The sequence below is a fragment of the Polyodon spathula genome, chromosome 9 (genome assembly GCF_017654505.1).
Source record: "Polyodon spathula isolate WHYD16114869_AA chromosome 9, ASM1765450v1, whole genome shotgun sequence".
NCBI lineage: Eukaryota > Metazoa > Chordata > Actinopteri > Acipenseriformes > Polyodontidae > Polyodon > Polyodon spathula.
This window is the reverse complement of record NC_054542.1, coordinates 24,819,441-24,948,802: the sequence shown is the minus strand read 5'-3', so window position 1 is coordinate 24,948,802 and position 129,362 is coordinate 24,819,441. Positions and strand designations below refer to the sequence as shown.

The 129,362-nt window shown below is 37.9% G+C and overlaps 6 protein-coding genes, 1 non-coding gene and 1 pseudogene across 11 annotated transcripts; 6 read left to right on the top strand and 2 right to left on the bottom strand.

The window, feature by feature from the left end:
• The first annotated feature begins 861 nt into the window (after positions 1–861).
• Positions 862–6,422, top strand: LOC121321063 (seven in absentia homolog 3-like). The gene is made up of 2 exons (XM_041259974.1): positions 862–996; positions 4,039–6,422. The coding sequence occupies exons 1-2, from the start codon at positions 862–864 to the stop codon at positions 4,621–4,623; spliced, it is 720 nt and encodes a 239-aa protein (XP_041115908.1). The 3' UTR covers positions 4,624–6,422.
• Positions 6,423–21,497: 15,075 nt separating this feature from the next.
• On the top strand, positions 21,498–65,880 carry LOC121320545 (glutamate-rich protein 6-like). 3 transcript variants are annotated; one of them, XM_041258955.1, is made up of 16 exons: positions 21,498–21,569; positions 22,092–22,177; positions 28,379–28,510; positions 40,642–41,049; positions 41,535–41,619; positions 45,435–45,580; positions 46,820–46,920; positions 47,377–47,499; positions 49,125–49,244; positions 51,029–51,189; positions 51,758–51,822; positions 52,824–52,951; positions 58,645–58,727; positions 60,478–60,630; positions 64,287–64,515; positions 65,129–65,880. In XM_041258955.1, the coding sequence occupies exons 4-16, from the start codon at positions 40,692–40,694 to the stop codon at positions 65,381–65,383; spliced, it is 2,007 nt and encodes a 668-aa protein (XP_041114889.1). In that variant the 5' UTR covers positions 21,498–21,569; positions 22,092–22,177; positions 28,379–28,510; positions 40,642–40,691; the 3' UTR covers positions 65,384–65,880. The 3 variants fall into 3 exon arrangements, with proteins under 3 accessions (XP_041114889.1, XP_041114888.1, XP_041114890.1); XM_041258954.1 differs by lacking the exons at positions 21,498–21,569; positions 22,092–22,177; positions 28,379–28,510 and adding an exon at positions 38,352–38,444; XM_041258956.1 differs by lacking the exons at positions 21,498–21,569; positions 22,092–22,177; positions 28,379–28,510 and adding an exon at positions 38,936–39,034.
• Positions 65,881–66,343: 463 nt separating this feature from the next.
• Positions 66,344–89,560, bottom strand: LOC121320544 (conserved oligomeric Golgi complex subunit 3-like). 3 transcript variants are annotated; one of them, XM_041258951.1, is made up of 23 exons: positions 89,358–89,559; positions 87,588–87,734; positions 86,996–87,057; positions 86,526–86,691; positions 85,678–85,752; positions 85,487–85,579; positions 85,072–85,197; positions 84,883–84,963; positions 84,424–84,467; positions 83,908–84,034; positions 83,332–83,423; positions 82,994–83,136; positions 82,330–82,490; positions 80,740–80,848; positions 79,880–80,004; positions 79,558–79,647; positions 77,650–77,770; positions 75,324–75,412; positions 74,217–74,351; positions 73,428–73,503; positions 72,062–72,189; positions 69,320–69,418; positions 66,344–69,100 (listed from the first exon to the last, which is right to left on the bottom strand). In XM_041258951.1, exons 1-23 carry the CDS (start codon positions 89,547–89,549, stop codon positions 69,071–69,073), a joined length of 2,511 nt encoding a protein of 836 aa, XP_041114885.1. In that variant the 5' UTR covers positions 89,550–89,559; the 3' UTR covers positions 66,344–69,070. The 3 variants fall into 3 exon arrangements, with proteins under 3 accessions (XP_041114885.1, XP_041114886.1, XP_041114887.1); XM_041258952.1 differs by having other exon boundaries at positions 82,994–83,133; XM_041258953.1 differs by lacking the exon at positions 72,062–72,189 and having other exon boundaries at positions 89,358–89,560.
• A 12,875-nt stretch (positions 89,561–102,435) lies between these two features.
• Positions 102,436–107,347, top strand: LOC121320543 (translationally-controlled tumor protein homolog). The gene is made up of 6 exons (XM_041258950.1): positions 102,436–102,542; positions 103,197–103,270; positions 103,592–103,779; positions 104,443–104,548; positions 104,746–104,862; positions 107,190–107,347. Exons 1-6 carry the CDS (start codon positions 102,515–102,517, stop codon positions 107,190–107,192), a joined length of 516 nt encoding a protein of 171 aa, XP_041114884.1. The 5' UTR covers positions 102,436–102,514; the 3' UTR covers positions 107,193–107,347.
• Positions 103,843–103,971, top strand: LOC121321378. The gene has a single exon (XR_005950931.1). It is a non-coding gene; the product is annotated as a small nucleolar RNA SNORA31 (small nucleolar RNA).
• Positions 104,602–104,672, top strand: LOC121321377 (annotated as a pseudogene).
• A 2,764-nt stretch (positions 107,348–110,111) lies between the features above and the next one.
• LOC121321062 (general transcription factor IIF subunit 2-like) lies at positions 110,112–124,834 on the bottom strand. Its single transcript, XM_041259973.1, has 3 exons — positions 124,726–124,834; positions 110,961–111,049; positions 110,112–110,711 (listed from the first exon to the last, which is right to left on the bottom strand). Exons 1-3 carry the CDS (start codon positions 124,832–124,834, stop codon positions 110,538–110,540), a joined length of 372 nt encoding a protein of 123 aa, XP_041115907.1. The 3' UTR covers positions 110,112–110,537.
• Positions 124,835–127,797: 2,963 nt separating this feature from the next.
• On the top strand, positions 127,798–129,321 carry LOC121320542 (BTB/POZ domain-containing protein KCTD4-like). The gene has a single exon (XM_041258949.1). It carries the CDS (start codon positions 127,953–127,955, stop codon positions 128,721–128,723), a length of 771 nt encoding a protein of 256 aa, XP_041114883.1. The 5' UTR covers positions 127,798–127,952; the 3' UTR covers positions 128,724–129,321.
• Positions 129,322–129,362: the final 41 nt, after the last annotated feature.

The window sequence follows — 129,362 nt, the reverse complement described above, 5'->3', positions numbered from 1 at the left end:
TTTTTATACCCATCCCTGATCTGTGCCTTCAACAACTTTGTCCCGGAGTTCATCTGAAAGCACCTTGGTGCTCATGGTTGAGAAGAGATGCAGGTCTCGGTTCGCTGGCCGTCTGGGGTTGTCTGTTGCTCCGCGAATCACCTGGGGTTTGCCAGCCGCTCTGGCATCGCCTAGGTTTGCAGCCGCTCTGCATCCCCTGGGGGTGACTTGTTGCTCCGCATCACGGGATTGCCAGCCGTTTGCCTCTACAAGGGTTGACAACGCGTTCGCATCGCCTGGGGTTTGCCAGCCATCCGCATCGCCTGGGGTTGCCACCATTCCGCATAGCCTGGGTTGCCAGCCGTTCCGCATCGACTGGGATTGCCCTGTTGCTCCATGCATCGCTGGCGGTGACTGATGTTCTGGCATCGCCTTGGGTTGCCAGCCGCTCTGCATTGCTTGGGGTTGCCAGCCACTCTGCATTGCCTGGGGTCTCTGGAACTGCATCGCCAGGGGTTGCAGTCAGCTCTGCTTTGCCACAAGGGGTCAGTATGGTCGGAGCCCCACCAGAGGGAGCTGCCGGTTATGAAAAAGGGGGGACAGGTCAGGAGACCACCTTCCCCCACAGCAATTTTGCTGCCAGAGTTCTGGGGGGAGATCTGGAGACCACCAACCTTCCACTTTTAAATTATTGTCTGAACCGTTTGCTCCAAGGGATATTCAATACCCTTGATATTTTTTTTTATACCCATCCCCTGATCTTGGCCTTTCAACAACTTTGTCACAGAGTTCTTTTAAAAGCGCCTTGGTGCTCATGTTGAGAAGGCGGGCCAACACCTGCACCCCAGTTTATCCTGACTCCCTTCCTCGCTTCGCCCAAGGATGCCTGCCTTGTGCTCATGTTTGAGAAGAGGGGCCAAACACCTGCACCCCAGTTTATTGACTCCTTCTCGCTTCGCCAAGGATGCCTTGCTGGTTTATACGAGGATGCCTGCCAAGGCTTCGCCCAAGGATGCCGTGCCTTGCTTCCACCAAAGTGGCCTGTCTAGCTTGCCCAAGACGCTCCGCATCGCCTGGGATTGCCTGTTGCTCCACATCGCCTGGGATTGCCTGCTGCTCCACATCGCCTGTGGGTTGCCATACGTCATCGCCTGGGGTTGCCGGTTGCCACCCTCGCCTGGGGTTGGCCAGCCTCTAATCATTCGCCGGGGGTCACTGGAAAACTGCATCGTCAGTGCTTGGCGCAGGGGTCAGTGTTGGCGAGAAAAAAAAAAAAAAAGCCCCCCCAGAGGGGGCTGCTGGCTATGAAGGGGAGAGAGGTCAGGAGACCACCTTACCCCGCAGCAATTTCACTGCAGGAGATCTTGGGGGAGGTCTGAAGACCACCAACCCCAGAAGCTTTACCGCTGCTGGACTTGCCCCGGCTGAAGGAGTCAGTCTGGGAGCTGTCAGCACGTCTGCTGACAGCCGCACCATTGGCAGCATTTCCGCTGCCAGTGGTACAGCGGGAGAAGAGATTCGCCCCACTGTCAGCACGTCTGCTGACAGCATGGCCAGTAGCAGCCTGGCTACTGGCAACATTGCCGCCCATCAACCCCTGAAAGTCCCTGTTCTTGGCCCAGGACTTTGAGTGAGACCTTTGGGATTTTGAGGGGGGAGGTGGCCTTTGACGCCATGTGTGCTTTGCACAAGTGGGGGGGGGGGGGGTATATGTGGCAAAGTTCCTGCCCCTGTGTGTATTTTGTGTTATATGTTGTATGTTAATGTTGGTGTATAGTCATTGGTACATGGGATATAAACAGGTCTGTGTAACACAAGTGTTTAAAAATGTATTATTTGTATTTAGGCATGAGGATTGCACAGCACTTCATGTGCAAGTAAAATGTAATAATAATGTGAGCACGGGGAATTGCACTTAATTAATTCACGTGCAGTTGTACCGCGACTCCAATTGAATGATGATTAGCAATCGAGTCTCGGGTACAGCTGCATAAAAGCAGCATGTTTTCAAATCACTCGGGGTTGTGTGTTCGGTGAGTGGAGAATGGGATTGGCGGACGGAGGGAATAATAAAACTAATAACCTAAAGTAAAATAGAAAAAAAAAAAGCTCAACGTGTTTTGTCTGTGTAGTTCGTTTTGTTTGTCTTTTTGTTTTGGTTGCCAGTGCCGTGTCCTATTTTTTGTCCTGTTTTATTTTATAATAATAAACCACGCAGCAGCGCATCCATTTATCATTTTATCTTGCAGTACTGTGTATTCATTTTTTTTGGGCTGTGGATGCATTTATGGTCTGAACTTCCACCACACTATAGCAGGCTTTGTTGACAATACCCCATTACCATTAAAGACTGTACAGTATTTAATCGAGATTATTCATGACTTCAAGGTAATGTTACATTTAACTCACTGAAAATACATTTTATTCTGTCGGTGTTAAAATTAGAGGGTAAGTTACTCACAGACCCAAAACCTTATCTGGAGCGCTGATACATGATGAATTCAGTGCCATTTCAGTCCACCCAGACTTGAATCCCATCGAGATGTTCTGGATTGACTTGAAGGCTGCTGTTGCAAAAAGGAAACTAAAGTTGATTGCAGAACTCAAAGCTGCATGTGTTGAAGAATATATATACTACTTATATATTCTACTTATAACAGATCCCCAAACTAAAGTGTTACAGATGCTTGTTGCTATGCTGTACTTCCACTTTTAGCACTTTTGTATGCATTGAGTCTCCTCCACATAGAAAAATACCTCTTCTAAGAGCGCAAAAAACCCTGCTTTTAGATGAACATTCATTCATTCATTCAGCATTCCTTGCGCTCATATGCCATAGCCATGTCAGATAAACACTGTAGATTCCCACCCCTTTTTACAGAATGTAATGTAATTGTTGTTTTTTTTGTTTTTTGTTTTGTTTTTTTTGTTGTTTTTGAAACCACTGCAGTTGTGTGGTGTAGTTTGTAAAACAAAATAGTGAAAGACGATTGCTACGGTGGACGTTGAGAATGCAGAATTAGACCTCAAGGGACCTGGTTAAACAAATAACTCAAATAGATTGTATCTCCTTTAAAGACTTACAAGCCCTTAGAAATTATCCTCTCCAAAGCATTTAATGAAACCAGATTAATCACAGATGCATGCAGAGAAGAGTTTCCATCTTTCATTATCTTTTTAAGTTAATGAAAAATAATTGCACTGTGCCACACGCTAGTTTATTGTTCATTCCAATTTTACAGCCTTGGACTTCAGGGTATTCAATCTTGTGCATTAATATCTGGAAATATGCATAACGCATTAGTTAGCAAAGCATCTGGGGGAAGTAATGTTGTTTTTCTTTATCAGTAATTGAAAGGCCTTCTCGTATGAAAGCCAATAACTGCATTAGTAGAACTTATGTTACATCTGAAAACAAAATGAGGAATACAACTTTTCTATTAAAGTAATTCTGTTGAATCACTCCGTGTTCAGTGGAATATGTTGTTTGCTATGACTATTAATACAAGTCTGTTGGCAAGTGTGAGCTCTCTGTAGTGGTCATCTCACACAACAGTTCAATTGAAGTAGGCCCTTAGGTACATGTTAGTAAAAATGATTTTACCATATATCTAATGAATTAACGCCATACATTTTACCTGTCTTGCATTTCATTTCACAAGTATAGAAGTCTTACATGTGCAGCTTTGAAAGAAACACATTTTATTTTAAGTAATTATATCTATCCTAGGTTAAAGAAAGCTTGCTGTCATGCCTTACTTTTAGGAAGTCTGTTCTACTTGCACTTCCTAGTTCACCTAGAGTGCCGCTCTCCTCATCCTTTCAAAACTGCACATGAGAAATGACAATAGCATAGTGCAGAGTACGTAAGACGTATGCAGTTATGTCATAAGCCATTTCACAACATTCTGTGTCATATAGTGAACAACGCATATCAAATAGTATATTTTAGCAAGTATTCTCCATTTTGATAACTTCAAATTACAATTAAGAAATAAACTTTGGGGACACAGTGGAGGTAGCACGCTCCATTAAAATATGATTTTCTGTGTTTCCCAGGATGCATCAGCCAGGAGTGGTCACTACAGTTCTAGTTCCAGTGCGGGTCACACTGAGAACAGAACCTCTCACCCCTGCGATGCAGGAGTAGCCAGCCCCTGCCCCTGCTCCTGCTCCTGCCCTCTGTTCTCCTGTGGGTGGCAGGGGGACCTGGAGGTGGTGGCGCTCCACCTCAAAGACACACACAGGGCCTCCACCCTCCAGGGGCAGCGCATCGTGTTCCTGGCGGCAGACGTCCACCTCCTGGATGCAGAGGACTGGGTGACGGTGCAGTCCTGCCTGGGGCAGCAATTCCTGTTGGTGCTAAAAAAGCAGGAGCGGCGACAGGGACACCAGCAGTACTTTGCTGCTGTCATGCTGCTGGGTCCCAGCAGGGTGGCTGAAAGGTTCACCTACAGGCTGGAGCTGAGCAGCGAACGCAGGCGACTGAGCTGGGAGTCTGCTGTGCGATCCTTCGCCGAGGGGCTCGGCACTGTGATAGCAGAGAGTGACTGCCTAGTACTCAATGCCTCTCTTGCTCACCTCTTCTCAGACAAAGGGAAACTGGGGATCCGTATTTCAATATCTGCTGACAAACAGGCTTAACGCATCTTTTACATTTTAACAAAAAAATCTGCAGACAGTATGGAGCTACATGCTAATCCTTAACCTGGTACTGAAATGGTGAAGATGGAAAGCTGGGGTCGCAACTTGCCAGCAGGTTTCAGAGTAAATCCATACGTTGCTTTCAAAGTGTTAAAACCTGAAGAGAAAAAAAAACACTGGCCCTGTGAGATTAACAAATGTTGCATAACTTAGCATTGAATAACTCTTTAGTTACATTCAGTCCTGAAGAATTATGGGAAATCTTGAGGAAAAAGAAAGACTTTTTATTTTTTTTACTTTGTCATTACAGTTATATCCTCATCAATTGCTTTACATTGCAGAACTTGATGTGAAAAAGTTGGTTAGGTGTGGTGTTTTTAGTGCTGCCAATGAGAAAAAATTCATTGAAAAAGAAATTTTCATAAAAGCAGCAGCACTTTGGTTAAGTACATCCTGGAGGAGTTGAACAGAAGCACTTCAGGTCAGAAACTAGCTACTACAGGATATTACCAAAGCACATGCAGATTGGGCCCTATCATACACCGGTTTTTGCATTTTGTGTAAATCTCCATGTTATTGTTGGTATAAAATGTATCGCCTCCCTTATTTTTTATCACAGATCATTTGCACATTTTTTTGCGGTTTCCCCATGATTTTCCCATGGTTACACTGTACATTTACCATAGGTTATCATGGTTTACCATGTTTTTTTAATATGTTTGCTTTGCCATTCCTGTGGTTTATTTTACTATGCTTTTACTATGGCAAACAGGGCTATTGGGGTCTATTCAATTAATCTAAACAGTGGCTAAATACAGTCATAGAGATTATTCAAATAGATACCAATTTATAAAACTCAAATGTGTAACAGCGCATATTTGGTGCTGTTTGGAATAATATACCTATTTATTGAGTCAAAGTATTTAGTAAGTTTAAATCAAATAAAATCAAACTGCAAGAACATCATGTATTGTTTCCATGCATCATAAAAATAAGGAACAGATTTTTATTTTGGGGCTGCAATAAGCTTTTTTTTTCTACTATAACACAGATGTGTTAATAAAACATATGCACTTAAAAAACGGAAGGTGTAGTTTACGAGAACAGGGAGCCTTAAACCCAATTACGGTAGCTGTAAAGGTTGGGTACAAACAGGACTCTAGTGGAAACAAAATCTTATAACTCAGTCATGATCTCTATTGCTTGTATCACAGTTCCAGAGTCAGTGCCAAGCATACATGCACAAGTCTGGCTCTAGCGGTATCATATGCACTACTTTTAAATGTGTATCTTGTATTGTATAAACATTTTTTTTTTTTTTATAATGAAAGGTCAAGCTTCTGTGAGGATGCCTATGACGCACTTCTGGTCTGGACTTGGGTCTTTTCTGCTTATTTTCTTTCCTGTTGATCACAGAGCAAACTATTTACTTGCTCAGTACAATGAGAAAATTAAGATGAAATAAAGCAAATCTGATTTCAGACTTGTAGGAGAAATGGGATTCAGAAGTGTTAGTAAATGTTTTTCCTGCCCAGTGAACACAAATGGACTGTGCAGCTGACCTTGGTAAAATGAGATGGAACTGCGAGACGGCGTGCCAGCCAGATAGTTATCTGTTAAGTTGCCCTTGGCAATGTAGAGATTTGGATTATTTTTTACATTTATTTTCTCCTTATGACAAGCCATCTGTAAAACAGGATCCACAGCAGTGAAGTCCACTGTAAACAATGACTGTAACAGAAATACGGATCCAATGAGAATCTTTTTAAATTGCTATGAACTGTGAATGTTTTACCCCTAAGACTGTCTGTAATAAATGTTTAAAACCCTTTGCTGATATAAATGTTTTTGATGTTTTTTTTGATAAAGTGTTGCAATGATTAACATTTCTTAAGAAATCATCAACATATCTATCTAGAAAAACAGGTTATCAAAAAGGCATCTATCAATGTGTTATAAAGATCTATATAGTTATATATTTATATATTTTTTTTTTATATTATTTTTTTTTTGTTATATATAATATCGACAGTTATTAATAATATAGTATTATAAGAACATGTAACTAAGAAACATTTTATAACATAATGGTGTTTACACTAGTAAGGTGTTATTGAAATGTTATTGTAATAAACTCCTTCTTAATAATCATCAGAATCTTTAATAAAACACGTATAGATGTTTTATATAAATGGATCCCTAAAGTACTATAAATCAAGTATGAGGAATCAACCAGTCATCAGTAAAGAGTTGTCAGAATTCCAGTACATCTCATTCTGTGTATAGATCTTACCCTGTGCATAGTTATTTAATTAACAAACAAAACCAGTTTTTTAATGTTAAATAATAGTTTATGAGCACATTGTTTTTTGTTATTTCTAATAAGTTAGTACATTGTGTGTTGAATGTCTCTTATAATAGAAGTCATTATGCACAGTTTGAGCAGCTTCACTTTGCAGTTTTTTCATCCAAACTGCACGACAGTCTCTTACAATAAAAAGACACATGACACTACACACAGCGTATTAACTTATAAAGTGTGACCCTATCGGGGATGGTAATGTAGATGATTTCTCTGTTTTATACTGTAACAGTGGGCCCAGAACTCCATGTTAACATCCTGACAGATTTTTACACTTAGAACGTTAAAGTCTGTTTCAAAGCTCTTGCCAAAATGTCCGCTCTAGTGTGCTGATAGTGTAAGGATTACTGTCCACATTGTCAAACAGGGAACACAACAAGAATGTGGTATGGAACAGAAAAACCAGAGCACTTGTTTCGTTATGTTTTTTTGTTTGTTTTGTTTTGTCTACACTGATTTAACACTAGGATAGATCTCAAAACCCAGTGCACTAGAGAGTAGCCATTTTGAAAAGAGCTTTGAAACAGTCTTTATTATTATAAGTGTGACAAGTTGTCAGGATGTTAGCAATGAAAATAAAAAGTGCAGGTACGTTATTTAAACAGTTGTAGCAACACGTGGCGACGTGTCACGCTATATTTTTCGGACTCCCACTACTTACCCTTTAAGATTTGTTCACATAGACTGTTTTTGATGTTTAATTAGGTGGAAGCAATACACAGCACATTTTGGTTTGTTACAAAATCGTATTAGATAGACAGGTAGTATTTGGTCAGAGGCTAAAAGATGTGTGGATCAGTGGATTAGCCATACCACATATATTGTCAAAACATATATACTGTCCCAGCAGTCAAACTTCCAATTATGGAATACACATGGCCATTCTGTCATCACCAAACTGGTCTTTCTTCTTTGCTCTCTACAGCTTTGCAAATGTAATTTAACTGTTGTGCAGTTTATTCCGCTTAATTACGTTGCCCATGGGGCATAAAAGTTAAACAGAATAAAATCAAATAAAAGATGCTTTTTTATATAACATGTCAAATTGATATGCTGTTATCAGGAACATTTTTTTGCTTTCTTTTTTAATCTTAATTTAATTACAGTACGCAATCAGTTGCATTCATCCGTCAAGTATGCAAATCAGCGAAAACCACGATTTTCAAGTCCCAAACATCTGCACCTGTGTTGAAGATTTGGAATTGATAGTCGTATTTCTTTATTTTTTACAAAAAGATGGTAATTATCAGTAATTACAGATCATTAGCATTCACACATTAACTGATTAAGAATTTTAGTCAGACAAATACATAGGAACCCAACTCGTTGATTAAATACTAAAGCCTGAGTAATGGGAATTGTTGTGTGATGCACTGCCATTATAGATTCTGCCCCCAGTCATTGAGGTGAGATGAGATGAAATGCTCCAGAACCATGAATGCGGACATGGTTAAGATGCTTGCATGCAGTGCACAAGGTCACCCGTTTGCACTCAGCCTCCTCCCTTCTACATTTGCACAGACCATTTAAATTGGCTTCTTTTTTATGCACAGACAGACACAGTCTATTTTTTATAATCTAAAAGGTGACAGGTCTAAATATCGCCACCCATCAACTATATTAATCCAGCTGGTGTTTATTACTTTGTGAAATGTAGCCTTATGGCGTAGTTCAGGCACTCACCTGCTTTCCTCTCTCTTTCTCAGCCAGTTACCCCAAGACAATGCTGTTCTGTCCTTTCTGATCATATTCAGCTGGGGGAAAGGAAGCGGCTGCATTTTTGGTAGATCCGCTTTCGGGCGAGGTTGATTGAGCAGATGTCCCAGCTGCTCCTAATAACTGGCATTGTGCTCTCGCTGGTTACTGGGCGGGGTTGCGCAGCGCCAGGGATCCCCTCTGGCTGTATCATCTGTCAATCTCTCTGTCTTCCCTATTTAAGTTGTGCACTAATTTCCTGCTCTTGTCTTTCGTTTTGGTTGGTTAGCATGCCCAGAGTGGGAGCACCTTCTCCGCCAGATCCACCAGAGGTTTCCTCCTGCTGGGGGAGGGGTTCCTCTCCACAGCGTGGACGGCCTCTAATCCATACCCTGTCCCTACTAACCTCTCCATGTCCTTTTTGTTTTCCAGTTCACGTTTATGTGTGCGGCATGCGGTTCTTTCCTGTCCCACGGGCGCGGTTCTGCGCGGAGCCGGGGGCCCATTTTTAGGGGGGAAGTGAGTCTCACTCCCCCAGCCGGGCCTGCCTCCGGCATGTAGGTTCCTCGTAAGTCAGAGGGGACCCCCGGCCACACCTATTCTTTTGTAGCTTGTGCGCTTTAGCCTCAGCGAGGCTCTAATCTTTTCGCCTTTCTCTTAACCCTCTCTCATTTTCCTCCAGGTCCCGCAGGCATCCAGCGGGTGCTCGGCCCTCACTTTGGGGCTCACGCCTGATGGAGCTCGGTTCTACGGACGGGACCTGTCTACATCTTTTTCCTTTCCAGGTCCAGGTACCTTTCTGTCCCCCCGGGGTAGCCGGGTCTCCCTACCACCAGGCAAGCTGCCGGGACTGGTCCTCCACCGAGGAGGGGGGGGGATTTCCTCTATCCATGTCTTCCCCCACTCTCCACAACTGCTCAAGCAGCTAGTGGATCTTCAAGCAGTAGGGGACCTGTCCTGTCTGTTCGACTTTGTCACTAACACTCTGTCGCCCAAGTCCCACATGCACTCCATTCTCCTTGTCTTTGCAGGTGTCCCGTGAAATTCTATAAAAACACAGTGAAATTGCAGTTCAATGCCTACAGGTTAAATCATCAGATTAGACCCCATTATATTTCTTGTGCTGAAAAACTGTCTTACTGTCCTTCTAAAAATTCATATTAACACCCCCCCCCCCCCCCGATATAATTGTGAAATGACATTTCTATTAGCACTTTTTAGATTAAAAAAAAAAAAAAGATCATAACACTAGCAGCACACTCTACTGAAAACATATATGGTTCAATAGTCTCCCTTTCACAGTCCTTTTTAAGCATTTTGTTTGTGTTTGAAGCCATGAGGAGATTACAGATTCAGAGCAGTGTTTGCACTGAGTAAGCAGCTTTCCTGTTTTGCTCCTTAGAAACGGCTTCAATAAAAAGACTCTAGATGCAAAGGTTGCTCACTCACACAGACATGACGGCAGATAACTATCACAGAATTATTCTGAGTGCTGCTTGATAAATCCCTCAGAAAACAAAATGATGGGTTTATTCATAGGATGTCAGAGTCATCAGCATTATTATTACCCAGAATTGTATATGAGGAGAATGGGTAAGCCAGAGGTCGGTAGAGGTTAGGACAATCTTTTGGAAATGATTCTGGTAATCCCAATGTACCCTCATTTACTAACTGAAGTGACACTACAGTGGCAATGGTTCTGGAGTAAGGAGTAAATGTAGCACAAGTAAAGGTACAATAGTATTAGGAATTGTACCACAATGGAACATTCTTATAACATGACAATGGTACCATAATGGTACGAGCCAATACACAAATGTAATTCATTCCAGCACAATATCTGGACTGGTGTCCTACAATGATATGTCAATGGTGTTGGCTCAGATGCCTCATTTATACACATACATCTAATTGGATTCAAGCTATTTGAGGAATCGATCCCCAAAGTATATATTCTGCATGCATACCAGTTTGGAGCTGGAATCAGGTTGGGGTTTTAATGGGATTTAAGTGCATGGGCTCAGAAGAGATTGTTAGAGCAACCTCCCCACCCCCAACTTGTTTCCACTGATACATTAATCTGTACCATTGCTTAGTAATCCATGAATGAAATTTCCTGGTTCTGCATTGTCTTCCAACTACTACTGCTGTGCCATCAAAGTCTGGATTAAATCAAATGATGGCACCAGCATACCATTTATAAAGTATAGGTATGGCAGCACCATAGCAATTATTAACTTTTGTTAGACAAAACCAACAGCACAAGGCAGAACTCAAATTGGATTTCATACTGTATTGTATATCAAAACTTCTCCCCATTAGTCTGAATTAGTTTTGTCTCTCAAATCCCCCCTAACTGATATGCTTCAGAACCCCTGACCCACCCCTCTTTAATCCCTAAACTCCCCTTTTAAACCTGCGCTGTCAGTGGCCTCTCTCCCGTTTCCAGTCCTTTATCCTGAACTCACTAATTTATGTGCAACGCAACCCCTGCTATTATCTGTCCTGTGTGGAATTAAGCCTCATTTTATTTGTTGTTAGTTATAAAAGCTATTGCAGACCTTCCAAAATTTAACAGACCACCTCCCTAAAGGTGATCACAATGTACATGCCAGATGACCCCTTCCTAAGCAGTAACACAGCTGTGGCTATGAGATAGCTAAGAAATAAAAGACAAAATATCAGATGAAAACAGTGTAATCGTTCAGCATGGAATTTTTACATTACATTTTTACACTGGCCAATCAGAGCACTCCAATTTGTCCAGTCCATTCTAGAAGTAGTTGGGATTTTTGTTAATTTAACCCCTTATGGCTCAGTGACCACTCCAAAAAAAAAAAAAAAAAAAAGGTGTGATCTTAAATTTTGTTATCTATAGGCTGCTCCAAAATTATGCTTGATGGTTTAGAGAAAAAAAAAATCAGCAGTCCGTTCTGAAAGATGTATTTTTTAAAATGCGGTGCTTGAAAGCACTGAGCAAAAATGAAACAGAAAGAAAAAGCTCAAATAACTACCAGGTAGGTATCAGGCAATTACAGGCAGAAAAAAAAAATTACACTGGAGAGCTCTTGTATTATTCAGTAAGTTGACCTTGGCCAGTCCATTATCTGCAGATTGACTGGCACTGACACCAGTGCATGACTGTCAAGGAGACTCCAACACAGTGGTAGCTTAACCCCAGGTGATTATACAGCAATCCTTGTTTCACTGGCATAAGACAGGGCTGAATCAAGGAGACCTGGCATAGCACAGCCCTGCAAGGCTTTGACCTTTCTTCCTAATTCAGCCCAAGATTTATTTTTTAGAAAGTATCAAACAGGCAGCGTTTTCTTTGATTTTGCATTTTGGGCTATTTATCAAAGACACTTCTAGTCTAAAAATGTGTGTGATGGGGGAGGGGATTGTGTTTCAAGGTGTTTTGGAGGGAAGATGCTAGTGGACGGTTGAAAGTAATATTTCAATCAACCCTTTTTTATCAAGATTTACAATTTACACTTTTTTGTTTAGTGCATTTCCATAGCACAACAGTGCCTGGTCTAGGCAACACAGGTTAACGTATTAGGCCACACATACTGTAGTATGCAACTTTTTTTATTTGAACGTTACTCACCAAATTAACATTTACAAATGAAGCGTGCAAAACAAAAACTGTTCTAAAAAAGCAGTGTACATTTGGAACTCCTGTGCATATTGTAGAGCCTCTGTTATTGGCATTTTAGATATCTTCGAAATGACTATACAGTAGCAAACCATGAATAGGTCAAAGGACGTTTGCATTTCACTGTATATCTTGTATGTAAAATATGGATAATAGTGAATCAGTGAAGGGACCATTTACAGGAAAATATATGTATAGGACTATTTACCTTGATAGGTCTAGCACAGTAAGGTCTTAACTTGATGCCTTTTTAGAGCTTGACATGGTAAAAAAAAAAAAACATAATGTACACCAATCAGGGATCTACTGATTAATTATATAATTTCTTTCTGTGCTTCTGCTTGTTGATAAAAGATAGAAAACATACACTGATAGTAAATTAAAAATGGCTTCATGAATTGCATGGTGTGAATAGTCTGACCAAGGGAACACAGTTTATTTGAATTAGAAATTAGACAGCATAAAACCTAGCCTGATTTCTAAACCATGACTGACCCCCTCATTTAGATTCTGGTAGCTCTGCTGCTGATCTATCCAGCATGAACGCCTGCTGATCTTGCATGCTGTCAAGCATGGCTTGTGTTTAAGTGCAACTGGAACTCCAGGGTGTTCTTCTGCAACACTCTGCCCTAGTGGATGTAAGAACTCCTTCAGTGAGAGATACCACGTAGAGCAAATGTAGTTTTTCTTACAGGTTACTGGTTACATGGAAGACGTGTTTCACAGCCATTTGAAGGTCGTTTTAAAAAGTCACCAGGAGGTGATGACTGAAACCAAAAATTATATAAAACACCAAGAAAAAACACATTAGTCAAGATAACTGGGAATTTTTCAACCCTGTAGCAAGTTGCTGTGTAAGTTGAGTTGGTATCAGAAGAGACATAGTGGCCTCCTGAGGGATGAGATGCTCAAGGTCTCGGAAAGCCTGGTTACACTATTTCTTGTTTATTTATTTATTTATTTTTGAAAACAATATGTTTTCATAGCTGCCAGATCATATCAATATAGTTTATCTTTATCTTCCAAGCAAGGCTGGAAGACACAGCTATCTTTAAGACTGGCTTTACAATAATTCAAAGACTTATTAAGAACTTATATTTCAGGCAGTGCTGAAAGAATGATTTACTTTATAGCTTTCATAAATTGGATGGTGAGAAAAGCTTGGTTCAGCATTATTGATGAACTATGGCTTGCTATATAGAATGCTGAAAAGTTCATGAAGCAGGTGTCTCTTTATTACTTCACTGTTGAGGTTATTTCTGCCCACAGGCGTTTACAGTTTTGATTGGAATTCATAATTGTAGTTATTAAGGCAATTTGCTGCTGATGAGGAAGTATGGAAAAACACATGTTAAATTCTTTCTTGTAGTTGTAGGTATAAAATAAAAAACATTGGCCCCCCACCTGTCACATGATCCAGAAACACCATGCATGATCGAACCTGCATGAAGTTGCTGTTTAATATCTGCTGTTGGTGTAAATGGCTCAGGTTGTTATCAGATGATATACAGCTGCTCCCGGAGCGATGAGATGCTCAAGGTCTTAGAAAACATGTTTACTTGTTTATTTATTTATTTATTATTATTTATTAATATTATTTTAAATTGACAGCCCTTCTCATGAAAGAAATTAATAAAACAGTTAATTCACCATTGATTACTCTATTTGTGACATCTGTTTGACAATCCAATGTGACACTTTTCATTTCAAGGAGGAAAGTCATTAAAATGCATGTGTTAGTCTGCAGTGAAGAGGTGACCAATTAAGACTTGTCTAGTTTGATTATTTACTGTTTATTTTTCATAATATGAAAAAACACTCTTATCTTGGTGATGTTGTCCCTGCATAATATGGAATGTCATCTCGAACAGGCGAAGTCGGTGAAGCACAGTCTGTGCAAAAACAAACATTACAGTGATTGTAGCTATCAAAACAATTTCATAAATCTTACCAGTTGTGCACCTCCGTTTGTTATATAGATCTGAAATGTTCAGTTTTGAAAGAGTGTTCTAGTGAACATGCATTTACATTTTAAAACATGACATGTTAAATAAAGCTCTGTTTCCAAGCTATGCTTGGTTATTGAAATGGCTTCTTTCCTGTCATTAACCAGTAAGCTGCTTCCTCTATGGACTGACCTGCTTCCAGCCAGTAACATGCTTTGGCACAGAAGAACTGCTGAGGTGAAATATATATATATATATATATATATATATAAATATTTAATTCTTTTATTTAACATCATGTAATCAAAGAAACTACAAAATGATATCGCAAATGTCTACCAGAAGCCATAATAGCAGTACAGTATTTCATGTTAGATTTAGAAATGTCCCATGTTTCAAAAAGCGGAAAAACTATAAAGCGGTATGTAATTCAATATGTTAATGTAACATTATTCAGCAGGTTTCATTCAACTTTATGTTGCAAAACTTTTCACCATAGCTGTAGCTAATGAAAGTGCTAAACAGGTAAAATTCATGGAATTATTGTGTTAGCTGTAATTATTTTAATGGTCTTACACCATGGGCCTTTGTGACTAGGGCCACCTCTTTCGTGACAACCACACAGTTTTGTTTTTTTTATTTTTCATTTAAATGTCATTACTGTTTGGACTGTTTTGCTCCAGGAGTGTTTCTGAATCTGACACAGATCTTGTAGAAACCTGTCAAGAAGGGGTTACTCTGGAAGTATGTAAGTTGCTCTTTTACCTGTCTGTGAAAAACACATCTGCTGAAAAGGTTGTCATGATGCAGTCTTGTAAACAAACAATAATGGCCCATTGTCTTAGCTTTTTGATGGGTGAACACAAATCATTATTTGTGTGAGGCCATCAATAAGAAAAAAATACTTTATAATCTTCCCTTTTACTTTCACTGCTGAGTGCCCCATTTTGTAAAAAAAAAATTGCCTGTGCATCCCACTGAAGCAATAAAAGAAAATCAGATGCATGCTCCGGTAAATATCAATACTCACTCATACAGAGAGAACAGTTTTTACCTTTCCTCCACGGCAGAGCGTTCTCAAAGTGCACAGGAGCCTGCAAGCATTATGTCCTCAGAGTCCAGCCGCGTCTCAACTATTTTATAGAGATGCTGTACAGTATTTTCTCTAAGCTTTTCTTTAAAACAAGACACCCACCCCCCATGCTATTCCCTCCCATGAAAATGAAAGATTAGAAGAAACACGGAGTTAAGGGGAGAATTGAAACAACATTGTTTCCTGGCTGCCAGATCACATCAATATAATTTTCTCTTTATCTTCAATGCAGCGCTGGAGGACACAGCCATCTTTAAGAATGGCTTTAGAACAATTCCAGTTTGTCTTACGTGACTTTAATAAAGTACAAATCAAAACACTCCAGTGCTTATTAATATATCTATTTTAGGCAGTGCTGGAAGTGAATGATTCATCATTACAAATTGCATATACAGTAATATAAATTGAATAGTTTGGTTCAGCGTTATTGATTAACTGTGAGTTGTATTGGTTTGCTATATAGAATGTTAAAAAATCCATTAAGTTGGTGTCTCTTACCTGTTGAGGCTATTTCCACCCCCTGATGTTTACAATTTTGTTTGCAATTCATATTTTTTGTTATTGAGGCAATTTGATGATGATGGTAAGGTATGGAAAAACATGATACATTGTTTCTTGCAGTTGGAGGTATGAAATAAATGTCTTGTTTCCTTGTTGTTAACAAGAATCTTCTTAACTATTCAGTCCTCACTGAGTAGATGTTCCCAACACCTTTTTAACACAACACTCTCCAGAAGACTTCAGAGACATCCATTTTTAACATTGTAAAAAATAAAACTGGAGACGTGAAAGGTTCTCCATGCACTTCCGCATTTCAGTTATCTTGCTGCTTATCTGCACAAAAACAATATGTGTGAGTGCTAGAGTGGGGTTACATTCTTATATTTTGAAAGGGTTTAATCAGCTTACACTGACTGGTAAGCCACTGTAGTACCATGATACCATATCTGGCCCAGCGTGTATCAGAATCACTGTGCAATATTTGTTATACAGTGCTTTGCTCTCCATATAGGTATGCTTTGTTAAAAACATACCTTACCTCACCAACAGTAAATTCAATTCAGAACACTGACATCACAATCGGACAACACCTCGGCCACTTAACGAAATTCGCTTCATCAACCTTTTGACTCTTTGAATGGAAGTGCCAAGGTTAAAAAAACACAGGGGTTACAGTTTTGTTCAATGGCTTTGAGGACCCCCACTTTAAAAAGTGTTCCAGTGCCACTTCAAGTGAGTGGATTCAACTGTAAGTTTAATTAAATTAATTAATTAATAGTTTTGATTTAATTGAAAACCCAGACTTATTGGTGGCACATTCTATGATCCATTCTCTAGCTACCGCGTGCGGTTTAGTCACAATTGATCATTGAGACACTGGGAACCAATGAAGAACAATGAGCTTAATAACATGCAAACTCAAGCTGTGCAGCAAAAAAAGCTGTGCATATTATCTTTGCATTAAATTTAAATATCATACATAGTTTATATTTTTTCAATGCGTAAAACAGTCAGTACACAGCTTATCTGCAGTATGGTTATACAGACCTTCCATTTCTCTTCCCTCATATCCTATATTAGATTTATGAGAACACGCCTTTCTTTAAATAGCTTTTAGTACAGGTGTGAATAGGACCTGCAGTATTTAATTATCATATAACATTTCATTCGGAGATAACATCTAGTAGTGTTTTCTGTTTAAACACAGTGCATTTATCTTCAGGATAAACTAGTATTGAGAGATTAAATCATTTTTTCACAAGGGTAAACACCCTTTCAATTCAGGCTATACAAATGTATGAAAATGAAATGTACTGTAGTGCTTTATGTCGTCATGTGTATTTACTGGTTCAGTAGACATTTGCTGTTGTGGAAAAGAAAATAAGAAAATAAGCTTTTTTATCGCTTTAGATTAATTTAATTTAAAGGTTAACATCTGCTTGAATCAATGAAAGAGCGTCTTTGATTGTAACTGCCTCATTAAATCTGGTTTCAGAACATTTTATTGAGAACATTTTATTTTGTGAAAGCCAGCGGCGATAGCTTTTCTGTAGCACAGATATTAATGATTCTTATCTGTGGTGGAAACACAACAGAGTGCAGGATAGGGTTACAGCAGAAGAAGGTTCTTCATTTGAACACGACCTTACATTTTCATTGTAACTGAGTTAACCCCTTAAAGTATAGAGACAAAATTACAACAGTAAATATGACATTTGTCAGGTCTCATGTTTGCCTATATGAAAGACATACACATTTGAGTTTGTGATCGCTCCCTGCAGATGTTTCAATGCTACCCTTCTCCACTGTAGTCTTCTTCCAGAGGAGGCACTGTTTTCCTACAATGTCTTGTGGTGATTTTTGTAAGCACCTGGAAAATAATAATAATAATATAAAAAAGGCGATGGCAGTAAGGGTAGCTTGTCTAAAACAACAAAAACGCTATACTTACGTTGGGTGTCATCAAAGGACGTATTGCCATAATGGACGGACAGGAGTGTTTCTAATAACATTTCTGGGGCAGGGAATGATTATTAGCATGTTGTGTTCATGACAGAAGAACTGAACCAACAACATGTTCTGCTTTGAAAAAGATCCGACACCTTCCAGTTTTCACATTCAAGTTTTTTAAGCGAGCAGAACTCAGTTCTTTTGCCAAACGGACTGAGACCACCTCTTCTAGTGGTCTCAGTTCGGTTCAGTTAGGTTGTTTGCCAATCGAACTTTGATGTTCACACTGTTCTCCGAATGAACCGAACTGTACTGTGTACGAAAAAAGGTCCAGTGTGAACAGGCCCTAAATGAAAAACTGACAAAAATGGAAAAATGTGACATTTCGAAATCTAACATGAAATACTGTACTACTATTATGGCTTCTGGTAGACTTTTGTGGTATCATTTTGTAGTTTCTTTGATTACATGATATTAAATAAAAGTCGTAGTGGTTTTATTTTTTTTTTAAATATGTCTCAATCCTAAAATTCTAGGTGATGCAAAACTTTTGGCCATAGCTGTAATCATGCACTGGAAGTTTATACTACAGAAACTCACTTTGTCTCAGAGAGGAACAAAGAAAGCTCCAGCACATCACTTACACTACTGAGATCACTTACAACAGAACCTGTTTTCTGTGCAATGGCATTGCTTGAGCAGCACAGAGTCTTTCAGCTAATCAAACACTTAAGTTGAAGGCAGTGCCTTTCCATCTGACAAACCTTTTGGAGAGAAGCGAGAAAGCTTGACGTGGGCCCCTGTCTTCAGTGGCAGAAATATCTCAGGCAGGATGTAATTAAAGAAAAATAAAGTGTATTGAAAGCGAAGGCGAAGGACGGTGATGCTGTCAGCCTGTCAGGATCCATCAGCTTTATTAACACACACACTCTGTGTCTCTCTGCACTCAGTGGAGTGTCTCTGAACAAATCATCTGGGTAGCTGGCAGCTCCATTGTGCATTGTCAGGAACTCCATAGAAAGATATTTAGACAAACTATTGAAAATACAGTCACTAAATACATGTCCAGGTAAAACGTTTGTTTGGTACACAGGATACATCAGGTACACCTACTGTCTTTTAAACCTGTTTGGATCAGTAACTTCAGTAATCATTCTTATTGATCAACATCTTTTGTTCTTTGACAGTTTGAAAATAAGAACAGTGGGGTTCGGAGGAATCAGCATTTTTGAACCTATGCGTTTCAGCTGGACTAAAACCTCTGCCTGATTATAGCTCGAAACTATTGTTCACGCACATAACATATAGAATATTTTAGAATCAATTCCTGAAATAGGTAGCTTGAATCTAATTAGACTGTGCAGATATAGATGGGGCATATAATACAATATCTCTACACAAAGAATTCATCATTAGGCAATGAGACACGAGAAGCTGTGGGGTAGACTTCTCCAACTGGTCAAAATTTGAAAAAATACTTAAAACTTTGAGTACGTGAGTCTTGTTGTGATGTAATGTGTTGTCTTTGATACAGTATTTAGTTCTATTTTTAAGTTAAGCCGCATTGGTTAGTGGCAGTTTAAAATTACATAATAAAAGTTACTTATCAAGAAAGAGACAAATATTTTTAGGGCTGTTTTTTTTTTTTGTAATACAGCCCTTGGAAAGCTCACTTTTTGAACACTACTGTAAACAGAAAGTTTATAAGATCAGGGTGCGCAGTATTCAGATTTGGAAATTGGCGTGGTTACACAGAAAGTGGGCTGAAGTAAAAAAAAAAGAAAAAAAGGCTACAAACTTTTCCAATTTTCTTTAACTGGGTCCCAGTTATTGTAGCCTTTGTTTAGTCTTAGAAGCATTTGAGTGTTTCTTTGTAAATGACTAACTTGTCTTCCTCCCTCATTATTCTAAGTAACTGAAAGGGTATTCCACCACCAGCCAATAGGAGCTATCCTTCTATCTTCTGGAACGTGGGTACTGTCAATGAGCCGACTCTCGAACACCGCACTATACACAGCCATCTGTCACCTTCTCTACAGCCATGATCAGAGCATCCATTAATCACTCTTCACTGCTACCACACATGACTCAGTCATTCAGGGTTCCAGTGTGAGTGTGAGTGAGCAGGGAGCAATGCAATTAACAGTGGCCTTCTAGGGGTCTCATCACCAAACTGTATCATTTCAAACTTTCAAACACTGCACACAGTCAGCCCTACCCTACCTTGGCATTGAAAGCCAAGGAGCTATGTCCAGAAGATGTTTTATGTCCAACACAAAAACTTATAATAAAAGTATATTGGATTTATCTAAGTTATAGGCAGCTTTTTTTTATTGTCCAGGGTCAGGTCTACTGTACTGGCCCATGCTCATTATCTTCCAACTACATGGAGCTCCCATAAACTTTTGAGTCATGGGAGTCAGTTAAAGGGGCAACAGTAATTTACTTTAAGCATACAGTTAAGTAACTCTTAACAAAATAACAGCAATATATAAGCAATATATATATATATATATATATATATATATATATATATATATATATATATATATATATATATATATATATATATATATACACACTTGGTTGCAGTGATATTATATTCTCTTCTAGCACAGACACCCAAGATGAAAGTACAGAAGGCAGTAGTGAGTATTTCTAATTGATACATATAAGCAGCCCTCAAGTGCTCAATTTGATTTGTTTTGCTGATGATACTGCTCTGAGCCTGTTTTAATGTATACAGCAATCTCCCTCTTGAAGATTAAGACAGTGACATTCAGGTTTCATCAGATCAGTTCAATTGAAACACACCGCAGGATTATTGCTATGCCGCATCTGCTGGAAGCACGCAGATATCACAAACGGGGCACGTTCTTGTCATCTTTATCTCTGTTGTTTTTTTAAGCAGAAGCTCATTGAAAATGCCTAATCTTATCATCTGATAGGAGGTATGAATGTGCAATCATGTGCCTGGGATTATTAACACATGTTTTGAATTCAGTTACTTAATCTTCACTTCCAGTGCTACCATAGATAAGCTACTCGGAAAACAGGATTGCAATCAAAGTTTCAATTGCGTTCTCCTTTTATTGAATAAACTACAAAATCTATGCGTTAGGATTGGTAGATGCTAACAATGCTAATCGGACTCTTGGCTGAAGAAGACTGCAAAAGCAACTTTGAAGCTACTTACTTGTTTGAACCTATTTAGATTTTCAGCAGTTTTTTCATCACCATACACATTGATGCAGCACCCCACTTTGGGCCACAATTAAAGTCTTTCCATCAAAAACAAATTTGCAATGTTTTTGGGAAAGAAAAATCGAAATGTTACTCTTACAGAACTGACATTACAGAACTCAGGAACCCTTCTTCAAATTAATCTTCTGAATTGACAAATGCTGTCCTATTTTCCTTTTACAAAACATTTAAATCTCTCTTCTACCCTCTTTAGAGTAGCTACTTTTAAGCCATCTTTTTTTTTTTGTAGTGTAAACACACCCGTCGTAATTTCAACCATCCAACCAAAGTGTCCTGCTCCAGAGGTTGGCTTAGAGACAACTTTGGTCTGTTTTTTCTCTACTGTGAACGCATCGGTCCGTGAGCCGACTCACACAGAGGTACGTTGTGAGCAACAACCCCTGGGTCAGTGTGACTCAGCCGTCTCCTTGGGAACAGGACGCAGAAACTCACAGCAAAAGCAACAGACATGACAGGCTAGAGCAATCAGAGCCGGTGGTAAGAATCTTTTTTTGTTTATTCTCGACAGTTTCAGGCACAGGAACCTGGATATTTATTTTCCTAACCGCTAATAAGAGGTTACTAGTACTAGCATGAAAAGTACACAATTGTCTGATAATATAGACATTGAAAACAGAACCAACAAAATCATACAAATAAAACAGACAAAGCCATTGCAATGCCACCCTGTGAAGCAGACCACTTTTTGAGATGACTGGAATTAGAAATGCTGCATTTACACTCTAAAAATGAATAAATAAATAAATAAATAAATAAATAAATAAATACTAAAAACCATCCTTAGAGCTAAGCCACCTCAAAACTAGCTTTAAAGTGGCTTGTGTAAATGGGGTATGTGTTTTCTCTAAGCACACAGTGCCAGCCAGTGTCCAGATACTGAATAGCTTCAAGGATCTTAAAAGGGACATTTTTGCACAAACAAACTACTGACTGACTTATTGAAATCAGATTGCAATATACTGTGTATGAGGAGCATATACTGTGTAATTGTTTTTTTAGCCAGGTATTCAGCACCACAGTAACCTCCCAAGGCAACTCGTCACATGTACTTTCAACTTACCATTGGAACAACAACAAAACATCAGGTGAGGGATATAAACCTTTCCCATCGAGCTCTTGTGAGTTCTTCTGTGGAGGTGCTCAGAACCCTCAGAGCTACACTGTCGTATATTTCTGATTCTTCACTCAGACGGCAAAGGCAGATGGTCCTGCAATGTTTATCAGTTTAATGGTTTAGGAACCAGGATGTTTATGGGAGGCACGTAAACAGCGTGTATTATTGAATTCCTGGTGTTTTCACACCAGTTTCATGCAGATACACTAAGCACGGGCAGAATGGTTCGCTTTTCTACCACAGTAGATGCTATAATATTTGATTTTTAAACTGAAGCATACTTTGCTTCAGGCGAAGCGCGAGATATTCATAAGTAAGTGTGATGAGTCAAAGGGGTTTCGGTCTGTGATTCAGCCTCCCGACAGTAGGTGGCATCAAACCAACTCGGGACTTCCCTTACCAAGATCTCGTGACCATGGCAAAAGTCATCTTTTGAGGGGCGGCACCTTGGTGAGGGGCGGAAGTACGAGTATGTAACTTCCAGCCACTGGAGTCAAGTGAAGGAGAAGGACACGTGTCGGTTGGGGATTGGTGTTCCACTGACTACAGAGGCGGGACATTACATACTAAAGGGAACGTACTACTGTGTTCGGGGTTGGTCCGAAAGAAAAAATAGGAGGAGTAACGGGTGAAGGGAGAGACTGGTTTTGTGCAGCGGGTTTTTTTGAAATACTAACATTTCTTTTGTCTTTTTTTTTGTTTATGGTCACCACGAAGACAAATTAAAGACGAGTCATCAGTTTGTTTTGGATTTCACCCCTGCACTCCTTCCCTCACACCATTTTGTTTTTCGTTTGTTATTTAATCCTTTTTGTTGTGTATAGAAAATAAAAATAAATTATTTTATTTCTGTACACATAAATTACTGTCTGGACATTCCATTTAATACACTCTCGCCTCACACGTGGTGTCAGAAGTGAAAATGGATCCAGCTACAGTTTTGACAATGTTTAGGGAGCAGGAGGAGAAGCGAGAGGAGAGAGAGACACGGCACCTGGAACAGCTCGCCCAGTTCTTGGGACAGCTGGTAGAAAAACTATCAATATCAACATCAGAGAGAGCGGTTGCCCGGATGTTTGCAGCTCAGCCTAATCTTCAGAAGATGACCTCGGAAGATGATCCCGAGGCTTTCTTGATTACGTTTGAGAGAGTGGCAGAGGCTGCAGAGTGGCCTAGGGAACACTGGGCCATGAAATTGGCACCCTGCCTGACAGGGGAAGCTCAGGCAGCGTATCGAGCCCTGACGGCCACGAATGCAGGGGACTATGTTAAAGTTAAAGAAGCCATTCTCTCACGCCTCGGGATCACGGAGGAAACATACCGGCGCCGTTTTCGGGAATACCAGCTGTCCAAGGGGATGCGGCCCCGGGTTGCGGGACAATATCTTTTAGATCAGTGCACCCGGTGGCTGCGGCCAGAAGAACATACACCCCAAGAACTGGTGCAGAAAATAGTTATAGAACAGTTTGCGTCTATACTACCGCCAGGGAATCGAGAGTGGATTAAGAGGAATAGACCTACCACTCTCGAGGATGCCCTCCTCCTGGCGGAGGCCTACGAAGACGCAAACGAAGGTGCCGGGTCAGACCCCACTCCTGCCCCTAAACTAACTCGGACCAACCAACCAATGAAGCCCAGAGGGGGTAACCGGACCTTCAGACCATGGAGGTCGAGGTTAGCCCCATCCTGGGCGAGAGAGAATCCCCCTAACCTGCCGGTCGCGGACTCGCAGGACAGATTAACTCCGTTGATGCCTCCTAACCAAGTGTGCTACCAATGTAATGAGCCTGGACACATTGCCAGGAATTGTCCAGTAATAAAGGTGGACCTGGCGACAAGATCCTGGTCAGCAGTAACAGGTAGGAACACTGGGGAATGTCGGGAGGGCCCTTATCAGTTAAGAGTACAGGTCGGGGGAAAGAGTACTTACGCATTTGCGGACTCTGGGTGTGCACAAACATTGATTCGGCAAGCTCTCTTGGATGGGGTAGCCTGGGAGCCACAGGGTAAAGTGGCTATCTCCTGTATTCATGGAGAAACTCGGGTTTATCCCACCACTAAAGTTAGACTTATTGTAGGTGATTATTCAGCTTGCGTTAAAGTGGCTGTAGCGCAATGTTTACCATACCCTGTTCTCCTGGGAAGAGACTGGCCGTTTTTTGATCGTATTTTAGGTCGGGAAATGGTCTTAGTTTCTACCAGGGGACAATTAAAGCAACAGGAGAAAACAATTGGCGAGATTTTTCCGTTGCAATCCGACCTGTTTAACCCTAAAATCCGCCCAAGAAAAACAAAAAGAGAGCGTCGGGTGGAAAAATATGAGGGAACTCTGAGACGACAAGGGGAGGGGTCTGACACAAAAGTAAACCAATCGTTGAAACGGCAAGGAAAGGGAGTAGGTATTCAGTGTAACCGGGGCTGCGAGGTTACTGAGGTGGAAGGTCATGTAATAAAAGACACTCCTCTCTGTGTACCTAACCATTGGGACCGAGATATTGACTTGGGATATGAACAACAAAATGATCCCACGTTACAGTATGCTTGGAAACGGGTTAGATATATCGAGGGGAAGGATATGCAGGAAGGACAACCGGTGGTATTTCCGCATTTTTCTGTATCTGGGCACTTATTATATAGAATAACCCGGGCTCCCGGGACGGGACAGCTCGTAAAACAGTTATTGGTTCCTAGGCCTTTTCAGTCAGAAATCATGAGATTGGCGCATGACATTCCATTTTCAGGTCATTTGGGAACTGAAAAGACTCAGGAACGAATTCTGGCCCGGTTTTTTTGGCCTGGGGTTTATGGTCTGGTGCGGAAGTATGTATCGGAGTGTCCTGAATGTCAATTAGCTGCCCCTAAGTCAGTTCGCCCCGCACCTCTGGTTCCACTTCCAATTATTGGGGTACCGTTTGAAAGGATTGGTGTAGATTTAGTAGGCCCTCTGGAGGGAACAGAGTCAGGATATCGGTATATTTTAGTAGTAGTGGACTACGCAACGAGATATCCAGAAGCTGTTCCCTTACGCTCTATGAATGCAATAGCTGTAGCGAATGAATTGGTAAAAATATTCTCTAGGGTGGGAATCCCGAAAGAAATTCTCACTGATCAGGGCACTAATTTTATGTCAGACTGTATTCAGCAACTATATAAATTATTGAAAATTCGTTCAATTAGAACCTCAGTTTTTCATCCACAAACGGATGGGCTTGTTGAACGATTTAATCAGACTTTGAAAAATATGTTGCGCCGCTTTGTAGATCAAGAAAAACGCAATTGGGCTAAACTGCTTCCCTACTTGCTCTTTGCAGTTCGCGAGGTACCACAATCCTCAACGGGGTTTTCCCCGTTTGAGCTCTTGTACGGTCGGCAGCCGCGGGGTATCTTGGATCTCATAAGAGAAGGCTGGGAAGAACAGTCAAAGGAGTCTAAAAATGTAGTAAAATATGTGTTGCAGTTACGCGATCGCTTAGAATTAGTCGGTCGATTGGCACATGACAATCTCAAAGCGGCACAGCAGAAGCAGCAACAAAGCTACAATAAAAATGCAAGAATTCGGAACTTTCGACCTGGAGATAAAGTGTTGTTATTGTTGCCCTCATCGGAATCTAAGTTGTTTGCTAAATGGCAGGGTCCCTTTCAGGTTATTCGAGCAATTGGTAAAGTCAATTATGAGATCCGACAGCCTGGGCGTCGGAAAGAAAGTCAAATTTATCATGTTAATCTCCTGAAACCGTGGAAAGAACGGGAAGTCCATTTTATATCTCCTGTACAGGAGGGAGAGGATTTTGGACCCTCAATTGAGTCAGAGTCAGCAATTGAGGTCCCGATGGGGGAACAATTAACTCCTGATCAACGCAAGAGGTAAGCAATTTAATCAAAATGTTCAGTGATGTGTTTTCTAACGTGCCTGGAAGAACGCATTTGATCGAACATGCTATTATCACTCCGCCAGGTCTAAGAGTTAGACAGAGACCGTATCGCATTCCAGAGAGTCGGAGAGATTCTGTTCGAAGGGAGGTGGAGTGTATGTTGAAACTTGGGGTAATTGAACCTTCCCGAAGTGAGTGGTGTAGCCCAATAGTACCAATAGACAAGCCAGATGGGTCACTACGATTATGTATCGATTTTAGGAGGGTGAATGCTATCTCCAAGTTTGATGCATATCCCATGCCTCGAGTAGATGAACTCTTAGACAAACTGGGGCAAGCTCGGTTTATTTCAACTCTGGATCTGACGAAAGGATATTGGCAAATTCCATTAACGAAAGCCTCTCGTGAGAAAACGGCATTTTCAACCCCAGAGGGTCTTTTTCAATTTTGTACTATGCCGTTCGGACTTCATGGAGCGCCTGCTACTTTTCAGAGACTAATGGACAGGGTTTTACAACCTCATCGAGAGTATGCAGCTGCGTATATCGATGATGTAGTCATTTATAGTTCTTCCTGGAGAGAACATTTGACTAGATTAGAAGCCGTCTTACAGTCTCTGAGGAGGGCGGGGCTCACAGCGAACATGGCAAAGTGCGCTATTGGAAAAGAAGAAACTAAATATTTAGGTTTCATAATGGGTAAGGGTAGAGTGAAACCGTTGGTTTCAAAAGTCCAGGCTTTGTTGGATTCACCGGTACCTACCACGAAAACCCAGGTGAGATCACTGTTAGGGTTGGCTGGTTATTACCGCCGCTTTATTCCACACTTTTCCACTATAGCCGCCCCTCTCACTGATCTCACTAAAAAGAACGCTCCAAATAAAGTTAAGTGGAGTGCAGAGTGTCAGACAGCCTTTGAATCTATTAAAACTAATTTGAGTCAGGCCCCAGCATTAATAAGCCCGGATTTCAGCCGAGAGTTCGTCCTGCAGACAGATGCATCGCAGACTGGTCTGGGGGCGGTTCTGTCCCAGGAGAGAGATGGTATAGAACACCCGATACTATACATCAGTCGGAAGTTACTGCCCAGAGAACAGAGGTATTCGGTAGTGGAGAAAGAATGCCTGGCAGTGAAATGGGCAGTGGAATCTTTAAAATACTATCTTCTGGGACGACCCTTTGTACTCATCACAGATCACGCTTCTTTAAAGTGGTTAGACACGATGAAGGATTCAAACGCTAGGATTACGCGGTGGTACCTGGCGCTCCAACCCTTCGCCTTTCAAATAAGGTATCGTGCGGGTAAGTTACATCAAAATGCTGATTTTTTTTCCCGGGAGGGAGGTAAAAGGGAAGGGTTAGAGGTTTCCGAGTGTTCCTTCGGCTCCACTCTGAGGGGTGGGATATGTGATGAGTCAAAGGGGTTTCGGTCTGTGATTCAGCCTCCCGACAGTAGGTGGCATCAAACCAACTCGGGACTTCCCTTACCAAGATCTCGTGACCATGGCAAAAGTCATCTTTTTGAGGGGCGGCACCTTGGTGAGGGGCGGAAGTACGAGTATGTAACTTCCAGCCACTGGAGTCAAGTGAAGGAGAAGGACACGTGTCGGTTGGGGATTGGTGTTCCACTGACTACAGAGGCGGGACATTACATACTAAAGGGAACGTACTACTGTGTTCGGGGTTGGTCCGAAAGAAAAATAGGAGGAGTAACGGGTGAAGGGAGAGACTGGTTTTGTGCAGCGGGTTTTTTTTTTGAAATACTAACATTTCTTTTGTCTTTTTTTTTGTTTATGGTCACCACGAAGACAAATTAAAGACGAGTCATCACGTTTGTTTTGGATTTCACCCCTGCACTCCTTCCCTCACACCATTTTGTTTTCTTTTGTTATTTAATCCTTTTGTTGTGTATAGAAAATAGAAATAAATTATTTTATTTCTGTACACATAAATTACTGTCTGGACATTCCATTTAATACACTCTCGCCTCACAGTAAGGATTTTTTTTTTTTTTTTAAATCTGAAAGTACCATATGGAATTATTATTAGAAATTGTTTTTCCAGAAAATGCATGAAGAAATTCAGATAAAACCTAAACAATATGCTGTACATTTATTGATGCCGCTGTCATGTAGCTCAGAAAATCACTAGAGAAGTATGTTTTTCATCAGTTATTGCTTATGGGTAGACTTTATTCTTTTAACACAGCTGAGTAAACTTGTGACCAGCCTATCCCCCTCTCAAAATTGCACATCTGTCACACATGCTTTGACACTTCCTTTTTTTCATTCTGCATGTTAGCTTGGAAACCATTTTTATCGTCGGCCCAGTCAGGAATTGAGAAATTGACATCTTCTCGTACTGAAGTGAGCATCTAAGAGCTTTTAAACCAAATGCTTTCATTCTGAAAAAATCCACTGAGGTGTCTGAGAGGTATGTGGTCCTTCTTAACTTCTTGTTTAATGGTGCATGGTTTCAAATGGTTTCATTTGTGTTCAGTTTTTTTTTTTTTTTTTTTTTACTTCTAGGCTTGTGTTGAAAATAAAAACTCTTGTAGGTGTCTCCTGTAATAGTAAAGCAAAAGCACTATTTGGGAAATAAGGTGAACCATTTTTTTTATTTGTCTGAACTATAACAGTGCTTGAATATGTTGATAATAACCTTCTACTGGTACAAAAATCGTAGCCGGTCAATTGGGAGAAGCAGGTTAAAATAGGGAGACAGCTTGTTTCCCCACATTCACCCATAACTCCCTTCTGTAGCAGGCAGTAACAGGATTGCTGTTTTTTTCACAGAGCAAAGTGTGGCCAGTAAGCTTCAAGGAGAGAGGAAGCTTGTGTGCCTGCAACTAAATCTTAGGCAATGTAAACAAACTAGTAAGCCAACACAGATGGGTAATGAAAAATGAAGTAAATATTCACCCAGGAAAAAAATATTTTAGTGTAAAATACTTGCGGGACAGTGCAACTTTAAACAAACTAGTTACCAAAGATCTGTGAAACAACAGAGGCTAACTCCAGCAGACTTTTGGAAATAGACACTGAGGAATTATATTTAAGTGTAAATTAAACCTGATAGCAATACATTGCACTTTTAAACACCCAGATCTGTGTCATATAATCACCATATATAAATCCTATAGTCATCTCCATTTTGACATGAATTGCGATACTGGAAAAAAACATTCCTTCTTACAAGTTCCCATCTTCTGTTGCCGCTATTAGTTTTTAGTTCCAGTTATCTTTTACTTTAAACCCCCTTGTGATATTTTTTGTTCTTGTTAACATATTAACCAGAGGAAAAAAATTATCTTGGCTGACTTTTAACAGATGGATGTGAACAGCATATTTATTTACAGAACTGAATTGAATCATGGCAGAATGACAAAGTGCAATTTACATAATCAGCTTTCTTCAGGGCTGCTGAGCTGGTTTGGAGGCTTTTGGGACTCCTTAGTCACAGCTGCTTTAAAGAGGCGAGAAGATTAAACAATTTCCTAAAGCTATGAGCCTTGATGAGAATCTATTATCCCACGTTAGAAACCTCTGATTTCTCTTGATGCTGGTATGGGTCAAAGAGCTAAGCTTAAATTCTGGCATAGCCCACATCAAACGAAAGTCATGATCAATTTGCATTTCCAATACATTTCTGCCATTCACAATTTTTGTGAGAAAAAAAATGTACCCTCTAACTCATTAGGTATAGGCACAGAGCTATTAAAATTGCTATCAGCAGTAATGCATGCTCTTTAAGAGCTATTTCTAACCTAAATGAGTTTTTAATAAACTTTTTTCCTAGGGGAAATATACTGTGAATAGATTTTTTTTTTAAATTCTGAATTCTGAAAGCTAATGTGCAACCACGTATACATAAATATGGTTTATGCCTTTGTAATAGGCATTGTAGTCAGTCACATAATGTAAAAGCCTTGTTATTCAAACCTGGCTCTGGTTCCAGTGACCTGGGGTCCTGGTGTATTGCAGGGAGAAATAAATAAATGAAGAATGAATGACTGAGGTGGGGCACTAACTGTCTATTTCACCTAACTCCCTTGCTTATTAAACCTAGGTATCCCTGAATATATCATGTTTCCCTCTTCAAATACAAAACATTAAAAATATTGAATGAGCAACACATCCCCACAAGTGTAGCACTACCCAAAATATTATTCATTTACCACAAATGCATAAAAAATGGCTGGGAATGTTTTACTTTTTCCAAAAAATAAAACAATCTTCCATGTTAATCAAGATTGGTGTACCATTGAATATGGTGCCTGCTGTAGTCATGATGTCAGTATCCATAGTGCAGATATTTAGGGTTTTAGCACTTGTGTTACAGAATGCTCATTGAAATTTTGTAGAAAAGTTTTAATATCTGTTTTTTCTCTGAAATAGAAACCATTTTTAAACCATACTGAACACTCATTCTTTTGATGTCGTAATTTGTTCTCCTTTGCATGCATTTTGTGTTTTACAATTTTAATGGTTCTTACTGGGTAATTTGGGATTTTTTTTGTCGTTTATTTAGCATTTTAAACAGGTCAACCAAACTTACTGTCATTTCACTAGTTCTGTTTTCTCTTACCTGTTGTCACAGTGAGGAATAATGCTTTCTTTTAAACCAGATTTATTTGACTGAACAAATGACAAATGTGATGGACTTTCCTCTGTTTTGGGGGGATTTGGCCTTGCCCTCTTTTGATTGTGTTGAACAAATAACAAAGCAATATCTGTCATTACAAATCTCACAATGTTTTGTTCATGCAAACTAGCATAAGGAGAAATACACTAGGTTAATGTAGTATGAATACAAGGATTGACAAGTTGTATGGATGAGATGATGAGTTTTAAAATGGAATACCACACTGTCTTAATAGATCTAATCACCACTGCAATACAGAATGCGGTTGAGGCATAAATACTTTTAGATGGAAATTATAACTTGTTCATATAAGCATAACTTTCTGGGATGACTTGATTAAAAAACTACTGATATCTGACAATTCTGTCCCTTAAAGGAAAATGCAATGGAAATTTGATGTACATATAAAGTTAATGGTTATCTAAGAGCCTGTGTAGTAAACCAGTATAGTATACAGGTCTATACAGATATACATGAAATAGAAAGCTGCAGTGTCCTACATTGATATTACATTTCATATATTTTCAAACATCTTTATAAAGTAATAGCTAGAACCTTCCGAAATAGGTGAAAAAAAACCTGTATGTACGGTGGCATTACTTCTGTTTTCCTGAGATAATTTAAATGATGTGATCACGAGATAATAGAATGGTGAAATCGAGATCTTGAGGTAATTTATCTTGTGATCACGTGATAACAAAGGTTTTCTTTTTTTTTTTTTTTTTGTTGATGGCCTCAACGAGCCACCATAAGTATGGAACAAATTAGAAGCCCAGAGCCAGCTTCAAGTCCCGGAGCTGGAGTGGAGCTGGCCAGCTTTTTTAGCTGTGCTCCGGAGCCGGAGCGGAGCTGGAGCTGGAGTGCTAGAGCTGGATTCAGGCTCACCAGAGTGCTCCAGTGCCTGGAGTGGGAGCTGAGGTCCTGGAGCTGCTCCACTTTTTCCTACCTTACATTAAACACTCTCATATATTATGTCCAATTTATTTGAATTAACAGAATATGTAACTTCATAGGTATTGCTTGTGTTGATCCTGGATCCACGGTTTAAAACCTGTCTCTTCGACAATGAGCAAAAAGAAGCTGTGACCAAAGGCTTGTCTGTTCTATGTGGACCTGCTGAAAGTGATCCAGCTCCACCCAATAGAGCATGTACATCTGAAAGCATCTATGAGCTTTCTGACAGCAGCCCTGAAGACGATGATAACATGGAAGGATCTGCTTTGCACAATGAGCTGAAGGTGTATGCAGCAAAGAAGAGGGAGCATTTGGGCTCCTGCCCTTTGGCTTATTGGAAAAATTGCAAAGATTCATTGTCTTTGTTGGCACAGCTGTCACATTGTTTCTTATGTGTGCCTGCAACATGAGTGTAAAGTGAAAATCTGTTCTCCAAAGCAGGGGACCTAATCACGGATCGGAGAACAAGACTGAATTCTGCAAATGTTGAAAAAATTATTCTGATAAACCGTAACCTATCCTTGAGTAAGGACTGAGAAAGGGGAAATTGGAAAAAGTCACTAAGTGTCAGACAAAGGGAGTAACTGCTAGAAGGCACCATAATTGAACATGAGTAACCAAAAATAATATGTCAAACTAAATGGAAAAAATGTTTAGATTTATATACATTGAGTGCACAAACCATTAGGAACATCTGCTCTTTACATGAAATAGACTGACAAGGTGAATCCAGATGAAAGCTATGATCCCTTATTGATGTAACCTGTTAAATCCACTTCAATCAGTGTAGATGAAAGATTTTTAAACTTTGACACAATTGAGACATGGACTGTGTATGTGTGACATTCAGAGGGTAAATGGGCAAGACACAAGATTTAAGTGCATTTGAACAGGGTATGGTACTAGGTGCCAGGCGCGCCGGTTTGAATGTGTCAAGAACTGCAAACCTACTGGGTTTTTCACGGTCAACAGTTTCCCATGTGTATCAAGGATGGTCCACCACCCAAAGGACATCCGTCCAACGGCAGGTCAGTGGTCGAAAACAGCTCATTGATGAAAGAGGCCAAAGGAGGCTGACACGAATTGTGCAGAGCAACAGACGGGCTACAGTTAGTCAACTGACAGTCCAGTACAACATTGGTGCCGAAAGACCCATAAAAAAATCCACAACTCGTCGTACCTTGACACGAATGGGGTATGACAGCCGAAAGCTTAACAGAGTTCTACTTCTTTCCGCAAAACACAAGAAACCACGGTTGCAGTGGGCTAAGGAACAAAAACACTGGACACTAGAGGACTGGAAAAACATTGCCAGGTCTGATGAATCCCGGTTCCTGCTGTTTCACGCTGATGGGAGGACTAAGGTATGGAGAAAACCACATGGGTACATGCATACATCATGCCGCATGTCAACATTGTAGGCTGGTGGTGGTGGTGTGATGGTGTGGGGTGTGTTTTCATGGCACACATTTGGCCCCTTGATAAAAGTTGTGCAACGTTTGAATGCCACAGGATATCTGGGCCAGCATCCCTGTGGAATGCTTTCGACACCTTGTAGAGTCCATGCCCTGACAAATTGAGGTGTTTTGAGGGCAAAATGGGGTGCAACTCAATATTAGGAAGATGTTTCTAATGTTTTGTACACTAAGTGCATGTTGTGTTTGTATTTCCAATTGTATGACAAAAATATGTTCCTTTCTCTAGTATTTAATATTTTACTTACCCCTAACTTTTAGGGCACATATTTCACTGTTTTTTTTTTTTTTTTTTTTTTTTTTTTTTTTTTCTTTATTTCTTATACTATATTCTACTTTGTTATGTTTGAAAGGTTAAACAGATGTTTTTTTATGTTGTAAATATGTTGATTTTGTCAAACGAGTACCTAAAAAAGTTGCACAAGAAAATAAAACAGTGAAGCTTTGAAATCAGATTTCTGTATACATGTGTCTCTTTTACTCAAACACATACAGTGCCTATAGAAAGTCTACACCCCCTTTCAAAATTTTGCCTTTTGTTGCCTTATAGCCTGGAATTAAAATGCATTAAAATTTTTTTTTTTTTTTCATTTATCTACATATCCTACCTCACAACTTCCAAGTGAAAAAATATTCTAGAAATTTGTAGAAAATACATTAAAAATAAAAACTAAAATGGCTTGGTTCGATAAGTGTCCACCCCCCTCGCAATAGCAACCTTAAATTAGCTCATGTGTAACCAATTGCCTTCAAACTCACACACCAAATTAAGTGGCCTCCATCTGTATTAAATTGTAGAGATTCACATGATTTCAGGATAAATTCAGCAGTTCCTGTAGGTTCCCTCTGCTAGGTAGTGCATTTCAAAGCAATGCTCAACCATGAGCACCAAGGTGCTTTCAAAAGAACTCAAAGTTGTTGAAAGACACAGATCAAGCAATGGGTATAAAAAATATCAAAGGCCTTGAAGGATGGCCAAGACAATTATTAAGAAGTGGAAGGAGTATGGCACCATCAAGACCCCTCCTAGATCAGGCCGTCCTTCAAACTAGATGACTGAGCAAGAAGGAGACTGATCAGAGATTCTACCAAGAGACAACTTTGCAAGAGCTACAGACTTTTATGGCCAAGACTGGTCAAAGTGTGCATGTAACAACAATATCCCAAGCACTCCACAAATCTGGCCTGTATGGTAGGGTGGCAAGAAAGAATTACTCAAGAAAGCCCACCTTGAATCCCGTTTGAAGTATGCGTAACCATGTGACAAAAAGTTTTGTGGTCTGACAAAACTAAAATGAAACTTTTTGGCCTAAATGCAAAGCGTTATGTTTGGCGCAAACCCAACACAGTGCATCACCCAAAGAACACCATCCCTACAGCGAAGTATGGTGGTGGCAGCATCACATTATGGGGATGTTTCACGTTGGCAGGGACTGGGACATTTGTCAGGGTAGAAGGGAAAATGAATGGAGCAAAATACAGAGAAGTCCTTGAGGAAAACCTGCTGCCCTCTACAAGAAAGCTGAAACTGGGATGGAAGTTCACCTTTCAGCATGACAATGACCCAAAGCACACAGCCAAAGCTACACTGGAGAGGCAAAGAAACAAAAAGGTAAATGTCCTTGAGTGGCCCAGTCGGAGCCCCAACCTAAATCCAATCGGAAATTTGTGGCATGACTTGAAGATTGCTGTCCATCAGTGCTCCCCAAGGAACTTGACAGAGCTTGAACAGTTTTGTAAAGAGGAATGGTCAAATATTGTCAAATCTAGGTGTGCAAAGTTGGTATAGACCTATCCCAACAGACTCGCAGCTGCAATTACTGCCAAAGGTGCTTCCACCAAATATTAACTCAGGGGGGTGGAGACTTATCCAATTATGGTCTTTCAGTTTTGTATTTTTAATATATATTTTTTCTCAATAAAAACTTTTTTTCCCCTTAACAGTGTGGAGTATGGTGTCTAGATAAATGGAAAACAATTATCATTTAAATGTATGAAACTCTGAGGCACTGACACAACAAAATGTGAAAAAACGGGTGTAGACTTTCTATAGGCTCTGCATTTAATCATCTTGGAATATTTATAGCCAAGTAACACCAATAATGATACCATCTTCGTTTCCATTGGTTTTTTTTGGCTCTGGAGGTGGAGCCAGGTATAAACGGCCAGAGTTGGAGCAGGGGTTGCTGGAGCCAGCCTGGTGCTGGAGCAGGGGGCCTCTTTCAGGTCTGGAGCTAGCCTGGAGCAGAGCACTGCCAACCCTTCAAACCTAGTTTTTTTTAGATAGACATAAAAAATACACAACTACTATTGTTATTTTTATGTTATCTTTTAGTAGTTTTTAATATATTGTAGCGATCTTGGTTCCCACAGACAGGTGCATCACACAGGGCACGGCAATCCACACACAGGCAGAGGGCGGGCGTGAACCCGGGATCTCTCACACTAAAGCATTGCGCAGATTCCGCTGTACAAAAGAGCCACTTCTGACACCAATGTAGCAATGTCAAGAAGGAGACAAAAGAGAGTTTCTCGAAGTACAACACTTGGCTTTATTTCGCACACAAAACACTGATCAAAATAACAAGTTTAAACAATTTCCAGGTCTCAGTCCCTTTTCTCCAGGTTAACCCCGATGTCCAGCTCCCAGCCCCTTTTATAGGGGAGCCAGAGGGAGGCAGTGCCCGCTTCAGTCAAACCAGAGTGGACACTTCAGCAGCCAGGAAAGTCCCTGCCCAGCAGCTGAGGGGAAACTCCCTAGCCCAGGGATCCGGGAAAGTCCCTGCCTGGCAGCTGTGGGGGGAATTCCCCCAGTCCAGGGATCGGGGAAAGTCCCTGCCTGGCAGCTGTGGCACCCGCCATTACAATATGTATATATCAGTCATTCCACAGAAACGGGACAAATTGGGGTTCCAAAAATTGAGAAATTTATGATATTTTTTTAGCGAAACAACCAAAATGAAATAAGAACAAGTCATATCTGCATATCACATAACTATTTTTGTTCAAAAATGGTTCAGCACATAATACATCTGTCATTACCGTAACACAACTAAAAACTGTTGTATGAAGAGAAATGTACATAAAATCGATTAGGCATTATGACATCACACATTAGTGAAAATATTTCCTTCATTTTTCAAAAGATAAACTTTGATTAATATTTATTGACTAATAAAATTAAAGTTAAACTTAGTTTTGGCACTTTTATCAGGTTTTATACTGATATTTTTAATTAAGAAACATATTAGCAATGATTAAAAGTATACCAAAGTCTTATTTTTTCAAATATGAGCCTCGTAACCATTTGCTAATATAACTTTCACTCCTGGCAATGCCTCTGCAGTTTTATTCACTAAAAGAACTATTGTTACTGTAATGACATTACAGTTACGGTAATGACAACTTGTCATGGCAGTGACTCTTAAAGATTTAAACAGTGATTTAAAATAAATATGTAAAGAAATAAACCATTTATAATGACACTACACAGATTCCAAAATACGTTTTATTGAAAACTGTAAAAACTTTAAAACACATTGGGGCTGATGTAAGGATAGCCGTAGTGCAAACAATTGTGGCTGAAAATCTAAATTGCATTGCGGCCAGGCAATTATTTTGCACTGTGGCCTATGTAAGCTTAACAGCAATGCAAATTACTCAACACGCACAAATTGCAATCATGATAATGAGGGTCTCAATGAGCGCCACCTGTGCATCAGGCTATTTAGTGGCCGCACTTACAACCCAGAGGTGAGGTGATTTGTGGAGCACGAAAATCAAAGCAAATAAAAACATATACATAAGAATATAAGAAAGTAAAAAAGTGCCTCCTATTTTCTGTTCTGAATGCCCCTTTATATAATCTCCATTTGTGGCCCCTGGTTCTTGTTTCTTTTTTCAGGGCTAAAAAGTCCCCTGGGTCGACATTGTCAATAGCTTTTAGAATTTAAAATGCTTGAATCAGATTGCTGTGTAGTCTTCTTTGTTCAAGACTGAATATATTAAATTATTTTAGCCTGTCTGCATATGCCATGCCTTTTAAACTCAGAATAGTTCTGGTCACTTTTTTGCACTCTTTCTAGAGCGGTAATATCCTTTTTTGTAGTGAGGTGACCAGAAGTGAACACAATATTCTAGATGAAGTCTTACTAATGCATTGTAAAGTTTTAACATTACTTCCCTTGACATACCATACTGTAAATTCAACTATTTTCACTGTATATCTGAGCATTTTGTTGGCCTTTTTTATAGCTTCCCCACATTGTCTAGATGAAGACATTTCTGAGTCAACATAAACTCCTAGGTTTTTTTTATAGACTTCTTCTTCAATTTCAGTATCTTCCATATGGTATTTATAATGCATATTCTTATTGCCTGCGTGCAGTACCTTACACTTTTCTATATTAAATGTAATTTGCCATGTGTCTGCCCAGTTCTGAATGCTGTCTAGATCATTCTGAATTACCTTTGCTGCAATGGTGTTTACTACTCCTATTTTTGTGTTGTCTGCAAATTTAACATGTCTGCTTACTATACCAGAATCTAAGTCATTAATGTAGATTAGAAAGAGCAGAGGACTTAATACTGATCCCTGTGGTACTCCACTGGTTACCATATGTCAGAGGAATGGCATCAAAGTCCTCTTGGCACACGGAAAAGGGTTTTTTTGTTTTTGTCGTGGTGCGACACATTCACCTGCTGCATTGTTTCTGGTGTGTGGAGGCCTTTACTCTAAAGAAAGTGTAAATACAGTAGAGCATTCAAATATGCACTGCCTGGCCACTTTATTGTGTGCATTTATATCCTATTGGATTTGGTGGGGTTGAGGCCTTTATTGCTCATTTCGCCTTACATAACCCTCTTACTGACTAAATATCCTGGCATTGTTATATATATATATATATATATATATATATATATATATATATATATATATATATATATAATTATTATTAGGCGAATATTTCAATCACAAGGCCAACTTACAAGGAAATATGTACCTCAAAATATAATCAATTTTCGAGTAACGCAGATGGGAGTGGACTTAAAGGTCATTAATTTGTATTTGTATTTGTATTTATATTGGGAACAGCGCGGAACAACAGTACAGAGAAAAATACACCTCACACTGACATTACAGATTGTCTGCAGTAACACAGAGGTCGCTGTTTTGACAGTCTGGTTACCATGGAGAACTATTAAACAACAAGCGCGTTTTCTTCTTCCGCAGTTTTTCTTATTTCTCAATCAGTAAACTTTGGATTTACTGTAGAATGAATGAATACCAAATGGTAAGCGTTTGCTAATAATGCGACAAGATTAATCTTAATGTCAGAAAGTTCAGTCAAAAACTAAATCGGGTGGAAAATACTGTATGTAGCTAGTACTTTTTCTGCCCAGCAAAAAAAAAACGAGATTACGGGCAGTTACTACACTATGTAATAGCTGTTCAATACGTCGATGAATGTGTTAGTGTAATATTTTATTAGGAACGAATAATAAAACAAGCACCGTTTATAATGTATGATAATATGCTACTTGTTTCAAACTACTCAAACTTTGCAATGATGTTGTTATTATTATTATTATTATTATTATTATTATTATTATTATTATTATTATTATTATTATTTTAGCATTTATGGCAGACATAAACGCAAGCCAGCACAAGCTACACTTACATTAGCGATTGTGACGAAATAAAGATAGTATCATGCTAACGTAATAATGCATGTGCTATCATAGTAATTCCGTTTGAAATCTTATATTTGTTTTAGAGTAACTTGCCATCATCTGACTCTTGTGCTATACACTTGTCTACCTTGCAAACTGACGAGAACCGTAGAAGAAAGCAAGTCACGTCTTACCGTCTGTTTATGTGGTGCGTTGATGTGGTAAACTTACTTTCTAATCACCCTGTATATTGTTCTATAATTTTTAGTGGCTCAGTGATGATAATCCATTATTTGTTGTTGACGAGGTATTTGAAATGTGTTCAAGCCTAGTAATGAAAGCTGTGTCCTAATAGTATACCGTGGCGATTATATAATTATCGCTAAAAAGGTACCAGATAATCGTTACTTGAAGAACTGCAAATCTGAATTTGTTATTGGTAGGTACCTACAGAAGATCATGTGTACCCGTCGATATGTGTCATTGTGAATGCAGTGGCATATCTTTTATTGACGGTTATTGACATACCATTAGCAAGTACTTGGTTTGTCAAGACCGGTGGTCTTTAACACAGGGCTGGCTGTCTTTATAAACTAGCTCACGATTTGCTTTTTAAAATCTGTTCATGACGCAGTTCACACTATAATATTAATCTACTTGAATCTCGCATTCTAATCAGACTGCAGCTGTGTTAAAGCGTAACTAATAAGGGTACAGCAGCCCTGTTGTAGCGTTTCATCATATTACAGGTGGACAAGAAACATTTTCAAAGCTATATGTTTTTTTTTTTTGTTTGTTTGTTTTTTTTTTAATATATACTTGACAGTGAAACTTGACAGAGCATTACATTGATGACCAAGCTTTTTTTGTTGATAGTTTGGAGCGCAATTACATGTTTGGTCAGTCAGCTTTCCCATCTTCTCCTACAGCAATGGCTCAGTTTTAAATAGGAATCATTATTATTCCACTCAACAATGAGGGTACCTCATTTTATTCCCCTGTATTTTAGTATTGATGTTTTAACAACTAGTGATGGTCTGCGTGTTTTGTTGTGGGAATATCCAGAGTTGCAGTATTCAAGCCCACATCTTCAATCCGGATCATTTTGTAACCAAGGAGACTGCTGGAATAAGAAAAGGCTAGACATTGCAATTTCTAGTCAATTAACTTATCGGTCTCTCACAGTTGAGAAATACTGTACATGGGCCTTGTTCTGGAGAAAACTTTGAAACCACCAAAGCCTGGGAGAGCCAGATATTCACTAGGAGCATCTCAGCTTTCTTTTAACAGTTACAATTAATGCTTTAAAAGCTTATTATTTCTCTTTTAATTTGTGTCTAATATTAGGTTTGGTATTCCATCTGCTTAATAATAGCCAATAGAAGTTATTACCCTGTAAACAGCATATACGTGAAAACAACAAGTTATTTTGTATTCCATTTTATAAAGTGTTTCATTCAAGTTGCTGTCTAGCTAAACCAGACAGGAGAAATGTTTGCTGTTTGAAAATCTAAAGCCCTTAGGACGTAGGATAAACAAATAAGAGGTTGGCGTTTACATGGTTTCTGTTGATTGAATAGTTAGTGTCGCATGACATGGTTCAGCTCCTTTACCTAAAATGCCCTAATGAGCTAAGCAGCAGTGCATCTAAATACCACTGCCCTTTATTTCTATAATCCTGCTGGTGTTTTTCTCCTTGGGGCCTGGGATAGAGCAGAGATACAAGACTGAGGGGAACTGTATTGAGAAGCCCCGTTCAGAGCAGTAGTGTTCGAAAGTCTAATTTATTTTTTTGTTCTGTTTTGTTGTCTACAGAAACAGATGTCTATGTAATGTAGATATTCAAGGCAGGAAGCATTTCCGAGATGAGTAAAGAATCTGGGCATTCCAGCTGTAAAGGGCGTCAGTCTGCAGGTTCTGAATCTCCTCAGCCATGTCCCGCTCCTGAGAGCCTCACTGTGGAGAATGTGCAGAGGCTGGAGCGTCAGTATGAAGCAGATGGACGGTACAGCCCGGAGAAGGCTGTGGAGGAATATATCCGGCAGACACACCTGTACTGCACACAGCAGAGAGCCAAGAGTGGGAGGACCGAGCAGCAGGAGAAAGAGGAAAGCCAGGGCAGTGTTGGAGCACATTCCCTGTCTGGAGCCATCCCAGTCGGAATTGGGAAAGCCTCTGATGGAAGCTGTGATGCTGCTGTGGGAAGCTATGGTACACTGACAGGTACAGATAAGCCTCTTCTGTCGGAACATGTCTAACTTCGCAAAGTGTTCCTTTGCTTCTTGAACTATAGAATCTTATTTTTCCAGTAGCACCAATGTCTCCCTGTTCAGGAATTGCCTGCTCCTTTACTGCATTCTGATCCCTTGTAGTTCCATGTAGGCTGGTAGAGGTTCACTTCCACGGTCACCTCAGCAGTGTCTTTGGGGTCAAAGCATGTCACTGGCTGCAAAATCATGTCAGTCATCAAGGAAAGCAGCTGGTTGGTTAAAGAAAGAAAAGAAGGTGTTAGACTGGGGACAATTTGTTCAGATTATCACACTGCTGTCAGAATGTTGTTTACCAGTGACCATTGCAATCAACTCTCTCTATTTCTATATATGTAAAATATAAGTAATATACATTTTTCAGAAGCAAAGATATTGAGCTGAACAGAAGGTACAACAGTCTACTTGTCAATTTACACATGATAATATGTTTTTTTTCAGATGCCACTGTAGCAAATGCTTACAAGTTCCAGGTTTCAGACCCAAACCAGAGTGGAGCACCTTCATCCACCAGTCACAAGAAAATGTAAGAGAGACATCTGAAATCATGGGATTTTTAAGATGTACAAAAGAAGTGTGGGTTTATTCTTTTACATCAAGTATGCAAGACGCTGTCTAGTTACCTACAGTATTTGTTCATTTTTAATACATTGCTGAAATATGTGCAGACTGACTTTTCTTGTCTTTTTTATTTATCTGTTATATAAACTTTGCACTTTCCCTTCATGTGGTTGGTCTCAGTGGAGGCATACAATGTGTTTGGCAGGATTCAATCAAAAACACAGCCCTGCCTAATGACCTGTGTACAGTATTTTCCCTATTTTATCCAGTTTTCAAGAAGGATGGTTTAGTCAGCATCCAGGTGTCATTTGATCAGTTCAGATATCCTGCAGATATTGCCATACACCAAAGAGCAAGGTCATTTGGTGGTAGAGTAGACTGTGGTATGACATGGGATCATAGCGTCCACTTCTCTATGGCTTACTATTTCTTCCTGCCAAGCCTCCAGGACACATTCCACTGTTCCTAGCTGATGATCACAGAAATAACACAAGATTACCTAGTGCCACAGAGCACAGAAATAACACATGATTACCTAGTGCCACAGAGCACAGAAATAACACACGATTACCTACTGCCAGAGCACAGAAATAATACATGATTACCTAGTGCCATAGAGCACAGAAATAACACAATATTATCTAGTGCCAGAGCACAGAAATAACAAATGATTACCTAGTGCCACAGAGCACAGAAATAACACGATTACCTAGTGCCACAGAGCACAGAAATAATATGTGATTACATAGTGCCACAGAGCACAGAAATAACACATGCTCTGTATTTTTTTAATCCACCCAGAGAAGGTACATGTAACAGCAGGTTTGTCAGATCTAGGGCACCTATTTGCTGTAGACATTGGGGCCTAAAATAGTTTCAAGCTTCCACTCATCTGTGTATCCTTGGATACACCCTCTATTAGGCTTCAGTGGCTCCATGTGTCTGGGCCAAGAAGTGGCCTCAAGAACCGCAAGATGCAAGGATTTGCTAACGTTTCTTTGAATTCTTGGGCTGATGACTTGAGTTTCCTTTACTTTCTACTTAAAAGTTTATCCTGTCTCAGCTTCAGTAAACTCTATGGATTTAGAGTCAACCTTTTTGCAGTGAGCAAGAACCTCAACAATATCTTTCACAGAGTGTCACCTTTGCAAAAGATCAATGACATGTGTCACAGTTCCTTTACCATTACTACCCACCTAAACACTTAAAGAGGTAGTATGTGTCATACTGGAAGTGAATTAGCCAATAAAAAAAAAGAAAACCACACTCTTAATTTCTCTTTGTTCAGGCTTTCACTTGACCCTCTCAGTGATTTCTCTAATAAAAGTCGAAGGACCTCTTTACAGGGCTAACGATTGTTGCTTTTGGCTGTAAACATGATTGATTACACAGGTCTGATCTGTCGGTGTGTAGATGCTATCTATTGGATTGAACACAGTGTGCATCACTATGAAGAATTACATTGTGTTCCCACACAGATATTTCCATATAACAGTGACAGAGGGTGTCTCATGTTTTTGTATTGTAAACACTGACATTTTGATATTTCAGTGCGCTTATTTATCTGTAAAATATCAATATTGTTTACTTTGCCTGTTTCAAACAGTTATCTAACAGATAATAATGAATAAGTAGTTAGTAACAGACAGATCTGGAGGCCACAGTCTTCATTTGTACAGTCCTCTACTGTTCATTATTATAATATCATAAATACAAAAAAATATAACATGGTAACATTGTGCCTATTCTTCAATTTGCACATAAACAACTGAATCTCAGAACTCATTATACGTTTCATTTTATATTTTGTTAGCTACAATAGTTGCTTTTGCCCAGTCTTAATTAATCAAATTTACCATCCGGTAAGGCCAGTCTCCTGCAGTTAAATGTTTTCGCACATTATTTAGGTATTGTAGATAGGATATTTGTTCTACTTTTTAGATAACACAGTTTCACAATACCAGTGTTCCCAGCTTCCCGTTGTACATTTTGCTGCATTTAGATCTACTTGTCAAAAAGCAGAAAAGCTTCCTGCTAACCAGTCCTTTTTCAGTAAACTGAGGTTGGTCAACAGGGCTTCTTTAATCTGGAGTGTATTTCTTAATAACATCAGCTCATCCACCATCCCCAGGCTCCTTAAAACTTTCCTGTTGGGCTGTGAGACTAGCAACAATGCTTCTACAGTGACAGCAGTGTAACTATTACATTCAGATAGATTTTTAAAATTCATTTCTGACATCTCCCAAGGCACAGGAAATGAGATGGTTCATTCCAGTGAAAATAATAAAATCTCTCTATAGTTTCTGTGTTGCTGGTTCTGTGCAGACAGTAATAGTATGCAACCCAGGGTGCTTCAGCCATTTCTACCTTATCTCACTGGTATTAAGGTCATTCAGTCTCAGGCCAATTCAAACCATGTTAATATACAGTTGCAGCCTTTGCCAGTTTTGCTCTGGCGCAATGCAAAAATATTCCAATGTTACAGACCAGCTTTGAATCAGCTCCACTTCATTATTTTTGCAGCCAAGTGGCTGACAAAATGGGAAGATATATTTAAAAAAAAAAACAGTGAACTTCCACTAAATACTTTTGGAAGAAAAGGCTTTTCTTTAGAGCTTTTCTTTAGAAGTTTTCATAATCCTAGGGGGCAGCTACATTATGAATGCAGGACATTTGATTTTGCTTTGCTTTTCCTTTTAACAACGGAAGTTGCATTGAGTTGTATCCATTTTTTGCTACTGCCTTGTGACATTACAAAGTGATTTAACATGACAATTTTTAATGTTGCTGTACTGTATCACCTTATTGTAGGTTTCCTGCTGTATTGTAGCCTATAGCCTACACATTCCAAGACTTGCCAGAGTGTATGTGCAGCATTACATTTAAAATAAGTGTTTATACATTAAAGCACAAGTGGAGGCATGCTTGATATCCCTTGGCAGAATGTTCCAGAGTGGGGGCAGAATGGCTGAAAGAATGACCCTACAAGTAGAACAGAGAAGTCAGCATCAGGTGACTTCATTTGGTGTTAGCTGTGTAGGATGGTCTAAATCAGAAAGATAGCAGCTAAGCGTGTTAGTATTGCACATGTTTCAACATGGACATGTACAAACAGTGTATAAAAGACACTGATGGATCGCAGTATAGACTGTTGTTCCCACAAGTGCATCAATTTAAAATTCCAGTTGATCCTTTTTTATACTTTTTCTATTTGTCTATTTTGTAGACTGGTATAAAGTATGCCTTAAGTGACAGGATATTAAACACTGCAGGGGCAATGAGATTTCATAAAAACATTCACAGTTTTACATTCACATCCACAAAGCCACCATTACAACCCCCCCCCCCCCCCCAGTACTATAATTACACAGTATCCCATTTTAAATGTCATTATTGAAGCTTCTAATTTTATTAACTTATTCCGAAGTCATGTATAAGGAATAAACCAATGACACCGTTTTTTTTTTGTATATATTAAGTAAAACTTCCTATTCATAAAACCGTTACAGACTGTTGTTAGATTTTCACTTAGGAGTTAAAGCTTTTGTAAAACAGTTATAGTAATAAAATAAAATCAACACCTATTATTTTATAAGATATACTGCATTAAAAAAAAGTATATCATATTTGCATGCTAAATCTCTGTTTATTAGACTATTTCAACTGGAAAGTAAAACCGTTTAAGGTTCTCATATAGTGCTTTATTCAGTGTTGTTTACTTACTGTCTGTATGTTTGCTTGAGTTAAGCAGTGTAATAAAGTCCCTGAATCTCTCCACAGAACATCTCCAGGTAGTGGAAGCAAATCTACATCTCCAGAGGATATTGGGGGCCAGGCACATGACAGTAGGGAGTGTGCTACTGTGTGCTCCAAGACCCAAACCGGCATGGACTGGACCTGGCAGCAGAAAACAGAGCCTGACAATGGTAAGCTTTCGAATCCTTACATAGCATGCAATTCACAGGTTGACTATTTGACATGATATGAAGATTTGGTGCTGTTTATTAAAATAACTATGTCTATGATTGTAAAAACATATACTGTCACTCTGCTAAATCACTCTAATAACCTTAAATAATACATAAAAGAATGAAAACTAAAACCAGTTTACCAGACTAGAAATGTGCTGTTTAAACAACTGTTCTTTATCCAGCAGAGGACGGATAGTTAAAATTACCAGTGGGTCATGAAGCTGGTTATCACTTCATCCTGGTGGGTTCTCTTATATACCCTGTCTGATTAAAACAAAAACAAAACTGTATCCTACTTGAAGCATCTGATGGCAAAGCTATCAGCCTACTTCATTTGTATAAAAATAATAGAGCTTGCTCTGTGGGGGATACAATTAATGCCTTTATTACCTCATGATATTACCAGCTTGAAACTGACAATGATTTATTACACATGTCCTTATCAACAGCAGCAGCATACAGGCAATAAACAGATCACAAATAAAACAACAAAAAAATAAATAGAAACCCTCTACCAGGGCCCGAGAGTTTGGCATGTTTATTTTAGGAATCACCAGGAAGTAATGCAGTAATAATGAAAGCAATGAGGCAATAATACACAAAGTAACCGAACCCAGGACAGATCCCTTGTCTGGGACTCCTTTCATGCAATCACTGGAGCATGGTGTTCAGCTCTAAGGCTGTGTATTTAGAAAAGGAGTGAGTTAAACTGACAACACCCAGAGATGAGGCTAGGGGGAGATTGCCAGCCAAAAGCTATACATTTAGCATTTCCTTATTTTACTGCCTTACTTTAAGCACCCAATCTTAATATATCCAGTAGAACGATCCTTAAAAAAATCAAACCAGTGTATTATATAATATTAATATTATTTGGGAAGACATACACAGAATTGTCCAGTCGAAACTTGTGAGACAGTGACGTTTTTGGCTGGGTTTTAACTCAATATTATTGGTACAAATGGAATCTCTGTGCCATTGAGTTCAATTGGGATCCCAGATCTGCATATCAGGACACTGTCCACTTTGATATACAGGGACAGCACAAACACTCCCATTGACAGCACAGCACAGCAGCTACGATTGAATCTTGGTTTAAAAAAAAGAAAAAAAAACATCCATTGCCTGAGGTTATTCCCCAGCCCTCCGGCGATTTGTTTCAAACAAATGATGTGTCTTTCTGACTGTCTGCAGGTAATGTAATGAAGGAAGAGTCCCAACCTGACTCTACAAAGTTGGAAATCCAAGAATTAGAACATGAAATTCAAGGACTAGTTGCCAGCCCCAGCTTCGAGGTTAGCGATAATGCATTAATAAAATATTAAGACCTTGTTCAATTTTACATGGTTTGACAGCTGACAGACTATATTGCTGAAAAGTATACACTCACTTTGTAGTCAGCTCTGCTAGACTGGAGAAGGTCGAGTCTTTTTCTACTCGCCAGATCAAAGTAGAGGCCAGTGCATAACGAGGAGTGTGAATGTGGGTTTCAAACATTTCAAGGGGCAACATTTTTGTTTTAAACTGAAATATATTTTGCAGTCAGGTCTGGTCATAAAGGAGCCTCTTTACCCCCATATTATAAGCACAGCTATCTCTATGCATACTATTTAAAGGCAAGTTCTAAAATATTACAGCTATTGCTATTTTTTCAAAGAATAGGTTACAGTTCTCCCACATTATTTCCCAACTGGAAAATTCAAATCACTATGAGAATGATCATTTCATTGTGCTTCCCTCCCGCTCCCAAGTGTGAAGATGTTCGATTTGAAAAGCTGGTAGAAGATGGCTTATACCTTTTTCCAGATATTGGTCCGCCAAGCGTTCTTGCCTACCATCCAGAGTCCAAGCAACTTTCACCCGATTATGATGTGGTAATTATTACTGTAATGTATTATATACGTTGGGATTTTAGATTTGGCTTATTCCATGTATAGAGTAATGACATTATTCCCTTATATTTATATATATATATATATATATATATATATATATATATATATATATATATATATATATATATATATATATATATATATATATATATATATATATATATAATATATATATATATATATATATATATATATATATATGCGCTTAATGTCACATTGAAGGGACTGAGCAAAAACGGTGACAGTAAGCAGAGCTGACAGTATCAGAAGTTAGCCGATAACTTAGTAAAATTAAATGCATTATGCTTCCGTAATTAGAAGAAAACCCTAAACAGCTTTATTAACACTTTCTTTGAGTTTATCGTGTGCAAAATTGTAATATGTATGGCATTAATGTAATGTACACTTATTTTATGTAGTTCCAATCCATATACTGTATTAAACCAAATAGTAATATATCAATGCATCTGCCTTAACGATATAAAGAGGAAAGTATGCGTAAAAGTAGCGGTTATTTACTGACTGTATTTTAATACATTTGAAGAATTTTTTTTAGTTTTAGTAGGCCTACTTACAAACAGCATGCACAGTCCAAACAGTACAACAGTGATATCGCAGTACAGTATTTAAATTAAACAAACAAACAAAAACCTTTCTTTTAACAGTACATTAGGCTATATCCTTGATGACGAAGTTACAGAAAAAAACTGTTTCTGGTGAAAGCTCAGAATTGAAATAGTTATTTGTCCAGTAGACTGAGTCCAGGGTGTACAAATCCAGCAAAACCATGAGAACAGCTTTATTTTTTATTTATTTTAAACAAACTCACAGCGTCTTATTTCCCAAAGAGTTACGGGATGTGGCTGCAATGATCCTGTGACCGCAAGGCTTGCGAGAATAAGGTAGATTGAATGTGCCAAAATACAGTTGGTCATAGATTTCCAGTTGAAAGTGATATTAAGTGGGGGTGAAATGAACTATATGTTTGTTAAATTTGATTGACATTAACCGTGGTGAGACAATAACAAAGGTGACATTAAGCGGATTCGAGTGTGTGTGTGTATATCGCAGCATAAGCATATGTGACACAAGATATTGCTGTAAAAGGCAGCACTGTCTAGTGAACAGGTGCTATGAATTGCCAGCATTACAAAAAGAAACTTGGCTCACTGAATGGTGCTGGCTGTTAAGCCTAAAAAATCTATAATTTGTCCTTGGCAGTGGTATGCAACTTAAATACTTTGTTTTTTAAGCACCCCAGTGAAGGGAGCTCAAATGAGTTTGCAAACACACCCTCCGACCTAATATGGCTGCAATATTGAGGTCAAGGTTACAGCAGCATCGAGACATTACGCGGTCTTAATGTTTGGTACACAGCTGGATTTTTTGATTTTCCTACTTATGTTTCATGACAAGAGTTGTCCAGTGAACCCATAACCCTTTCTCAGCTGCATTGTCAAAACCACATGTTTTGACGTAGGGTCTTTACACTTACACAGTTGTATTCTTTGATTCTCTCAATCAAGTTCCATTACAGATGATGTCCAGTGAATATTAACTGCTTCAGTACCAGATTCTTTTAACCTCTCATTCTCTCTCCTCAGTCTTATGCAGAGTCGTCTGTGGGCAGTGATATGGATGTCAGTATCTGTGAGTTCTGTCAAATGGAGATAAAGCCCTTTGTGACAAGGGAGCAGCTAAACACAGACCCCAGTCCAGAACATGTGAGTGCATCAGAATCTACTGGATACTCTTCATGCATGCCTTGCATTCAAAAGATACAGCACTGGCTTAGAAAAACACTGATGCTGGTGCTGTTTATTTATCATATCCGGTGAAACTCTCGCCCTCTGATACCTTGACACGGTTGACACCCTCCTGTGACAGACCAATGGATAAAGCAGTTGCCATTGCTAGTCAATGAAAAATTTACAGGTACTCTCTTATAAAAGTTTACCATAGTAAAAGTATAGCAAAGTGTAAGCACAGGTAAGCACTGTAATGAGGTATGGTATAAACATAATAATAATAATAAAAAAAACTATGGTAAATATGAAACGCATTGGAAAACTGTAAAATTACTGTGCAAATTTAAAGCACTAAACTTTTAAAAGGGCTGTAATGGAATCTACTAGTGTGTCTAATTCCAGCAAATTTCTCTTGTGGCTTTGAGTACCAGCCTATCCTCAGTTTGCCAGAAAAGTAAATGCATGTGCACATTTTTGCGTAATTCAAAATAAAGGACCACCACCAAAAATCTAAACATTTTGTTGGGACTATCCCCACATCATAGGTTTCACATTGACTTTGTGTATTCCAAGGTTACACAAATTATTAAAAAAAACAATTACAAAATTGAAGTAATCAGTATAAGAACACGCCATCTCGACTTTTGAAAATACTGAGAGTAACTGGCTTAACAGGTAGAAAAGAAGTTACGTGTCACTTTTAACTACAATCACAGCTGGCCCGAAACATCAAACGCATTGTTCTCGTTTCCCAAAGCAAAATTTAGAATGCAGTCAGTCTAAGTCCAAGTCTTTAGGCTTCAACTACACAGAACGTATAAAAAATAACGCACCATGGAGAAAAAACATTATCACAGAGCATGTGCAGTTCACATGCTGTTTTTATGTTTTCTTGTTTGGTTGGATGATTGTTCCTATCAAAGCTTGTGAGGATTCTGAACACCTTGCTGGATTCATCTGAACATGTGTAATGATTGCGGGGGAACAAGAAAAAGGCACCGTTACAGATTCCAGTTAGCTAGGTTAGCTACAGTATGTGGTCCTTCACTATACCACTGTTTGCAATCTTTAACGTTTTTTGAATGCCTAAGTCAGATCAAGAAATAAAATGTCAAATACATTTTCCGTTTTACTTTTCAATCAGTGTAAATGTGTATGTCCTGGACAAATAAAAGATGGCTTCTGCAATGCACCAGAGTTGCACCTCACTGCCTCGCTAGATCACAAAGGCAGGTCCCGGCAGCACTGCTTGAGCAGGGAGTTAGGTTCCACCTGACAGCATGGCAGCTACTGACCTTGATTGGCAGTGTGGGGGGTTCTCTTCATTGCTGAAATGCGTATGTACAGTATAAGTTCATGGCTCACTTGCAAAGCAGAGTTGAAGTGAAGCCCATCTGATATATGGATAGTCTCATGCCTAAGTGAACCAATTCTGGCAGAAATGTTGAATTGTTTTTAATGTTTTGAGTATTCAATATTAATTCGGACAAAAAAGTGTTAAAAAAATTTACATCAAATACAAAACATTTTGTTCTTATGGAAATACTTATTATTACTGCAGCACATGAGGGTGGGCATGTGAGTTTTTGCAGAAAGCGTTTTGCAGACCCCGATATTGATGTGCTTTGTAAAGGTTTGAACCCTGCAGTAAACCCTGCAATAACAATAACCTACTGTATTCATAAACTGCATCGGTCAGCCGGACTATTTGATGTAAAAGCCAAGTACACAGTTGTTGCTGTTTTGACCCTGCATTGTAGCTGTTCTGCTGTGAAATGTACCACATAATGTGGATGGAAACACTGGATAAAGAGGAAGCCCTCCAAGCTGCAGCAGTACAGAAGAAGATCAACATCCAGCCGTCCCCACCGTTCAAGAGCAAGCAGGAGAAGATAACGGCCAAGGAGAGAGCAGCGCAAAAGTGAGGCAGTCACTGGGTGCCACCCCCCTTATAAACGTTTCCCATTGTAAAAGCATAGCAAAGTGTGATAAAGCATAGTGAAAACATGGTAAAGCAGAGGTAATCATAAAGTAAATTTAAAAACATTGATGACAGGATGGGAAAACTACCCTGCAAATTTATTGTTTTATAAGGGCCAAAATATTCAAGTTGAAAAAACATGTTTATTTATTTACCCTCTTAGAAAACAAGTAGCCCACAAAAACAACTATTCGCAGAGATGCTTGTTTTCCCCTGTACATGCAGAAGAAACTGATTAGTGTGTAGTTCATTGTATCCCTTTCATTGAAAAAATGTGTCTGTCTTTATCAAAATAATGCTGGTTGAGAGCAAGTAACTTTATAAATTATAGTTTTCAGACAGGAGTGTTTAGAGTTTTCATTTTGAAACAAAAAACGGCCATTAGATGTTTCTTTATTTTTCTTTATTTTTTGTTTGTGAAATCGAGATGAACTTGCAAAATGTGTTTGGAATGTTCTTGGTCAGTCTTAGGGTTGGAAGCTGTGTCTAACTGGTTTGTTGGTTGCAGAATGCGGGAATGGGAGCTAGAAAGATACAAGACCTCCAGTGTGATCCAGGGACGCTTCTTCTCCTGTATGTATCAAGCAGTCTTTATTTTATATAGCGCCTTTTATGTACACATCTAGCACTGATCAACTCAAAGCTTTCCAAGCTGATAGCACTGTCGGCCCTTGACCCTTTTACCCTTTCAGACAGACTTTTATTTTGGGTCAGTCGTCTGCAATTGGTCTATAAAAGTACAACTCAGCACTGGATGTTAAATGGCTAAACAGGTCAAGTTCAATCCACATTTTCTTTCTTTTAAATTTTAGTTATCACCAATGGTTTTTACCCTGGTTTTCTCCCCAATTTGGAACACCCCATTATTATTTTTATCCTGGTTCACTGCTGAAACCCGTCTGCAAATCCATCACACACAGCGAAGCCACCAGACCTATAGCACTAGAGGACAACACAGATCTGAATGGCTCCACTGCAGACCTTCAGGTGCCCTATCAGCCACAAGGGTTGCTGATGTGCAGTGAACTGTGGATTGTCCTGCTAACCTAAGCCTTTCCTATCTGGGCGGTGCTTAACCAATTGTGTGCAACCCCCAGGAACCCCTGGTCATGGTTGGCAGTCACATTTTTGGATTTGAACCTGCGATCTCCAGGCTATAGGGCGCATCCTGCACTCCATGTGGAGCGCCTTTACTGGATGCGCCACTCGGGAGCCCCTTTCAATCCACATTTTCAACGATGAGTTCATTTAATTTAAAGAAATGCTGTACCGTATTGTCCTACATATTTGAAAGAATTAGGAGTAAGATTTGGGAGTATTCCTTAAAATGCATTGTCAATTTGTTTCTTTTAATATTAGCATTGCCATCATTGAGGCCACAGATGAGTGAGGCTTGCCTGCTGCTGTAGTTTGATTGGCTTACAAAATATTTGCATTATTTACATAACATGAAAGTCGTTTTGACACATAATGCGGGGTTGTTTGTTAGTTCATTTCAGTTTGCTTCACTCTCATTCCTAATAACTGCCTACCAATTATATTGCATCTTAACTTTTTGTTTTGTAACACTGCAGTGGGTCACCAGATGAAAACCATTTCCTACCGCCTGTCTGCTATGAAGTCCCCGGATCAAGAGGGCATGTTTTCCACAGCTGAAGAGCAGAGCGACATCTTTACTATCGTACCGAGAGGACAGAAAAAGGTAAAGTGCCGGGGTTCAGTGCCTGGTGCAAGACTGTAAAGTAGCCCTTCTCCCCCACCATTGGATTGTGGACTCGGTTGATAGAAGTGTGAATGATCACATTATGAAAAGGTGGATGTGTGCTTTGATTACATCAAAAAAGTTTGCTTGTCTTGCAAGTCTATTTTCAATTGACAGTACAACCATTGCAGACATTCTCTCCTGTGACATTGCTGACCGCAGGTAATTCTTTGTCAAAGACAGTTTACTGAAGGATCGCACAGCACGAACAGCTCTGGAATTGGAAGCAGTGCTTGCAGTTCAATGTGGATGTTTGGGAATCGTCTGCTCAGGTCTTTCTGAACCATATACTGCACCACTTGAAACGGAGACTTCATGTCATCAGGTCCATGTGAGAAAAACATTTAAACATTTTTAAATTTTTTTCTCCCATGGTCCTGGTGCTCTTCTGTAGGGTAAGAGATGAACAAGCAAGGCTATTTCTCTAAACCGTAGCTAGGTAGTAAAAAAAAAAAAAAAAAAAAAAAAAAACGATACATAAAATAACCCAAAACCATGGAAACAAAACAAACGACCCACTCTTAAAACATTTGCGATTTTTTTTTTTAAATCATTTTCTGCTCATGTTTGACAAAGTTGTAGCAGTCTTTTTTGCTCTTTACGCTTTGAACGGCCCGCTTTGCAGTCACATGACCATAACACTGACCTACTGCCAGAGCGATCACTCTGCATCCCGCCTACAAATAGATAATCTGTTAGCTCTGATTTGTGAATTAGTTTTTTGATTGATAGTCCGCCAGTACTACCTTGCTATGGTTTATTTTTCTAATCTCAGTAGGTTAGACGGCGCCTATATAATTTTAACATTTAGTCATTAACCCTTTGCAATCCTATGTTGGACCACGTCCGACATTACAATTTTCACTTTCCAGTCCATCAAAAAGTCAAGCACAGGACTCTAGTTGTTTTTTCTCTGGAAAAGGCCGAGAAAACATTTCAATGGCTGAGTGAGACCGATAGGAGCCGAGACAAGCCGAAAAAAAGGGGGCGTGTCTGAGCAATACACATAGCCCCTGCACCAAAGAGATAACATGGGCACAAACAAAAAAGATAGCTGCTTCCGCATCCAGCGCTCAAAGAATATCATGGCATTTGCAGAGCTTTTTGAGATGTTATTGTAATAAAATAATGACTTGCATTTTTGAGGAGTTTGGTGATAAAACGAATGATCAGGAGAGGATTCATCAGAATGCATGACTATGATGAGGTATGTGAAAAATACAGCGAACAAATAAAACTTATTTTACTCTGGAGGGTATTGTAAACAGCGGGTGTAAAATAAACAGCACATGTGAAAATAAATTGGAACTGAGGCGTCTGACAAGCGCTGAATAAATGGAACGCAGAGGGTTAAAGTGGGCTTTACAAATCGAAATGGACTCAGGACTGGGGGGCCCCAACAAAGGCTGGGCCCGGGTGCAGCTGCATCCCATGCTGATGATAGCCCTGCCTGGTACTGCAGAAAAATCGTCAATGACGCCTTACATGAATAAGAAGAAAATTCTGTTTGGCTTTGTAATTGTGGTTATAATACCAAACCGACTGAAGCCCTTGTACTTTCTTCTTGTTAGTTTTATTTAATACAGGGCATTTTTTTCCTGAAAGGACAGTTTTTCTTTAGTTTTGTCCCATAAAACTCAGTAGATAGTTTTTGCCTTCTGTGATTCTACAGTACTGGCTTATGCTGTAGGTGGTACCAAACTTCAATGCAGTCCCGGCCGCTCACTACATAACTGTAGCAGAATTGTGTTGATTCCTGAACCAGTCTCTGGTCCTAGCATGTGCAGTCTCTCTGAAGTTCAGCAGTGCATGCCCTCCCATGCTGCCATGTCAGATCAGTGCTATCACTGCTTCACAGCCTTCCTGATAGGATCTGGGGGTTGAAGTGATAGATAGATAGATAGTGATTGAGCAGGACTTCTGCTGTCAGACTGTGAGTTGAGGAGCTGTCAGAGTGACAGTGGAGAGACTAGCTGGCTTGGCAACTGGTTATTTAAGGCACTTCAAAATGCCAGAGTCTGTAAGCTGCCTCTCTTCACTCAACACTCCTGAGGTGTAACAACTCAATTCAAGACATACTGATGTAATACCTTTTACATATACACTGTTTTAGTGGTATCCCAAAATTAATCAATTTTCTAGGAATGATGAACAACTTGGTTAGAAATATATTGCCCATTAAACCAAAATCAGACACTTTGTTAACTGAACAGCCAAAATATTTAAGTGGTACTTACTTGTAGTGGAACCCGAAATAATTGTCCTTCATTTTACCCCAACAAACTAGTTTCTACCTTAGTAACTGATAAGACTGATAGCACCGGGTAACAATTTAATTTTAATAGCCATTTTCTATACTTTTGAGGCATAAGCAATTAGGAAATAACACTTACTACCCAGGAACAAAAATTGTGTTACATAGTGTAGTCAATGTGATATCAGTCTTGCCAATCGCTGGCATATTATTTAAGAACATATAATTTGAGGTAAAACAAGAAGAGTTGGCGGGATTGAAGGAGAGTTGCTGATATATAAACCCCAAATTTTAGTGATGAATGCACTGCCTGCAATCAGATCACAAAAGCCTTCTCTGAGATGCATTCTTAATATATCTCCCATGTGCACATGTTTTCTGTATTCCTGTCACACACACTGCAGCAGTGCAGTGTACTGAGACCAAGTCTTATTGTTATGGATATCCTGTAGGTCAGCAGCATCAGCAGAAGCCATTATTATACCAGCTGCAATATGTGAGCAATAATTAATTTAAAATATCACTAGAACACAGCACCAGCAAAGTATACACGGGGAAAAGCAATGCAACGCCAATGTTCTGCTATATATAAAGACACTTGTGTTTAAAATAGCACCTTTGTTATATATGGAGTGTACATTACTTTATATTTGAATCTCAACTCAATGAATAACAAGATGTTATGTCCTTAAACATTTGGTCCTAACAAGAAATCAGACCAGTATTTCTTCACTCTGCCAGCTAATTTGACACTAAAGCAACTTTACAAATGAGAGAATGCCATTTGGACTATCGGTGCTGGTCTGTTTAAAAGTAGCCGATTGATCTCAAAACTTTGTCAAGGATCCCAATGATTAGGCATCAACAACATGGCTAGGTTAACCCATTCCATACCCTCACCACTCTCTGTTTAAAGAAGTGTCTGAAGCTCAGCAGGTGTCCTCCAATCTCACGACCAAACCAATTGCCTGTTTACACCCTGGAACTCGGGAGCGGATGTCGGTCAGCTACCAGCCTGAAAGGCCAGCCCTGCAGGTGTTTGCTTAAATGGTACATAAGGACCTTTTTATTTTATTGTGTTGCATGTTCCTATGTGTTGCTACAACTATTTACGTAAGGTGTGTGTATTGTTTTAATTATTTTTTACATTTTGACCACTTTTTTAAACTTTTAAGTTGCATTCCCTGCCTCAAGGTGGCTTAACATGTACCTGCATGGACCCCTCAGAACTACATTTTCCATCATCCTCCTGCTCACTGGTTAATCCATCTCAGCTACATATGTGAGCAGGAGGGTGATGGGAAATGTAGTTCTGAGAGGTACATGGGAAGCCATCTTGAGGTAGGGAATGCAATTTAAAAGTTTAAAAAAAGTGGTAAAAATGTAAATTAAAACAATGCACACACCTTACATAAACAGTTGTTTTATGCTCACTAGGCACCTGGCCAGTAGGCTCCACTTTCGCCCGAGCCATGCCGGTTTTACTTCCCTTGCCCGCAGGAGCACAAGAGACAATGCAACACTTTCTGTGGAATACCCAGCGCAGACAGTCGACGTCAGTCTCTCTAAGTTTTAATATACATTGTATATTACAATTATAGTTGTGTTGAATAATGTAAATTATAGTTGTGTTGAATAATGTAAAGTCTCCTGTCTCACGAGTCACGACAATGTATTCTGGATTAGGTTAGAGTACCTCTTTCCTGCAGTATACAATATTTTGGGGGGGCATTACAACCATGAAAACGTGCCTTATAAATTATGAATACGTTGAAAGAACAGTGCCAATAATTAGTTGAATAAGTGTAATTCTTGTATACCAGTTTAGATATGCCAGAAGCATTAAAGGGTTTTTAGTTGGTTTCTGTTTTGCACTTCCGTTTGCTACATAGGTCTCAAATGTGCAGTATCACATTTCCTAGGTCCTGTAGCTTGGTATTGTCTTCTGCTTCAAAGCAAGCTGAAAGCATGTCAATCAATAGGGGAAGCAGCTGATTTGTTACAACACCATCGGAAAGCACGGCTTTAACCTACAGTAGTGTAATAGCAAATACCATGTTTTAATATAAATTTGAGATCTATATAAAGAAAGGAAGTGCACAACCAGCAAAACATTACTATTTGCTAGCGGCAATCACTTTATACAATTATTTAGAAAAGTTTCTTCAAGCCATTTGTGTAAACCTTTCCCCTTGTTTCTCATCTGTTGAGCATTCAATAGTGCTGAATTTAGAAATACTAAAAGAAACTGACATTCAATGATAAATGTTTCAATGTCTTTGAATGTTGGAATGATTAGAGATTGACTCTGAATATGTTATTTTGGAGTTTGGACTCGGTTCATAGAAGTGTGAATGATCTTGGTCACATTATGATAGTTGGATGTGTGCTAATTATCCTTGAATGGGACATTAAGCTTACAGAGAGGTGAGTGGCTAGTTAGTTATAAGGCAAAAACAGGAATAGATAACAAAATAAAGGCATGAGAAATTAATTGAATAGATGAGAAAATAAGTGACAAGGTAAAGGGTGGGGGAGGAGGGGATCGTAGAGTGTGTGGGCTGTGAGGTTTTAAGTGGGAAATATTTCTCTTTTTCATAGCTACCTATAATATATAGTATCTATGGATAGTGAAACTCAATGTCAATCTCTACAAATTTTCAGCAAGACAGTGGCTCTAGGCCATGTTCCTGTTCTTCATCGATAACGCAGTCGACTGAGGTCAAGCAAGGTTACTGTTTGCTGAAGGCACTGCCTGAATGAAACCAGTCAATGGCTAAACATGTCAGGGTAATGGCTCCATCAACAAGGCTGAATTTCAGAGGCATCCACCCACCCTCTGGCCCCTACCACTGTGATGATGAAATGTTACAAATTCAGTAACATTTTACCAACTGTTCATTCCGTTGGCCGTTAGGAAATAATTACTGCTTTACCATTGTGGCACCACTGACAGTGATTTCATGGATGTAACAGTAGATTGTGTGAACTCTGTGATGGAGAGATAGCTATATTTTCCCTTGTGAGTTTACATGCTGCGTCCTGCAATCCACAGAGACGTGTATTGCAGCTGTGCCATGTCAACGTTACATTGCTATTGTCCGGTTTATACATATGCAGTTTCAATGTTGTTTCACTTTCTGGCGGTAAAAGACAGATAACTAAACGTTTGTGGATGTGGTTTGAAAAACCTCTGTTATCCTGCTGTAATGTCCAAAACCAATTTAAAATGCATTTGGTAATACATTCATGTAAAGTTCACAATGTAAAAATAACAATTCCATCTATTGGCTGATACCTGACCTGTCTTTGAGATGCAAGAGGATCCTTCAACTTGATAATCACAATCATAATTTGGTATGTTTCCTTTCTTTTACAGAGACATCACAGAGTTCTTCAAAAGTTCTATCCCAGTGGCAAAACTTTTCTCACTATATTCCCAGATGGGACTGGGAACGTCTTGTATCCTTGTACACCAGATTAATCATCCCTGTGAGGGGAGCTTGTATGCTTTTGTAAACCTATTGCTTCTTCAACTTTTTGTATCTCATAAATCTTACTTTTCTATGACTATGTCTAGCTAAGGGTCTATCATGGGTATTGTAAATTAATAATTACACTTTAGTGGCCATCAATGCTCTCTCAAAGCCTCTCAGAGACCATCTGAGGCACTGACTTTGCAGCTGATGAGACATTTTAGGTTTCTACTCTCTTGTCAACACATGTATTTTTTTCAGTTCCATTACAGATGTTGTCCACTAAAAGAAATAACATTACAATATATAAAAGTGTAGCTAACAAAATAACTATGTAATTCTTACCTGTTCTGCACTTTCAAAATGTGTAAATTTTGATGCAAACACATGTTCTATTAAGCATGCTTAAAACATGTCAATATGGAAGCATGATTTCTGATACCACACCAGGTAAAATAAATCTGTTTGCAAGCCTTGCTTTCAGATTGTCTTACGCTTCCTTGGTCATTAACCATTCCACTGCTTCCCCTATTGCTTTCCACCAGTAAAACGCTCTCCCAGAAAACACTGCTTAGGTAATATTACCCAGAAAGTACAAGTGAAACTAATTCCCTGTGAATAAGGCATAGAAACTGACAACTTTCTTTAACCTTATGTAGTGCCAGAGATTGTGCTGTAAAATGAAAACAAGTTTGCTGTGACGTGTTTGTTTCAAAATTGCACACTTATGCCAAACTTTATAAAGGGGAAAAACCGACCGCAAAAAGCCACATAATGTGCGTGTTCAGTATGGCTGCACTCGTCATCAAAACAACAATCAATTTTATATGACTAATTATGTAAAGCAGGCAATTCCGCAATCAGCCAATTTAAATACCCCTCAATGCAATTAGCGGTGGAGAATTACACACCTCTCACAATAAATAGCGGGTTTGGGTCAACCCTGCATGTGTAGGCTACACATTCCAAAAGAAAATGAATGTCACACAAAGACCTCAGCCTGGTACTAGCTATGGTGATGAGGGTGCTCAGAAGCGAAAATTGAAATTTACCAAAATGGAATTGGAGATTTTGGTACAAGCAGTACTTCTAACACAAGAAGATGTGTTACAAGCTTGAAATACATCACCAAGACAAATGAATAAAATATGAAATGTGCGGTGGCTTCTTAATAAACAAATATACCACTTCAGAGTTTGTAGTATGTTGCTTATACATTACGATGCATCATCCAGTTACTGTACTTGCTCTAGCTACAAACTAACTGCGTCATCTGTCCGTTTTACCGTTTTCTTTCCAATTCGAATTTAACAATACTGCCTGAACCAGTACTGTTAAATACCAGAAAGCCATATTTAAAAAAATACATTCTGTAGGCATTACTAAAATAACGGTGCCGTTTTTTTTTTTTTTTTTTTTTTTTTTGCTTTAAAAATAATTGGATGGGGTTGGTCAGGCTGCAGAAATTGATCTTAAACTCAATGTGAAATATTTACTGTATTATAAAGAAATAACGGAGACCTATGAAGCTAGTGCAAATACAATACAGATAAGATATGTGGATTTTTTTTGTTAGCTACAGTCCAATAGGCACAGAGTTTACTTAAAATAAGAAACAATAGTTTTATTATGTACTGAAACAGAATAGTGTATAATAGAATAGAAGTGCAAATCTCACATAAGTACCTCTGGTTAAAGCAATTCATTTTTTATGGATAGCCTTAATTTCTAATCAGTTATCCATCGGGTAGGATTGCTATTTTGATCTCTTCTGTGAATGCAGCTCTCTACACATACATCATCCAGGAAGACTGTTCCAGTAATCGCATGCAAGCAGTCTTTACAACCAGGGGTCAGTCAACATGCTACCATCCCAACGGGGTAGTCAGGTAAGTTAACTACATAAATCTGGATACATAGCATATATGTATACTGTATGTGTGTGTCATTATATACAGCTCTGGAAAAAATTCAGTTTCTCTGGCTGTGGAAAAAAACAGTTTCTCTGGTTTTACTATTTATAGGTATGTGTTTGGGTAAAATGAACATTTTTGTTTTATTCTATAAACTACTGACAACATTTCTCCCAAATTCCAAATAAAAATATTGTCATTTAGAGCATTTATTTGTAGAAAATGACAACTGGTCAAAATAACAAAAAAGATACAGTGTTGTCAGACCTCGAATAATAAGTTCATATTCATTTTTAAACAACACAATACTAATGTTTTAACTTAGGAAGAGTTCAGAAATCAATATTTGGTGGAATAACCCTGATTTTCAATTACAGCTTTCATGCGTCTTGGCATGCTCTCCACCAGTCTTTCACATTGATGTTGGCTGACTTTATGCCACTCCTGGCGCAAAAATTCAAGCAGCTTGGCTTTGTTTGATGGCTTGTGACCATCCACCTTCCTCTTGATCACATTCCAGAGGTTTTCAATGGGGTTCAGGTCTGGAGATTGGGCTGGCCATGACAGGGTGTTGATCTGGTGGTCCTCCATCCACACCTTGATTGACCTGGCTGTGTGGCATGGAGCATTGTCCTGCTGGAAAAACCAATCCTCAGAGTTGGGGAACATTGTCAGAGCAGAAGGAAGCAAGTTTTCTTCCAGGACAACCTTGTACTTGACTTGATTCATGCGTCCTTCACAAAGACAAATCTGCCGGATTCCAGCCTTGCTGAAGCACCCCCAGATGAGTCCACTTTTCAAATTTTGAAAATCAGGGTTATTCCACCAAATATTGATTTCTGAACTCTTCCTAAGTTAAAACGTTAGTATTGTGTTGTTTAAAAATGAATATGAACTTATTTTCTTTGCATTATTCAAGGTCTGACAACACTGTAACTTGTTATTTTGACCAGTTGTCATTTTCTGCAAATAAATGCTCTAAATGACAATATTTTATTTTAGTTTATAGAATAAAACAAAAATGTTCATTTTACCCAAACACATACCTATAAATAGTAAAACCAGAGCTATATATATATATATATATATATATATATATATATATATATATATATATATATATATATATCTAGATATATAGCATATCTCTCATTACATCAAACCAGCTATTTGTAGTTTACATAAACAAAACGAAACTAGAGATAAGAACAAGAATAATAAAATAATAATAATAATAATAATAATAATAATAATAATAATAATAATAATAATAAAAATGAACAGAAATGTTCATTAATAATCAACAAAAGGAGAATACGTAAAAAAAAATGATGTAAAGCTGGTACATTCATATCTCAGAGAAACTGGAGAAACGGATAACGGCACAGAACGTCTGTACCGCACTGAAGCACTACGTTTAAAAAAAAAAAAAAACTGTACTGCTGAACCTCGTCTTCTTTAATATTAGCATCACAGGGGTAACCATGTATTATAAAAAATAATAGACGGGCCTCTTCAGTGAGTTACAGGAGAACAATTCCATCTCGCGTTCGGTATCGTAATTTATGACGTCACAGAAACCCTTGATTAAATTATTTTCCTATAACTCACTGAAGCCCATCTATATATATATATATATATATATATATATATATATATATATATATATATATATATATATATATATATATATATATGGGGTCTACTTAAATCACTGTAAATTTACATATTTTTCACGGGTAAATTGCGGAATAAAATTAGTATTTCACAGACCTGTTTAAACATTAAATAAACCTAAGTAGACAGCATTTCAGAACACTATAAAGCCTACAAACAGTGGTACTTGCTTCCTTACTAAAACAGAGTGCTGTCATTTGTTAAAGGCAAGCATGCAATCCCTCTGCAGTTGACTTCCCATACACTGAGACTCCACGTTCCACCCACTGAATCGGTTGGAAGTTAGGGCAAAGCTTTGCAAAGTTATACAGATGTGGAAATCGATTAGAAACAGCCCCAAAACTCGTTTACCGTCAAGGGCATATGTTATACTTTAATAAAGGCAATATATGCAGCACGTTCATTGTCGTGTTATTTGCCCCATGCAATAATTTATTTTATTAATACCGACTTAAAACGAAAATGCAACTATTCAAGTCTAAAATTCCAACTGCGAAAAAGTATGCAGCAAGTTGAAGCGAGGCGGCTGTGCTAGACCGTTGTAGTACTGATTTAACATGCCGACAGGAATACTTTGAGCAGCAATATCATGCTCTCACCTCTTAGATTGTCCTGATCACAACAATTAAAGAAGATAACACCGAAATATGTATTCTTCAGACTATACCAATTAAACTCCTTTGTGGGTTATTCTTCAGTAGTGAAGCAGAATGCATCTTGACTTGTACAACTATCCACTTCACTAAGAGCTGAATGTATGTACAGTGAACTCCGCTTAATTCAAATCTCTGGGGACCATGCAAATAGTTTGAGATGTGCAAAATTCAAATTAAACAAATTATGTAAACTGCCCCATGGTGTGGATATTTAGAGCTATTTCCATAGTAAATATGCAGAAATAAAACACAAACCTTACTGTATTGTACCTTGATGTTTTTATTTATTTTTTCTTTCTGATATCAACGAAATAATCACACATTTCTATTTAAAGTGCAACATTAATTATTCATAAATTATCTGCCATTACATTGGCGCTTTTTTATGCAATTACATACGATTGCTACGTAACATCCTCCTAGCTACTGTACTGCAGCCTAACTGTAGTCTTACTCAGAAACACTGAATTGAAACACAACAGAAAAAGTGCCTGTATCCTGAACCGTAACGTTTCTTGCAGTCGCTCTGTTAACACTACAGAAGCTAGCGAGCTACTTCAGCTGCACAGTAATCTAACGTTATTTGGATGGCACCTTCACGTCTTGATATCACAGTCTTTGAACAACTTCCCCCGTGGAAAGCGATAGGAGACGACAAAACAGTAATTTAAAGAAAAGTAGAAGTGCTTCTTCTTTTCTTAGGAGGTTCCATGTTATTTTCTTTCTTCAAGACAAATCTGCTGTGCACGATAGGCGCCATTATTTTTTTTTTTTAAAGGGACAGTGCACATATAATGACCAGAAGAACTTAATTAATAAAAATTGATTTGAGATGGTCCAGATTTAATCCAAAACATTAAAAAAAAAAAGTTTGTTTGGGAATTTTTATGAACTTTGATTGCTGTGTAGTATTAATTTCCCCCCAATTAAAATTTTCAGAAAATGTAATAATAAAGTAAATGGGGGCCGCACTTTGGGAACCCCTGGTTTAGGTAATTGTTACTGTTATGGCGTAGTAATATTAATAGATCAGGTAAGTTGGCCGGTCTACGATGTCATAGCCCTGCAGAAAGACAATTATTACCCCACGGTCATGTGATCTTGTTCAGCCAATCACAGCACTTAATTTATCCACACCATTTTATATATATATATATATATATATATATATATATATATATATATATATATATATATATATATATATATATATAAAATTTATTTATTTATTTATTTATTTATTTATTTCACAGTGGGTACTGAGTTTTACATTGTTGTTTTCCCTTTCCAACCCTGCAGGATGAATTTGCACACATTTGGTGGGTCCATCTCCGATGAGAGAGGAACACAGAAGAGGAGCTGGAGTTGGCTGGACTGGAGGCAGCATAATCAAGCGCCTCCCTTTAAGCCCCTCTTCCTGTCTCTAAACCCACAGACTGGCATCCATGTCTTCTCCCAGGAACAAGTTGTTCTGACCTTTGCTGTCAAACAGAACAGTGTGAAGTTTAACATGGGAACCCTACTAAAGGTAGCAACGTAGGTTAATGTTACAAGTTAAGTAGTGAGTCATACAGGTTCATGTCCCAGCTGTGCAAAGATGCCTATCTTCGCTGGGGATTTCACAGGGAGCATTGCATTGACTCTGGCACTCCTGTAAGTTAGGGAAGCAAAATCAGCAGGGACTGTTTCTTCTCGTTAAAATGCAGAGGCTTCTACTGGCCAGATGCCTGGAAACGTCAAGCTTACACCTGCAGGGCTGCCCTTTATCCTCCAGGTGCTGGTAGTTCGTTGCCATTCACTTTCGATCCCCTGGTTATCGAGAAAATGGACTTGGCTGTGGGATCGGAGGATGCCCTCTGAACTTTCTCTCTTGAGCTGTTGTGGAGAATTACACAAGCAAGGGCAATTGGACATTCTAAACTGGGGAGAAAATCGGGTGCAATAATTGTGAACAATGGAATTTTTTAAAAAGTTATGTACTATTTTAACAGTTGGTAGTTTACATACGAAAATTACATTAAAAAATATGGATTGTGTATGTATTCTATATATTATAAAGTCAATATTTCAAATGTGAAAGTTGAATTAAAACACACAGAGCCAGGTACTAACCGACATTCTGTGTGATTCTTTTTGAACAGCTGAAAGATCCTTCATTGTTACGGAAACCTTCTCTAGATGTGCATCACCAGGAACTCAAAGACAAAACTCTGCAGATCTATGGCATTCTGGAGAAGATCCGGACTGCTGTGAAATACCCACATTGTTCACATACTGAGAAGACCCCGTCCCAGTACAACCTCACTGCTCAGGTTCAGAGACCAGAGGAGAAAGCTGCAAAAAAGCATAAACTTCATCCATCTTCTAAAGCCGCCATAAAACAGAACTGTGCATGAATGTACTTCTCAGGATTAATGACTGTTTTGTACCTTTGTCCATTTACATTTCTGGATGCCAGTCAAATAAGACTAAGACTATCTGAACTACAATTACTTGCAGTATATTTATATTATACAATACATACTTGTAGTTTGCTGTTTTGTTTAGAAAGAATGTTGTGATTGGATACCTTATGGAAACACTTACTTGGAAAGCAGATCAAATCCTCTGAAATACTTGCAGAGCTTGAAAACAGTAAGAGAATTGTCTTCAGTAGGCATTCCCCTACTTTTTTTTTTTTTTAATATATTGTAAAAATCCCAATAACCAAACAATTGGATAGACCATCTCATATCTTCTAAATAGAAAAAAAGGAAAGAAAAGCAGCACTAATGCAACTTTCTGCACCAGAATCTAACAAAAAGGTTACCATACACTGTACACCATGACTTAACACAAAATGAGTATCATAAATAGCAGAACCGATGACAAACGGGTGCCTCCAGTGTCTTTAATGGCGCCGTTCAATATATATATATATATATATATATATATATATATATATATATATATATATATATATATATATATATATATATATATATATATATATGGGATGGCGGTATTAAAGACACTGCTTATAGTCCCTATGGACATAACATAGAACATATTGTTAAACTATTTTCATAACACTTACAAATCTAACAGTCATTGATTATGTCTTCAGGATTTGGGGGAATCTTGAAAAATATCTTCCATTCCCCCACCATTGATAAGCTGTGTACAAACCATCAAGGTGTTCACAAGTTATGAGCCTCACAAGTTTGCACAGACTCAAACATCCAAAGAGAATCAGTTTGTAGCTTGCACATAATTACTGTCGGGTATCTTCATTGGAGTGTAGTAGGAATTTAAAGTGTCATGCTTCTAATCAACATTCTAAAAATTTCTATACACAACACATACAGCAAGCCAAGTACATATTGCAAATGGGTTTATTTAAACTGTTAAAACTTTATAGCAGGAGGTGTTATATACATTTTTACATCAGTTGTTTAAGTAAATGATAAACAACAAATCATGCATATCTAAAAGTTGATATACACTTTTATTTCATCAAATGTAATGATTAAACATGGGAAAACAACCATATAAATTTTTTTATATCAAGGTTCAGACAATTAACAGAATTATTTTAAACAGAGAAGCCAACCCTTCAAATATGATGTGATGCACTCAACCTGTTTTGTCCTCTTAGCAATATTATAGTTTTAAAACACCTTTAATAAAATATACAGCTATTTTACAAAAATGCATAGATTGTATTTTTACATAAACTGCATGTGTGGCTTGTGATTCTATAGAACTGACTGTCACTTGTGAGTCAATGTCTTTTTCAGTAATAGTTATTAACTTTGTACATAAGCAGCGGTCATCTTTTGGTGGCTTTAAAATAAACATAAAGTAATATTTTTTGTCACGAATAGACTTGGAAATAAGTATGTGACCTTTGTTAAGGCGCCAGTCAGTTATATTTGTAGATTTATTTAATATATTTTTCTTTTTTGTTCTACAAAAACAAACACATCATAACCAAAACTGAATTAAAAAAAAAAAAGACATCCCACAAATAAAAGTTGGAACCAAGAGGTTGTAGAGGAGCAAACAAATGGATGCCACATGCCAAAAGAAACCATACCGCCTGTTAGCAGCTAAGAACCCAAGCCGTAAAGTAGGCTTTAATAACAAAAAGAAACACAAAATGAAGAAAAGCATATACACCAAATAAAAAAAAAGAGACGTCAATCTTACTGTGCTGAAAAAAGCAAAAGCTGCATAACGCAAGAGCTCTTCAAAACAGGGTTCATAGGCAGCTTACATTTCACAATGGAGGGAAGGAAAAACTCCTGTAATGTTTTTAAAACAGTCATCTCATGTATTCTGTTTTTTTTTTTTTTTTTTTTTTTTTTTACATCAGGACCCATGTAAACGACACTTAAACATTAGAGGTTGCCTCACCCACCATTAGGAAGAAACAAAATAGGAATAAAGATTGAACCAGGTTTTGGTAGCGAATGGTTTATTTGGGAAGGCTTTTAGACTTAAAGTGTTGAAATAAATGAATGGAAGGAACTGATTCTTTATATGATAAGCTAATGAAATTCAAGGTAACACAGTTTAACTCTCAGCAGCATGTATTGGGAGAATGACAGAATTTTAATAAACAATACACAGAGAGCTGTTAAACTACTCCACGTAATTGTATTATTTAGATAGTTTCACAAATAATTTTCACATTTTGAAATATAAATTAGCATCCTCCACAATTACAGTGGATTAAATCAGCTATGAAGAGCTGCTTTTAAAACCCTTTTTTGAATGGATATGCAAATACTTGGGGCAATCATCAAAAGATTACCCCACCTCAACTGACTTTGAACATGTATTTATGGGATATGACAGCCGCACACAGACTGATCACAATCTAAAGCAAACTTTTGTACATTTTTAGATTCAATGCCATCTCTTGCAAAGACTGGTTCCTTTCCAATATCCACTGAATCTTTATAAATAAAATAAAAAAAAAATCTTTAGCAACTCCTTTCAAACAGACAGTGCATGGTAAGGAAAGTGAAGATTCTTGGAAGGCTATGGTCAAGGCAGACAGTGGTCTTTAATGTACGTAAAGAAGGTGGGACCCCAACTTTATTTTACCTCACCTATAGTAAAACCTATTTTAACGGGGACCAGGGAGTGTTAATCAAAATGTTTGGATAATTGAATTACAACTGGTGAAGTTCTTCAAATTACTAAGCAAATCTAAAATACGACAGATAACAATAAAATATATAACAGTGTACTGCACTGTAAATCCAAGAGACGGAGGGCTGGTTAGGGCATGTTCTATGACAACAGGGGAGAACAGCACAGCACACAATCAGACAAGTTAACAAGGGTCTGTTCAGATCACAGACGACACCTCTAATAGCTATGTGACCCTATGCAATACTAGAATCAAGGAGGCATGGCATGTACTGCGGGGTCCAGCTTTGCCACCTTTCAACAGCTCAGTCAGAATCTGAGCTTCCAGTTCTTAGAACAAATCATTAGATTCCCTGGCATCATCCCTTAATGTGGTTCTCATTTACCATAACAGCATGAAGGGCAAATTAGATCTACAAGTATAGAATCTTTAGATAAAATAATCTTGGGGCAATATCCACTGAATAGCAACAGACATGGAGGGCTGTGACAATAAGGGTGCGCTACTGCCTGGATGTCATTACTATATTAAAAACATAAGCTTAGCCAGTTCATTTAACCCTGATCTATCATCTGTCATGAACAGTGCTTTATGAAAATCAAGAAACAGAGCTATGCCTTTGAAATGATCACAATGGCAACGTTCCACTTTGTCAGCACAGCATTATCTTTGGTAGTGTACTAGAAATTCCCAAGAAACACAGGGTAATCCAAATGAGACTTGGACTAGGCCTGCAGCAGTTCTGAACAGACTGACTTTTTTCTGGAGACGGAACCTATGTAAGCTTCCCCAGGTCTCCAGGTCAAGTAATGTAGAAAAATCTGCAAAACAGCAGGTGATCTGGAAGGCAACGGTCTGTAACCTGGCTTCTTAGCAAGTAACTCCTCACAGCAAGCTACTGCTTCTTCCAAGGACAAAGACTTGCATTACTTCACACCGGTTATTTATTCACAGACAACAGCAAGTTGATCTGAAAAAGAAAATAGAATTATAGTATACAATACACAAGCAGGGCTGGTCAATTCCTCCGTGACTATTTAGATCACCAGTTTCTTGTACAACAAGAACAATCGTTTTAATGTGTTGGGCTTCAATACATCTGTGGATTAAAATCAACAACATGTCCAGAGGTTGTTAGTACATTTAACATCAGATGTTCCTGTCTGTGGCAGGCCATTAGGATCTCTACCTGCTCCATGGAAGGGCAGGCTATGATCTGGAGATCTTCCCCACTGTACTCTTCTTGCAACATGGCATGGATCTTCTGGAACACCTGCTGGATGTTGTTCTGCAGCAACAAGAAAAGGCATGTAGGTCATTTCTGAATTCAACCGAGCACACAGGGAATTTATATATATATATATATGATGTCGATTTTATTTTTCACTTTGACATGGACTTTTTTTGTGTTGATCAGTGGCAAAAACTCCTAATTAAATCCATTTTGATTTTTCCATGTTGTAACACAATAAAATGTGGAAGAGTCCAAGGGGGGTGAATACTTTTGAGAGCCACTGTGTGTATATGTGTATGTATGTATATACACACACACACACACACACACACACACACACACACACACACACACACACACACACACACACACAGTGCCTACAGAAAGTCTATACCCCTTTGAACTTTTTTCATATTTTGTTGTGTTAGTGCCTCAGAGTTCCATGCATTTAAATGAGGATTTTTCAGAATTTATAATTTAAATGAGGATTTTTCATAAATCATAATTGGATAAGTTTCCACACCCGAAATACTACTTCGTGGAAGCACCTTTGGCAGCAATTACAGCTGTGAGTCTGTTGGGATAGGTCTCTACCAACTTTGCACACGTAGACTTGGCATTATTTGACCATTCTTCTTTACAAAACTGTTCAAACTCTGTCAAGTTCCTTGGGGAAGCACTGATGGACAGCACTCGTCAAGTCATGCCACAAATTTTTGATTGGATTTAGGTCGGGGCTCCGACTGGGACACTCAAGGAAATTTACCTTTTTGTTCCTTAGCCACTCCAGTGTAGCTGTGGCTGTGTGCTTTGGGTCGTTGTCATGCTGAAAGGTGAACTTCTGTCCCAGTTTCAGCTTTCTTGCAGAGGGCAACAGGTTTTTCTCAAGGACTTCTCTGTACTTTGCGCCATTCATTTTCCCTTCTATCCTGACGAGTGCCCCAGTCCCTGCCGATGAGAAACATCCCCATAACATGATGCTGCCACCACCATGCTTCACAATAGGGATGGTGTTCTTTAGGCGATTTGCTGTGTTGAGTTTGCACCAAACATAACGTTTTGCATTTAGTCCAAAAAGTTCAATTTCAGTTTCGTCAGACCACAAAACTTTTTGCCACATGGCTACAGAGTGTTTTTTTGCATACTTCAATCAGGAATCAAGGTGGGCTTTCTTGAGTAATGGCTTCCTTCTTGCCACCGTACCATACAGGCCAGATTTGTGGAGTGCTTGGGATAATGTTCTCACATGCACACTTTGACTAGTCTTGGCCATAAAAGCCTGCAGCTCTTGCAAAGTTGCCACTGGCCTCTTGGTAGCCTGTCTGATCAGTCTCCTTCTTGCTCGGTCATCCAGTTTGGAGGGACGGCCTGATCTAGGCAGGGTCTTGGTGGTGCCATACACCTTCCACTTCTTAATAATCGTCTTGACCGCGCTCCAAGGGATATTCAAGGTCTTTGATATTTTTTTATACCCATCCCCTGATCTGTGCCTTTCAACAACTTTGTCCCGGAGTTCTTTTGAAAGCGTATTGGTGCTCATGGTTGAGTCTTTGCTTTGAAATGGTTTGGAACCTTCAGGAACTGCTGAATTTATCCTGAAATCATGTGAATCACTACAATTTAACACAGGTGGAGGCCACTTAACTTGGTGTGTGATTTTGAAGGCAACTGGTTACACCTGAGCTAATTCAGAATTGTTATTACAAGGGGTGTGGACACTTATCCAACCAAGCTATTTCAGTTTTTATTTTTAATTAATTTTCTACAAATTTCTAGAATATGTTTTTCACTTGGAAGTTGTGGGGTAGGATGTGTAGATAAATTAAAAAAAAAAAAAAAAACATTTGAATGCTTTTTAATTCCAGGCTATAAGGCAACAAAAGGTGAACATTTTGAAAAGGGGTGTAGCAATATAATATATATATATATATATATATATATATATATATATATATATATATGTCATATATATATATATATGATATGTCCGTATATATATATACATTGATATATTATATATATATATATATATATATATATATATATATATATATATATATATATATATATATATATATATATATATATATATATATATATATATATATATATATATATATATATATATATATATAATATATATATATATATATATATATATATATATATATATATATATATATATATGTATATATATATATATATATATTTTGAATATATGTTGCTTGTCTCCAGATAAACAGCAGGTATTACAAATCTCACGAATAAACAATTTAGACATGTACCTTCATGCAAATTAGATGCATATAAATATATATATGTAATAATAATAATAATAATAACACACACACATAATACACACATATATTTAAAATTTTATATATAAAACTTCGTATACAACGAAGATATTCTGTGCCATATATACAAGGTATTACACAAATCTACACGAATACAAATTTAGGGACTGTAAGTCGTCATGCAAAGTAGACACGCACACAATGTCACTGAATTGCGAAATTGTACTCCTCTAACTAACTAAATTAATAAATAAATAAATACAAACAGGGATTGCCCGTGAATACCATTAAGCTTACTGCACCAGGACCATTAACCTGGTTACAGATATTTAGAATCCACCCAACCCCCCCGTCCTCCTCCTCTTAAACAAAAAGACACACTGGACTCTGTTGTACGCACCCTGACTGGTTTGAACAGGACAAACTCTGTGTCTTTGTTGGCCAGGTACAAAGACATGCTCTGTAAGGTTGCTGGAAGCTTCATTTTTAATGTTTTATATGTCGTGGTCATGATATCATTGATCTTTGCTGCACGGGAGAGAAACAACAGCAGTAAGCAACAGCACCGATCTCAGTATAAACAGTGTAATTTGTTATGTGTCGGAATCAAAAAGCACTTGACCAAAAATCTTTCTCCTACCACATACATATAACTCAGTGGAAGTTCCTAATGCAACAACAGCAGAACAGACACAGCCCTCCTACAGAGTTACAGGGCATCCATATGAATGACACTTAGCATGAACAGAAGGTTTTCCCTGAACTGTATAAATATTTGATCATTTGCTTCTGTAACCTTCTCCTGCTTTTAGAAACTGCATCAAGAAAAATAAAACTGTGCAACTTAAAGCCAGTAAAACAGAGATGACAGAATATATGTTAAACCATGATAATGATATTTTACATATAGCAGAGTATTTGTTGTATCTATTACTATCAAATACATTGTTTGATAGGCAATAGGAGGGCTGTTATACAAAGTACACTGGAGAAGCACTTCTGCATTTCAGGCCCTAGCTGACCACCTTCTGATAGACCCAATTAAAATGAAGCAAATTGAATCCAAAATGCTGTTCAATGCACTATAGACTGATAACACATCATATAATGTAACAATTGTTGAATAAGATCTGAAGTGTTTCCCTGTGTCCAATGCCAGGGAAGCAAAGCTGTTTAACTAACATGCCTAAAGCTCAGACTCACTCATTACTGTGAATGAGCAAGTCAACTACTTCCACTGGAGTGGTTACAGGAAAGGAAGAGGTACTCCGTTCTAAACAGGTAATATGGATGTTAATATTTCAGAGTGTAAACAGCAAACATGTTAAACGTCCAGATTTGTTCATGTATGTCAAATACAGATGTCAGCTCTAGTGTTTATTCAATTGGATGCGTTCAGCGTATGTTTTTTTTTTTTCCCCAATACATATTCAAAGTCTTTAGGAATGCTTACACAAATATCTAATATGCCGAAGTTTACATGTTTAATATGCTTGTTTAATCCTGATTGATATTGCTACTGAAAAAACACTCCATAGCCTTCATTTTTCATGTTCATTAAACTAAAGTGTAACTCATACCATATTACAGTAAGTATCTCTCATATTACCTATTAAAGAAAGGGCAGGAACACATTGTACAGTAAAATGTGTGATTTATGTCAGACTGATTTGCCACATAATACATTTCAAGCAGTACTTGTTCATATATTAAAAAATGTTCCCCAGGCAATAAAAAAAAAATATCCTGTATGTTTTTTTTCTTACCTGGCTGGGCCCATGCCTGCTGAGAGAGGTTATACTTTGGCCCTCCTTGACTAGCCATGGTCTTCAAAGCCGCCACCTTGACAGCAAACACAAAGAAAAAACAGGAGATCTTTAGTGTGCCCAGTATCCCGTTGATCACACAGCTGGGGCTCACACTGCTAAAGGGCATGTGGTATGTAGAAACAGATTTCCTTGTTAATGCCTCTTAATATGAGATCCCATTTAAAATCTTAAGGCATGCTGTTTGCAATTTGCTGGCACCTGTTATTCAGCATGTAGGTCATTTATTTTTTTAAACACATATCTAGGGAGGAGAGGAATCCGAAAGCAGCTTCTTAAACAAATATTTCTACTGCAGAGATGAAAGTAAGCATTTACAAAAAAAGTGCTGGGCTGAAGAGGAGTCTTAGAAATGTAGGTGACTTTGACATTCTTTAAACCAGGCTTTGTAAATAAGGCCATTCAATTCAGTCCTTCCTTAGACAGCACAAGAACTTCACTTCAGAAAAAATAAATAAACCCATTTGTTTCCACACACTCAAATACACTTTCTTGAAATCTGCCTAACCACGTAGCTTGGTATATTAGGTCATGTAAACATTCTTCACAGTACATATTCATAGCAATGGCTCTGACTTCTGACCTTCACAAACACATCAGATAGATGTTGGAAGCACAGCTTTCCAAAGATGTGCTTCAACAAATGCTTAATGAAACACTCGAAAAAACACAGAAGTTGCCTTTTGCCTCAGAACATGCAATCTTTTTCTGCTCTAGCACCCTTCTCACCTTAGTCAGTAAATCCTCCAGTTTCCCCACAAAGAGCTTGGTCCGCTGCTGGATGAAGTGCTCACAGCTGGACTTGAGGTGGCGATCTACTTCCTTCTTCGAGTCAATGTAATGTTCCTTTATCTCTGGCGTTCCCTGCAGCAGAAACAAGCAGCTGTTGTCCACAAGCAATAGAAACATGCATGCTTATATGACCACAACACCAACTTCAGTAATTGGGCAATTGGAAAAAGAAAAGGTTCATCTTGCTCCTTGGGTTCACAGCTTGGAGGGACTAAGCCACAACAAGGTACACTGTCTTGATCAGAGATCTTACCCATTTCTCCCCCCCATCTTAGTTATTTGCTCCTACCTCTTTATTAAAGTGCTACAGAATCCGCTGCAGTGTTTAACAGAAACACATTACTTTATCTTTGGTGTATTCCATGTTGTCCAAATCACTGTCTTATTTTAACATATTTTTATATTTACATATCATAGTAAATAAACTAGGGATCTACTTTTTTTTTTTTTTTAAACTTTAACCTCGGGAAGAAATCGCCAGAAAATATTTTTTTTTTCTTCTAAACATTACATTGTATCTAGTTTATGCTCCCTCCTGCAACAATGCTGCCATTCTAATTGAAACAAGTAGCTCATTGTGGGAACAGAAAACCAGCACTGTTGCAGGAGGGAGCGTGATCTGGATACACTGCCATCCTTAGGAGGCATTTATTTTTCTCCTGGCAAAAGCGCCCATGTAAATGTTGATAAATGTGTTGCCCAGTTGATCTATAACTCACAAAGTGTCATAACAGGTCGACACATGTTTAAAAATATAATGCTGTGATATAGACAAGATAGGACGCAGCAAATGTAGCATAATGTGTTTCTTGTCAACTTTGTGGGGTGTTCTGTAACACTTTAAATGTATTGATTTGTTTTTATATATGAATAAAGAAAGAAATAAAAACTGATACGTGCATGACTGAACTAATAAGTTTACAGTACAACTATATGCTGGAAAATATATTTCACTTCTGTTTTATAAAAACTTGAATACTATGGTACTCCATATGCAGAATTATTTCCAACACTGCGTAATAATGAAAGAAACCTCTGATTTACCTCCAACAAAAATTCAAGAATGGCATTATTGCTGTTCAGTCTGAAAAATCGAGGCACAGTCTTGGGATTCAGTATTTTAAATGCTGCATCTGAAAAGAAATACAAAAGCAGGAAGATTTACTTAGCTGAAAGGCCTTACAACATGGAGGGAGCACCCTCTAGTGGGTCGTGAGGGAAGTACAGATCCCATTTCAGAGCTGCCATTCCAGGTCTTTAGTTCTTCATCAATAGCAGTTGGGTAGTCCATTTTAAATCAACAAAGTTTTTATTTAATTTAGTCTGAAAAATCAGATGTGATGTTAAGTGGAAGTGTTAAATGTCAGAAGACTTTACTAACTGACTGTTTCACAGGCTGTGTTTCAGGAGGCTCTGTGGTCCAGTAGTTAAAGAAACGGGCTCGTAACCAGGAGATCCCCAGTTAAAATTCTGGCTCAACCACTGACTCACTGTGTGACCCTGAGCAAGTCACTTTACCTCCTTGTGCTCTGTCTTTCGGGTGAGATGTTATTGTAAGTGACTCTACAGCTGATGCACAGTTCACGCACCCTAGTCTCGTATCTTGTAAAAACGCTGCGATGGTGGTCCACTTTTAAATGCGCTATATAAAAAATAAAGTTTATTATTATTATAATATATCTTTCAATGTAAATTAAGAGTCAATTTGTGTATCATTTTTTATATATATATAAGATATAGTTTATCCGATTTATTTTTCGGGTTTCTGCATTGGAAATATCTGCCTTGCATATAGGAAAAGTTCAATAATGTGATGTGCAAGTTAAGATTTGATAGAAGATCCACAAGGCTATCCTAAGGTCATCACAGGTTCAGTTTATACCTTTTGAAGTCAGATGACCCAGTGTAGTAATGCAGAGATAAGCAAAGGGCAATAGGACAGCTTTTAAAAAAATACATTCTCTTTGTTCTGTAATAGTTTTTATAATTCACTAGTAACTCGGCAGATGCACTGAGCAAGCTTAACACTTTTGAGGTTATAAAAGGTTTGGAAAAGTACTTCCCACCCACGCCAATGATCTAGCTGGCACAGGAGTTTTACACCTTCAGAAGAGAGAACGAGGGCAAACCTTTGTGTCAGAAACCATAAGGATATAGCCCCCTTTCTCCTCAAACCAGGCTAAAGGAAAGGGATCTTATCATTGTTTAAATGCAAGGAGGGAAACATATTAGTGGACAGACAGACTAAAGAGATCTTTACACCAGTGGGGAGAAAAGAAACAGCATGCTCGGGTATGTATTGGCCATTTTAACATAGCTCTAAAGCTGCAACATTAACAAACAGGCATCACCACACAGAATTACAGCCATAGTTCAACCATTAAAACACGGCCCTCCACTGTCTTTGTTTTAAATACAAAAATACTACAAACAGATTGCATGCACTGTTGGAAGAGGTTAGTTTTATAACTTTGGTACACAAAATGCCCTAACGATTTCTTATAGAAGTATTAATAAGTAGAAACGCAGCAATTTAAATCAATTGAATAGATCTTAGATATTAACAATGGATTAATAAGAACGACTCTTAGACTAAATGACCCAGTAATTGGATGTAAAGCCTGATAATATCTATCAGATAAACAAATCATATCATACACACTTCTAAAGATTACTCTATAACCACACAAATAGGCTCTCACCCAAAAAAAGCGCATTCAGGACAATTTAGAGCATGAAAAAAAGTGAATGTGATTAGAAATCTAGCTGTTGTAAATCAAATCTGTAAATTACATTTTTAAACATCTTGACACCAATTGTCTTACATTTGCACTCCACTTTAGCCAAGTGGGCACACGGACTTATATACAAAACTAAAAAAGCATACAGCATATACCCAATTATAAACTTGGACATTTATTTACAGATTTACAGGCACTGCCATTGCGATAAATGACGTGGTGCAGTGGTTTCTAAAAAAAGTCTTCTAATTGCACAAGGTATAAAGTAAATACTTAAAAAAAATGTTAACTTGCACTTTACTTGCATAACATTGTTTATGCCAGTAGAAAATGTAACACCACATGTGGGGACCTGCAAACTGTATGATCACTTCCCTTACAGAGAAAAATGTGCTCCACCTAAAAGAGAATAGCAGCAGAATGGTTCTAACAGGGAGTCAACTCAACAGATAATGGAGTAAGAAACAGAAAAAAGGTTATGTTAGTGCAGGTTAGATTAGTTATTGGAAAAAAAAAAAAAAAAAAATCAGTGCATGCAAATGACTGCAGGTGAACTCGATAGAAACCTGTACCCAGGCTAAATCAGCAGTCTGGGCCGGACCAACCCCCACACATCTGCCAGCCAGTACCTCTAGTTTTCTTAAGGTCCAGGGAAATCTCCTTAATTGCAAAGTCGGTGTGGAAGGGAGCGATCTGTTCTCGCAGGATCAGCAAGTGTTTGATGAGGAACAGCTGGCCGTCGATCTGGGTCTGAGGAAGGGCCACAAACACAAAAAAGAACGGTTTTGGGTACATAGCTTTAAAAATGTTTGACCTATTTCAATGTTGGCATCATATAATTAGATATGTCTCTTAGTCAAAAATTGGACTTAAAAGCAAGCTCTGTCTTAGGCCCGCTTTTTCCAAGACAAAATCTACAGAATCTGGTGTCCAAAGAGGTCCACTTTTATTGAGTATTTGGACGAGCCACAAGGAAGCAACAGACCTGGGGTCTTCACAGACAACATTATAACAGGGTCTGTAAAAACATTTGCTATACACCTACCTGTCTTTTGAAGAAACGCCAGAACTCAACAGGTAGAACTTAATCTATTTTAATTCCTTCTGTTACCAAATACTATTTACCATGCAATTAGATTGATTTACAGTGGCTCTCAAAAGTATTCACCCCCTTGGACTTTTCCACATTTTATTGTGTTACAGCATGGAATCAAAATGGATTTAATCAGGAGTTTTTGCCACTGATCAACACAAAAAAGTCTACAATGTCAAAGTGAAAATTAGTTACAGCAATTTTCAACTCTTTCCACATATTCTCAATTGGATTGAGGTCCGGGCTTTGACTGGGCCACTCAAGGACATTGACCTTTTTGTTTTTTAAGTCATTGTCCTACTGGAAGATGAATCTTCTCCCAAGTACCAGGTCTCTTGCAGACTTCAGCAGGTTTTCCTCCAGGATTTCTCTGTACTTTGCTGCATCCATTTTGCCCTCTATCTTCACAAGCTTTCCAGGCCCTGATGGAGAGAAGCATCCCCATAGCATGATGCAGCCACCACCATGCTTCATGGTAGGGATGGTGTTCTCACGATGATGTGCGGTGTTTGGCTTGTGCCAAACACAGCATTTAACGTTAAGGCCAAAAAGCTCTACTTTGGTCTCAACAGACCATAGAATCTTCTTCCATTTGGTCTCAGAGTCTCCCACATGCCTTCGGGCAAACTCTAGCTGAGATGTGATGCGAGTTTCTTTCAACAACGGCTTTCTTTTTGCAACTCTCCCATAAAAGCCAGTTTTGTGAAGCACCCGGGCTATTGTTGCCATATGCACAGTGTCTCTCAGCTCAGCCGTGGGAAGACTGTAACTCCTTTAGAGTTGCCATAGGCCTCTTGGTGGCCTTCCTGACTTGTGCCCTTCTTGCCCGCATACTCAGTTTTTGAGGACGGCCTGTTCTAGACAGGTTCACAGTTGTGCCATATTCTCTCCATTTCTTAATAATGGACTTTACTGTGCTCCAGGGGATATTCAATGCCTTGGAAATGTTCTTATATCCTACCCGATTGGTGCTTTTGAAGAATGTGCTTTGAATGTTCCTTCGTCTTCATGATGTAGTTTTTGTAAGGAAATGTACTAACCAACTGTGGGACCTCCCAGAGACAGGTGTATTTAAATTGAAATCATGTGAAACACCTTAATTGCACACAGGTGGACTCCATTCAACTAATTATGTGACTTCTAAAGACAACTGGCTGCACCAGAGCTTATTTAGGTGTGTCATAGCAAAGGGGGTTAATACTTATGCAATCAATTATTTTCTGTTTTATATTTGTAATTAATTTAGAACAATTTGTAGATTTTATTTTTCACTTTGACATTATGGACTTTTTTTGTGTTAACCAGTGGCAAAAACTTCTAATTAAATCCATTTTGATTCCATGTTGTAACACAATAAAATGTGGAAAAGTCCAAGGGGGGGGTGAATACTTTTGAGAGCCACTGGAATAAGGTATCAATAGGCACACACATTAACGGTACTGACCTTGTTTTTCATGATGGCGTCTGCAGCTTTCAATAATGACTGGATACACGCAGACAATGCCTCTTGTGATAAACCTTGAAATACTGTCCTCTACAGGTAAATAAGAAAAATGGCATGTTAGTGCAACATTCTGTCCTATCTGGGGGAGGCGACACATGAATAAAGCTAAATCAAGCGATTACAGATCACCCATTTCAAACATGGGTGAAACTCTTTACCATGATTGCCCTCCCCCCAACATTTTCCTTTTTTTTTTTTTTTTAGAAAACAAAGGCAGCAATTATTTGATAGGCATTTGGCACAAGTTCTTGTATTAACTCACATCTATACATCGGTACAATTTTGACAGGCAGACCAGAGTTCTTCTCACTGTGGGATACCACATGCCGTGCAGATCTGCTGGAGAAACTGTAGCTTGCGATCGCATTGTTGGTGCTTCTGAGGTACCTGCAAAGAAAAAGAGCCTACATTTATGCATGCGGTTAACACCAGAACTCCTTCATACGAACATGCAAGCTCACTTGGAATAAGTGAACTGGAATACTGCTCCTTACTGATCTAAGATAAACAAAATCAAATCTTAAACACAAATGATATATACAGAATACTGTATCTGATGCAGCGCAATACAAGCAGGTATTCAATCCGTGAGAGGCCCTCAAGAGGCTTACTGTCCATGGGTTTGTCTGCAGTGAGGATGACCCACTGAAGGTTCTAATAGCACTATGTAACACAATTTTTGTTCCTGGGTAGTAAGTGTTATTTCCTAATTGCTTATGCCTCAAAAGTACAGAAAATGGCTATTATTCCCCACAAACTTTGCTTCTGTGACCAGGACAGTGATATTTCAAAATATCACTATTTCCAATGGGAAAACGGGCAAATGTGCGTCTTTTCGTTCACAAAGTCAGAAAAAACAACATATGAATCCAAATGAACATGTATTTATACTAAAGTAATACAAAAATGACTACAAAAGATTTAGAAGTGAGTAGTTTTTCGAGATTTACGATTATACTGTAAATACAGTCTACTGTGGATTTGTTAATCAACAATATATCTGCTGCACTCCCCTTCTCTTCAAAGCCACACAGACACTTTTAGGTTGGAAGAGTTGCAGAATCACAAGATCAAAGGGTTATGTCTCAGAATGTTTGAAAGCTGAATATACAATAGCTGTACCTGATTTGATGACACTCTTGGAATCTGGATCTTCTAAATGAATGTCTGAAAACGAGGAATCTAATGCCGGCAATTTCTTCTGCTCTTCCTTTAAACTCTGTGCTATTTTCTGGGAAAAAAAAAAAATTCAATGAACAGTTTAGAAGACTGCAGTCAACAGATAAAACCATAGAGCTTTCAGCCTTTAACAGCTTTGACACAAAGACACTGCTAAGGTTTAAATTATCTAATCACAACAGAGTTTTATTTTACAAAAGCAACTTTCACACACAAATGCCGGTACTGAGCCATCAGAGACATCTCAAATTCTTACAAAAGACCTAGTCACACAGCACAAAACCATGTCATCTATGCTGGTATAAGTGCCATCTATGCCGGTAAAACACTGCCATAACTCTTTCACACAACCAATGGGATCATGAGAGACCAACTTTCAAACCTGTCAATCAACAGCTTGTTGTTCTGGCAATGTTCTGGCCACTTCAACAATCACATATTATATAACAACCTGATAAGGTTGCAAGAGCTTCACACACAAGGTCTTGCATTTTATTGTGAAAAATGCAATACAGTATCATTAAAAACAGATTCCGTTCAAGCAACAGCAGAGTGAAAATATCATGGCTATTTGCTTTACATAAAGGATGCTCGACTTGGGCAAGGGATCAAACACCAACACGGTGATATATTTTTATTTAGTACCACTGATGTGGCAAAATATCCATGAATTATTTTTATGATATGTTAGTGACCAGATCTGCACCGTGAATACATTTGATTACTAAGCACACTGCATATCACTTAAAAACAACAGATTACAAAACGCTAATAAAAATCACAAAATACGAAACACTGGAAGTAAACTGATCTCATATTTTACTACTTTAATAGAAGAATTTCAAAACCCCAGTTCTGAAGAATGCACTTCTCTACACCCAGCCCAGCTATTGGAAGGGACGAGCTCTGTACTGCCTACTCTGTACTATTGTCTTGTGTAAAAAGTAACACATGACAGTATATTACCTTCAAATGAGTTTGAGGAGCTCAGTGGTGTTACTGACATTTACAGAAAATGTTAACATTCATGGTATAAACAAGATACCAGTAAGACATGAAACAGATTGACATAATGCATTCAAATAAAACAGGATAAATAACTAGATAGAAGTAACCAATGTACTTGTTTTAAATGTATTTATTAATTAGTGACTCATAAGTCTCATTGCCAGAAAATAAAACTTTCCCCGTCAACTCTGTTGATGTTATAGGAAGGGGACAAGTTAAATTTAAATACAAAATGCCATTTGTTCTTGGAAACTTGCCAATAATAATATGACAGTAAACAGTATCTTGATTGTCGTTTTATGACATCAGACAAAAAAACTCATCACGGTGTAACGAGACAATCTGGGAATACCATCTACTTTTATGAATAAAACCCATCACGTTTTAAAAGGAAAATATTCAAAACCTTTGAGACCTGTGTAGCTAATGAGTGTTAATATTACAGGTGTCTAATCTCTGATGTTATCCTTTGTGCAATCATATTTTCAAATGAGAGGGACGGTATATGCAAAGTGGGTGTTCTACCTCCATCATCTCCAGCTTGTCTGGATAGGCCAGGTCCCCTGGTGCTGGGTTGTATCCGATGATGTCACTCTGTATGTACATGTGTGTTCTATAGACAAGCCGCTCTTGTACGTCCTCCAGCATCTGCTGAACCAAAGCAGCAAATGCGCCCAGCTGCTCCACTGAAAAGAAAAATGCAACTACTTGATGCAACCTCCTGCAAGCTTGAGTGAGGGCCACCTGCAGTGCTGCAGGGGTGCTCTGAACAAAGAGGATTATCACAGACATGTCTTTGCCATCTGGACACACATAATGAGACAATTATGTATTCTACAGCATCCCTCAAAAGAAAAACAGAAACCAGGATGACAAAGATTAAAAGCTTTACAAACCAAGCTAAATATGAATATATACACACAACAGACCTGGGGTCAATTAGAATTACAGCATAATTGTTTGCAGAAATTGCAATTACAATGCTATTTTGTTCAATTACATTAAAGTGGTTGAAAATATGAGAAGTGTGTTCACTCAGTGTAAAACATTAAGCTTGGAAAGGTGTGTAACGAAACTGTAATTGGTCAATGATGTGGTAATTGTAATTACAACTACAATAACGCAGGTGTGCCAAGGTTCAACTACAAATTACAACTGAGAAAGAAAAAAAGAAACACTACAGACTTACGATTATTCTGGACATGGTCTTCTAGCATTTCATTTTTCAGGATCCCACAGAGCTCAGAGAGAGTCTCAAGGTGGATGGCATGGATGATTAGTGGTCTGAGCACATCATACAACGACAGACACAACTTCTCCAGCAATTCACTGCTAGACAAAACAAACGTGTGAACGAGAACCAGGGAAACAGATATGTAAAGTTACACCAACACCTAAACCAAGAAAGAGAAACATAGAAAAATGTCTACTGAACATTTGAAATGCTGTATTATACTTAACAGATACACTGCTCAACCAATCTGACAGTATTTATGATATATCAATATCGCTTTAGCAACTACTTACTCTAACTTGGCTGTTGGCTTGGTGAAAAACTCATTGTACAGCTGGTGCTCATCCTGACAGACGTGGACCATGAAGGCACAGCCACTACGGACCTAAACAATGAAACTTTTACAATTAGCTCTATAATGGTACTTCACCTGTTCGACCACTCCATTAAAAAGATTTGTACAATGATAAGTCGTTGATTACAGACTGGCAAGCTCAAGATTTTTGTAGTGACAGGTCTAGCCTAACACACAAACTGTTACATTTACATGGAGGGGCCCAATTGATCTGATCTTTTAAAAGGTTTCATGTGCAAGATCAAGACATATTTTTGCAGGCATGAATTAAATCCAAAAATATGGTGGTGCCATAACTATTACAAAGTAAAGTTAAATTATGACACTGCCATAAACTTTGATTTCATTCAGGCCCCACTCTTCATAGTGACTTTAAAAATGAACCCTATCCCCAGCCTAAAAATCCCTTTATAATAAAACAGCTGATTATTTGTGTGTTTCAGTGGGGCAGTGTGACTCAGCACTAGCACAGTAATGGATGGCAGTATGTTTCAATGCAGGTAAGTGATCATACTAGAGTGCAGTGATCTCTGTTGTGCTGGCTGGTCAGGTCTGTTATTGTCGATGTTATGCTGGGGCTCAGCAATTGCTCCCTCTGGTCCAGGTAGCACTGGTGGATTTCATTCAATAGCTGCTGATACCTGAAGGGAAGAAGAAAGCTAATCCATGAAGCCTATACATTCACTCACACCAGATGACCAGCACAAAAGCGCAGGAGTGTACTCATTATATGACTAAATAGGTACCATTTGTCACATCTGAATCAAAAGTGGCTGTATTCACTTGAACATCAATATCTAACCACAAATTAGTGCAAAATATCACTGAGAGCTTTGAAGAACTAGAATGAGCGTGTACAAGACAAACATTTCACTTTGTTTAACAAAATGCTAGGAGCTTAGCTCTTTTTTTCCAATTCCAGGTATAAGTATTTGTCTTGTGCAAAAGTTTGTTCCTAAATATTGAATTGCAGTAAACAATTATTTGTCACTGAACTTTTACATGTTTTACAGAAAATAAATATGCTTACTCTGGTATCTTCTCAGATCTCTGTTCTATCTGTTCAATCAGCGTCTGCAAACCAACAAAATATTGTTAGTAGGAAAAATTCAAAGTATGGCAATATGCACACATGCATCTTCACACAAGCAAAATCCTAAATGATATCCTATGGAAAATAATATATATTGTCCTCAAAACGCAAACAGCTAAATAATTTCACAATATTTTAAAATACAGCAGGCCAGAGTTTGCTTTCACCTTTCTTTCAGTGAAATCTGTGGGATTTTTAATGTCAACACCTCACACAAACATCAACACAGTGCCTCTCCTACAGAGTCAACACCACAGCGGAAAAGTAGCACCAACTTCTGATCAGGCCCAACCACATTCCAAGATGTATGGCTGCGGGTATGAATTTAAGCTGACAAAGTAACTTTCATCATTTATATAAAACAGAGTTAAAGAATAAATAAATAGACATACTTACTCTGACTTTAGGTGCAGAGGCTCTGAACCTTACATAAAACAGTGTGAAGGCATTATCAGCATTTGGCAAACCTGATGGATCCTAGCAAGTAAAAAGTGAAGAAAAAAAAGCATTTGTTGAAAGTCTGCACTTCCATAACAGGTAATGCTATGGAATCCAAGTGCAAATTGAAAAAACTGTTCCACCTACCCTTTTTGTTAGCTGGTTGGTAAGGTTTTGTAGTATGTTCACAGTATATGTTTTCATGAGATGCATAGCTTTTGAAAGGCATTGTTTAAACTTTGCTAAATAAACAGGGCAGTCTTTAAAATTGGGCTGAAAGAGAAAAAAAAAAATGCTATTTAAGATACAAAAGAGTGGACAATATAAAACTAAGACTAAAAAGCATTGTTTTTGTATAAAGAGTCAAACAGCATTTCTGCATTTATCTTCTTCGAAATGTTAACATAAAAAGCCAAATAAAAAAAAATACAAGCACAGTATATGCCATTGTTTTCAATAACTCTCTGTGAGAACAAGCCCTCGTTGTTTCTCCTGTTTACAGTTCATTAAAAAGTTAAGCTGACCGAATACTTCATTTGCAATGTAAAGCTTAACTACTTACATGTGAGGACACGTATTCTATACAATCATCCAATTTAGCCAGCATTTGGACAAATCCTTCACTGTTCACAGATAATGTGGATGAATTCAATTTCTGAAAAAGAAAAAGACAAGGTGAATTAAGGCTGAATTAATCTCATAAAACAGCGAATTCCAAATCTTAAAAGAAAAGCTACCCTGTCTGGAACGTACCGTGTTTATATTTTCTAATTCATTGAAATAAGAAAGCTTCTGCTGTATGCTCTCTGCCAGGTCAACCAGCTCGGACTGTTTAAGAAAAAAGAAAAACCATGAAATATATACTGCTTTGTTCTCTTTATTATTGTATTTACCCATTTTACCCAGGTGGCTTATTGAATAAGTGGTGTAATTCATCCAAAATGAAAAACATCTTTCCACTGTTTCCAATGGGGACCCCATATGTATGCCGCGTCTGCAAGGTGAACACATTAACTGCGTTGATTTTGCACCAGTCTCCAACAAACTTTTCTCATACACTCCTAGCCTCCTGCAGACATTTCATATTGCATTTTCCTCTAACCTAATAAACTCATAGTTTTATACAAATCACAAGATACATGTTGTCGAAAAAAGACTGATACAAATAACAACTTCGTGGCCATATACAGACAGAATCAGCAAGTTAAAATAAAACGCAAAAAAAAAAAAGAATTCTCATCAAACCTGGTTTAACAGTCACCACTTAATCAAACTGTGACAATGAGTCTTCTGTAATGCAAAGCTGTATCCAAAACAAAGGGGGCGAAGGGGATCAACCCTTTGAAGACACTTGTAAATGTTTACCACTATAACTCTGCAAAGTAATCCATGCCTTTCCCTTCTGCTATACTACAATAAACATATACAGTACATAGTTTATCATGTTTAACATGCTTTACCAAACTGCTCCGGGCTTTACAATGCTTACCTATGATTTATTATACTTTTTTTTTTTTATTACAGGGAACTTGTAGAGGGTTACCTATGTAACCCTGATGAGTTCTCCCTGAGAATGACTAATTCACAATGAAGATAAATACCTGTTCTTTTAAGAGCTGCTCACAGGCCTCGTGCAGCGTTCCTGTCTTCATAGATACAAAGAGATACTGCTTCTGCAAGGACTCCAGGTGCTGGAGGGCAGTGTTCACGTCATTCAGTATGGCGTCACACTGATCCTGAAAACCTCTGAGGAAATCCCTGGTTTGTCTGGAGAGAGGGGTAGGGACAAGGCTTCAGCTGGTGAAGAGTTGTAAATGATTTCTGATTCTGACAACTGCGGACTGTTTGTACACCAGGAAATGTGCCTGGCTGCTAAATTCATACTTTGGATTTGGATAAAAACAATAGGTAAGTGTGATATGTACATACAGACACCGCCACCCTATCGATGCCCCATAAACTTGGGATATTCAATTAATTCATGCCCAGGAAAGAAGCACAAATATACTCAAGTTATGCAACTGATGGGGCCAACAAACAGGGGACCATCATTCTGTGCCTTCCTACAAACCTGCACTTAGCTCCTTCATCCTGATCCATCTGTGACTGCAGTTTGGAAAACCAAGAGAAGAACTACAAATAATAGAAAACACACCATCAGTATTAGTGTGTACATAAAACAAAAAGCAAAAAGTCATTTTAAAGTGAACATACCACATATCTCACAAAATGTCATCTCAAAGGTAAATGTCATGTTTGTGTTATTTAAAAACTGTGTTAAGAGTCTTCTCTGTTCTTGAGTGCAAGGGGGCTATACTGAAAGGGACTGAGGGAGTACCGTACCTGCTGAATGCAAGGGGGCTATATTGAAGGGGGGGAATGAGGGAGTACCAACGGGGGGGGTGCGGGGCGACGAAGGGGTTATATTGAAGGGGGGAGTGAGGGAGTACTGAAGGGCGGGCGGGGGGGCTATATTGGGGGGGGGAGCAGGAGGGAGTACCATACCTGCTGAATGCAAGGGGGCTATATTGAAGGGGGGGAGTGAGGGAGTACTGTACTTGTGGAATGCAAGGGGGCTATATTGAAGGGGGGGAATGAGGGAGTACCATACCTGCTGAATGCAAGGGGGCTATATTGAAGGGGGGTTTGAGGGAGTACTGTACCTGCTGTGCAGTTTCTATTCGCTCATCCTCCATCCCCAGGGACTTGAAGCCCTGGAGAAGTATATCCTCAGTAGAGGCTGGTACTGTCACAGTCAGAGGAACAGAGATGGAGCGAGACGTCAGGCTACACAGATCTTCAATGGGCAGCTTGGACAGAAAACAAAGGCACACATTGTCATTAAAGAATATAGAACAAAAATAGCATGGCACACAAAGAGTTAAACTTGCACCTGCAGGGGACAGGGCACGTTTAAGCAACTTTGTACATTTGGTAAAGAAAACATTCTCGTGTCTTGAATATTTAATGTTCTGAAAAATAATTATCGATAATCGTATTATTGGAGGTAATCCTGTTTCTGAAAGAAAACCTACTTGATACAGGCTGTCTTTACTGAAGCTGGTCTCTCCTAATGTCACAAAAGGATTGAATCAGTGATTCATTCAAAATGAACCAAATACAGTGAACACATTTAACAGTTAAAAATCAAACCACCACACTTGACCCTTTGACTGCAATACATGTAACTGAATCGTTTTTTTAATGTTGAGAAAGTACTAAGACACTGAAATAAAAAGATTTACCATTACAGGTAACAATTATCTACGTAGCAGGGCTTTACTCAAGTGAACCATTGGGCTCACCAAAATCCTCACAAAGTTTCTTGTTAAAACATTTTGTCTAATTGGTTTAGTTTTCTGTTTTAGTTGTTGTGTTGTGAGGTTGTGTTAGTTTACAACCTCAAAGGAATTACTACTCACTTTAAAATAAATAAAATAAATAAATAAAATAACTCAAACCAGTAATTAAACAACAAAAGCCTGCTTGTTGTGAGCAGAAAACTAGTATGGAGACAAAAATGTGACATGTGATCATAACATCATTATGAACAAAAAACAAAGATGCGAATACATGCATGAATTCGCTTCATTGTTTTTTCATAATGATGTTATAATAATAAATATATAAGCTTAACAGCAGATACCTGGTAAATGCTTGGCTTTTTACGGCATTCTGAATAACTTTGCATATGAAAAATGACCACAACTTTTGTGGAGGAAATTTTTTTTGTGCAATAAACAATTTACTATGCGACACAGAAAAACACTTAATGTCACTGTTATAATGTACTCTTTACATCCTTCATTATTGTGTCCGTTTTCTGGTTTACGTGACATACTGACAGACATACAGTGTGTACGTCACAACATAAATCCAAGCGAGTGTGGCCCATTACGGTAGTGAGTCTGGTAACAATTCGACACAGCCCCATGCAGAGAAAAATAAAGTTACAAATAATTATTTGTACCTTCCGCTACTGCCGTAGCTTACAACATTGCCCTTTATGAGAACGTCTTTACGCACATATATACGTGGCAATTATTTTCTGTATGTGTGTGTGTGTGTTTTAACAAAATAAATTGGTATTTATCAGGTTTTAATTTAGAGAAGTAGAAGAAATAACAATGCGTCCTAAAGTGTGTTCTTTCAAAACTGCTCCAACTGAAACAGTGCTGTCTAATTTAAATGCGTATTTACATTAAACGTCAGTACTTTACTCTTTTTAAATGAAATGTGAGTACAGTAAATCTGCAGTGATTGGCAAGTCATTATTGCAAGGCTTGTGTGTCCAATAACGTGCGGATATGCAAATAAATTATTATATATTATCCAATTTCTAAAAAGTACATTACGGTGGTGTTTTGATAGCTCTAATGCAGTCGAACAGGGACTCGGCCCCGTACAGCGAACAATCCCGGGGTTTCTCTCACCTCTGTGGGAATGGTAAGGTTCTCTGCAGCGGCTTGGATCTCCAAAACGGAGTCAGTCTGCCTCTCTGTCAGGGGAGCCAAGCCGTCGGACCGGCGGTCCCAGAGAGACAGCTTCTCCCTGGTTCCTTTCTCATTCAGGTCCAACTGGGACGGATCCAGCGCCGCCATCGTCATCATCATCATCAACACCATAACGTCAGCACTGACAACAGATCCTGTTCCGGGGGGCTGGAATTCAGTGTCAGGTTCCAGCCAATCGAAATAGGCTTATTACCCCTGCATGGAAGGAGTCTTGGTTAAAGGGGAAGTATTTATTACTGATCCTGCGTACATGTTTTTAAACATTTCGCTCCTTTTACAGGTTCGCAGTCGTTGTGAGTTTCAATAGTTTGAATCATTTATCCTCCCGTAACTGTCTCTAACTACAGTTCTGCTTAATATACTCCTGATTTGGCAGGTTCGTGTAATTGCACATTTTGTTTGATTTCCTGTTTACAACATTGTACAACAAAGTTGAAATGTCAGTTTTGCATGTTCGTGTAATTCCACTTTTCACCATAGTTTCTCTGAAAGCGAACATTGACATTCAGGTTTCCCTGGAGAAAGTCCAAGTTGTTGGAACCGTGCAATAATGTTATACGTTTTATTTTCCAGAGACATATACACATATTTCAGCCATGGTCACGCTGGTTCAGTAAAAAACGTAAATCGTTATAAAGTTGTGCAGGGTGGTTATATGCAAACTGGGTTTCCAGTATCTCCCAGCTCTTCAAAAGTGAAAGGAGTTTTTTTTCAACATGGATGGACTGCAAACAAGCCCTGCATGCAACCCCAGCACAGTAAAACCTTGATTGTACAATTATCCAAACACCTGTTCTCTGACCCCAAACCTGTCGTGCTTTTCTGTCATAGAAAATGTGCTGTCAGTCTGCAATCCCTGGTGTTTGAAGAACAGCGCAGTACTGTATGTTATGTACGTAAAAGTAAAGCAGTTGTATAAAATCATATTTTAGGAAGTTTCCAGATTTGAAAAGCCATTTAAACAATTTCATAGTTGTAATTTGACTATCCAAACAATTTGATTACCAGAACACCCACTGGTCCAAATTAGTTTTGGATAATACAAGTTTTTACAGTATGTGATACTAATGGTCTCTTGTTCACATTTCATCAATGTCAAAACACATGTGATCCTAGTAACTGTGTGCACTGTGGTGGTATTAATATCAGCAGAGGGCACACATTTCTGCTTTCTTTTGAAAATGTACAAAATGATCAGTCTAATCTGGACTTTTCTGAATATCATTGCACATGCTAGACCAAGGGAACACATGTATTGACATGATCAAACTATTAAATGTCATCAAAGTAGTCTTGGAAATGAGATGTAGTCATTTAAATATGAAATTGCACCGTTTTTTATGCAGTTTGTTCCAACACTGTTGGATTAATTTTGTTATAATTCAACCATAAACATGGCTATCACACTTGTTTTTTTTTCACTTTATCCCATTCCCGTTATTCAAGTATATGTGGTGCAAAAAAATGTGCAAAAAAAATTTAAATAACCGAAGCTGTTATGGGCAATCCCAGCGTAGTTTACAGCATTTGAAAATATCCATGAGCAAAGTGACTTTATTGCAATTGGATATTCATGTATGTAATTATCAGTCTGGACTTTTCTGAATATCACTGCACACATGCTAGGTAGACCAAGGGATCACATGAGATTCATTTTACTGTCACTAGGGGAGCTAGTTTAATTGAGATCCCCAATGAGGTACAGTAACACACAGGTCAAGGGTGAATGCTTTTGTTTTTATTATGAAGGTAAGCCACAAGGAATTGTTCTCCCCTTATATCCTTAACCAAATCTGAGTTTAAACTTGCCATCCATTACTAATAGCACTTAATACTGATCAATGAGCACCTGTTAAACCATCATTGCTGTTTATTAGTTGTTAAAGTTATTTGTTGAAAACAAACTAAAGAAAATGCACATGAAAATGTAGGATTGTGGTGCAGCTTGTTTGATGACAGTATTTTTAATTTGTGCTTATAAAAGAATATAGTGTGCACTTGTATTTTGTAGCCTAAGTATTATTTTAAATACGTTATATTTTAATATTGTTTATATATATATATATATATATATATATATATATATATATATATATATATATATATATATATATATATATACACACACACACACATACATATATATATGATGTATGCTGATTTCTACTGCATGTACTATCCTTTATATACATTTTGTGTGGAAAGAGAAAACAAAAACAAAATTTGATTTAAAAGATTGTCAGGTTTATTTATTATTTTACTTTAAAACTGAACTAAAGAATAAAAAGGATACACAATAATAAAATAACACAACACAGATCCAGCTATAGTCTAAAACAAAGGGTTTTACTGCAACTAGTGTAGTTTTTATTATAGTCAGAGACATTGTGCACTTATTACTTGGTTCTTGCATCTTGCAGGCGTAAGGCAGTACTCTGGTTGACAATAGATTTTCTGGATGAAAAAAGCAGACCAACACAACCATGTATGAACTGCCTCATCCACTGCTCTGATGAGGATGTAGATTCTAAATTGGTGTCTCCACAAAGCCTGGAGTCATGGAACACTTTGCTGAGGGCAGCTGAAATCAGAAATCACGAGCCAGTCTTGAACATGTCAAAAGACTTTGGAGAAGCCATTGGAGAAATCCCTCCAGTGCAATACCATCGCAAGTGCCGCAGCATTCTCACAATGAAAAAGTTTCTTGACGCTATCATCACCAAAAAAAAACACCCCTAGTGAATCTGGAAGGAAGAACATTCTCGAAAGTTGCCAAGTAGGTAAGGACCAAACTCATCTAGCGTGTATGAGGCAGAGTGCATCTTTTACCAGAAACCCAACAAGTAACTGAAAATGACAGAATACAAGAGAGCCTCTTATTCAGTGTTGTGAGCTGCGAGCAGATGCCAGAATCAGATATGCAGCCATGAGAAAAATGGACACAAAAATAATTGCCATTGTTAGCAGAGACCTTGTAGCTGTTGAATGCAGTACCACAGGTCGTGCTACCATATATACACAAAGGAGGAGGCTGCTTCCAATAGTGTTGCAGACAGTGAGGATGACAATGAGAATGATGAAGCTCCATATGAGGCAGCAGAGAATAACTCGTACAACAAGCTATTCTCATTTATCAGGAATGAACTCTTCCCCAGACCTCAAGGGATGTGTATGACTGATCTCATATCAAGACTGATTGCTTCCATGAACTCTCATGGTGTTCACAAGTTTAGAAATTCAACCAAGAAGCACATTCTTCGTAAGCTGAAAAGTGATTTTTCTGGAGCCCTGCACATCTTTCCTGATGACAAAGGGAAGCTTCTTCTCTACCATGACAATCTATCAATGTGTGAACTTGCCAAAGAAAACCAGTCCCTAAAATCAGAGTTATGTACTTTGAAGTCTGCCATTACTGAAGATGTTTCTAAGGCAGCCCTGCAAATTTGAGCTGACATCAAGCAAGAGGTCACCCAAGCCTGGCCTCCTAAGATGTCAGAAGTAGTGGATGGAGAAGTCATCCTCCCAGAATCTGTTAGCAGATTCCTCTACATACACACTGCTCACTGGAACACAGAACAATGGAAATGCACCTCAAAAGGTTCAGCGGCTTGTATCCTCCTTTAGGCATGACCTGGTCTACACCATTACCCATGGCAGGACAAAGCCTCCAAAGCACAATTTATTGTGTTTTTTTTTGCTTTATTTTTCGGTAAGTTTTACCATTGTTGGTAGTGTGCAAGAGTTTGTTATTTTGTGTTATCATTAATAAATACTGTGCGCCAGTGTGCCGTGTTCACTGCATCTGTCTGTCTCCATGTTTCCATTACAACCATCACCTGCCTGCCTACCTGCTTCAACTGCGGTAACGACCTGATCCATTACATATGTACTGTAGTGAATTTGTTTATTTAACCAAGAAATGTACCCATTGAGACGATGCCTGGAAAACAATAAAAAGAACAGACATATTTGTTAACGAAGACTGAATGGGAAGTATTGGAGGTTCCAAGCAATTCCCAAACACTCCATCTTCATGCTATGATGGAAACAGTGTTTAATGGATTCTGATTATGTATACTTCACATTTTCCATTGTTTCCCACTATATATTATTATTATTAGTCATAAAAAGTCAGTCATTGATTCCTACACCCTTAATTACAACTTGAATCAGTAATGTGGTAGAGTCGAAAGTGCATGAAATTTTGAATTTTCACAGAATGTATGAAAATTGTACATCCATTAAACTTTGGTGTCTTCAACAGAGAATTTTGACAGTCCACAAGCAACAATCAAATTATGGTATCTGACTTGCTAAGGTATGCCAATTTCATAGCACAGCAGCAGCCATTAAATGTTGGTACCATTAAAAAGAACATTATTAAAGTATTATATATTTTAGGCATCATATTTTATTTATTTATGGATAATAATAATAATAATAATAATAATAATAATAATAATAATAATAATAATTATTATTATTATTATTATTATTATTATTATTATTATTATTATTATTATTGCTATTGACATGTGCATGGTGTGAGCACCAATACTATTTGTCATGTTGTTGGTATTAGTTTGAAAATAAATAATGTTAATTGGATTACATCATTTTATTTTTGCTACCTGTATATCATTTTTTAGAATAACCACCAAGATTAACTGTTGGATTACATTTAATGCAGATACCAGATTTTGACAAAGTACCAAAAATCTAAGTTTATACATGTCACAGTCATGATTTTATATGGAACACCTGTAGCAAAGATGGGTGTTACACGGGTACAGCAAGCTACAGGTCACTCTGGAGTCCCTATCTCATATAGATCACCGTGTAACAAATTTTTATTTTTTTTTGTTCCTGGGTAGTAAGTGTTATTTCCTAATTGCTTATGCCTCAAAAGTATAGAAAATGGCTATTATTCCCCACAAACTTTGCTTTTGTGACCAGGACAGTGACATTTCAAAATATCACTATTTCCAATGGGAAAATGGGCAAATGTGTGTCTTTTCGTTCACATAAAGTCAGAAAAAAAAAAAACATATGAATCCAAATTAACATGTATTTATACTAAAGTAATACAAAAATGACTACAAAAGATTTAGAAGTGAGTAGTTTTTTGAGATTTAAGATTTGCCGTTTTCCCATTGGAAATAGTGATATTTTGAAATATCACTGTCCTGGTCACAAGATTGAGGTAGGGGGGAAACGGGAGGTGTACGGGAAAGAAAAGGAATTCAAAGTTACTGAAGAAGCTAAGAAAGAAATAATCGGACGGGTGAAAGAGGAGTTAAAAATGGAAAGTGTGGTATTTATGGACATGGCAGATTTTCTTGCATTCATGGTGGAAGTTGTAAATTGTGCATCTCAAACTACAAAGAGGACAGAGAATTAAAATAATAGTGAAGGCAGCTGAAAGACACTTGAAATTTAGCGGAATCAAACCAGAGTTTATACATGATGTGTTAAATGAGACGAATAACAATGATTAGGTTAATAATAATGGTGTTTTTAATTGTACAATGGAATGCGCATAGTTTAATTGCGCATGGTCAAGAGTTTAAAAAATACATTTACTCCTTTCCGAGAGAAACCAGATATAATTTGTGTGCAAGAAACATGGTTAAATAAACAATTGGATTTTAGAATTCCTGGGTATGTGAGTATTAGGAAGGAGAGGGAAGAAGGAAATGGAGTTGGAGTCTGTATATTAATAAAGGAAGGTATTAGGTATGTGCAAGGGGTAATACAATGTAAGCAATTGGATGGTATTATAGTAGATATTGTAGTAAATAAAGGGAAAATGAGGTTAGTAAATATACATAATCCATGCAAGACCACTGATTTAGAAGAATTAAAGATGTTTGTGAAAACGGAGCATAAATTACCGATTGTAGTATGCGGAGATCTAAACGGACATAATGAGATGTGAGGTAGTGATAAAAGGGATAGAAACAGCAGAATTATAGAAGAATGTATTGATGTGATTGATTTAGTGATAGTTAATAATGGGGAAGCAACGAGGATGGATGCGTATACAGGGATGATGAGCAATATTGATTTTGTTAAGTTCTCCAAGTATAGCAGCAAAGTGTGAATGGAAAGTGAATGTATTCATATGGGAGTGATCATTTTCCAATTGGAATTAGCATAGGAGGAATACATAGTGAGGACAGAAGAGAAAGCAGTGATAGATGGGATTTTTAAAAAAGCAAACTGGGAGCTGTACACATTTAAATGTGAGGAGGTTATTAATGAATCACTTGTTTCAGGTGATGTGAATGAGTTCTGTAAAAAGGTGACTGAAGCAATTATCAATGTGGCAAATGAGACAATCCCAATTAAGAAACTTAGGAATGGAGGGCGGTATCCTGTGCCATGATGAATAGGGCTCTGGTTAAAGTTAAAAATAGTAGAAACTTTGAAGACTTGATGGAGTATAAAAAAGGCGGCCATGGCGCAAAGAATAAGAAGGGGAAAAAAAATAAGTTGGAGAAAGTGGTGGAGTGAAATAAATGATAAAACTTCAATGGGAGATATGTGGAGAAAAGATGCATGAATGGATTAAAAAATGGAAATAATGAGATCTCAAAATTGAAAGGGGATAAATAATATATAGAGGATGATGAAAAGGCAAAGGTATTGGTGGAGGCGTTTGCAAAGGTTAGAAAATTGGGATGAGGATTTTAAAGGGAGAAAGATATTCTTGAAAATATAGAGGGGGTAGATAATACCGTGAATATGAAGTTTGGGATAGGAGAAATTAAAAGAGCTCTAAAATGAAGGAAGAATACTGCACCAGGGAAGGATTTAATTTGTTATGCGATAACAGCAAAATGTCAGATAAATGTTTGATGATATTATCACAATTATTTAACTTACTATGGAAGACGGCTAGTATCCCTAATAGTTGGCAGCATGCAGTAGTGATTCCTATAGGTAAACCAGGAAAGGATATATCAAATCCAAATTCATATACACCAATTTCTCTGACATCTAATTTCGGAAAGATAACGGAAAGAATGATACATTATACGGCATTATATTTCTTAGAAAACGAAAAATTGTTGGCAAAAATGCAAGGGGGGTTTAGAAGTAATAGATATACAATGGACCAGATCTTAAAGTTGGTGACAGAAATTCAAAAGGGGTTTGTTAATAAACAGTAAAGGGCAGCAGTGTTTCTAGACATCGAAAAGGCATATGGTACGGAACGGAGGAAAGGAGTCTTGGTTAAAATGTAAAATTTAGGAATAGGAAGGAAAATGTTTAGATGGTTTAAAAAAAAAATTAGGAAAAAAGGAAAATTGAGGTTAAAATTGGAAAATGTTTACCAGAAACAGTAGAAATTGAAAATAGAGTTCCTCAAGTTAGTGTTATGAGTCCGCTTATTTTTAATATTATGATAAATGACTTGCCAAAATGTGTTGAAGAGAAGGATATTTTAATGTGTGCAGATGACTGTGTGGTTTGGAGTGGAAATGAATTTAAAAAGTGGGATTAATGTGTTAGATGGGAAATTGGAGGAAATACATTTATAGGCAAAGAAATGGGGAGTTAAGTTCTCAAAATCAAAAACAGAAGGGGTTATTTTTGCTGGTAAGAAGAAAACTGAAGACGTTAGTATTGAGTTTGATGGGATGAGGTTAAAGGTAGTACCAGTGTTTAAATTCTTAGGGATGTTGCTGGATGAAAAGTTAAAATGGATTCAGCAGATAAAATAATTGTGAGGTGTAAAGAAAGGATGAACCTGTTGATTAGTGTATCGGACAATTCATGGGGAGCAAGTATGAAAACTGTTAATGATTGTACCTGTACCAAAATCTCACAGCGTACCACTTCTAATGTGACAACATACCACTTTCTAGCGCGTACCACATTGTGACATAAGTAGTTGTATTTAAATATAAATGCACAGAAATGATATCCTGCGAAGGAGTAAGTTACAAAAACAAAACAAACAAAAAAAAAACGGCAACTAACTGTGGTAACTCTAGCCTCATTGACTCCAATTGACAAATTCAGACTAATAAACGTCAAGAAATACAGAGTAACATTATTTAATCTAATTAATAAGGTACCTTACTGGTCCTTGTTTCTTTGCGCTCCTGGTTGCTTGAATGTGTGAGTTCTTTAACATCGCGCTGCGCTCAATGAACTCAAGCTATTTCCCGCCAGCGGAAAAAGGTCTCACTATTTATTATTTGAGATGTGTAAAGTAAATTACTAATAATTAATAATTATAGACGTGTTACATGCATTCTGAGCCCAAAAAAGGTCAAAGGTCAAATTTCAGGGTAATGCATTATTTAACAAGGCCAATATAATAACAAAACGTTTTTTTTTTTGTCTGAAAAAAATTACTGTACATTGAATTTTATTATGTAAACGTTAGCAAAGACATACCTCATTGGTTTTTGCATACAAGAAAAGAAATAGAATTTTTAGATACCACAGTAAAACTTGAAGAAGGTTCAATTGAGACTGACCTCTTCTGTAAACCTATTGACATGCACCAGTATTTACACATGTCCTCTGCACATCCAATACACACTAAAAGAGCAATCCCGAATATGCTCTAAAGAAAGTGACTATGTAAAACAAAGACGTATTAAAAACAAATCTTAAAAAATGAGGATACAAAGAAATAATTATAGAGACAGTTAAGAAAAGTGGATAAACTAAAAAGAGATGATCTACTAGATTATAAAAATAGAGATAAAAAGGTCAAGAGAGTCCCATTAGTAACGATGTACTCTAAACTTTTGCCAAATATTTCTAAGATAGTTTGGAAACACTTGCGGATTCTACATAATTCTGAAAAATTGAAAAAAGTATTTCTTAAAGCCCCAGTTGTAGCATTCAAAAGAGAAGCTAATTTAGGTGATATTCTAGTTCACAGTAAACATAAAATAATAATTGACAGAATAGGTTCTACAAATACTTGCACTAGTACATGTAAAGTTTGTAAATACATGGACAAAAGTAAAAAATATAATTAAACATAAGAACACCACATATCCACTAAATACTAATATCTACTGTAAAAATAGCAAGGTTGTTTATGGAATAGCCTGTGGAAAATGTGATGAAATAAATATGTTGGAGAGACTGGAACAACTTTATATTAAAGAATTCAGAACCACCTTTCATTAATTAAAAATAAAAAAAAATGAATGAACCAATAGTACAGCACTTCACCAGTCAAGGACATGACATAAATGATTTACAGTTTGTAGTATTAGAACAGCTCAAATTAGACAATGCGACATATAGAAGAATAAAAGAAAGTAAATGGATAAATAGACTGAACACAATTATGCCAGCGGGACTCAACAGAAAAGAATGAACTAATTAATTCCAATAAATATATAAAAGTTAAAAATAATTAAATAAACAAAATTAATTCAAAAGTTATGCATGCTGATGTGCTGGGGAGACCATATCAAGGCTGATCCTCAGAGCCAGCATTGCATGATAATATAAATATAAGTTTATATAAAATAATGTTAATTAGAATTAATATAGATTTAAAGATATACATAAAAGTGATGTCACATATAGAACACCATTACATCAAGTAAGAATAAATCATGGATTTGAATATAAACAATAACAATAACATCAAACACCTATAAATACCTCCAATGTTTTGATTCAAACACAGGCTCCCTTGAGAAAGATATGTACAACATATCGAAACGTTGGGCAGCTGGCTCTTTGAGCTAATATATATATATATATATATATATATATATATATATATATATATATATATATATATATGTGTGTGTGTGTGTGTGTGTGTGTGTGTGTGTGTGTGTGTGTGTGTGTGTATATATATATATATATATAGGTATACAGTACTGAGCAAAAGTTTGAGGCAGGTGTGAAAAAATGCTGTAAAGTAAGAATGCTTTCAAAAACAGACATGTTAATAGATTATATTTATCAATTAACAAAGTGCAAAGTGAGTGAACAGAAGAAAAATCTACATCAAATCTATATTTGGTGCGACCACCCTTTGCCTTCAAAACAGCATCAATTCTTCTAGGTACACTTGCACAAAGTCAGGGATTTTGTAGGCATATATAGTCAGGTGTATGATTAAACAATTATACCAAACAGGTGCTAATGATCATCAATTCAATATGTAGGTTGAAACACAATCATTAACTGAAACAGAAACAGCTGTGTAGGAGGAATAAAACTGGGTGAGGAACAGCCAAACTCAGCTAACAAGGTGAGGTTGCTGAAGACAGTTTACTGTCAAAAGTCATACACCATGGCAAGAATGAGCACAGCAACAAGACACAAGGTAGTTATACTGCATCAGCAAGGTCTCTCCCAGGCAGAAATTTCAAGGCAGACAGGGGTTTCCAGATGTGCTGTCCAAGCTCTTTTGAAGAAGCACAAAGAAACAGGCAACGTTGAGGACCGTAGACGCAGTGGTCGGCCAAGGAAACTTACTGCAGCAGATGAAAGACACATCATGCTTACTTTCCTTCGCAATCGGAAGATGTCCAGCAATGTCATCAGCTCAGAATTGGCAGAAAACAGTGGGACCCTGGTAAACCCATCTACTGTCCGGAGAAGTCTGGTCAGAAGTGGCCTTCATGGAAGACTTGCGGCCAAAAAGCCATACCTCCGACGTAGAAACAAGGCCAAGCGACTCAACTATGCACGAAAACACAGGAACTGGGGTGTAGAAAAATGGCTGCAGGTGCTCTGGACTGATGAGTCAAAATTTGAAATATTTGGCTGTAGCAGAAGGCAGTTTGTTCGCCGAAGGGCTGGAGAGCAGTACACGAATGAATGTCTGCAGGCAACAGTGAAGCATGGTGGAGGTTCCTTGCAAGTTTGGGGCTGCATTTCTGCAAATGGAGTTGGGGATTTGGTCAGAATTAATGGTCTCCTCAATGCTGAGAAGTACAGGCAGATACTTATCCATCATGCAATACCATCAGGGAGGCATCTGATTGGACCCAAATTTATTCTGTAGCATGACAACGACTCCAAACATACAGTGAAAGTCATTAAGAACTATCTTCAGTGTAAAGAAGAACAAGGAGTCCTGGAAGTGATGGTATGGCCCCCACAGAGCCCTGATCTCAACATCATCGAGTCTGTCTGGGATTACATGAAGAGAGAGAAGCAACTGAGGCTGCCTAAATCCACAGAAGAACTGTGGTTAGTTCTCCAAGATGTTTGGGCCAACCTACCTGCCGAGTTCCTTCAAAAACTGTGTGCAGGTGTACCTAGAAGAATTGATGCTGTTTTGAAGGCAAAGGGTGGTCACACCAAATATTGATTTGATGTAGATTTTTCTTCTGTTCACTCACTTTGCATTTTGTTAATTGATAAATATAAACAATTAACATGTCTTTTTTTGAAAGCATTCTTACTTTACAGCATTTTTTCACACCTGCCTAACACTTTTGCACAGTACTGTGTGATATATATATATATATATATATATATATATATATATATATATATATATATATATATATATATATATATATAAAAAAGCAGAAACACACACACACACACACACATATATATATATATATATATATATATATATATATATATATATATATATATATATATATATATATATATATATGTGTGTGTGTGTGTGTGTGTGTGTGTGTGTGTGTGTGTGTGTCTTTAGCCTTCTGTGGCATACCGAAAAAAAGTAATAGTACTCGTGAGTAAGGTTCAGTCAGCACACAGATTTTCAACAAGAAATTCGTTTTTAGGAATTGTGAAATGTTCTGTTTATCTGTGCCATATAGTTACTCTGTGTTTTTAGAATCATTTCTGACCACTTCACACTTGCACAGGCAGCACATTGCGTGTTGACATCGTAGTAGGATTTCTGAGAAGTGTTTGCTGTAGTGTTTTTTTGTTTTGTTTTGTTTTGTTTTTCATTGTCTTTTTTTTGCATACACGGGATATGATCGCTCCTTGTGGTCAGTTCAACTTCCTCTGCTGGTACATGTGTGATCGAGGACGTTTTTATAAACGGAATGAGGTTTAAAAAACATTTGTTAGCAAACTTTCCTTTTACTCTTGGTGCTGGCATCTTCACGCACGCTGTCAGAACTTACGTAAATCATACAAAACACGACGCAAACGTATACAAATTAGCAAAATGTTACCGAGTCGTCACACACACGTAACCTCTTTCGGTCTGCCTCATATTAACATAATATTGGTCTCAGGACAGGAGTCATTTATTCGCCAGCGTCTGTTTTTGTGGTGTTTAACAGTAACTCCCCTTTTAAAATGACCATGAACACTGTTAATGTGTTTTGGTTTCTGAATTAAAACAAGAGAAACTGGTAATTATGAAATAAATTCGTAAAGGAGACAAAAAGTCGATAGAAAACACGGAAACGAAAGCAAGAAGCACTAGAGTGTGTGTGTGTAACTTGTCTCGACACGTAGAGAGGGAGGATGTCTAGAGAAAATTGGAGGTAGTGTGTCTTTATTTGTTTAGTTAAAAAAAAAAATGCAACACAGATCTAAAGATCAGTGTATTAATTTTCCTGAAAAACACTGTACAGCCCTTGAACCTGCGGACGCCCGTGCTACACCGGTACATTGAGATTATGCACTACACCGCTGCTCCCAGGACCGAATTGTAGAACAAATGCATTGGGTTTGTGTAGCCAGGTGTACATTCTGTATTTACATAGTTGGATTTGTCACTTTTTTTTTGGTTGTATAGCTGTACCGTACTGCAATATAGCAGCACCACCACTAAAACGTTGCTACGTTTCGTTCTGATGTGCTGTATTACACTTGCAATGTAGTTTAACAATCACAGACGTTACTAACAAATTTCGAGGAGGCAGGCTTGATTCAGCATGACGCATTGATATCGTCAACTCCATCTGCATAAAACATAATCCAATACGCGTTCTGTGGAACACATAAAGTGGTGACGTATACTTGTGGTCCTATCTAAGCGGCAGAAAAGCGCACAGCAGCCCTTTTCTACTCAATCCCTCGTCTAGGATAGAGCTTGTGTCGTGAAACCGACAAACACATCTGCCAGAATGATCATTTACAAGGATATCATCAGCGGTAAGTACGCGCTTTTTTGGGAACAAATATTATGTAATTTTAGAATCTGATACACTCTTTCTGTCAAGGGACGACTTTTTTGGTTTAATTGTGATTTTTTTTATTTTTTTTTTATTTTTTTTTGTGTGTGTGTGTGTGTGCCGAGGCCTAGCTAGGCCGTAGATTGGCTATAGTCTATCTCTCTATTGTATGTTTGTGTTCGGTTTGGATCGACCAATGTGTTTGTTGGTAGCTGCTGGTCGAGGAGTGTTAAGAGATTTTTACGAGCTCGTTTGTTATAATTTTAGCTTTGTATCGTGTACTAAAAGTTCATTGAGCAGGTTATGTAATGTAACACACCTCAATCCAGGCCGAAGTTACGGGTGGTGGCTGTAGTCCTACTTCTACTTCCTAGTAAAGTACTAGTCTGGGCTATACTGTAGCGTCATACGTCATATGTATATATATTTAGAGTATGATCTGCGTGGAAATGGTATGTAACCAAACGTTCTACCGAAACCAGGCAAGCCGGGTGTAGATATGTGCTAATGTAGGAACTGGAGTTGTGAAATAGACTTTTGGGGTTGTGTAACTGCATCTTTTTTACCGACTGTATTATTTATTTAGTTGGTTTTTGTCCTAGGGCTTTAATTGTCCCCATTTCTTTTCCTGCAGGAGATGAGATGTTCTCTGACATCTACAAAATCACAGAATCCGCCAACGGCCTCTGCTATGAAGTAGAGGGAAAGGTAGGGATTTTTTTTTTTAAATTTGACAATTTTATTCAAGTTACAGCATATAAAGGACCGAAGCGCTTGTACCCTAAGAAAAAAAAAATACTGCAGGGCGGAGATTTATATCTGTTTCTACGTCATTGTTACAAAGAATGTAGTGAGTCGTCATCACTTCGGTTGTCATGTAAACTTTTTTAGGATTCATATAGATGGAGGGGGACCTGTTAATAAGATTGAGACGCTGCAGCATTTTGACTATAGAAGCTAGTCCAGCAGTCTGCTGCTTTTGCAACAGTTCAGGTTGCTTGGATGTTATGCCACCTCCTTGGGTTTCAGATTGTCAGCAGAACACTTGGGGACATTGATGATTCTCTTATCGGTGGCAATGCCTCAGCAGAGCTTCAGGAAGAGGGAACAGAATCTTCAACAGTCAGTGGAGTAGACATCGTTTTAAACCACAAGCTGTCAGAAACGGGCTTCACCAAGGAATCGTTCAAACAGTATATCAAAGACTACATGAAGGCGTAAGTGTCTTTCTTGACGGTCACAGTGAGTCTGGGAAAGTTGGAAGCATTAAAGTTTCCTTCCTGCATCTCTTGACAAACCTGGAGCAGAGTGAAGTGGCTTTGGGGTTTATATAATGATGCTAGATCAATTTCCCTGCGCTTTCTTTGTGCTTTCATGTAACAGTTCAGATTGAATAAGGGAAGACATCCCCAGTAAAAATGAGGTTGAGTAAATAAACAATCATTTTGGTGCAAAATAACTTCTGAGTGCGTGGCCGCACCAGTATTACCAGTATATAGTTTTTTATTACGAGTTGCTCATGAACTATAAAGGAAGGAACAATGTCATAATAGGAGTGGCTCAAACTGCTGGTTACTGAATCACTTAAATAATATACTTAATTGATGGTAGTTTGGAAACCCAGAACTGGGTGCAAGGAGAGTCTGAGTTTCCAACCCTGTACAGTATATCTGGAAAACTGCCCCTCCACGTTTTGACTTTGCAAAGACAACTGACATAAGTGAAGTATTGGAATCCTGAAATATGAATTTTATTATTTCTATTGCTGCCTTAACATAGGTGGTACATGGTAACAATTCAGATTAAATTTAATATGTTCTAAAGTAATTGAATTGACAGATGTGGCAGGGATGTTTTTGACAAATTTAATCTTTTGACAGAATCAAAGCAAAACTGGAAGAGACTGCACCAGACAGAGTAAAACCATTTATGACTGGCGCTTCAGAACAAGTTAAAACTATTCTTGGAAACTTAAAGAATTATCAGGTAAGAAAAACACGAATTAATGTCCCTTCACTTATCGTGCAAATGCTGAAAAGTTGCTGTGATGAATAACTTAGGACACCTTTGGAGGATTAAATCCTGTGAAAATAACTAATATCTGAGCATCTTGCTGTAGTCTAAATGTAGTCGTCAGACTCCTAGCCACGTAAAACCCTGAAGGTATTTTGTTTGGTCTTCAGTTTTACACGGGCGAATCGATGAACCCAGAAGGAATGGTAGGCTTCCTAGACTACCGTGAAGATGGGGTCACTCCATACATTCTGTTCTTCAAGGATGGCCTGGAACTTGAGAAATGTGTAAGTGAAAACATTTATTCATTCTTTAACCAAGGATAAACCCATTGAGACAAGGGTGTCCTGGCAAGATGACCAGAAACACATCGGATATGGCTCAGGACAAGATGTTCCTGGCAAGATATGTACCACATAAAAAGTCAATTCTTTCACCATCATCAGTTAACCTCTCCCTAACAAGTGTAAGTAAACACAGTGTGTATATATATATATATATATATATATATATATATATATATATATATATATATATATATATATATATATATATAATTATATAATATAATATATATCCTATAGCTTTCTGGGTTCAGAAACATTTACACTTAGTTCTTGGAACTTGCTCAAAATAAATCTACTTAGTCCTTTTTCTATGTTTAGCTGATACATTTTAGGTTGTATCTATTGCACATTTCATATCCCTGAACACTAGTCTAGACTATTCCATGTCATAGGGGCACAAACTAAATGCTGACTGGCCAAAGCACTTCAACCCTTTGCGGTCCATTATTCAGCATTTGTTGGGTCCAATTTATTTTCACACACACCATTTTATCAAATGACTAGAGACCAGTGCTTTATGTCTTTGACTGGAAAGGGAAAATTCTAATGTGGGACCTGTTCTGACATAGGGCAGCAAAGGGTTAAGTGTAAGACCTAGATTGTAAACTGTATTTGAGTATTTACCTGTAGCATCAAGCTTAGTTAACCTGGTAACGGTCCTATAATAATTCACAAAGTACCCAGTGCAATTGCCGCTTTTTTTTTTTTTTTTTTTTTTTTTTTTAAATAAGACTAACTTGTGGTGGTGAGTTTGAGGGAGGTAATATAATACAAATCTGGCTGCTTATTTCATTAGGCGATCAAGGTTTGCTTAGAGGCATGTAAAAAGAAGTATCGCCATATCAATGATTTTGATTAATTTGTTTCAAGCCTTTTACATGTAGGTCCAAATAGCAGAATTTAATTGTACAATTATTGTACAGTGTTTAAGGGAGTTTCTTAATTGCATTTGTGCCACAGTATCAAGTAGTATACGCAGATTATAGTGTTAAGTGACAATAGGCTCTATTCAGATTCTGGCACACGCCATTAATATATAGTTTTCTAAAATAGGCAACATACATCCACTGATAGACCTGAAGCAAAATGCAGTGGCTGCTTGGTTTGCAGAGCGATGGAAGATCAAATTACTCTCTCAATCTGCTTTTTTTGTGGCAGATTGAATTGGGGAAGACAGTATAAAAAGCCTTTTGTTCATATTTTGGCTGGAATGTTGTCCTGTGACTTGTAATCCCTGGTACCATAAACTTGATTCCCAGTGATTCATATTTTCCTAAATTCTGGGAATAAGAGGCTTTCCTAGCACTCTATTTACCCTAACTGAATCTAATTTTAGTATGACAAATATATAATATGTTTATTACAATGTCGCATATCTGACCCCCTGTGGACTGGGGTATAGGTGGATATGATGTGCGAGTCAGATTAAGAACATCAATAGAGAATTTAATTTACACATGCATAAATAGGTTGGTGAACAACAACAAAAAAACTGCTTTAAGCACGGGGAAATGATTTGCTTTAAAAGTAAGTAAACAAGATCAGTTGGGCTACAATAGGGTTGCTATGCGGTTTACTAGAAGCCATCCATGCAAAGCTTTTTAAAATAAATAAATACCAAACAGTAAATGTACAGTAACTTCCAACTGATGGTTTCTGTCTTCACTGTAGAAGTCCCTGGTTCTGCTTTCTTAATATCTCTGTCATGGTACTTTGTGATTTCTTGATGTTGCCAACAGCCGATACTAAGCTTGGTTTAAATGTTTCGGCTGTTTAAACAAACTTTCGGTAAGCATTGCGTGTATGAAGCTTGCTTGGTTTAATTCAAATGCATTAAAAAGCTACAACACACTGACAATATCTGCAAGTGTGTGCTCCATCAGATAAACACATTGCACAAGAGTAAAATACAAATCTTTCTCAAATGGTGTGTTGAAATTTCAGTGCTGACTGACACACACACACACACAGCCCACCTCAAAGGGAAATGCACCAAAAGGCTGATTTCTATAACGCTTACTTTGTTTCGATTGCAGATGCTGCACTTGCTGTCAATACCATTGCTCTCGTAGACTAATTATTTAGCAAGGTGGCTAATTGATCAGGGTGGTAATGTGACGTTCCAATGTCTGGTGTAGTGTGTTTTTTTTTTTTTTTTTTTTTTTTAAGGAAATCCTTATACTTTTATGTAGTGTAGTACAGTGTTGGATAGTTTTGCATTTGGCACAACTGTTAAATTGAATATGTGTTGTCTGTTTTGATTTCAGTAATGGTGCAGGACTTCCACTCTTGTTCCTTTCATCATAACGGGCTGCTTATCAAGAATTTGGCACAAAAATGGACTGGTATCTTGAGCTCTTTTGGAATGGAGGAATTGTTTTAAATTGTGTTTTGTGGTGTTGTAATAAAACGCATTTGACCCACATTACATGCTTTTTGGCCTGAATTGCAGTTGGAGATTCTCTTTGGAAACATGCTGGAGTGAAGACTACATTCTGAGCTACTTGACATCAATAAAAGTCCTGGGTTTGATCGTGAGATTCACACATATCTGCTATTGCATCCTATGCTGTATGAACTTAAACTTTTTAAGAAAGCAACTTTCTGGTCTTGTCTGCTTAAGGAAAGAGAGGCATGGGGCTACTCTGGGTTATCAACATATCAAGTTTTGACCTGATTTTATTTAAGAATTTCCCAGCGTTTCACACATTGTAAAGAAATAGAATAAACCACTGGGCACAACAAAATATCCCATCATTATTGTCTTGGTATTGCTTTAAAATGAATGAATTGTTTGGGGTGTTTAAAGACAAACTTGAATCCATAGACATTAAGAGCAGGTTTCAGTTTCTTAAAATACACATGAATTGGCTGATCTGCATACTGGGTTTTATGCTTTGGCTATCAAATCTGCACTTTGATGCAGATTTTACTAAATGTTAAAAGGGCAATAAATTTAAATCTGTAGTAAGGTGGAGTGTATCTCTTTATTTCTATAACCTAGAATTTACAGGGATGGGGGGGGGGGGGGGGTCAATGACTTAGACTTGTTTTTCTTAACTGTACACTACTGTCATGTTAAACATGCAGTTCATTGTGCTACAGGAGTTAAAACTTCCTGGAGCAATTTATGACGCAAACCATTTATAGCAGCTATTATGTACTAGTTAAATTTTCTACACATAGTACATGTCAGAGACAAATCATAACCTGGTGTATAAGGAGATACCTGTCTGCTTGTATGTACATATAGATAAAAGCACTCTTTATTGTGCACTTACTGTAATCTGAAGTTCAGTGCTAAAAAAGGGTGTGTGGAAATGCTGATAAATTCATAAATATAAGCCATCTTTGTGTACCCCAAACTACTTAAACAACTGTCAGCAACATCCATCTCAGCTCTCGGTGTAGAATAGAATAAGAATTAGTTTCATGACAATTTGCAATTATCCAGATATGTGAAATATGTGACACCCCCAGTATATAATACTCTCAAAAGCTTGTGCTAAACAATGTTAATGGCAAGTTTTATGAGAAGCTGTTCTCCAGGTATTTTGACATGCATACACCTCAACTACATTCTTTTTGCAGCAGATTCATTTTAAAAATCAGAAGATATGCACACAGACCTCTGAGAATGGGTTTGGGTTCTTCTGATTTCACTTTGTAATGCATTACCTTATAATTTAAAAAAAAAATTCAATTTAATAAACCCATTTGTATTGTTTTATGCAAGTGTCTACAAATATTTAACAAAACAGTAGAATGTGTGTTAATTTTAGCCATAACTAAATAAATAGAAAACATGGTATATAAATTACATTAATCTGTGACATCAGTAAAGGTAGGGAGACTACACTGACTTTGCACGATTTGAGATGTTTAATTTAATAGTCGCAGCAACTCATTTTCCGATCGGACGGAATGAAGATCAACTGGTGACCTCAATTTGGCAAGCTAGTCTTGTGTCACCTGCTAAACAGATTGTTACCAAGCTATTGAACCGTGGAGGCCAGGCTGTTACAATGCACAATGAGGTGAACTATACCCATCCCACTGACCACACTAACAGCATGCGAATCATGCTTGCAGGCTCACCCTGCACTATAAGCAGTGCTGCTTTGAATAGGTGAGCCACTGGGGACTTGAGGCAAGTCCCTTTCTGTTGTTTTTATTTCCCCCCCAGAAAGAATAAAGAGTTAATTGTTAAGGAGCATGTAGATAACGGTATGCTAGATTGGGAGTAAATGTTTGTGCAGACAGACCAAATAAATACTCTTATGGTGCACAAAACTATAATAAATACGTCTAAATATGTTGTAGTTGGATGGAAAAGTTACGTCATTAAAAACAGGGTTTAAATGAGTTTAAAGGTTATTATTATTAATTTTCTCAACAACTAACCAGCCCAAGTTATCTGTATTTACAAAACTACATTTACTGAAACCTGGGAAACACAAAAAAAAAAAAAATTAGTAACAATAGTAAAATATTTTTACTCTTCCCACACCTAACATAATGTTAAACTGGGAAAACATGGTTTTAAAAAAAATAGCAATAATACTGCCATCTTTACAAAAAAAAGGCCTTAAAAATGCAAGAATAAATCAGTCCATTTCCTCAGGCTGGGTCTATGGGATCTTCACGATTTCTAGGTGCAGTCAGTCCCCCTCAACCTTACCTACCAATTTAGCTATCTGTCAACCAAATTTCTGGAAAATCTATATAATAAACAATGTGCTGGTGTTTGGTGAGTCGAGATGCTTTATATTGCTGTAGAAAGGCAAACACTAAGGAACACAATATTATTGTTTATTTGCATTACTGCAGTATCAGCACAGTTATTTAAAACTATTTCTTGACTTTTTTTGTTTGTTTAATTTTTATGAAGCGTGTCTGTCAACTTGGAAAGGGAGAACAGAAGAGACCAAGAAAGGAAGATTTAAAAAAAACAAAAAAACAGCCAAGTACTAGTGGGAGAAGACTCAGTGAACGAAGTAGCTAACTACACTGAGAGTAGCAACTTCTCACTCTATAATACTATTAATATTAATTAAGGAGGACTAAATAAAACCAAGTTTTTGTACAGTAGTTCAAATTAACATTAGTTAAAATGCAATACTGTACTTAATGCATACCCCATAAGTTAGCACTACAGTATGTACTGTATTTATTGGAAATACTTGTGACTTCAAGGTAATGTTGCATTTCACTCACACCCACACAAAAAATACAGTTTATGTACATTGTTTAAATTTCAGAGTAAATTACTCAAATGACCCGAAACCTTATCTGGAGCACTGGTTACACGTATTCTCACATGGACAGAATACTAATATTCTCAAGGAAAAGTAAAAATCTGTATTTCAAAGCTACACCAATAGGGGGCAGAAGCACATGGGCTGCAACAGCCCTCAGCACAGGTTCAAGCTAAACAGTACACAAATACTGACAAAACAAGAAACCAGACTGCAAGCAGAGGGCCATTCCACAGGTAAAAAGAATATGCACATTACTATAGGACCTGAATACATATTTATTAGTTCAACAAAACACCACAGAACATGTTGGGATAAACACTGGGCCAGATCTATTTGTTTTGCAATCTTGTTGCATTATTTAATCCTCGAGCAGGCAATACTCACCACAGGCTGTTTGGTGATGTCCACCAGATCCTTGATATTGTAATACTGATGCTTCTCGAAGGCTGAGAAGAGCATGTCGAACACTTGCTGTTTATCAGCCCGGGTACGATTCCCCTCCTCCTTTTTCTTCTTGTAGTACTCCACCTGCAGGAAAACACCACATGAAATCAGCTAAATCACACTGCTGCTGCAATACAGCACAACCAGTTGTATCCATATACTCCATTGCATATATTCTACAGGACACACATCTACCACTAGTTACTAAATATTGCAGAAAATCAATTACAACGTGCTACATTGATTTACTGTTTTAATATTCCTCCTCCTACAGCATGATGAAAGACACAATAACTTTACTGCTTTTATGGCACAGCAGTACTTTGTTCTTACATTATAAATGTGATTTGCCACTGGTTTATAGTTGGTTGTTACTGCCTTGTCCAACGGCTGTGACAGACGAACAGGCTTTGATAACTCTTCTATTTATAACCTGTTTGAGAGAAACAAGAAGAAACAACAACAACAACAACTTCACTAATCATTCAGGAGTACTCAACAAACATATGTACTGTAGAAGTACAAACTATAAAGCTATATACCTTTTCCTCTACATTTGCATTCAAGTTTTTTTCCTTATTCTTTTGGTATAATATGTTGCCTTAAAAATAACAAATTAATAAATTGTCCTGCAGGGAGGGAAAAATGTAGCATGAAGATTCCGGATCAATCTGGAGTTGTGAAAAAGTACCGACAACAAAAGCAAACTAATTTCTAGGGAATAATTTCTTCTAGATTTTCAGCAAGTCACTGTTCAGTTTCTAGGCATATAGAAAATAACTGTACGTTAAAAAAAAAAAAAACTAAAAAAACTAAACAAAACAAAAAAAACACTTTTGCACATTTAACAATGCTCACAATTTCCCAATTCTAAGAATCTCTGTAGCCTTCTTTTGAGGTTTGCAAAAGAATCATTAAGATTACATCACAACTATGAATTGCATGCCCTCCTCTTCTGGTTCTTGAAAAACAAATAACTTAAAACAGACATAGGTTCCAGCTCTACTCCCCCAGGAGGTTTACACAACACAATCTGTACACTTCTGTCTGTATAAAATCAATCTGTCTAAGAAATATTTCTTCCAAGTTCAGATGGCTAATTGCAAGAACTTAAAAGTAATTTTTGTTGTAATGACAAGTAAATACTGACCAACCTTGTAAAATACATGTTTTGTATTTCTTTTTGATATTTCTATAAATATATATATATATATATATATATATATATATATATATATATATATATATATATATAGTTGCAAATGTATATCCATGGACACCTGGTTCCTCAAAAAATACCCCAAGGTTCTTAAGATCTCAATAAGTTTATAGTAGACCTGGTTCTGTTTGGAGGCAGACAGGGTGCACAGAACGTCTCCACTTCAAAGTTATCACAAGAGACACCACGGCTGCGTTCAACAGGCATAGCGCTCTGCAGTGGCGCTACATAACATAAGCTAGCTCTTATTGAACAGTGTGTTACAAAGAGAGAACTTTCAAGATGGCAGAAAACACAGCACTACCCCTGTTTTAGATGCATGTATGTAAGATTGTGCAGAAAATCTGTTGTTTAATGTCTCTATAGCACTTGCATTGAGAGCCAATACCATGGCTTTAGCGGCAGTGAATTCAAACACATGCAAGAGTCCTGTACGGATTGAAAACTACGTTGAAAGCATTGCTCCTCACTACTGCGATTGCTGCATATTGCATGTTTTATTTACACGTGGCTACAGTGTAGTTTACGCTTGCAATTAAGATGTATCTATTATAAGTATTGCTGCACAGCAAAATGTAAAACAAAACAAAAAAAAATAATGTCCAAAAATAGAACAATTGATTTCAACAATTAGTCAATCCAGTAACATTTTTATACAGCAAATAATAAAAAATACAAACCTTCCAAAGAAATTATTTCTTTAACGATCCTTTGAATACATCTGTGAATGACTTTAGCAGTTAGTTCATGTTCCTTATAATTGAAGTACTACTGTTTGTTTTATTCTCTCCAGTATGATTAAAGTCTTATAATACAAATATAAATTGTGTTTATAACGTGCTGTGTGCGTGCGTGTAACCATGTAAGTACCAAATTTTAGTAATGTTATCTTATTCTAATGTTCCCTGCCCTGAAAAAAAAAAAGGATTTCAAGTTTTTGGTGTAGCCTACACAGCGTTACATGCAGTTCACCTTTAACACAGCACTATTCGTCAATTTTTTAAAAATGCAATTAAAATATATCTTAATGCAAGGTAGATTCACTTCGTTTAAAAGAAAAAAAGTCAATTAATCACGCTGTCAATTTAAATAAACTATCATGATTTTTTTACGAAAACGAACGCACACAGATATGTTGGTCAAAAAGTTCAACATCAGTGTTTTTACATGGCTAGTAATATTCCACTAGCATTCGGAATACTGAATAATCTGAATATATATTCCGCATGTAAACCGCATATTAGAAATATGAAGAAGAATATTCCACCTCTGCATATTTGGAATATTGGAGGTGGCACATTCCACTAGTATGCGAAATACTACTAGCAAGGGCGCTGGAACTAGGGTTGCCGTAGCACCCCCTGGCTTTGAATGGCTTCCATCATATATAGGGGTTACAGGTTTGTTGAATGGCTTTCATCACCCCCACTTTAAAAATTGTTCCAGTGCCACTGAATACTAGTGGAATATAAAGCCATGTAAACAGCATATTCCGACTATGAAGCGTAACTCACAACAGACACGCACAATATAAATACTCACAGCAGTAAACAAGCTGGCACGTGAGAAAACACAGCTGCTTTTGGTCTCATGATGAGACATCACTTTTGTTAAGGATTTTAAAGTAAAACAGCTTGATGGCAAAAAACAAAGATGTGCAGAAGTGTTTAAATGAAAGGCAGAAAAGATGAAGGGATTCGAGAAAACTGGATCAAGTTCGTCATCGATGTAAAGTTTTAAAAGCACAGGACTATAAAGCAAAAAGCAAAAAAAAAAACCACCACATTAGTGGGGCAAATCTATCTATTTGTCCTTACTTCAGTCTTATGAATGACATGCTGGGTATAGCGCAGTCTATAACTATAAAGTAGCAAAAATTACAACACAAAAAGGAAAAATGTATTTATTAGGTAAGGGGTGCACTTTCACAGTGGTGTGGACATCGCGTTTGAAGAAGAAAGTTACCCTGACCAGCTGACTGATGAGAATGAAGGAAAATAATTCTATCAATATGTCATCACATTATAATATTAGCCATAACATATATATTATCTATTTAATTATTTTTCAAATTTTCTAAAGTGCCACTCACCAGTAGGTATTGGGGCACTGTACAGATACAGTATAAAATGCTCTTACAACTTGAGAACAAAAGAAAATACAGAAAACAAATACCAATACATGCTAGATCTGCAAATATACAAAAACAGCATACAATTATGAATTTATTTATACACAATTACAGCTCTAACAGAAATTCAAAAATTCAATCAAATGCTCTTTGAAAAAGCACACACACAGTATTTGCTTTATTTATTTACTATGGTTATTATTCTACTGTACATGTTGGTGATGTGCTTGGCTACACATGGGCAACTCATCTGTCTCCTTGTTATACTAATAAAGACATAAGCGTGCAAGTCTGTGTGAACACATTGCACTGAATTAAGCCCACAAGCATCTACAATCTCAAAAGACTCCATATCTGAACAAACAAAACAGAAATTTTATATATATATATATATATATATATATATATATATATATATATATATATATATATATATATATATATATATATAAAAAAAAAAATGTCCACCCCACCAACTCTTTACAATAAAAACAAACTCAGCAGTAGTATAGTCTTTTTTTTTTTTTGTAGTGGGTAGCAAAATCTGCATACGTTACTGGCATAAAAGGAATATTCAGTTTACCACGTAAACGCAGAATATGAAAGAAATAGGAATTCCGCCTGTATGCATACAGGGCATTGGGAATATTCTAGTATTCCAAAAACTTACTATTCTGAATACTTGTGCCATGTAAACGTACTGTTATGTGGGGAAATTACACCACTGCCACTGCACCGCTGCCATTTTGAAACACCGGCTGAGTAAGCTCCTTCCAATGTTAGCTAAAGTTACGAAACCCTCTCAGCGTGCAGGTCGTTCAATAGAAAACATCGCGTAACGGTCTGAAGGGGCGTTCACATTGGACGCGGCGCGCATACCGGCTCCTTGCGTATCACTCAACAGTCGCGGCAGATCACTGTTCACACCGAACGCGGCTGGAGAAAGTCAGTGGGCGGTCTGTTGTTACGTCACAGCTGCATGTACAAACAGTAAATTCTAAGCGGGAAGGCAACAAACAGTAAATACCAGCGGGAAGGAAAACTGATTTTATATAATACACAAAGCTTATTAAAAAAAAAATCAAGTAATGAGCAGCGAAACATTAACCTACAATATCAGGCATTTGTGTTTAAAATAAAATAAAAACATGCTTCTAAAAACTGAGACATTTTTCTTTCTTTGTGAGTTTGTTTTGTTTGCTGGGTATATGCAAAGAGATTGTGAGTTAAAGGCATCATTATACATTGATATTACTGAGCATTATCGTATACACATGATTACAAACAAACTATTGCTATCCCATCATATCAAACTTTTTTTGGGTGGGGTGGGGGACACTGCAAAAGCGACAACACAATATCTGGAACAATGAACAGCAAACAAAAAAGATAATTGCGATCACCCAGTTCTACCAGAGAAAAATAAAAAAGTAACAGGATCTCCAGTTTGATGAAGGCAGATTTCAAACCTACTAATGTTGTATTATACAACTCTGGAAACCTGAAATCAGAATCACAAGCTTTTCCTCAGTTTTATTTATTCATTTATTTCTTCCTTGCAAAGGATTTCAGAGTTTGTATTAAATGTTGCTCATCTCAAATCAGCACGGAAAAACAAAGCCCCTACTACAAAGGAAAATCGCACTTCACTCCAGCTGAGCGGGATCACTCGGACAACACAGGCAGACTGGGACATCTCATGGAATTAGAACAAATGACATGTTATAATTTAATATAATTAAATGAAAAAGACTAAAAATGTTCTTATAAAACATAATGATTTTAAAATCATTCTCAACACAAAATGCACAAGATTTACTGTTTAAAACGCAGAATCCACCACTCACCTTACGACAAACAGAAATATTTTAAACTCCAAATAAAAACACACTGTTACATATGTTAGCATGTAAAGAGTAGGGCTTTCTTTAAGAGATTGTAACAGAAAATCTTAATACAACTATAATACAAAACCAGAGTTATATCCTATTAAAAATGTTAACTCTTAAACCACCAAGCCAGCCCCATCTTTCAAACTATCCAAACATTTAGGCATGTGGTAATGGGCTGGATATAAGACCCTTAAAAAAACACGCCCTGCATTTCTAATCACGGTGGCATGTAGACAAGACTGCTGCTATTCATTGGAAGTTAAGTTTTACTTGTGTGATTGGCTGTACAGTTAGTTTTTGGTTGATAAAAAATAAAAAAATAAAAAAAGTTTCTCCAGGAAAAACACACTCTGTACTGCTCTAAAGACTTTCTACAGGATCTCTAAGCGATTATTTATTTATTTATTTAAGGAAAATAAATTAAGTTTAAAACCTATATTTACATTCAACTTAGATTTGTTGACTTACATCTGCCCAAGTGATTTTCCAAGTAATGACATTATTTAAGGTCATCTTAACGGTGCACAAATAAAGTAAATGACAAGTCCTACAAAACTAGTGCTGGGACAGATATCCTAACATATTTGTTTTACATGTATTCAAAGTATTAAAATGTATTAAATAAAATGCTGTGTCCGTCAGAAATGAGAGATATGTATCACAACACGTTTTGCCTTGCCGATTTATCTTTCCATACAAACATGCACAACAATGGCAGGAATCTTGGAAAATCAGAGTATTTGTGTGCCCCTATTAAATACATACTGTTTGTTAAAACTTCCAAGTAGTCTGGATTGTTTACAAAGCCCCCCCACCAGCCTTTTTAATTTCCTACAATTCTCGCTGACTGCGGTCTGCATTCGGCCCGCTGCACCACCACCACCCCCACTTCGAATACTAATTTGTCTTCAAAAGAGATAAAAAAAAAGGGATGAATATTTTAAAAAACATGTTCTAAAATCCTGTACAATACCTATTTACTAGCACCATAATGCATAACAAAAACAGGGTTAAAATAATGATGGTTTGGTAGCCGGTAGGTCACTAACTTTTTCTTATTAAAAATAAAATTTTAAAAACGATGCCAATGGCAACCTTTGTTAGCTGAACTACTACAAAGGCAGTATGCTGACTGACTTCCATTCCCCTGCTATCATTGGCTATTTAAGATCTACACAAACTGAGGAGCCAATAAAACGGGAAGGTAACACCCACCAGGTGGAGATTTCAATCTCCCAGACATTATCTGCGGTTTCAATAGCTGCTCAATGAAATATCACTGGCAGGGATAATGCACAGCGAAGGAGAAACTAACTGATAAGTGGCTTATGACTTTCTGAAAAGTAGGCTATTTTTTTTATAATACCAAATAATTTGAAAATACTAAAACGTTGCGTTTTATATATATATATATATATATACACAAGAAATGACAATGGGGGAGGGATGTTTAATTAAGTTCAATTACCTTCTTGACGTATAAATATTTTGCTTATATTTCTATATTGTATTTACGTATATATATATATGTTTAGTCATATATATATATCAATAAAAGTATATTTTATAAACGTAACGGCACTTTTTATTTTGCCGTGAAAAAGTATTTGCCCTGTCTGATTTTTTGCATTTTTGCACATTTTTCACATTTAATTTGGTCAGACCATTTTGTGGGTTGAAGTAGTATATAGAGGGAGTCGAGAGAAAAAATGACACCAAAGTCTGGTGCTTCTTTCATTTGTTTGGTGTACAAGGTAATCAAACATGCAATCTTCAGGTGTGAAACAGTTATTGCCTCCCTCATTAACTCAACCCAATTAAAGGGATAATTAGGGTCAGCTGTTTGAATATTTTGGTTAACAATCAGGCCTGATTTGGGCCAGCCCTGTCCAATATAAATCTGACTAACTTTGGCCCTTACCATCAAAGTGAAGTTGTCAGCACACAGGTTCTAGAGGCACACCATTCCACGATTAAAAGTAATTCCTGAGACCTCCAGGAAAAAGTTATTGACGTCTATCAGTCTGGAAAGGGTTACAAAGCCATTTCTAAGGCTCTGGGGCTCCACCACCCAAAGAGCCGTATTGTCCAAATGGAGAACGTTTGGAACAGTAGTGACTCTTCCCATCCTGCCAAAATCTCTCCAAGAGCAAGGCGTAAAATCGTCCAGGAAGTCACAAAGGACTCTAGAACAACATCCAAAGATCTGCAGGCCTCTCTCACCTCCGCTACGGTCAGTGTTCAGGACTCCACAATCAGAAAGACACTAGGCAAAAATGGAATTCATGGCAGAGTGGCAAGGTGGAAACCACTGCTCACTAGAAAAACATGAATGCTTGTCTTAAGTTTGCCAAAAAGCACCTGGATGATCCTCAAGAGTTCTGTAACAATGTTCTATGGACAGATGAGTCAAAAGTGGAACTTTTTGGCCAAGATGGGCCCTGTTATGTCTGGCGATAACCAAACACTGCAAGCCACAGTAAGAACTTCATATCAACGGTCAAGCATGGTGGTGGTAGTGTCATGATTTAGGGATGCTTTGCTGCATCAGGACCTGGATGACTTGCCATCATTGAAGGAACCATGAATTCTGCTCTGTATCCGATAATTTTACAGGAGAATGTTAGGCCATCCGTCCATGAGCTGAAGCTGAAGCGCAGCTGGGTCATGCAGCAAGACAATGATCCAAAACAAACAGGCAAGTCTACATCAGAATGGTTGACGAACAAGAAATTTAAAGTTTTTGAATGGCCTAGTCAAAGTCCAGACCTAAACCCCATTGAGATGTTGTGGCAGGACCTGAAATGAGCAGTTTATGCTCAAAACCCCACAAATGTCACTGAGCTGAAGCAGTTCTGCATGAAGGAGTGGGCCCAAATTCCTCCACGGCGCTGTAAGAGACTGATAAATAACTACAGGAAGCGTTTGTTTGCAGTTATTGCTGCTAAAGGTGGCATAACCAGTTACTGAGTCTAAGGGGGAGATTACTTTTTCACACAGGGGCAATTGGGTGTTGCATACATTACCGGTCAATAGCTTTAGAACACCTCAATTTTTCCAGTTTTTACTGAAATTTACGCAGTTTAATGTCTCAATGTACGCTGAAATTAAAGCATAGAACAAATAAATAATTGGAGATAAAAAGAAATCACGGAATCGTTTTGTTTAACAAAATTTAATCTACATTTTTCACTCATCAAAGTAGCCACCTTTTGCAGATATAACAGCCGAACACACTTGTCGCATTCTTTCTACAATGAAAATCAAATATTGTTCAGAAAGTTCTTCCCAACACTGTTGCAGAAGTTCCCACAAATGTGTTGCACTTGTAGGTTGCTTTGCTTTCACCCTTCTGTCCAGTTCATCCCAAACCAGCTCGATGGGGTTTAAGTCTAGAGACTGTGCTGGCCATTCCATGATTTGAAGCCTACCGTCTTGTTCTTTTCTTCTAAGGTAGTTCTGACATAGCCTGGAGGTATGTTTTGGGTCATTATCTTGCTGTAGGATGAACCCCTGACCAACTAGGCGTATACCAGAGGGTACTGCATGGCACTGCAAAATGCTGTGGTAGCCGTTTTCAGTTTCCAAGTGCCTTTTGATGGTGTAGGAAACTGTACTCACTGACACCTTGGCTTTCTTTGCAATTTCTCTAAAAAAAAGACCTAAACTTTTAAGGGTTATAATGGTCTGTCTGTCTTCCTTTGTTAATTGTCTTTTTCTCGCCATTATGATAGCAATATACTACTTCCTACAGTACAATACTGTCCAAATAATGCTTAAGAGAGTGTAGTAACACAGTCTGTTTCAACACTGCTTTTATACAGACAGAGGGTTTGTAAGTAATCAACAAAAGTTGGGACACCTGTAGGAATTGTTAGCATCAACTATCAAGGCTTAAATTTACTTCCATTGCTGCAGAACAGCTGTAAGTTGTTAACCCATTACTTGTTCCCTGAAAAAGGCCTTTTTGTATAACTCTGAAATGTACATTATTTTTGAGTTTTTGGTAACCTAAACTTTTTTTTAAACCTCTGGCAGTTCACTGCTTACCTTTGTACCATTTCAGGTTATTCACTGGACTTGAACTGCTTAAATTTCAATAAAAACTGGAAAAATGGTGGTGTTCTAAAACTTTTGACCAGTAGTGTACCTTTATTTAATAAATAAATTAAGTAAGTACCAGATTTTGTGTTATTTGTTCACTCGGGGTCCCTTTTATCTAATATTAGATTTTGGTTGAAGATCTGACAACATTCAGTGTCAGAAATATGCAAAAATGGAGAAAATCAGACAGGGGGCAAATACTTTTTCACGGCACTGATAGATAGAAAGATAGATAGATCAATAGACCATAGAATTGTACCACAGAATCAACCCTCGCCATCTACAAAACATCATGTCATGTATACATTTTTAAATAAAAAAACAAATGTTTCAGTTTTTTTTTTTTTCTTTCGAACGCTTCTTGTCCCCTGTTGAGAACCACTGGGTAAATGTGATGGATTAACTACTACAACACTTCATATGAGCTGCTCATGTATACTTTACTTTGAGTTGTTCCGATCAATGAATGAAATGACAAAGTTGGTTTCTTCTCACCCAAACTAAGCTGTATTAATAACAGCCAAATGTATTATAATAGTGGAAAACACTAGTGGAGGCTTAGAGTAAATCGTTGATGCTCATAACACAGAAATTCTGCAATATACCTCAATAATATAGCTATCCATCAAAGTCACTTTAATTAATTACACACAACTGAGCTATTTTGTTCAGATGACAGAAATTCAATTGCACTATGGTTACTATGTGTTATGCCTGCTTGCCTGCTGCGTTTTCTTATGGTCCAGCCTTTCTTTTAATAGATCTGGTCTAGCAAGGTTGAGGGTTGAAATTGAGAGGAAAGAGAAAATATGACGTCATGATAGTTCTGCCAATAACAATACACAGTAAAATCACATTGTTGTTACTAAAAAAGGAAACCGCTTCTTGGGACTAGGAAACCTGCATCCACTTAGCTCTTGAGAGGTACTCTCTGGTGAGAAGGTCAAGTGAAATGGAATAAATGTGTTATGGAGATAAACCTTTTAAACCAACCTTCACAGCAAATTAAAGTCATGGCATGTAGGTTACTCCATCTGTACCACTTGGTACCATAATCCTTCTACAACAATTGCCCTTTCGAGATCTCAAAGTGTGACAGGAACACCAGGACAAAGAGCAAAAGCTACTGCATAGTGTTACAGTATAGATTGTTAAAAAGCAGTACTGCCTGTGGCAGATTTTATATACATGGGCAGTACAAAATTCATAAAGATCGGACATCACCATCCAAAAAGTATTCTGAAAGACTGCTGCATTTCAATCCTGTTACAAAATGTGCAGCTTTCTTCCTGAAATGGAATTATTACAATTAGATTTTGAATGTCTGTACTTTGCAGCGCAGACTCAAAAAAAAATCTAATACAAATTAAAAAAACAAACAAACAAAAAAACTGGCTCTGAACAGCACTGGGAATACATCTTATGCAGTACAAAATTAGTCAGCATGCAGACTTTTTCTAATGAACCACTAATGAGCAACATTATCAGAAATGTCACTGAGGCCTTTCACGTTTCACAACTGGGGCAGTGCTACAGCAGCAGCATTAAAAAATAAATAAATAAATACTGGCACAAATTGGTAAATATTCGTTAGATGATGGCTATAATCACACATCAAAGGTGCTTCACTAAAGCTGAAAATATGAAGGCCGTATCTCAAACAGTTTATGAGACTTGAGACCCTGAGTGGCAGATTACTTTGAAAAATATATAAGATACCTCTTAGGTTAAATGTATTATTCATATCATTGGATAATATTGCATTCAAATATACACTGGTTAGTGCAACATTAAAAATCAGTGCCGCAGCAATCTTATTACTGTAGACATAGATCATGTGAGGGGGACTATATTAAAAATAAATTTTAAAAAAAAGCCAAAATGATTCCTTATTTTATCTTGACATGAATAGTGAAATGTTTTGTAGTGCTGGAAACAAAACAGAAAGAATAAACTTGTCAACACACCCACTTTAGCTAGAATTCAGGCCAGTTAAAGAAAAATAAATAAATAAAAGAAAGAAAGAGAATGCATTCAACCTTAACCCATACAATCTAAAACAAGCTAAAGTTTATACCAGCACATACAGAGTGTTCTCATAACACCCAGAGGATCCTCATAAATCGACTACCTGGTAAGAGTTTATCAGATTATAGCCAAAGGCAATCTGAAACATCTATAGGCAGCTAGGAGTGCATGAGTTGGTGCAAAATTAAGGCTGTTCTCATGTGCACCTTGAAGAGTTTGAGACACAATAATGGTCCATTTTTTTAACCAAGGACCCTAAAAATGTTTATCACCAGGGAGAGACCCTGTTAGCATGAGGTGCATGTCTGTAGGTGATTGAACAAAATAAACACATTATTTTTACAGGACTTGGCAGAGCTATATAGATCTTTTATCTAACTAGATAATGATTCATAAGGGTAATGCCCTCCTCATTTGAGCACAAATAATAAGCGATCCGTCTTTACACACGGATGAGCAATTAAAATCCACACACTAATTACAGAGTGTTGCAGAAATGAACTGCACACTTCTGAGCCGAAATACAGAGATAAGAGAAAAAGACTAATTGCATTCTTTTATTAGCGTCCATGTAAAAGCACCCTGCTCCTCAAATTTCTCTGCTTGCTGCCTGGTTTGGGGATGGACGTGTTCCTCCACCTGATATTACTGAAACCACAGTATCTAACAGACGATATACAGCGAGACCAGGTTGATGAACAAATGTAAACCTTTCAAAAATGCCTACCAATGCTTGTCCAGTTTGTAGTAGATTCCACAACTCTGCTCTAGTCATCCCTTAAAGATTCCCAATGACTCAACAGCAACACCATGGCATGGTAACCCTTCCCATACCATCACTACTCCATGTATAAAAGTGCCTTCTACCTTCTGTCTGCCACCAATTTCCAACTGTGTATGTACTCCTTGCTAGACTATCTCCAAAGCCGCATTATCCTTTGTATTATCCTTTCTTCATCGTGTGACCATGCAAGCTGGCAACTCCTACATGGTTTTGACAGCTTAAAAGTAAAAAGGTTATCGATATGTACATTGACAGACCATGTGCTTGGTCAGTAACATTTTTTACAGTGCCAATTGCAGATTAAATGGGGAGGGAATGGTCATTTATTCATTCCGTCGAGTGGGTGCAGAGCTTTATGCCTAAATCCTACCTACTCGCCTGTCAGATAAGAAAGATGTCATTTTCTCTGTGCATATTTAATTCCTGGATTAGTTTGATGTACGGTAGAGGCTCCAGAATTCACTACTGTTTAATTCAGCGTATGCAGGTATTATTTAATCTTTACCATTTAAAATGATCATACACTCAAAAAGAATTACAAAGCGAGTTTCATGTAAGGTTAAATCTCAGATTCTTATGGTGAACTTTGGAAAATAAGTTTTGTAGTTTGTAGTACACCATGACTTCTAAACGATCGCAGCTCTCAAGGAATTGCAAGGCTGTCTGTAAACCCTTTAAAGCTTCAATGGCACTTGGCACAGTCACCACAGTCTCTATGTTTTCTTTGTCACTTTTATTTCTATATCCATTTGTGTTGGTTTTATCACGCTGGAAACAATGTCGGCATCACTCAAGGGGGCAAATGCTTCACAGTTGTCATCAAAATGTGTCCATGTGTCTGCACACACAATCTTCACTTGCATTAGTGTGGCTCTCTGAGAGTTCTGCAACAGCTGCTTTATTTGTGTCTTCAGTATCTGCACTTGTTATCGGTGTCTTGGTCAAAGGCACCTCCCAAACCTGTCATCCAGCACTTTGATTCTTACCCGGCCCCAGCAATCTGCAGCAATATAGACAAGATCTTTTACTGTTAGCTCTTTCACGGCTTCTTGGAGAGTAACCTGTTCAAGAGGTTTGCAAAGCTGCTCCCGGTGGTAGTGTGCTTTAAAACTATCACTGTTTGGTCCATTGTCTGGATCTTGCTGGTTGTGTTTTTTGGTAAGTACACAACCTTCATTTTACCATCATTCATAACAAGTTTGTTTGCTTGAGGATGTGTGGGGCAGTTATCCAACAGAAGAATCGCCTTTTGCTTCGAGATTTTTACGCTGCAAAAACAAACAGGTTTGAGGCACAAATGAATAAAAAAAATATGTAAAAAAATATTAAATATGTGGCTGGTCATCCATGCATTCTTACTTGCTTCATAGATCATAGGCAGATTGTGCATAAAAACATAGTGAAAACAGCATGGGTTTTTCCTCTTTCCGATGAGAAGTGGCAGTTTGTGCTCCCCAGTTATATTAGCTGTAAACAGCATAGTGACACTATCCTTCCTGTGCTTGTAGCCTTCTTTTTGCTGATCTTCCCTTGAACACTGTGACTTGACAGGCAGCCAGTTCCAATATCTGTGTTATAGATCTGTTGTTCATTATATCCACTGACTTGTATATCCACTGGATCCACTTTCTCATCTGCAGGTTGTTGCTCTCCTCTTAGAGTACATTCACGGATGCGGTGTCTCTTTTGCAACGCCAAAACCAGCCCTGGTTAGCCTTAAATTCAATTTCTGGTCTTTTTAGTCATTTGTGAAGTCTTGTGCTTTTGCTTGTAGGATTGGGCCTGAAAGAGGTGTCCCCTGTGCATGTCGTTGTACAAACCAGCTGTATAGTGCTTCATCAATGTCCTCGTTCTCTGCCATTCATGTTCGTTTTCTTAATAAGCTTTCTTTACTGTCAGCTTTATGAATGAGTGTTTCTTCTTTTATACAGCTGACTCACCAACTTTAATATCACGAGCAACATCCACTTGCTTAGCTCCACTTTTCACTCGCTCAATAGCTTTCAGCTTTTCTTCTACAGCTGTGTTCTTTCGTTTTGACTTTTTCATCCTACATACAGTTTGTACGCAACCAGTGATGTTTGAGCTCCGTACAGCAAATTCAACCACCAAATGATTGATCTAATGCTGGGAATAGTATTCAGAGACATGCGCAGTTAAACTGTAAAAATGGGGAGCCAACTCCAGGACGCGATATAACCGAACCTGCAGTAAAGAGATGGACGACAGAACGAGGGGTGGGTGCATATAGATGGAGATGAGAAGATCTGTGTAGTACGTTATTACAATGTTACAAGGGAAATATTGTCAGCCATTGCAATTTTTTCTTCTACAAAATTTGACTGATCTGGCAACTGCACCTAAAATAATGCCTTTGTTCTGCATTGATGGTAAAAAATAAAATTGGGTTCCCTCTAACAGTCCTTTTTTAGGAAGACTGACCTGCTGAAAGTTCCAAACCTCCCTTATCAGACAAAAGCATTTTTTTTTTAAATTAGACTCAGAGCCTCAAAATATTCTGTTCCAGCGAGAGCAGGATGTCAGAATCTATGGAGCACAGTTAATATGCCAGAAGCAATCTAATTAGGTTTGATCTATAGTAAGAAAAAACACAAGTATTTACATAAGAAACCTAATATAATAACATTAAGTAACTGTATGAGCAGTCCTAAGTTTTAATATTCAAGGTTGAATTTGCTGCTAAGCAGGCACCTAATTAAAAATAAACTCTTGCCTTCTGAGTATGTCAATGAAGTAAATTAGAATTACAATTTATAAAAGAGATTGGTATATTGAAGTATCTGAATTAGAAATACATGTTATAACATCATTTATAGTTAAACTGTTATACAAATAACAGTATTATTGTTGAAAGAACATGTTACAGATAAAAACAAAGCTAGTTCAGCACTAACTGACACTGTCAGAATAGTCTAATAATTGTACTGTGTTTTAAAGAATATAAAACCAGCATAAATAATATTGCAGCAAACTATGAACAGGTTACAATGATTTGAACTAAGAAATGTTAATGTTAGAAAAAAAGCTTGTGTGTATGCCTGTTATTAGAGTGTATACAGTCTTGGAACCTGCTCAGACTTAAAAATATTTAAGTAATAAAGACTATTGTGTGTGGAATCCTGTGGCCTTGGCAGAAGCAGGCACCTCATTTCATTGGCTTGAAAGTGGAGCTGTGGTTTTTGGAGATTAGGTTAGGACATGGAGGTTAGGTATTGCAAATTAGCAAAAACAAAAGGGTAACCCTTTTCAGACAACGATATTTGAAACTAAAAAGACCTATTTGATTGTATTGTTACTAAACCATAGATGTTTTAAATAAAGTACTCTGATCTAGTAATTGTAAAAAACCTTCCTAAAGAGAAATTAGTTCAGTTTCTCTAAACAAAATATTTATACATTACAATAGCCATTAAATGAAAGAATATAAATGTTTAGTTTATAGTTTTACTGCAATAAAAAACAGATGAACTATTAAGTTTGAAATAAGAGAATATAGTGCAGACTGTATTTAATAAACTTTAGTATACAGTACATTTGCTGAAGGAATATCACTAATTGTGTGACCTTGTCCTTTGCCTGCCTGTAATAGAAGCAGTGTTGGAGAAGACAAATTGGTGTTGGCTCTTAAAAGCTGGATTTGCCAACCTTGAATGATAACCAACGGAAGGTGCTTTAAGAAAGACAGGAGCATGTATCTAATTATATTATAGGAAAATAATGAAAGCTTAGTTATAAAAATTAGGATGATACCTATTTTTTCTTGTGTTTTTCTTGATTACTAAAAAGTCATCTGGATACGTTGCAAGCCTAGTGCACGGACGATCCACTTACTGGAATCCGAAACATCTTTATGTCCTCATGAACTTCTCCCCTGAGTTTGAGTGTGCTTAGAGTAAAAAAAAAAAATTATATATATATATATAATATATATATATATATATATATATATATATATATATATATATATATATATATATACACACACACACACACACACACACACGCTGAGGAGGAACACCTGTTCTTTCCATGAAATAGACTGACAAGGTGAATCCAGGTGAAAGCTATGATCCCTTATTGATGTAACCTGTTAAATCCACTTCAAATCAGTGTAGATGAAGGGGAGACAGGTTAAAGAAGGATTTTTAAGACTTGACACAATTGAGACATGGACTGTGTATGTGTGCCATTCAGAGGGTAAATGGGTAATCAATTAAATAAATTTCACGGTAAATTAATCATAATCAATTCAGTCAAATACAGCAACGATGAGCATCACGACACCTTTCAGGGCATGTGCCTTCTGCCAGTTCTGTAAATTCAGCAAGTATCTAAAACTTAAAAAATTACAGTATAGTTTGATTGGATTACAACATTTATAAGTGAATATTCCACAATGCGCTCCATCCACAATTGTATGAGTGGTCTGTTTTTAAGAACTGCCCCTAAATTGTGTAGCCTGTTGCAGATGCCACTAAATAGACTTGTATAGGTACAGATACTCTACACAGAACAACAACAATACTTGTCATATGCATTATTCTTCCTGGCTCTTCTGTGGTATAGTACACAAATAATAAATGAAAATGCAGCAAAATTAAACTTTTCAGCTTTCCACACAAATGGATCAGTGACTCCTTATACACAAAACATTTTTCCTTTCATTAAAAAAAAAAAAAAAGAGAGACACGCCCCCTGCAGTACTTGTTTAATACACAAAACCACTGAAGGGCAACATGACAACTTTAAAACCTTAAAAAGGAAGGGGAACCTGCTCATAAAGGCTCACTTTTACCTTCCTTCTCACTAGCTGAATATCACCCTTCATCACCAGGAGAATATTAATTGCTACAGTGTAGCAGAAAAACATAAGCGACCAGGTTCAACCATCCTTTTTATTAGAGGGTTAAAAGCTAGTCTCCCCACCCCCTACCTCTTCATCAAATTCTGATGTCGACAGCGCACAGCTTAGTCTATGCACCACCTACAGTGTAGCTGTGTTGTCAGCTCAAGAAATGCTGCCAGCATTTGCATATCTCATTTACTGCCAGTGCTGTTCTGCTCTACACAGTCACAAATAGGTACTGCTGCTTCTCAGTGCAGGTCGGAATCCTTGCACAGCTTGGAAGCAACAGGCAACCCTGCAATGGAATTGAAGCTCGACAGAATGGAGAGTGAATTAAACATCAATCCAGATTTGCTTCAACCAAGCAAGAACTGCAAGGTGCTCCCTTTGATGGTTACCCTCAACGTTGGGGGTTATCTGTACATCACACAGAAGCAGACTTTATCCAAGTACCCAGGATCTTTTTTGGAAGAAGTGGCCAGCAGGAAAAGACAGGGTGTGCCCATTGACTCCAAAGGGAACCCCTTTATCGACAGAGATGGTCCCCTCTTCCGACACATCTTGAACTTTTTGAGAACTGGGGAGTTAATTCTGCCGGAAGGATTCCAGGAGTGTGGCTTGCTGGTGAGAGAGGCTGAGTTTTACGGTTTGGAGAGGTTGGCAGAGGCGATTAAGGAGCACGAGCGGACAAGGGGGTCTTCTGCAGAGACCACCTTCCTGGAGGTGATCGACAGTCACGAGCGCTCTCAAGGGCTCAAGGTGTTCTGCAGCGACCCAGATTTCATCGAGAGGATCAAAGGGCGCATTGTGCAGGTGTCCAAAAGCCGACTGGACGGCTTCCCGGAGGAGTTTGCCATCTCCTCCAATGCCGTGCAGTTCCGGCACTTCATCAAGTCAGAGACAGGCACGCGACTGGTACTCAAGGAGGACAACACCTTTGTGTGTACCCTGGAGACACTAAAGTTTGAGACTGTAATGATGGCTTTCAGGAGAGGCTTCCGTCTGATCACCAGCCTGGACAGCAGCAAAGGGTCAATCGTCCACTGCGAAGGACTTCATTTTATTAAGTAATCAGATGCAACAAATCAAGAAAAAAACAAACATAGAACACAATTTCTTCTACGTGCAGTAAAGCAGCAGCAGCCCCATGTCAGGGCTATACAGTTTCCAACAGCATTTGAGATGGGACTATCAATATTCTCTCTCTCTCTTACCACAGTGGCATTCTGACATTGGCATCTGTGAGAATGGTTCAAGATGTATATATCCTTACCAAGCAAAGGCATCCATTTTAACAGCTTATTCAGCACTGAATAACAGCTCAGAAATATTCAAAAGCCCCAATTCATACTAAACGCTAGCAGCAGCAGATAATATTTACAGAAAGAACACTGCTGAAGCCAAGGCAGGATTACCAGGCTGATTAGCTTGCAGCTGCAGCCAAGGATTGCAGAAGGTAGTGAAAACTGGTATAAAACATACAGATTAAATCGCTACATTATGAAAATATAAAATCTGTTCAGTATTCTGTAACGCTACTTGTATTTGTTGTGTAATAAAATGCCTGACACAAACTGCTGTACTATTTATATATGCATTTTGCGTATGTTTTTATACAGGTTAATGCATGCCTTTACAGTACAAAAAAAATGTACTCACCGATTGGTTTTGTTAGAGTTTTTATGTGTTGGTCATCAACAATATCATTAA

Bases quoted from the DNA above. Each gene is read 5' to 3' on its own strand.
- LOC121320544 (XM_041258951.1), bottom strand. From the start codon at position 89,549: ATGGTGTTGATGATGATGATGACGATGGCGGCGCTGGATCCGTCCCAG. The intron at 86,692-86,995 runs GTTTGTAGGAAG...CCCTCTCTCCAG, and splicing joins GATGAAGGAGCTAAGTGCAG to ACAAACCAGGGATTTCCTCA. The intron at 80,849-82,329 runs GTAGAACACCCA...TTTTTTTCCCAG, and splicing joins ACAAGCTGGAGATGATGGAG to AAAATAGCACAGAGTTTAAA.
- LOC121320545 (XM_041258955.1), top strand. From the start codon at position 40,692: ATGAGTAAAGAATCTGGGCATTCCAGCTGTAAAGGGCGTCAGTCTGCA. The intron at 46,921-47,376 runs GTTAGCGATAAT...CCCGCTCCCAAG, and splicing joins TTGCCAGCCCCAGCTTCGAG to TGTGAAGATGTTCGATTTGA. The intron at 64,516-65,128 runs GTAGCAACGTAG...CTTTTTGAACAG, and splicing joins ACATGGGAACCCTACTAAAG to CTGAAAGATCCTTCATTGTT.
- LOC121320542 (XM_041258949.1), top strand. From the start codon at position 127,953: ATGGAATTGAAGCTCGACAGAATGGAGAGTGAATTAAACATCAATCCA.
- LOC121321063 (XM_041259974.1), top strand. From the start codon at position 862: ATGCCTGCCTTGTGCTCATGTTTGAGAAGAGGGGCCAAACACCTGCAC. The intron at 997-4,038 runs GTGCCTTGCTTC...TGTGTTTCCCAG, and splicing joins AGGCTTCGCCCAAGGATGCC to GATGCATCAGCCAGGAGTGG.
- LOC121320543 (XM_041258950.1), top strand. From the start codon at position 102,515: ATGATCATTTACAAGGATATCATCAGCG. The intron at 103,780-104,442 runs GTAAGTGTCTTT...ATCTTTTGACAG, and splicing joins ATCAAAGACTACATGAAGGC to AATCAAAGCAAAACTGGAAG. The intron at 104,549-104,745 runs GTAAGAAAAACA...TTTGGTCTTCAG, and splicing joins GAAACTTAAAGAATTATCAG to TTTTACACGGGCGAATCGAT.
- LOC121321062 (XM_041259973.1), bottom strand. From the start codon at position 124,834: ATGAAAAAGTCAAAACGAAAGAACACAGCTGTAGAAGAAAAGCTGAAA. The intron at 111,050-124,725 runs GTGAGTCAGCTG...GGTTATAAATAG, and splicing joins TGCTCGTGATATTAAAGTTG to AAGAGTTATCAAAGCCTGTT. The intron at 110,712-110,960 runs GTAAGAACAAAG...GTTTTCCTGCAG, and splicing joins TGGCAAATCACATTTATAAT to GTGGAGTACTACAAGAAGAA.